The 144,179-nt window shown below is 31.8% G+C and overlaps 16 protein-coding genes across 23 annotated transcripts in view; 9 read left to right on the top strand and 7 right to left on the bottom strand.

Moving 5' to 3' along the window:
* The window catches only part of LOC130823886 (ras-related protein RIC2), a 3,711-nt gene extending 2,428 nt beyond the window's left edge, over positions 1–1,283 (bottom strand). Inside the window, exon 1 of one of the 2 annotated variants that reach the window (XR_009046651.1) lies at positions 814–1,272. Coding sequence is in view for 1 of the 2 variants with exons in the window: in XM_057688710.1 (XP_057544693.1) it covers positions 814–1,034 (221 nt within the window). In the remaining variant the exon portion in view is untranslated. Of the gene's footprint in view, positions 1–813 lie in introns of both variants that reach the window. The other variant, XM_057688710.1, reaches the window with a different exon arrangement.
* Positions 1,284–8,277: 6,994 nt separating this feature from the next.
* On the bottom strand, positions 8,278–10,730 carry LOC130823884 (uncharacterized). 3 transcript variants are annotated; one of them, XM_057688709.1, is made up of 3 exons: positions 10,532–10,730; positions 10,111–10,437; positions 8,278–8,922 (listed from the first exon to the last, which is right to left on the bottom strand). In XM_057688709.1, the coding sequence occupies exons 2-3, from the start codon at positions 10,411–10,413 to the stop codon at positions 8,404–8,406; spliced, it is 822 nt and encodes a 273-aa protein (XP_057544692.1). In that variant the 5' UTR covers positions 10,414–10,437; positions 10,532–10,730; the 3' UTR covers positions 8,278–8,403. The 3 variants fall into 3 exon arrangements, with proteins under 3 accessions (XP_057544692.1, XP_057544690.1, XP_057544691.1); XM_057688707.1 differs by having other exon boundaries at positions 10,111–10,433; positions 10,532–10,713; XM_057688708.1 differs by having other exon boundaries at positions 10,111–10,730.
* Positions 10,731–11,974: 1,244 nt separating this feature from the next.
* On the bottom strand, positions 11,975–21,908 carry LOC130823877 (protein HIGH CHLOROPHYLL FLUORESCENCE PHENOTYPE 173, chloroplastic). Its single transcript, XM_057688692.1, has 17 exons — positions 21,724–21,908; positions 19,729–19,983; positions 19,473–19,634; positions 19,279–19,329; positions 18,518–18,652; positions 18,333–18,356; positions 18,118–18,229; positions 16,626–16,751; positions 15,219–15,268; positions 14,087–14,251; positions 13,911–14,006; positions 13,690–13,805; positions 13,487–13,610; positions 13,189–13,302; positions 13,004–13,084; positions 12,519–12,712; positions 11,975–12,428 (listed from the first exon to the last, which is right to left on the bottom strand). Exons 1-16 carry the CDS (start codon positions 21,787–21,789, stop codon positions 12,563–12,565), a joined length of 1,827 nt encoding a protein of 608 aa, XP_057544675.1. The 5' UTR covers positions 21,790–21,908; the 3' UTR covers positions 11,975–12,428; positions 12,519–12,562.
* Positions 21,909–43,774: 21,866 nt separating this feature from the next.
* On the bottom strand, positions 43,775–46,023 carry LOC130824263 (protein GRAVITROPIC IN THE LIGHT 1-like). Its single transcript, XM_057689194.1, has one exon. The coding sequence runs from the start codon at positions 45,515–45,517 to the stop codon at positions 44,135–44,137; it is 1,383 nt and encodes a 460-aa protein (XP_057545177.1). The 5' UTR covers positions 45,518–46,023; the 3' UTR covers positions 43,775–44,134.
* Positions 46,024–49,295: 3,272 nt separating this feature from the next.
* On the bottom strand, positions 49,296–53,532 carry LOC130824091 (uncharacterized). Its single transcript, XM_057688978.1, has 7 exons — positions 53,387–53,532; positions 52,381–52,765; positions 51,661–51,888; positions 51,193–51,547; positions 50,978–51,102; positions 50,748–50,883; positions 49,296–49,812 (listed from the first exon to the last, which is right to left on the bottom strand). The coding sequence occupies exons 2-7, from the start codon at positions 52,722–52,724 to the stop codon at positions 49,573–49,575; spliced, it is 1,428 nt and encodes a 475-aa protein (XP_057544961.1). The 5' UTR covers positions 52,725–52,765; positions 53,387–53,532; the 3' UTR covers positions 49,296–49,572.
* Positions 53,533–56,698: 3,166 nt separating this feature from the next.
* On the top strand, positions 56,699–61,997 carry LOC130823866 (probable disease resistance protein At1g58602). Its single transcript, XM_057688680.1, has 3 exons — positions 56,699–57,492; positions 59,291–59,705; positions 60,140–61,997. The coding sequence occupies exons 1-3, from the start codon at positions 56,842–56,844 to the stop codon at positions 61,840–61,842; spliced, it is 2,769 nt and encodes a 922-aa protein (XP_057544663.1). The 5' UTR covers positions 56,699–56,841; the 3' UTR covers positions 61,843–61,997.
* Positions 61,998–64,999: 3,002 nt separating this feature from the next.
* On the top strand, positions 65,000–70,215 carry LOC130823867 (uncharacterized). The gene is made up of 4 exons (XM_057688681.1): positions 65,000–65,320; positions 66,422–66,544; positions 68,883–69,002; positions 69,199–70,215. Exons 1-4 carry the CDS (start codon positions 65,284–65,286, stop codon positions 69,270–69,272), a joined length of 354 nt encoding a protein of 117 aa, XP_057544664.1. The 5' UTR covers positions 65,000–65,283; the 3' UTR covers positions 69,273–70,215.
* Positions 70,216–75,758: 5,543 nt separating this feature from the next.
* Positions 75,759–83,059, top strand: LOC130824086 (protein STICHEL-like 3). 2 transcript variants are annotated; one of them, XM_057688969.1, is made up of 7 exons: positions 75,759–76,081; positions 76,291–78,758; positions 79,590–79,809; positions 80,271–80,804; positions 81,650–82,196; positions 82,471–82,534; positions 82,727–83,059. In XM_057688969.1, exons 2-7 carry the CDS (start codon positions 76,734–76,736, stop codon positions 82,820–82,822), a joined length of 3,486 nt encoding a protein of 1,161 aa, XP_057544952.1. In that variant the 5' UTR covers positions 75,759–76,081; positions 76,291–76,733; the 3' UTR covers positions 82,823–83,059. The 2 variants fall into 2 exon arrangements, with proteins under 2 accessions (XP_057544952.1, XP_057544953.1); XM_057688970.1 differs by having other exon boundaries at positions 75,759–76,180.
* Positions 83,060–83,998: 939 nt separating this feature from the next.
* Positions 83,999–89,871, top strand: LOC130824087 (U-box domain-containing protein 17-like). Of its 2 annotated transcripts, XM_057688972.1 has the most exons (3): positions 83,999–88,092; positions 88,199–88,423; positions 88,908–89,871. In XM_057688972.1, exon 1 carries the CDS (start codon positions 84,843–84,845, stop codon positions 86,994–86,996), a length of 2,154 nt encoding a protein of 717 aa, XP_057544955.1. In that variant the 5' UTR covers positions 83,999–84,842; the 3' UTR covers positions 86,997–88,092; positions 88,199–88,423; positions 88,908–89,871. The 2 variants fall into 2 exon arrangements, with proteins under 2 accessions (XP_057544955.1, XP_057544954.1); XM_057688971.1 differs by having other exon boundaries at positions 88,199–89,871.
* A 159-nt stretch (positions 89,872–90,030) lies between these two features.
* Positions 90,031–92,238, top strand: LOC130824089 (transcription repressor OFP5). The gene has a single exon (XM_057688974.1). The coding sequence runs from the start codon at positions 91,001–91,003 to the stop codon at positions 92,021–92,023; it is 1,023 nt and encodes a 340-aa protein (XP_057544957.1). The 5' UTR covers positions 90,031–91,000; the 3' UTR covers positions 92,024–92,238.
* Positions 92,239–97,546: 5,308 nt separating this feature from the next.
* On the bottom strand, positions 97,547–100,287 carry LOC130824088 (heat stress transcription factor A-4c-like). The gene is made up of 3 exons (XM_057688973.1): positions 99,934–100,287; positions 99,088–99,764; positions 97,547–98,943 (listed from the first exon to the last, which is right to left on the bottom strand). The coding sequence occupies exons 2-3, from the start codon at positions 99,304–99,306 to the stop codon at positions 97,930–97,932; spliced, it is 1,233 nt and encodes a 410-aa protein (XP_057544956.1). The 5' UTR covers positions 99,307–99,764; positions 99,934–100,287; the 3' UTR covers positions 97,547–97,929.
* Positions 100,288–108,339: 8,052 nt separating this feature from the next.
* Positions 108,340–114,478, top strand: LOC130823880 (BES1/BZR1 homolog protein 4). Its single transcript, XM_057688695.1, has 2 exons — positions 108,340–108,810; positions 113,294–114,478. The coding sequence occupies exons 1-2, from the start codon at positions 108,598–108,600 to the stop codon at positions 114,068–114,070; spliced, it is 990 nt and encodes a 329-aa protein (XP_057544678.1). The 5' UTR covers positions 108,340–108,597; the 3' UTR covers positions 114,071–114,478.
* Positions 114,479–117,848: 3,370 nt separating this feature from the next.
* Positions 117,849–119,280, top strand: LOC130823995 (non-specific lipid-transfer protein 1-like). The gene is made up of 2 exons (XM_057688858.1): positions 117,849–118,280; positions 119,014–119,280. Exons 1-2 carry the CDS (start codon positions 117,934–117,936, stop codon positions 119,021–119,023), a joined length of 357 nt encoding a protein of 118 aa, XP_057544841.1. The 5' UTR covers positions 117,849–117,933; the 3' UTR covers positions 119,024–119,280.
* Positions 119,281–120,434: 1,154 nt separating this feature from the next.
* Positions 120,435–123,066, top strand: LOC130824163 (protein ANTAGONIST OF LIKE HETEROCHROMATIN PROTEIN 1-like). Its single transcript, XM_057689055.1, has 3 exons — positions 120,435–122,049; positions 122,131–122,356; positions 122,434–123,066. The coding sequence occupies exons 1-3, from the start codon at positions 121,528–121,530 to the stop codon at positions 122,934–122,936; spliced, it is 1,251 nt and encodes a 416-aa protein (XP_057545038.1). The 5' UTR covers positions 120,435–121,527; the 3' UTR covers positions 122,937–123,066.
* Positions 123,067–124,083: 1,017 nt separating this feature from the next.
* LOC130823774 (uncharacterized) lies at positions 124,084–128,076 on the top strand. 3 transcript variants are annotated; one of them, XM_057688534.1, is made up of 3 exons: positions 124,084–124,470; positions 125,831–125,891; positions 127,344–128,076. In XM_057688534.1, exons 1-3 carry the CDS (start codon positions 124,183–124,185, stop codon positions 127,397–127,399), a joined length of 405 nt encoding a protein of 134 aa, XP_057544517.1. In that variant the 5' UTR covers positions 124,084–124,182; the 3' UTR covers positions 127,400–128,076. The 3 variants fall into 3 exon arrangements, with proteins under 3 accessions (XP_057544517.1, XP_057544518.1, XP_057544519.1); XM_057688535.1 differs by lacking the exon at positions 127,344–128,076 and adding an exon at positions 126,730–127,315; XM_057688536.1 differs by lacking the exon at positions 125,831–125,891 and having other exon boundaries at positions 127,344–128,072.
* A 276-nt stretch (positions 128,077–128,352) lies between these two features.
* LOC130823773 (nodulin-26) lies at positions 128,353–138,393 on the bottom strand. Its single transcript, XM_057688533.1, has 5 exons — positions 138,108–138,393; positions 137,233–137,457; positions 133,950–134,147; positions 132,573–132,634; positions 128,353–128,950 (listed from the first exon to the last, which is right to left on the bottom strand). Exons 1-5 carry the CDS (start codon positions 138,249–138,251, stop codon positions 128,713–128,715), a joined length of 867 nt encoding a protein of 288 aa, XP_057544516.1. The 5' UTR covers positions 138,252–138,393; the 3' UTR covers positions 128,353–128,712.
* Positions 138,394–144,179: the final 5,786 nt, after the last annotated feature.

Raw genomic sequence — 144,179 nt, 5'->3', positions numbered from 1 at the left:
AAAGCATTTAATCTTCCCTGGGTCACATCCCCTCCCAATTATTCTTGCCAATTTGAAGTGATTGGTCCTACATAAAAGAACAGCTGTGCTGTGATGAATTTGTTATTGAGCTTATACACAACAAGGTCCGGATAAGAGGAGAGTTAGCTGTACATAAACCCGATGAGGTTCCATCCAAAAACAATTTATATTATAAGGAGTAGCCCATGAAGTATATATGATGGTCAACTTCTCTCTAACTCTTCGATGTGAGATCACAAGTGGGTTATTTTCCAATAAGTTATAACTAGTTTATTAAGCACTAATGATTGTGAAAGAACATATCCTCTATCCAAATCAAATGTGTAATAATACTAAAAGATAGCCAACTTAACAATGCAAGAACAAACATTCAATATACCAATACAATATCAGTCCAAATTGTGATATTTTGTTGTATCTTCTATTGCAATAGAATGTGTTATACTAAAAGATAACCCACTTCACAAGAACAAACCTTCAAAGTGTTAGCATAATTCCAACTCAGTAATACAATCTCCAATCAAACTAAAATCATTATATGATAGCAAACAAAACCCAATCAAATCAGATCTAACAATTCCATAGTCATAAACCCAATACAGAAATCCCATTACTACAATTGAAAAAATCAGAAAATAGCAAAACAGCAAAACCATTACAGTACAGGAAAAATGCAATAAGCAAATGGAAAAAATAAATCATGTCCATTAAGAAGCACAAGGAAGCATCTATAAAAATGGCACAAACACAAAAAATACCCAATTTTAGTCAAGGAAAAAAAAGAAATCCCACCTTTCTTGACCAGCAGTATCCCAAATCTGAGCTTTAATAACCTTTCCATCAACATTTAAACTCCGAGTAGCAAACTCGACACCAATTGTAGATTTAGACTCGAGGCTAAACTCATTTCTAGTGAACCTAGAGAGCAAATTGGACTTTCCAACACCAGAATCTCCGATTAAAACTACTTTGAAGAGGTAATCATAATCATCTTCTGCTCTGTAACCAGACATTTTAATGGAAGTTTGAATTGAAATTGCCCTGTTTCAAATGAAAAGAGTAAAGTAGAAATTTCAAATTCTGGATTTTTGAAAGAAAGAGAACGTTACAGTACAACTTTAGTTTCTTAACGGAAAATCTTCCTGAATCGTCGCCGTCACTTGCTATTTTTAGATTTTGCTACATACTCTTGACTGTTGACTCTTGTCTCCACCTTTGGACTTGCTCGACCCTTTTTATTTTTCTTTTCTTGCCAACTAAAATTGTGGACATCAAAAATTGTCATGAATAAATTTACCTATAAAAATTTATAATACTCAATTAAAATATAGTATATTAATGAATTTACAAAAGTTAAACTATATGAGTAATTGTCATATAACAAGTAAAATTATTTATTCCTTTCTTAAGTATTTAAGTACAATTGCTTATAAATTTGCGACTTAACCTAACTTAAGTTGTCTATTTTGTGCAATTTTACTTATTTTTTGTTTATTAAAGAGTTTTTCGTTTGATAACACATTCAAACAAATGTCTTGAGCAAAATGGTCAAAAGGAGACTACACAATAAAAAAGTTGGCCATGAACCTAGGGAAAATGTTTCTTGTATGCATCGAGCATGATGCAAATGAACTTATAGAGGTTGTTCATATATTTAAGTCAGATTGATAAAAATATGTAATTTAACAACTTATTACAAAGCAAAACTCTATCTAAATTGGAGATTGTGACATGGAAAATGAAGCTGCAAACAACGTTTGGAGAAATTAAAGGTTGGGTATTCATACAGTTGTTGCGAAAGTGGATTAATGTTTTTTTATATATGTATTGTGTTCGTTGTTTTTTGTGTAGTTTATTTTTTAAAAGTTAGTTAGTAATTATGTATGTTTATATAATTGTATCATTGCACTTTTATATATGTCCTTTTTTAACTTAACAATCATTGAAGTATTGAGCTTCTGTATGTTAATTTTTTAGTTTAGTAATTAGTGGACAAATGGAAAAAGAGCTTCAACTGGACAAACAAACATTTCTTAATCTTTTATGTTCATCCACAATATCTCTCAAACTTAACTCTACATTTACCCATTCTTTAAGGCTGCCATGTTGTTTTCGTTAGAGTATTATAAAATTGAGTATATATTTTAGGTCTAAATTATAAATTTATGGTTTAGGCTTCATGATATTCTACATATTTTAATTGGATGAAGTTTAAATTTGTAATTTCTTGTTGCATTTTGACTTTTAATACCATATTAAAGAACCAATTTAATCAAAAACTTAAATTTATAGTTGAAGCTCTAGAATGTTTTGTACTCAAACCGATAAAAGTTAACAATTTCAACAATTCAACTTCAATCTGCTTCGTTGTTTTCGAGATCAACCGAGTCTACGTGAACATAATTGTGAGAATTTGTATTTTCTCGATCATAAATGAGAATTAATTGTTATTTAAACGTTATTTTGAGAGCTGAAGAATTTAATGGCCCGAATCTTTTTTAATAAGAGTATGATATGTTGTTTTTCATCTTTTTTAAATTTTGATCGTAGATCGTAGGAAAAGAATATACAAGGAATAATAATGATGATGATAGAACATTAATTTGAGAAAAAGTTCTACGAGTACTTCATTTGGTTTAAAAACGGACATTACATAATAAAAAAACTTCCATTCTTTTGTTTGTCTGTTTGAATACAGATTTACTTCTAAATTCCTGTACACACATTGACATTTTGGCTTCTAAATGCCTTTATGGCTAAAAATCAACCCAACAGTAATAAATACAGTATACAGACAAGGAAAGAGGAACATGATTCTCTCTGGTCTTTGTAAATGACGGTGATTTATAAAGTTGATAAGTTATTTTATATGGTAGGATTTAATAGGATACTAATTTTGTGATTTTAATTTGTATGGTAGGATTTATAAAGTTGATACATTACAAATTTACAACCTCTTGTTACACAAAAAAGTCAATTATTTGCAGGCATCATTCAATAATACTTCTACTCTTTTTATCATAAGAGTAATTTTCTCCTATTCACATTTTCAAAGTTTTACCCTTCTTTTTTTTCCCAAAAAATTCAACCTTCACATTTCACATTGCTATCATGATTTCAACTTTCAAACATTCAATTCCTTTCCAAAAAAATTAAATAAAAGAAGATACCATTATGATCTATACATATCCATAAACAAAAACATTAATAATATTATGTTATATATTTTAACACGGTCTCTCACATAAAAGTCCTTTGATTTAAAAGTATTGATGCAGTATAAATCTTTCTAAAATATATTGAGAAATATTCCATTAGAATTTAAGGGGTGGTTGAGATCTTGAGATTCAAACTCATAATCTTTTGTCGTAGTGACTCTGATATCATATCAAGGAATCAATTTAACCAAATACTTAAGTTGATAGTTGTGACCCTATAATATGTTATATACATTAACATTAAATTCCGCATGAATGAAAGTATAGGAATCAATTTAAACAAAAACTTTAAACTTTAAACATATTGTTTTAACCCACAAAAACAATATGTTCAAATGCGGATACATGCATACATCATAACAACCCCTATTGTATGAGACCGTCTCATTGTGAGACAAATTCATGTAAAAGGTTTATTATGCTAAAAGTTTTTATCATTAGGCTATTTAATTCAAGTATATGAAGCACATTTCACGATAAGCTCGTCTCATATAAAAATTTGTGCATATTCTATACCCTACTCATACCTGGAGTTAGGATTCCACTTAAAATGAAATTCAAATCAATAACCTTTTAATCACGTGACATTTCTGGTGACATTAAACAAATTAAAGTAAAAGTTAAAACCAAGTATATACATTAATAAAAAAACACTATTAACAATGAATTGTACATTTGTAGAGATTAATGTTTGAGCTGCCTTGTAATCCAATGTAAATAAATAAAGTAATTAATAAAAAACCTGATAGATCAAATATTCTTAAATTACTCTGCACAGATCATATAAAAAACATAGAAAAGAATATGATCATATGATTAATGATCTTATCAGTCATCAGAACTGACTCATTTAAGCAATTCTTAACTCTTAAGGAATCCATTCCATTTGAAAGAAAATCACATACCAAATGTGATTTCTCTTCTTCTCTTAACCCTTTTCTGAAAAGAAGTAAACAAAGAAGAAATACAACCCCAAACATCAAAACAAGCAGAATTTCTTCTCGAACAACTACCATTTCTCGCTTCCAAAACCTCTCTAAGTTTATCCACCATTTCTTGATCTGTAAATACTCTTCCATTTCCCGGTGATCCAACATAAGCTGTTCGAATCAAAGGAGGAGACCAAATCCCGCTTTGTTCGTAATCGAAATCGAATTCGAACGCATCAAAATACTTCTCAACAAGTCTTTCACTCTTCGATTTCGAAACAAGTTGAATTTTGATACTACATTTCGGTGTTGATGTTGATGATGTTGAGGGTTCTTCTTCATGGATTGACATTTAATTTTAGGGTATAATTTAATTTAGTACTCAAACAATAGAATTTGGGGAATGTTGAACTGAATTATTTTATGGATGAAGGGAAAAATAATTGAAATTTGTGGGTTTTTTTTTGGTGGGGAGGATTATTATTAGAAATATAATTGAGATTCTTGAGATTGAGAAGGAGACAGGAAATTGGAGGGGTGTGTATGGATATATATGTAATGGGTAATTGAGGGGAATTATTAAAAGGAGTATGAGGAAAAAGACGTGTATGGCTGGCTCATCTTAATGATTGTATAGGACGTGGGTACTCAACCTATGTTTGAGCATGTTAGGAGTAATATGGTGCGTTTTGATTCTTGCCTCGAGCTTGCTTTGTAAGATTAATTGTTTTTATCGGTTCAGCTATTTGTATAAGTCATTATGTTTAGAATATTTTAGATTAAAGAGGTTATTTGGATTTTTATTAAATTGTTAGGCAATTATAAATCTTTATTTAGGTTTGACATTACATTTTTGAAAAATTTTGGGTTAGTATGAAAAACAAAATATTGTATACTTATTAATGTGGTTTGCTGGTAAAGAGTTTGGTGTTTAGAATAGAAGTAGGTTTTGTATGGAGACTTAGGCAGTAAGGGTTAGAGAGTGTGAGTTAGTGGAGTGGAGAGTGAAGAGTGAAGAGTGTTGACTAGTAAATATATGATTAAAGAGTTTTGTCCTAAGTCTATAAGACTTTCTCTTAAACTAGAGGTTGGGGTTTCGAATCTTACTCATGTAGTTTTTTTGTTTGAATAATAAATTTAGTCCCCTAACTTACGATTTGAAATCCGTTAATGCTATAAGGCGTGCTACTTTTAAAGATGGATATATAGGTATAAATCAGTTTTTTTGTGTTTAGTGCAAATCTTGTGAATATGGAAATTGGGTTTCATTTTATATTTGATTCTTTTCCAGTTAACTTATAATATGATTCGAATTAAATTGAACTCATTTAAAAACTTTAACTTTAGTTTTAATCGTTTTGACATCAATTAAAAATATTATGTGATAGCTTTTTTAATACTAGGATACAATAGAAGTGACACTAAGAGTAAGCTAAGGTTAGTAGTTTGTGGATTGTATCATTATAAGCCACAAGCCATCAAAAAGGCCAAAAGAGTTATGTGCCCATACCTAATTCATGTCACTTTCTACAGTGTACATTCCACAGCTCATATGGATGATCTTTTAATGGTATTATTAGGTCTACCATGTCAAATTTATGGATCCCAATAAGGCAATTAGGCATCCAAAGTTCTAAAAGTGTTTATAAATTGATGTAATGGTTTCAACTAGAAGTATTTTACAAGATTCTCTTGTTCTACTTTTGCTGCAAAGGAAGTTAGCCTATCGTAATCTTCAATAAATTTATACTATTATTGGCATAGACTTAGGAGAACTCTAACTCCTACTTTAATGAGGGAATAGCTATAGTGAAACTAAAATTGGGCATCTTATTTGTTACGGCGTTACGGTCTAACATATTATCAGAAATTAGTTTAACAAGAGGTTACGGATTTAAATTTCAACTACCTATTATTTAAAGTGAATTATTTAGCACTAGGGATGAGGATGATTTGTGCTAGTTGGTTCCTTGACACAATTTGAGGTAATTGAAATTTTGGATCCTAAAGCATCAAAAACATCAACATTAGAAAGTTCTTACGTAAGTCACTTGTCCTTTTTTAAAGATACTTAAAAAGCTATTTTTTCTATTTTAGTTAAAAGATGAAAATTGTTGAATTTGGATCAAGTTTTAGCTAGACAGAAATTCATACCCTCTACTATTGAAGATAAGGATGGAAGGGTGAAAATTGAAAAAAATGAAGCGAGGGAGAAAGGAGACGAGAAAGAGACAATGATATGACTAAGGAAGAAAAGGGACAAATCGAGAGAAAGAATAGGGTTGATTAAGAAAATTTTGAGTATTTTAGTCATGTCTTAGGATTTAAGAAGTTCAATTGGTGATCTAAATAGACACCTCTAAAAAAAAGTAATCAGATGAAGAGGATACAACCTATTTCTTTTTGTTATATCTTTGTGGTTGATATTAATCATTTCTTCCATTATTATATGAGTTCTATCATAGTTTGAGAAAATCCAAAACAACTAAGTTAGATTTATTTTTTAACATAAAAGTGTTCATTAGTTTTTTAATTTTTTAAGGGTTTGATTTAAGACAAAACACTATTACTTGTTATTAATTAAGGCTCCAAGATAATGTTTGTCATGGTATCACTTATCTAATTTATTTATTTATTTAAATTATTAATGTCATTTTACCTTAATAACCTTTGACTTTTTGGATTGACCTTGACTTTTAGTCAATGGGCCTCTCCTGGATTCTCCTAACTCTTCAGTTGGCCCATAAGCAAGTGACCCACCACACAAAACCCTAATTCCCTCTAGGAAAGTAACCTTCAGATTGACCCAACTTCCCACTCTCCCCTCATTGCTTGGTTCTCCTTCTTCTAAGGCTGACAACTGCCCATTACCCCCATGATAATCCACCCCTTCCCTGATATAACTTCCTCCTTCACCACTATGAATAGAGGCTACCATCAGAAGGGAAGGGATCATCTAAAAAATAATCCTTCTAGTATCCTTACTCATACTCCACTTCATTAGCCTACCAAAATATAAGCAATATCAACCTTGATATCTTAACTCTTGCATTCAATTATAATCGTTTATTCAATCATCCCACATCACCGTTCTAACTTGAGCGTCGGAGGGGTTTTCCGGGAGATCACCCCCGGACAAGGCTAACGTGTTGTGCTGCAGGAATTCGAGTCACTTCCTTCCATGAATCGCCGCTCCTGATAACGCTTCCACTTACAGTATTTCAAGTGTTTTCCACTTCCTCGTTTCATAACCGAAACAATGTTATATACTCTAACACGTACCTTTATACGAGAACTCTTTGGGCTAGATGTGTGGATGTAGCGCATGCCCTCCTCATACATGGTGCTGAATATTCCACTTTAAATGAGGGGTGGTTCAGATTCGAACTTGTGACCTCTGTCATAGTGGCTTTTGATACCATGTCAAGTAACTATCTCAAACAAAAGCTTAATCTTATGGTTGAGGCCTCAAGATATGTTATATACTCTAACACGCCCCCTCACACGAGAGCCCATTGGGCTAGAAGTGTGGATGCGCATAAACGCTGAATATTCCACTTTAATGAGGGGTGGTTAAGATTCGAACCCGTGACCTCTTGTCACGTTGGCTTCTGATACCATGTCAAGAAACCAACTCAAACAAAAGCTTAAGCTAATGATTGAGACCCCAGGATATATTATATACTCTAACAATATAAGGTTAGTTTTTTTTTAAAAAAAAAAAGAAAAATAGGTTTACAAAATTCAGCAATATTATTTGAGGCGGCTTTTTAGTAGTAAAGAACTTCACAACCAACTTACATGCAATTACCACAAGACTAGCAAACAACAATTGCGTAACTTAGAATCATTCATACAAATGGGAATATGTAAAGAGGTAGGCAAGGATCATAAATAGGTTATGTGTTTAATATCCATCAATACACGACATATAAAATCTGAGATAAACAATAGATAAATTTAGAAAATAATCATATTTTTTAAATTATCTCCTAAAATATATTTCTGTACATATATCCCTAAAATATCTCTTATTTTTTTACCTTTTGGCTGTTCATATAGCCAAGAAATTATTTAGTTATTTGATTGTAAGTCAACTGAAAATTTACTTTTAGTTAAACTAAGTAGCTTTTTCATTAATGTTTAACTTTTTAATCCACGTTTATTCAATAAATAATCAATTACACGAAACAACTAAACAACTTTCCAAAAAGTTAATTATAACACTAATCCCTTTACCTATGTAACCAAATATTATTAAAATTGAAATCAAGATTAGTGTTTTCAAAGCACTCAACCTTAGCTAAACAAAAGTGGGTGGTAGATCCAAAACAACATTTAACTTGACAAGTCTTAAGAAGATAAGAAGATAGAAACTTAACCCCTTTGCCTTGTACAAGTACACCCCAAAATCTAGTTGTTGTAGGAGAAGAAGAACAAGAAGATATCTCTACTTGCTCTTTCTTATTATTGTTAGTTGTGTAAGAGTCCAAGAAGCAAGTTTTGTCTTGATACTCATGTTGGTTTGTGGTAACATCTTGTTGAAAGTCAAGTTCTTGCACCAAGATAAGACCATTTGGGATACTTTTCTCCCAACTTTGGTTCATCTTTTTCCAATTCTTTGTTGATGTCCCTTTCTCCATTACTATTTTCATCCTAGTTTTTGATGATTTTGAGAATAAGATTGAATCTTTGGGCCCATTTTCTGTGTAGATATGCACTAGTAAAGGTGCTTCATCAACATTCTTCACAATCTATCATGCAAATGATAAGATGAGACTGTTTAGAAATGTTCGATTTAGATCTACTTAATTTAAAAGGAGTGTTATTCGATTTAAAATTTAAAATAACATGTAAAATCATGTTGAAATAATATGTTGATCATGTATGCACTAAATTCGATAAATAACACCAAGTATCAAATATGAAAACACATAATATAATTTACAACAAGACGAGACTTATTAGAATTTTAAAATGTTTAATTTAAATATATTTGATTCGAGGGGCTTGAATTCAAAATAAAAATAACGTGTTAAAAATTAAAATAACTACATGTTAATATGAAAGCAAAAGAGCAAATCCAACAATAACCTAAACATGAACAAAGAAAACAAAACAAAACACTATGAATTAAGATCAACTTGTATTTGTTCTAAGCATCACATTGTATTCTCTTCCATTAAGAATGCAATATATTTCTAAAAAAATTATTACGAGAACTTAAATATTGTGTTTTTAATGGGACAGAGAGTATAAGTGAGTCTCTTCCATTAAGAATGCAATTATATTTTTCAAAATTTATCACACTGAGAACTTAAATACTATTGTATTCTCAATAGGACAGAATATATATATTTTTTATATTATTACTTTTAAATTTTGGACTGAAATTATTTTGATTTTCTATTATAAACTTTACCATTAATTGAATTTTTGGGTCATGAATATTCTCTTCATTTTACCATATTTTTGCTAGTTGTCAAATAATTTTTTATTTCCTATTGTAACCAAAATAATAATATCTTATGTTTTTCTTTTTCCAAATTTTATTTGGCCTTACGAAAAGACAAAGAAAATAAATAAAATATATAAAAAAAAGAAAATTCCAAAATACTTCCCCTATTAAATCATGTCATATAAGGATGATTTATCAAGTTAATAAATAACTGTGATTTATCTAGACAAACTCTAAGTGACATGTGACCTCTAAAACTATTTTTAAAGTTAAAATGATAATTCCACCCATGTGAGCCTTTAAACATATAGCATATATACAACCAATTTAATAACCAACACGAAATACTAAATAAAATAAACTGATCAGATAAGATGATTAAATCTGTCAAGGCATCAATGCTATTTGAATTTTATATCTAAGTTAAATGGTGCTTTTTCGAACGGAGAAAGGAAGTAATAAATATAGTAAATCATAAACTAACCTCTGTAAGAGAATTATACAACCAATAATCGAGTTCTTGAGTAGCCATTGTCTTGTGATCCTCACTCTTATCCATTCCATTAACTCCTACATCAATATCATTACTTTTACTCCCAACACAAAAACATTCCCTATTTCTTATACTCCCTTGTTTCTTCCCATTATTGCCAAATCTCAAACTTATACTCCCTTTATTAAACTCTCTTTTACAATTCATACCAATTACTCCATGAATAACCCCACCAATTCCAAAACATGTCTTCATACTCTTAGTGATCATTACCCTTTCCATTGATTGATACATGCAACAATCTTGGTCCGAGCCTGCCTAAACCAATGTTCGAATTATTTAATTAAAAACTATTAATATTGATCGATTGTGTAACATAAAGTCTTACCATATAATTGAATGTTCTACCCACCTTATACTAGTATTCTAAATTCTCTTTTAGACTTGCAATACACATAATTCACTGTATGGATTAATCTGCTCGCTATTCTCCTCTCTAAATCCTAAATTGTGTGGAATAATAATTAGATTAATGACTCAGAAAAAAATTTGATTTTCTAAACCTAGAAAATAATTTGATTTTATAGAATGTATTTTGAGAAGATTTCTAGATATTACGAATTTGTAGGGCTAAGAAAGTTGAGATTTTGGGAAATTTTAGTACAAATGTTACACGTTCCTACACACGAAACTCTCAAGCTTTTTGCATGGAATTGTAGGCTTAGCTTTGGCCACCTCAGCATTTGTTTTCCACGTAAGATTAAGTGATTGAGAAATAAATCATACGTGTCGTTACACGTTAAATTTTCTTTATTTTGTTATGAGATTTTGCGTTTACCTTGTGTAGTACACGAGATATGCTCGAGTCTCGACAATTTGGGTGCGTCATTTAGAAAAAAGGGATAATGACCAATTGGAGGTCCCTTAGTCGATCATATTTAAGGTTCTCTTTTGTCAAATTATAATTGGTCCGTCTTATTGGCTGGTTTGACTAGATAGTAATATTAGCTCATTTATTCATTATTTATTAAATGAGTTGTCTCAGCCATTTGTTATGTTACGAAGGTGTATGGTAAAAATTATTTAATTATTGGATTATGTCTTTTTTTAAAGATATACTGGTCAATGAGCCAAAAACCAATAAAAAATCTGCTTAATAACTTGTTGCTTTTGGTTGGTTTAAATAATCAACCAAAAAGTTACGAGCTAAAAGCTAATCAAACACTCATTCATCAAGCACATTATAAGTTAAAAAAATTGGCTTATCTATAATACTTCCTCCTAGTTATAGAGAATGAGACATTTAGGTTTTGCATCAAAACCAATGAGGGGTGGGGGACTACTTAAAAGTGGGTGGAAAACTCACTTTTTCCATAAAAGGCATTAATATTTATGTGTTATTGTGTTGTTGTAGTAAGGATAAAAGGATAAAAAAAATAACAAAAATAAAAAAATGGGACATTTTCAGTGAACTAGCCCAACATGAAAATGTCTCATTCTCTATAAATAGGAGGGAGTAGTATTATACTACTTTCGTGTACTAATATTTGAATTATTTTTTAGTTTTACTATATTCAATGCACTACTTTAATATTTTACTTTCTGATCAGTTGCATAGAACTAAAAATTATAAATAGTCAATATCACAATGAAAATATGCAATGAAACTAATTTAAAATCTCATTTGATTTTATTTTTTGAGTGATTAATAAATGCTCTTGAAATTACTTATTTTTACTGGTTGTAATCATTGATTGTAACTGATTTTTACTCATTAAAACTTATTCTTACAAATTACTTTTTTTAAGGTTAACTAAACAAGAAATTAATTAATTACTTATTACATGAATGCATATTGCATAACTAAGTTTTAAATTGTGCTTTAAATAGATATTAAATAATATAATAAGTAGACATTGACCTCATTGTTTTCCAGGGCATTCATCAAATTATCTCCTTTGGTTTAATTGGGAGTACCAACACTTAGTACACAAAAAAGTTTATCAACAAAATACAGATGGTATACATGTATTCGACGTTTCGAGTGTGTTCTTAGCCTTCAGAATATGTTTACATCAACTTACAACAACCTTCACATCTAGCTCTTTATTGTTCCATATTATCGGTACACGCAACGCAGGACAGTGATCACATAAGAAAGACCGAGAATTTCTATACATACTATAAGTCACAATTATCCCAAGAACCATTCACTTGGTCTAGTTTTAGTCCATGCTGCAACTCCCATCTCGTTCTCCTAAATCTACCACTTTGGGTTCTTAATGCATCAGTATATCTATTTAGGCTCCCTGTAAACATAGCATAAACTAATCATAAGATCAGAGAATAGCTATTTATTTGCACAAGGATCTACAGTTTCAGAATAGTCTTGTATATACCATTGTACAAGGTTTGAAATGGGTACGTATTTTTCTGTATACAATCACGCTGCTGGAACTGGACTTTGTTCCAGGAGTTCTTTCCCGGTAATTCCTTCCTTCAGAGTCTTAAAGTAGACGTCATAATCCTTTTCCGGTGGTGGGTTTTCAGGGTCGATTGTGAATGGCTCGCTGAAAGGAATAACACTTTTGACCTGTGAAAAAGGCACGTGAAGGCTAATCTGTAACAACCAGGTTGAACAAGCACAAACAAATGGGAATGGTTTTATCAACTAGAAGATACAAGCAGAAAGGATCTGGGGTCTCTAGGTGTTCTTAAAAATTTTCATCTTTTCATACATATTTGTATAGATAGTGCCTGATCTGTTATTCGTGCAATTTTAAAGCTGCAGGAAAAACCTATGAAGATCGCGGATAAATGGAAGACGCTTTTGAGATTTTCTTTCGGGAGATGATCTAGGAATAAGAAAGCATGGAATTGTTACCTCAAATGTCTTGTCACATACATATGAGCTCTCTAAAGCAGCAACACAAATTCGAGCTACCTCTTCCCTAGATATTTTTCCCTGTGAAAAAAAACAGAATCGTTAGAGAGTACAAACTAGAAAACCAAATAGGTGAACTAGCACAATGAAACATAGGTAAGACCAACCAAAAATACAAGAATTACCGTGATATTGTCGCCTTGATCAAATATAAGATCTGCTCCAGCCGGTTCTTCAGTCAATGCGCAAGGCCTAACAATTGTGTAAGGGATTCCACTTTCCCGCAGTAAGTCCTCTCCCTGAGTTTCACATATATATTATCAACTAAAATAGACATAAAGAAGTAATGGAATGCTTATTACCTTATTATTTCAGGTTATCCAGATTTAACAAACAGAGATCGACTAGTAATGATGTTAAGAAATTACATAGATGCAACTTTCTATTCACACTACCGAGGAAAAAAAGGGTTTAAAAACCAACCTTGAGTTTGTATGTGAGAATAAAGTCCAGCTCCTTGTTCAAACGAACAGCAGGGGGTTGCTTACTCAGATCTAGTCCAGGCCTGTCTGGACGGGTAACTCCTGCAGAGCTCACATGGACAAATCTACACATGTTGCAAATTTGAATCAATTCTTTAGAAAAATGAATTTCTGTTGCATATAAGTAAATTTGAAGTTATAGACCTTGGGGTGATTGGTTGTTTCATGTATGCCCGTATAGTAGACAGAGGAAGCTCGAAAGGGCCCTCGACAAAAGTAGGATTCAGTTTACCATCATATTCGAACTTACTGAACATAAGCTGGAGAAGGTTTAAACAAGTAAACTTCTAAAAACTGGCGAAAAACATGCACGATAATAATTTAAATTTTGCATCAAAGTGGCAGCAGGTGAACATGCTTTATACCTGCAGAGAAACAATGTTGTGTGCTGCAAAGGGAGGAGCATCAGAGACCGTCCGGGCTCGAAATATAGGTCTCAACGAGGAGAACGGCAATTTTATCTAGAAGCACCGGGATATAAGTGAGCATTAAATTTGCATATGCATTCAGTAAACTTTAGCCCAGAAGCTCAGTAACTTACTGATTGCCATTGCCATTGCCCCCCTACTGTATCAAAACTTGCTGTATAACCTACAGTATCCCAATCACTGCTAGTGCGGACAATAAGCTTATATCGGCGACCATCACCTTTCAATCTTAACTCCAAACCATCATAAGCAGAAAGATCCTCAGGCACAGGAAAATTCTAAATAAAAGTTGCATAAAAGCATTCACCAACAAAGCACAGTGAGGAACTAAGAATTATAGAGCTTTAAAATACAATAAACGTTTTCTAGACACAGAAAATGAAACCAAGAATCAAGATATATAATGCATCTTAATTTAGCAACAATTGAGCAAGAAGTCATCTTAATTTAATTTATTTCAGGATAATTTTGAAAACTGAGCAACTGAATCACAGACTCTTTCCCAGTCCAATATTTTATGTTGAACTCCCTTCTAAAATGCCGATGTAAACTTTCACTGAACTTAATTGCCACTTGCTTATGCACTGGCTTACTAATTTCATAACACCTAAACCTACACCTCACCGTCTTTACTTGCATTAGACAACTCATAGATTTCTCATGAAACCTTAAACATTGCCAAGCACAAATCAGAAAGCTTCACATTCTTCAGTCAATGAAAATATTGAAATTGATCAAAATACTTGTACATTAACCATTTAGATTGATCAACGTTACAAACAGACAGAAGTAGATAAACATGAGAAACAATCTACCATATGAGCTATCTTTTTGTTTTCTAAAGTATCTTCAAAATCATGCAAACTTTTTAAACAGTGAGTAATTCAGAAACTTAAGTCGCTTTCATATTCATGCTTGAACCAAGTTTTATCAAAATTACCTACATATGATATTAGCATAACAATGAAAACCGAAGTCATCCCTCAAAATGCTTTTAAATTTTTTTAAAAAATATAATTCCTAGATAGTATATTTCATATTTCATTTTCTTAAATAAAGGGTAAGACATGTACTTCTATCTTTTATCTTGAAAAGGGTACAGTAATCTACTGACACAAGTCTCATCTTGAAAAAAAGAGTTTAATACTCCACAACAGAGACATGATACTGATGAACCAGTTATAATCAGCTAATGATTTTTAACAAAATATATAACAAACAACGAAGTCCAAATAAGAAGCTTACTCTAGTTCTCACGCTAGTGAAACCACCATTATTGGCTGTAGATACATTTCCTGAACAGCAATGAGAGATCAATAAACCCTCAGGATACAAAAGATGTAGAATCATTTGGAACAAATGCTCAGTTATACTTCTGCATTGTTTCAGAATAGTGATTTCCAATATCAATTTTCCAAACTCATATTAGGCAAAAATATTTTCACGTTCATGAGCCATTAGTAGAGCATGGGACCATATTATAATAAATAAAAAAGGCTTCGTCTACCACAAAAAAGAAATAATACAACATTTTAAGCACATTTAATCATGAATAATTCTTGAAATATCAGGACATTTTAAGCACATTTGATGATGAATAATTCTTGAAAAAATCCATGGTACCCCATTTTAGATGCACAAGAGAGATGAGGCTCTAGGAGTAATACTAGTTGTATAAAGTTGAGTAACATAGCATAGAATCCTGCTAATCTTTAACTAGATGGGTTGGGACAATGTAAATCAAATATATCCAGGCAGAGCGATTAAATTGATTGCCTTATCATTACACGACCATTTTAGGCCGAGGAAGTAATCTTCTCCAACTTCGTAGATAGATTAGAACTTAATGTAAACATCAAATACTCACACTATCTAATATCCACAAAAGGAATTGTAGCCATCAAAGCAACAATCAACTATTTTTAAATAGAGAGCACAAAAGGATTCCATACAACAACAACAGCAACAATGTCTCAGTCTTAATTCCCAAAGACAGAGTCGGCATTTTTATGTTGCATTTCCTCTGTTTTGTATTGATATTTACTTTCAATTTAAGGCTCTATTTAGTTCAACTAATTTTACTGATTCAACTGATTCTTAATTATTGAAACTAATTTTTACCAATCAAAACTGATTTTTACTATTTGAATCTGATTTTTATTGATTGAAATTATAGCTCAGTTGTACTGAATGTAACTAATTTTTACTGATTGTAACTAATTAAAACTGATTTTTACTGATTATTTATTTTTTCATGTGAATTAAAGAAACCTAAGACAGGTTTCGATTAAAATACATAATTTACTGTATTTCTCTTTCAATAAAGTGTTTCTTCTACTCTTTTTCTGCCCTCTCTCCACTTTCTAAATGTTTCTTATTTTCTGTCTTCCTACATGTACCTTTCTGCAGTACATGTAAACATCCATTGAAAATGAAGGGTGTTATCAAAAAGGTATTGTTCCATGATCAATCTATGGGTGTCACATTTTTAGCTAACAATAGTACAATGTATCCCATGAAAGTAACTATGGTCAGCTGTAGATGTACCCTCCAAATAGATTTTTGAAAAGTAACCACAAGTCGATGTATTCCCTGTCATTTTTGCAAATAAGACGGCATAAAAAATGAAAATGCAGACTGCAGACAACTAACCTCTGAAAATCCCAACGGCTCCGCCATTCTCACCGCCTTTAGGGTCAATAATAAATGTGCTTTCGCTAACACCCCCCATTACAACATCATCTAGAGCACCCCAGCGAAGATCCTTAAATGAATTGCCTGTATGAAAAAGGAAAGTGTATTTTATGTAGATAAAAAGATAAAAAACATACAGGAAAAACAATTAGCAGACTTATTTTTTAAAATAATAGATCTAACTTGTGATGAAACGGCTTAGTAGAGGCAAACTTAATGAAGGTTATGCTATACTTAAAAGGGATAACAAATTTGCTATGACTATAGCCTATAATTACATGTATAGCCTCTTTCATACATGTTGCAAGAGATTGTGCATATACTTAGTTCCTAAACGAATCTCTATAGGAGAAGAGGTTCAATCCGGAATTAGGTGAGCCCCCAGCAAAAACTCTGATTAAACTTGCAGTGAAGATATTAGCAAGTGAATGGTATTCCTTACAGTGAATCAACTAAGCTTTATCATCTCTTTCTTATATAGTGATAATTAACCTAGATATGCTAGGTTTTCCCTTGGAGAACACGGCACTGCTTATTTCTTTTCACAATCTGTAGCTGTAATTTGCAGATCCTCCTTCGGCTCAACCAAGGTCAGGCACTCTATTCTTTCAACAACTAGCGGAATAACAGCTAAATCTTCTCAATGGGTTCAGTAGTCTTGCTTTAATGAGAACCATGAGTACATGATATACACATCTTAATCAAAAGTGGACTTCAAATCATCTATAGAACCAACAAAATCACTTTCTCTATGACCTACCAGCCTAACACCCTTACACCAACAAAGGATAAGAAGAAAATGTCGTATTCATAGGTTCCCTTCAAGTATCCATTGATGAACTTTACATTTTACATCCAGATCTAACGTGAGTTTGACATTATGCCAAAGCTTAAATGATAGATGTAGTTTCATGTCTCGTGACATCTTAATGTAATTGATCTAATATAGTCAAGCAACCTAAAGCGACCAGCAGAGCTTCATGCTTCAAAAATAGTGGCATGTGGACTAAATTTGATCCTACACACTGTTTAATTTCTGGAACTTAATTCCATAAGAATTCACCAGCAATAAATTTTAACTAGTCAAAAAATAGTAAATAGAATTTAGTGTCTTTCCAAATCGACTACAAGGGCTCTTAAACTCAAAGAAAGGCTCGAGACCTTCACCAAGCTGAATATAATGGCGTTTTCTTATCCTTTTTTTTTATCTTTATGCATTTATTAACAGCATATCTAGATGTGAATTCATCTAGGGTGCAAAAGCAAATCATATATTGCTGAACTAATTGTTGGCATCCCCTGTTATCATTCTTATAATTGCAGGTTTGAACTGCATCTAGCATCCTTAGACTAACTCTTTTTGCTAGAATTTACTTATTGGAAAAGTAACCAAGATTTTAAACACATCTATGATCACATAGGTCATATGGCAGTAGAGAAAGAGAAGTACCTTCCGATCCAAATAGCAACTTCCCTTCCTTAAGTCCAACACTTCCTTTTACAGCACTAATCAGATTTCTCATGCCTATATACTCCACCAATTCAGGTGAATCACCTTTTATCTGTTCTTGTCAATTCACCACAACCCAACGTTCAACAAGAATATATGCGTGTCAGAAAGGGAACGCCGTTATTCATAGGACAACATAAGACATTGGTTCTCACCTCTGGTTCAAAAAACTTGATGCCCTGAAAAATATAGAAATATTAGGCAGAGCATAAGACAAATTAAGTTTGAGAAACAATTTAGAGTTAGAGAGGTATTTGGTTAACGAGGAAGAAGATAAGAAAAGTGATACAATAACTTCCGAAATCCTGAAGAATTGAAGCACAAAAAGATTTCTCCTTACTTGGCTGTATTTTGCTCTGTCAGGTGTATCCCCCTCCTTTGGGCCCACAATAACAGAGGCAGCATTAATAACTTTCTTGACTCCTTTGAAATATTCAGGAAGTAGAGTGCCTTCCTTGGTGATATCCCCAATAACCTGAAGGGTGAGCCAAATAGCACATCACAAAAGAAATAATATGAGAAAATGACATAAAGAGATAATAGTTGCACTTCAGCATTCTGATAGCCACCACATGGTCCACATCCACAGATATGCGCTTGAAACGACGAGTTTAATAGCAATTCGTAAAAAAGACAACGATAAATCATAAAAAGAAAGCATATAAAGTCCAAGCGTCTAGTACAAACATATACTGTTGTCAAAACCCTCATGTGTTGCCAAATTACATCACTGCTATTAATTTGAGCCTCTAGAATGTAGAGTTCAATTAGTCAATAAAATTCACTTCATTTCAGCACGTTCAGTTAACAAAAACTTCTTTTAATCTATGTAGTAAGAAAAACAAGAAAAAGTGTAAGCTGTTAAGGATTCTAATTAGTACTTAAGTAGCCAAACCATAATGACATCTTCATTAACGAAATCTGAAACTAGGCCCCATTGTTTCTCCACCATTATGTCAAGGAACACAAAGAAATATTAGCAAATGTAAGAAAAAGTGTAAGCTGTTCAGGATTCTAATTAGTACTTAAGTAGCCAAACCAATGTAAATTAGATGTAGAAAATAGATACTGCAGAAGCATTAGTTAAGTCATGATTTTTACCAAGTCAATTTCAGGACCTAGCATCCGCCTTGCTTTCTCTTCATTTCTAGCCTGCGCAAAGGTGATTTAAAGGGATGGTTATACATGAAGATTACATGGCTCAAATATGTCAGCCAAAGTAGTCGAAAGTAAAGCATGCTGTTAAAACTTGTATATGGAAAGAACAGAAAAAGAAAATAATATCAGTTCCATACCAGTACTCGAACTGGAAATCCTTTATTTCGCAAAACATCTACTACTCTTCTACCAACACCTCCAGTTGCTCCGCATACAAGAACTATTCCAGACGATTCCATGTCCATTGATGGCTCGGGTGATGGTTGGCTAGACAGTTTGCCAATGAAAGATTCAATGAACTGACAGTAAAAAGACCACAAAAATTTAACTTAAGACTTATGAGTGTTTCAAATAGCTAAAAAATGGATAGGAATTATGATATACTATATGAACCTTCAAGGGGGAAGGAATTGCATCAAAGAAGTACAAAGTCTTCACAAATCTACCCAGGTCCCAAGAACGATCTCTAGTTGCAGCGTATGTAAGACCTTTAGGTAGTCTTCGAGAGTTATATAATGACTGTTTCTTATAAATAATGGGATCTAGTCCACTCCCAAATAGAAGAGATGGTTTACCAAGAGACAGAGATGGCACTACTGTACACAATGTCCGTCTAGACAAGTCTTTCTTCACAGAAGATGATTTACCCTGCAATTCCAGTAGATAGGCTCTCTTTACAAGAATACTTAAGGTTTATATTGAATTGTATGCATAGGAGGAAATTGGAGCAAATAAGTTGAAAAGCATGAAAGGTGAAAATACTACTGCAGTGTCCATTTCATTCCATTAAAGAGACACTTAAATAGAATCTTGAATGCAGACAACCTTGAAACAATTTAATGTCATTTAATGATTCAAGAACATGAATTATGAGTCTTTCACAGAAATCTTATAGTTCCTGAAAACCACCACCAGGATCATAGGGCAAAAGCAGTATAGAGACTGCTAAAATTTCTTCCATTGCAATCATATAGTTGCTGAAAAAGAACGCTGGTCTTTTTCTGAGAGGTCAAGGAAGTAAAGAAGCCAAGTTGCATGCTATAGACAGGTAGGATATCAATTGTTGATCGATGAAATGAAGTTGACGTGTTCAAAAGCTGATTTTCACAATAAGCAGCAACAGAGCTACTAAAAGGGTTTTAAGGAGCTAATTGAACTTAATTTGTCATGTATTTCACCATAAACGCCCATCTATACTCAAATTTCCTAGTTGTGTTTCGCTTCCACATTGGTCTTGCATCGAACTATTTTCAACTATTTAGAAACTTGAAGATGCCCTAAAAGCATCCTACATATTAGGGACATAGAGGGGGTGTTTGGTTTGGTGGAATCTATTTTCATTGGAAAATATATATTTTCATGAAACCTATTTTTCGTAGGGAAATGCAAATGATAATTATCTTTTTTGTTTGGTTTGATGAAAAAGTTTTAGAAAAAAGGAGGTGTTGGGAATGAAATACTAGAGGAAAATTGGTTTCAGTAATAAAAACTCTTTCCCATCCATATTTTCCATTTTTATTCCCTTTTCAAACAGACACTGGAAAATGGGGAAAACAACTTTTGCGGGACGTGTATTCCTCCAAACCAAACACCCCCATAGTCTTCCATAAATAAAAGATGACCCTCTTTGATTCATAGTGTGTACATCCTAGAGTAACATATTTAATTTATACTCCTAATAAATTACCTTCCTACTAACATGCTGCCTTAACTCTTCATTGATAAGTCAGCAAAAGTGTTCAAGCTAATTAGCAAAACCCAAGTTACCCAATATCATAAATCATGGTATTGCTAGACTGAGACCAAAATATAAATTGAGTTCACTCATTGAAGGAACTTAGTAATCATCAGTCATCACGAGTTATGCTTCAATCATCAGTCACCACGAGTTATGCTTCATACCCCTTCATTCCTATGATTTTGCACCTCTTTATTTCACAATATCCTACATTCTCTCTTTTAATCTCATCCACAAATTCATTGTGTCTTTTAATGTCATCCAATTATCAATTCCACATACTTGTCAAACTAATCAACCAACTTTTACAAATTGGTGCATTTTCACATGGAGTGAGGGATTAACAATTAACATAATGCTTAATATAATGTGCGGATAAGTTTAAATTTCCAACAAGAGATCACAGAACAAGGAGTAACAAATGGTCCTAAACTCCTAATTACTTACTATATCAAATGTTGTCAACATGACCATCATACAAATGCAATATCAAAATATCAGCACTTAACAAGTGAAAAAACCCTATTCATTTTAGCTAAGAACAAATTTCGAAATGAATTCAATTCAGTTATTCTCTAAATTATGTAAAAATGATAATTCGAAGTAAAGAACAAAGGAAAAATAATCATTAATCATTAAAGTAGTATTACCTGGAAGTTGTAAACAGGAATTGAAGAAGATGATAGAAGTTTCAGCGAAGAACATGAACATTCCATTTTTGTGGTTATTACTAATACAATGATAAAATTTATTGAGTGAGATAATAAAGTTCACCTTTCATAGTTCAAATGCGGGAGAATAAATATGAACCACAAGATCACAAGACGTTGAGATTGTTCGGCTAAAAATAAGTAAAAAAATGATATAGTATCAAACATTATATACAATCCTTAAACATTGTCAACCTTTTCATTTTATCGCCACCTCTTAATGAAATTATGAATTTGCCCTTGAATTTTCAAAAAATTATAATTTTACCATTGGACTTTAAATTTCCTATTTATACTTCAATCCCACTAAAAACTTCTCTTATCACACTCAAAAAAAATAAATTTACAACAAAAAAATTTTGGACCAAAACCAAGAAGTTCAATCCGCAAAAAATTAATCGAGGTAATTTTTTTTCGAATCGTATTATTTCAATTAAAAAAAAAGGATAGTGGCAGTCGCACAAAAATCCACGAGCCGGCCTTGGGTGAGTCGCACAAAAAACCGCGACTGAACCTTGGTCCAGCCGCGGTTTTTTCTGCAACTCACCCAAGGCCAGCTCGCGGTTTTTGGTGCGACCTGTTTTAATTTTTTTTTCAGTGTTTTTATGAATAATTAATATTTTTTTATTTATATTATTATTGTTATTATTATTATTATTATTACTGTTGTTATTATTATTATTATTATTATTATTATTATTATTATTATTATTATTATTATTATTATTATTATTATTATTGTGATTGTTATTACCATTATTATTAAATTTTTATTTTTGTTTTAATTATTAATTTATTATTTTAAATATGTTTATAATAATAATAATAATAATAATAATAATTATTATTATTATTATTATTATTATTATTATTATTATTATTATTATTATTATTATTATTATTATTAAGTTTTTTATATTCTTTTGAATATTATTTTTATTATTATTGTTGGTGATGTTGTTGTTGTTGTTAATGTTAGTAAATTTTCCTTTAATTTTATTATTAAATATTGTTTTTGTTATTAGTGTTATGATTATTATTATTGTTCGTGTTATTATTGTTATGATTATTATTAATGTTATTATTTTTGTTAATATTGTTATTATTATTATTATGATTATTGTCAATTTAGAAAATTAATTACAATAATATTAATAATAATAATAATAATAATAATAATAATAATAATAATAATAATGTTGTAACATTATACTTGTTTATAATCATTAGTTAAATATTGTTGTTGGTAATTAATTATTATTTTTTGTTCATGTGCTTAATTAACGTAACGTTTGATTATGTTCATTTAATATTTAATATTTAATTAAATTATCAAAAATTGTAATAAATAGCTGGTAATCAAGGAAAAAGGAAAGAGTTTTTTTAGACACTTGTTGAGCGGTAATAGCTCTAGGCCTACCCTGCTCAGAGGGGACCCTCATGAGAGGGGGGGTAACGGGTTCTGCTAGGAGGGCTAGGCAGGAAGAAGCTGCCAGACACAGTGTGGCCCAACGGTCGAGTGCGCTGAACGTAGTGCATACTCGTATTGATGACCAGGCTAGCAGCCTCCAGAGTAGTTGGGGGGTTTCTAGTGATGATGATGATGATGATGTTGAGTACGTAGGCGACGTTGTTCGTCCAACGGAGTGGACTGTTGTCCGGGGGTCGGAAGAGAGATTCGCACGTGGCGTCCCTAGTTTGTCAGGCGCATCTGAGCGCGCCGGACGTAGTCTCGTCGATAATGAGCCGCCACGGGAGAGCAGGGGCTCAGAGTCCGCTGGCACGGACTGGTTAGTCACATCGCCCCAGCCCGGGGGGCCCACAGATACGCGCCTGATACCTAGCTATGGCGGGCACATAGCTAAACTTATTTTTGACGGCTCCGAGTGTACGCCTTCGGTTTTGGAATGCCGTAGTAGTTAGAGGCCGTTGGAGGCCATCATCGGACTGAGGAATATGAGCGATGTGCTGTACGATGTTCTACCTGCTACTCCCCTCGACCGTCTGTCGTATATTATGCACCAGCACATCGACTGTGCTTTAATATCTGTCTTCGTAGAAAGGTGGCAGCCGGATACGAACACCTTCCACATGCCATGGGGGAGATGACGATTATGTTGCACGACTGTGCAACGCATATTGGGCATTTCTATAGAAGGTTCTCTACCGGCCGAGCCTTCTGAGGTGGAGTGGCAGGTCGGTATCACCAATCTGTTCGGGGAGCCCATGTCTGAGCTACGGCGGAAAGGTGTATTCACCAGCGGATGCGTCAACGTTGCTGAACTGATGCAGCTGTGTCATAGGTCCCTGGCCATGGATACCCAGTCGACAGCCTACTACATGACTATTGTCGGCTCCACCCTGCTGGCGGATAAGACCAGAACCGACATGCGACCTCACCCGATACTTGCCGTGAACGTTGATCAGGATGAGATCGCCTGGGCTGCGGTGACCTTAGCCTATATGTATCGGCAGCTGGGAATGGCATCTAGAGCTGGTTGCAAGACCATTGCGGGTTGCCTCACTTTATTTACACTATACACGCCCGGTGCTTTCCTCAACGGAAAAACCAAACAGTTGTACATCGGGTTACTGTCATTAGAATCATAATAAGCAATGCCAATGTTAAGAAACGTTGCTGCAGAGTACAATGCCATCGGTGCATCCATCCAGTGAGTAAAAGGAGCAGGTCCATTGCCGTGTGAACCTATTCTGAATATAGCATCGTCTAACAACTCCTGGGATAGATACAAAATTAGGTATTGATCTCTGTTCATTTGCATTTCCATACACATAGCACGTCTTAAAAGAGGCCATGCCTCCTCGCCTCCCAACTCTGTGGCGGCAATAGCTCTAAATCCATAGTTACCATCACCTAACACATCAATCCAGTCAAACAAGTAAGGAGGAAGAATGAATGGGATGTGATTAGGCCATAGAAACTGTGAAAAATCTCGACCACCTGGGTCATCTGCAATTATTGAAAATAAGATTAATAAGATTAAGCTGTAACAAACTAATTTAAATAACGGAAAGGAAAGTCATATACCAGATAAGTTGAAAGTAAACTTTATTCCAATTGAAGATTGCGTTTCTCGACTACTAGATCTCCCACTAGATCTCCCGCGGGATGAAGATCTAGACCCTCGACCACGAGAAGATGATCTGCTACATTCAAATGCACTTTTATTTCTTCTCATGGTTTTGCTTATGCTTGGTCTTCCCTTTCTAGGTGGACTTGCGTAAGGCTCTGGTACTTTGGCTCCGGTACTTCGGCTCCATCAGGGTGTAGTTCATACTCAAGTACCTGAGACATTTGGCGTACAACTGCGGGATCAGATTTTAGAACTTCATCGACCAGAGATTGAAAGTACTCTTTCTCATCGGCGTTCGCGTATCGTACTGCTCCGTTGGTTTCATCTCCTACCTCTGTGTACCTCAAAGTACTCCAGAATTGATGAATGTCATCCACATACAAAGCACCGTGTGAACCGATAGACATATATAAATAACAAGCACACGACAATCCATGGGTGTGTTGAAGTACACAACCGCATTTGTTAAATACAAAATCACCCAATTCTAACATAAGGTTATGCTCAAGCTGCAGCTGCTCCAAGGCGTATATAGATACGTGGCGATATAAAGGTCTAAAGAAATGTTGTCGCATCGACCTTGCTACAAAATTCATGGATTCCTGTAGCGCTTGTCGGATCCTGGCTTGCTGATTTATAATCTGTACGTGTGCCCTTTTAAACAGGGTATCAAATGAGCTATTACCGCTACCAAGGTAATACTTGAAAGACGAGTGTTGGCTTTCAACTCTACTGGTAGTTTGGTTACCCATGTGCAAACAATCATTTGTCCACGCACGCACAAATTTCTCTCAAGTGGAATCCATGTTCCAGCCAAATACCGAACGACCTTTTTGTTCCTAACCGACCACGTATTCACGATCGCTTGCCATCTCTCTTCAAATTCGCCGATCGTAGAACTTTCAACCAAGGGGTTCCATCTACCATTCCTGAATACTTGCCCTTGTTGATTTTTTTTCCCGCCACACAACTTGTGCACCATGTCCTCAACGTCGTTTGCGATATGCCAAATGCATAACAAATGCCGCACATCTACATTAAACATAACATTGAACGTAATTAAGACATATTCAATAGATAGACCGACAATAATTAATCAACAAAACCTTTTTACCTAGGAAGACGTCACGAATAGCTACAAATAAACCTTCGTCTCGATCGGTTACAATGACGCTAGGAGTCTAAGCTGTGCCGATAATATCTCTCAATCCTTGCAACACCCACGAATACGACACAGCCGCCTCATCTCACATCAAACAGAACGCAACCAAGAAGTTGTGATTGGTTGGCGTCATTCCGATCACTTCACAATGGCCACTTTTGTTTGTTTGTTTTGTACGTTGTATCTATCAACACAACATACAGCCACGTACGTATCATTTGGATAGAGGTAGGATTTGCAACTAATAATCTGCTCAATTTCCCTTCGCTATCCAAGTCTGTCCAGACCACGTAATTAAGTTCTGTGGCCATATAAAGACAGTGTCGAAGAGGAGTCCTACCCTCCATCTCTTCTCTCCTTGTTGATTGCCTAATATTATATATCTGATTCATACTAGTAAAAACACCAGGAAAATTTTTTCTAATAGAAGTCATAATAAAGGCCGGTTGCATTCCGGTTGTACTAAGCTGTCGTATATGCTCTTGAATATCTACATTGATCATATTTGCCCTTACATGACCATCTCTGTACACTAAGAACGGGTGGTTATGTCTTTCTTTTTCACCAGGACACACCCTTACCGTCCAAGGTCTTTCTCTTGGTTTACGACTACTTGCTACAATCAAAAATTTACACCCGCAATTTCTACTTTTAGAACCAGGTCAGGCAGCATTATCTAGATTATGTAAATCACCCCTAATATTACCATAGCGGTGACATCTTAAATACACACTAACTCTAGAACGTCCTTCTTCTTTTTTTATTAAGAAGCACGTGTAAATTGAAAACCAATTGTTATTACTATCGCATCGGCCCAACTATGTAATTCATCTAAGGAAACAAATTCCCTATCCGTAACAAAGCTACACGAGTAATCTACGTTGTCTCTCAAGTTTTCAAACTCCTGCAAATTTGAAATATAAAACAAACCATACATTAGGTTTTTAACAAATTATACATACAAACATTAATAATAAAAACATTCAATAATAAATAAAAAGTATAAATTACTTTAATAATTTACTTAAATAATTAATATTAAAAATCAAAATAATAATAATAATAAAAAAATTAATAATAATAAAAATAAAAATAAAAATAAAAATAAAAATAAAAATAATAATAATAATAATAATAATAATAATAATAATAATAATAATAATAATAATAATAATAATAACAACAACAACAGTAATAATAATAATAATAATAATAATAATAATAATAATAATAATAATAATAATAATAAGAAGAAGAAGAAGAATAATAAAAAAATACAAATAAGAATATTAATAATAATAATAACAAATACAAAAATAATAATGTAAATAAAAAAATAAACAAAAATAAATAAATAAATAAATAAAATAAAATTGCAAAAAAAATGGGCGACTGGAACATGGTTGAGTCGCACAAAAATGGGTGACTGGACCATGGTTCAGTCGCCCAGTTTTGTGCGACTGAACCATGGTCCAGTCGCCCATTTTTGTGCGACTTGACCATGTTCCAGTCGCCCATTTTTGTGCGACTTTTTTTTAAAAAAAAATACACCGATTCAAATCGAAAAAATTTATGTACCGGATCGATTTATAGTCGCTTTCATTAGCCATAGTAATCGATTGTACTAACAGCTTGTTTAAAACCGAAGAACGTTTTTAGAGAGTTTTTAGAGAGATAGTACCGTGTTTGAATACGTACATCATACAAGAACGGGTCTGAAAATTCAATATATGTTGGGTTGCAATAAAAATGTTCGGGATTAAAGTGATAATAAATTTATTAACTGTGATTTACATTTGTTAAGCGAGTTTTAAGTATCGGGGGCAAAATCGTAATTTTTTAAACTTTAGGGGCAAATTAGTAAATTCATTGGGGGGTGGCAATAAAATGAAAAGGGGTAGCGATGTTTAATAACTCCCACATTATAAACATTTCCTTTACCATTATAGTTTTTTTCAATCGGGATATCTGGTCAGTTTTAAACGGGTGTCATTCGATAGCTTTTTAGTTAAATCTTAAAGTTGGTACTAATGTTGTTTATTCGGGATATCTGGTCAGTTTTAAACGAGTGTCATTCGATTCGAATCGAGTTTGAATCTAGTTGAGTGAATGAAACTCGATTACATTATTATAGACTTACATAGTTTTGAAGTTATTTAAGAACAATAAAACTAATTAAATCAAACAATTTGCCTATATATTAATCAATCCTTGTAAATTTTAACCAATTAAGTAAAAATTTGAATGGAACAAGAATTTAAATTTCAAATTTCAATATTCATCCTTCCTTAATTTTGTCACTAAAAAGTAAAAATTTAGACCTAATCAGTAAGTAAACATCAACATTTCAAGAGGCTTCATCCCTTTCATATCGTTTTCTTGATTTCAAAATGGCATAAATCTACAGCCTTTTATATGGTAAGTTTTATTTGAAAGACTGTTTTGTTTAAATGTAATTTCAGGACTATCTTTCCTTTTTAAGTTGAATTTTTTTTATACTTTAAAGCATTAGTATAATACTGTTAAGAATAAAACTTGATAATAATATGAACTTCGTTGTTCGAGTTGGAGCAAAGTTGGAGTATGGATAATCCGACTCCAAGTGAAGATGGATTGAGAAAAATAATTCGAGTTTTATCCGGAGTAAAGTCGAAGGATGGATAATCCGAGCTAAATCTGACCCATTATCATCCCTAAACAGAACTGTTCAGCCACACATCATTATTGGGCCAATGTTAAAATAATGGGAAAATTTGAAAAAAAGACAATTGAACAATCTTTTTCCCAAAATAAACTCTGCAAAAACTTAATTCCCAAAATAAGCGTCCGTACATCCAAGCCTAGCCTCGGGATCATTCGCTGTTACTAACAGCGACTTAAAAAAAAAAAAAGTATAAAAGCATAAGTCGCTGTTAGACTCATTTTCTTTTCCCATTGCATACATACTGTCAATTGAATTTAAAGCGTGTTCACCTCCCATTGCAGCAATGTACTGATGAATTATGTATTTTGCCATTGAAGATTCTTGTCAAGTAATTCATCAAACACATAATGTCAATTTATAAGCCCATCAATCCAAGACAGAAAATTAGTGTCAATTTATAAACCCATCGATCCAAGACAAAAAACTAATGTCAATTTGAAAACCCATTGATCCAAGAACAAAAGGTAATGTAAATTTATAAAACCCATAAATCCAAAAAAGAAAATGATCAAAAACGTAAAGACAACATTATAGGCATCCAAAACCCAAAAAATACAAATAAAAAATAATTTATGGGTTTCAAAGAACTCACAATTGGGTTATCATTAATACATTTGCTAACTTTATGATCAGAAGGAATCTGAAGAGGGATCAAAGGAGCACCAATAACACCAAGAAGAAGTTGAATCTGAGAAATTCTATCATCAAAAGGTAAACTATTAAAAACTCTTGCAGGGTTTTTTCATACAAGAAATCATATTAGGCCATTTATTTTTAGAAGAAGGAAACATTTTATCAGGAATTGGGACTTCAAGAACAGTATCAAGTCCATCTTCTTTATCGAAATTAGGGCAAAGTGTCCTCATAACAGCACCAAACGCTTATTTTGGGAATAAAGTTTTTACGGAGCTTATTTTTAGAATAAAGTTGTTAAATAATTTTATTTTTTTTAAATTTTCAAATAATGGCCAATCCAAACACTTTAGATGCGGCCCCATCAGCAAGCTGTTCAATGACACGGTCCAAAACCTTTCTTAGACATAAATTCGTGTGAGAGACCATCTCTAATTGGGGCGGCCTATTATATATTTTTAAAAATATTGTAAACACTAAAAATGATCTAAGTAGATATTTAAAATATTGAAAGTATGCACTAAAGATACGGTAAATAAGCATTAAGGATAATGCAAGTAGGTATTAAAAATATAGTAAATAGTCATAAATTTTTAATGGGCTAGACTTGAGATACGTCTATCAAGAGATTAGTTGAAATTCTTGTATGCGGGCCGATACACCTGTGCGACTTGTGTGGAAGTCCCATTAAAATATTTTTATAATAATTTTTTTAAATCCACCAAATTCTAGGCTTAAAAATCTCAATTCTAATCATTTTTTCTAAATGATTAACTTCGTTTTTGAAGTACCTACCCCAATCCTTAAAACTCCAATTTCAATACTTAAAATGTCAATTTTAACTCTTAAAACTCATATTCAAGTCATAACATACATACTTCAACCGTTATATATTCATTCCCAGGCTTAAAGTTCTTACTTACAACCCTAATTTTCATTCATCAAAGGGAAAAATGACTACTCCAAGACTTGAAATGCCTACTCCAAAAGTTTGAAGTTGTCAATTTCAAGGAGCGAGTAAAGGAGTGATATAAATATAAATAAAATACATATAAATAAATAATGGTAAAAATAAGAAGATAGATAGATAAAACAAGAGTAAAGGAGCGATATGTAAAATGCAAGGAACAAGAACAACAACGAATAATAAGCGGAAAAGAATCAATAGTCTTAGACATAAATAAGACGCCTCTAACTACCCTATCCCAGGTCAAGTTCTTAAAGAAGTGTAACTCATGCAACTTATAAAAAATATTAATATAATATTGATATTGGTCTAAGATTCTTTGTATGTTGTCCCTTAAATTATTGATTAAACAATAATACATATATTAAGGCTATGTTGAATTGGAATTATTATTTTTATCAACTCTAAAAAATTCAAAGAAAAAATATGCCGATTTTCATAATGCATATATATAATTTTCTACGCAATTATATTTGTTTCAAAAGATTACAATACTTTTTATTATTGTTTATTCTTTTTAATTTAATTTGCTATATTTCTATCAACTTTCTTTAATTCTTATCAACACATTATCTCTTTCACTTACTTTTAATTTTATCTAAACAAATTTTTTCTATTATTCTCTTAATATAGAAATATCAAAATAACTCGTCTTGTATGCATGACACCATATCACCATGAAACGAGCCCATATAATACATGTGGTCAGCCTAATAAACATAGTCTCAACATAAAACTATCTACTTTAAAAATTATGATATCAAAATATTATTAGAATTTGGTAGAAATAATGGAAGTTTTTTCTACGTAAAATTGTTGGAAAGTGTGGGTTGTAGATAAGAGTCTCCATCACTGTCTTATATGGAGAGAAAGTGGTATGAGACAATAAGACCACCAAGAATTGTATATATGTGTAAATTGCTTGAGGCAAACACCTGAATCCTCTACATTTTAATTATTCAAGGACCCTTATGTTTTCATGTTGAGTATCAAGATTTCTTCAACCTCTCAAGTTAGATATTATTATTAAAAGAAAAGGAAATTTAAAAAAAAAAAATCGATAAAATGGAACTATCTCTATCTATGAGACTTTGAGTTTGCAACAACATATAATGACACAAATGTTAAAAAAATATTATGTAAAGACTATTTAATTGTATGGATAGGATGGACTAAATTACAAATACTTTGACATACTCATAAAAGATAGAGTAAATATTAAGTACTAAAGCAAGGTTTCATATGCTCAAGGCAATATCTTTTATTTCTCTTTTTCTTTAAATGATGTTAATTAATTGATTTAAAATTGTTTTACAATATATATAGTAAAGTTTTAATTTAAGGTTTGTGATTTGAATCTTTATAAAAAAACATTTGAATGAGCCTGATGTTGAAAAATACTCACTTGTAATTCTACATTGAAAAATTAGAGATTCGTTGACTAATATATATACATGATGGACTACTCCTCCTAACAGTCTAATACCAACTGGTTTTCGGAAATCGGATGTGTGTGCAGTTAACATTCCTCTTTTATAGGTCTTATTATGTACAAATCCGATAACAAATTTTATCGTCTCACAGTAAATGAGAAAAGTCATATGCGCATCATTATTGATATTGCATATGAAATCTTGCTTTGAATGTCAACATAACACGGGTTTAAGAATACAAATGTGAAGATATTTTTTGGTGCGACACAAAAAAGGTTTGATTACTAAAAGGCTAAATTGAATGATATGAACAAGATTATAATTTGAAAATTTGTCAAAAACGTATACTTGTATAGAGGTAGTACAAGAATATAACATGCATAATCAAAGTCCAAATGGAAGTAAAACAACAAAGTTGCCGGCAATGTCGATGAAAACATGTTTTTTTTTCATTGACGAAGATGTAGACATGCATGTTCCACAGTCCTCACTCACTAGCAAGTCAATATTTGTATATACCTAACCTTATTAATTGCGGGTGGATCATGGTCGTATGGCTATATCTTTGACCATGGTTATCTTTACAACCATGTGGCTTAGAGGTGTCTATTTAGATGTTCGGGTGAGTTTTGAATATAATATTTTAAATTGAAGTAATTTCAAATCTCGAGTATATGTAAATATCTTAACAATCAGATTTTGAATTTATACATGTGTTATCTTGACAACCAAAGCACATCATCTTGGTCTAGTGCTGAGACTGAGTATCAGATTATTGTAAATATTGTGGCGAAAACTGCATAGATTCGCAATCTACTTATAAAATATAAAATTGCAATTTTCATTATCTAAGGATATTATTGTCTAATATGATAATATTAGACTATTGGTAATTTAGTATTGTGTATATGCCTCATTATCCAGCCCAACATCGGCGGATCGAAGATGATGAGATGGATGTTCATTTTGTTGTTGAAAAGGTCTTTCTTGGTCATAACTCATAAGTATTTAGCTGGATTTTGAGTTTGGTATTTTGAATTCGATTCTTTTTTTGATTTGGGGTAGAATAAAGTATAGATTAGATAGAAAATTAATCGATATTATAGGTGATAAAAATCAAATCTGTCACAAGGGTGAAAAAAACTAATCACAACTATTAGACTGACTCATGATTTTCAATTTAACTCTTTTTACTTAAATATATTCCTTTTATTAAAAATTGAAAAAAAGTTCATTTAGTATAAATTTAAAACTACAAATTTATAACATCAATGAATTTTAAAAGTACATAATAGACTAAAAATTTTATCTAAAAATTATATTTTTTAATTGAGAAATTCTACATGGCAGTATTCAGTTTTCATAAAATGCCAGTGATAGCACTTTTTAAAAAAATTCTACATGGTAGTATCCAACATTTGCATTTAAATTTCCTGTAGCTTTAAACACACAAAAACATTACTTTCACTATTAGCTTTCAAACAGCAGCCCCTTATGCTTCGATTCTCAGTCCCTTATGTGATTTTCACTCCCATTCTCAGTAGCCATAACACTTGAAGCTTTCAAACCACAGCCCCTTCCCGCGATCGATTCTCAGACGATTCTCCTTCAAAGAAACTGCACAGGTACGGCGAAATTTAGGGTTTATGCTGATCGATTCTCTGTTTCTTTTGAACAATAGCGAAATATAGGGTTAATGCTGTTCGATTTTCTGTTTGTTTCGATTCTCAGTCCCCTTATGCGATTTTGGTGTGTTTCTTGCGGTTTATGCTGTCCGAATTCTGTCATGAATTTGAAAAATATGGCATTTTTGAAGTGTTCATTTGTTACATGATTGAATTCAATATTAAATTAGGGCTTTTGGTAATGGATTAGGGAATTTTTGAAATGTTGGTTTGTTGATTGTTTGAATTCAATAATAAATTAGGGCTTTTGGATTAGGGGTTTTTAAAATGTTGATTTGTTGATTGTTTGAATTCAATAATACTAGCAAAATTCCCTCAAAGTTGTTGATTTGTTGATTGGTTAATAATAAATTAGGGCTTTTGGTAATGGATTAGGGCATTTTTTGTTTTTCTTCCCTATTGTCTTACAATTCCCATTTTAAAATTACAGAATGCCTAAACATATGGTCTTATGTTTTAAATGGTTGTGTGTTGAAGTAGACTTAGATGTAGATGATAAGGATAAAGTAACTTTGCTGGATTTGGTAATGGATTGGGAAGATGAGTGCACTAAAACTAACAAGCTTATACCTAAAAATCCCTCATTTGCGTATGTTTGGAAGATGAATCATGTTAAATTGAATTGTGATCAAGGCCTAATGACCATGTTTGAGAGGTTCAATGACAATGAAATGATTTTTATTTGGGTTGGTGCACTTGAAGAGGAAAGTAGTCTCATGAAATCGATTAGGAGTCCATTAATTATTTATTCGTGCTTAGCTACTTACTTTTGAACTTTATAATGTCAACAATTTGAATGAAAACAAAATTATTACAACATTTATGGGCGTTAATGAATTAATCGGTGAATTAATCGTTAAATTGGTGAATTAAACGTTAAAATGGTGAATTAAACAAAAACAGGATGCTACCATGTCGAAAAAACTTTCAAAATGATGAATTTAACAGAATTTAACAAGAATTTAACGGAAAATGCTACAGCAATTAGTTTGTGCATAAACTGGATGCTACCATATGGAATTTTCTTTAAAAAGTACTACTACTGGCATTTCAGCTACCATGTAGAATTTCCTTTTTAATTTCTATAAATATATGCGAAAAAATTATTAAAATGATGCAGAACACAAATATTATACTATTACGTAGTGCCTAGCATAGTAGCCCACATTTATGATAATGACTCATAACCATGTAGAAATTGGCTTAGAATTTTATCACCAATTTTGAAAACCTTTTAGAAAACTAGTTAGAAATTCCTTGTTATAATTTGCATTCACATGGCATCATTTCACTATTCTCAAAATACACCTAAAACTTTTTATAAATGCACCCACAAGGCCACAATAACCCCACTCTCTATATAAACTTGCAAATATTCCCTTCATCTTTCTATTTATTAGTCAAAATCCCCCAAAACAAATCTCTCATCCTCACCAATCTTATATTCCCTTCCATTTAAGGTCCCATTTCCCAATAACTCCATTGATCAAACCCAAAAAGAATGTATCCCTTCAATTGTAGGACACTAGTTTTGTTATGCTTACTAATAATAGCAACTACCCAAGTGAATTGTCAAGCTACTAGAAAGCTCAAAATGATACTACCAAGTGATCATCAAGAAAATATGAGTAGTTTAGTCCTATCTGCCCTACCGAAGGGCACTACAAAACGACCTTCCACTCCTAGTAAGGGTCACTCGTCCTCCACCACCACCACTCTTGGTGATGAAAAGCTCTTCGCCCGCCACCTCGCGGCCCTTGATCGGATACTTTGGTCTGTCCCTAGTCCTGGTGTTGGCCATTGATCTAGCTCATTTTAAATTCAATTATATATACATACTACATACAAAAATTTTGTATAGATATATAGTATATAATAATAATATGTCGCGGGAATTGAAGTATAAATTCAAGCTTTTAATCGACTTAATTACTTGATATGTTTTTAATTGAAAATGTCAAAGGTTAGATATAGAATACGGTATTTTTCTAGCCTAAAATTTTAAAAGTCAGTTTAATCTTTTTGTTAAGTTTGTCTTTTTATAGTATCATTAGCTTATGTTTGAAATACAATTTTTTTATATGGATTGTTCCCTTTTAATTTCTTGTATTAAATGGACACATAATACTACACTTTTCGTATGTATTCCTTGTATTAATTACATGCAAAGTAATGACATGAGAATATAGAGTTCTTGATTCAATATGTCATTCTTTGTTTTTCTTTAATTTTCAGCATTATCGTTGATATTATATATGATTTTTCATGAATATATAAAACTAAAATATAAGTAAGATTTTTTAAACTCGTCCTGATAAGTAAATTTTAATATATGTGTTTCGTAATTTTTTATAAAGTGTATTTATAAAAAAAATCCAAATTATACTTGAAAATCTTAAAAAAAAAAAAAAGGCAAATCTAACCAAGAAAAGGATGTTAGTTAATTTATTATCATTACAAATTTGTTCATTCAGATAAAATTTTATTTTGTGCTCGCTTTTATGGTTGAAAAAATAGTGTATAACAATACTTTCTCCTTTTCACGAGGTTGAGTGTTGACTATGTATTTAGTTTTAGATGTTTTCTTTGGTTGCTCGCATTTTAAATCTTTTATTTGATGGAAAGTTTTTCTAAGTAGTTAAGAAAATAAATTAAGCAAATTTTATTGGTACATTAATTTAGTGAAGGATTGTAAGAATTAACGTTAATTTCTTAAATAGGGTTTATCCAAATAAAAAATTATAAATATATAACCAAATTTCAAAATTAATCTTTAATCTTTAATATCAATTATAAAACATGAAATAAAACATCTTATAATTATTTTTATTAATTATCGTGTCAGATTGCTATATTTAGAAATATTGTACATTACTTGTACCACAAGATGAACTAATTGAAAATAATTACATATTCCAAGTCATGAGACCTAGATTCCCACTAAATTTTAAGGGGGCAAAAGCCTAAAACTACTGTAATTCATTGACTATAAACATGGCCATGATCACATAAAAGATTAGCCTGTCAATCAAATATGGTTATTAGTACTTCATATGGTTATTTTCCATTGAAAAAAACTTATCTAATTAATACCCTATTTAATTTACCTTATTTTTTATTTTAATTATTTTAATGATTTTTTCTTATTTTTCTATTTCTGGATACAACTCTATTATTTTTATTCTCTATATATATTTTTCTTTTATTTCTAAATTCCCCACAACTTTAATTCAATATACCCAATTTCTGAATCTTGGAGACAAAAATGATAGGCTAAATGACTAAGATAAACGAGGGAACATTAGGTCTAATTTGAAGTCGAATATATCAATGTCGATTACTAGCTGGGAATAATCGGTTAACAACTTGTTGGCAGGAGTCGGATTTGATTCTGTTGAAGATCGAGTCATGTAAATCTTTGTTTATAATTTCATTTAACGATAACTATTGTTCAATTTCAGATTAGATCATATCCAGGTCATAATAAACTATTATTTACTGGTAGTATTTTCATATCTAAATACGAGTTTAATCCAATGATATTAAATTTTTTGATTTTGAGAATCAAAATGATAGAAGGAATAGAATAGTTGATTTGTTTCATGAACAATAATTTAATTTATGTTTGGCAAGGTGGGCCCTCAAAATGATCATAATAAATTTAGTTAAGTTTGCGAAGCTTAATTTGGTTCCCCATAGTGATGGATCCACAATCCACACTAAATGCACATGTTTTTCTTTTATTAATTAATGTACTTAAATCATGGAATTCATTGTTGATGTTAATCTTTTGTTTCAAATTGTATATTAGATTTTTTTTTAAAAAAAAAAAACCCACATAATTTTAGTTCAAGCGTAACAAATTAACTGAAATTATTTTTGCACAAAAATATAAATTAAGAATATATTTCAACAATGGAAAACATGTAACACATGATCTTGAGATTCAGTCTGTTTGCATTGTGAAAGGTAGGCAAATTCTAGCTCGCAGTCGATAATGACTTGGTGTGAAAATCAATCATTTAGTTTGACTATAAAGCAAATTTAGCTGAGACACCATTTTTTATAATGAACTGAAAACAAAGAATATATATATATATATTTTATTTTATTTATTATTTTATATTAATAAAATTTATTTAATCCATATATAAAATATGTACCAAAATAATTAATAAGAACATCTTATACAACAGCTTCTTCATTTTAATTTGCCTTCTTCCATAATAAGAAGCCAAACCGACATTCGATATTGATCATAAGGGACCAATATCTAACTATAAAATATAAATAAATGGGAATATGGAGTATTAAATTATAAGAGTTAAGAAAAAGTAATAAATTGAGTTTACATTTGGAAATTAATGAAGGCCATCCACTCAATGCAAGCAAAGTATGAGGATATATTTTACGGAAAAAACTTTATTTATCTGGTGTGTAACCTACCCGTATGATGACATGGCAATGAGGTGGAGGTTTTCTTATGACATGACATTAAGAAAGAGGGATGGTGTTTATGCAAATATTTTAGAAGCTTACAAACACTGTGTATAATAATTTGTAATTTGTTGATTGAATTAACGTCAATCAAGTATAATATATTATATAAGAATAGCTACATCTCAAAATATCTAGAGGTAGCAACCTATTTTTTAGGAAAATTTATGGTTTTCGGTCATAGTATGGTTTGCGGTCTAGATCGGTATGAAAAATAAAAAACTAGGACCAAACCATAAACCGTAATTTTTTGAAAAAAATCAGACCAGACAGTTTAGACCATAGACCAAAGCAAATATTAAAATTACAGTTTGGTTTATGATTTAGACCAAACTTTGTTGAACCCTAGTCCTCTTGACCCATTTGGATGTTTAGTTTAACAAAATATTTTGAGAGTTTTTTGATAAAATGGTACATTTAAATACGGATAGATTCATAGAAGAGTATTTATTTGTCAAAAATAACCTAAAACTCTATTTCATATTATTTTCCCAAACACTATCTATAGAGTTGTTCAAATGTGACCCGACCCGAAAATCCGAACTGGAATCGAAAGTTACCTAACCTAAAAATATGTTGTTTTTTTTAAATTTATCCCGACATTTACCCAAACCCAAGTTGCACCTGAACCAGTTGTTAATTAAAAATTAGGAAATTGAATCCAAACTGCAACTAGTTTTTATAATCGTCATGTAACTATTAATTGAGATTACCCAAACCTAATAGTGACTTAACCGAGTCATTTACGACTCAAATCATGCACTAAATCGAATTTTTAATCAAATTGTTGTAAACCTGAATGATTTTTAATTGAAAACAAGTCAAAATTTCAAATTTTTATGATTAATTTTAGTTCTTCAAATTATTATTAACTTATCAAATAATTTTAGCAAATTTGTAAGTAATTTAATTTCTCAAATAATAAATGTTAGAAAACTAATTTCTATTATTGAAATCTTAGGATTAGAATTATAGTAATAATGCCCTTATTATATTAAGATTGGAATTATAATTACAAGTATTCCTTGAATCATATTAGAATTAAAATTACAAATACAAATAATATGAAGTAATTGGATAATATAATAATGCTAGCTTAGAGTTATATAAACTAAACAACATGTTTATTAACACGTTTATTAATAATATCTAAATAATCTTAAGCATTTTTTTATAAAAACAATTAAGTATCGTGTTTAGTAACAAGGCACAATTAATACAATATCATTAATTTATAATTATTGTGTTTGGGTAAGTAGATGAGATTTTTATTATTCACCAAGTAATTTAGATTTATTTATTTTATGTTATTGTGATGCCAACTAAGCTGCCATGTCATGCGGGTATGTAACCCGGTGGGTAGATGTAGTCAAACTCATATTTTACCCGATCCTTAAACTTTGTAACCTTTTGATTCTCATCTAATATAGCTTTTTTTTTAAAAAAAATTATAGGTATTATATACTTATTCCGTTTTTAGTAGTTGTTATATTTTAGTTTTTCACACATTTAATATATAATTTTAATTTTTAATTAATATTTTTAATTTTATAAGATAAAAAATTCTAAAAAGTTAATATTATAAAAATTTAAATTAAGATAAATTAGATAAAATTTCACTTGACTATGCTTTACATTAAACATGTATAAATATATGTCAAATAAGAACAAATAATAAACAATATTTACTACAGTGATTGTAACAACAATTGAAGACCAGCTGTAGTATGATATATTATAATGTTATATTTTACTACTGATAAGTATCGGTTTCATTGGCCTATATTGAGCTTTGAAATTTTAGTTGGTCAAACAGTTAACTTATCAAGCTAATACTTATAATTAGTCAAACTAACTAATATATACTTTCTCTGTTTTATTATACTTGCTATTAATTTTGACATTTCTCCACTAAATATATCATCATTGGTAGCAAATATTTCAGAATGAAAAAATTCAACCAACAGCCAACAATCAATAGCTATTAGGCAAACAGATCCAAGAGCTTTTTCTCAATTGGAAAGTCCTTCAACATCGTTTATGAAATTGATTTCAATATAAAATGTCAAAAAAGCATATGATTGGAATTAGAGTTAGACAGAGGACGTGTTAGTTAGTGTCCATGTACTCGTATGCATAACAGCATAAACAGCACAAGTAGATGTAATCTTTATCAATGTTATTAACTAACATCATTTAACATCTTATATTTTTAAATTTGTTAAGAAGCATACAGATTAAGTTAGTTAATATATTAATATGTGATATTATTATCACATATTCTAATTTTATTTTCAACGTTTTCTAGAGGGAAATTAATTAATAATAAATAAATTTTTGTTTGATCTGCTCGAAATAAACTCATCTATTGTTTATTTTTAAATAAACCCACCTATTGGATTTGTTTTGTTTGCTAAACATAAACTCACCTATTTTTTTATAAACATCTTCAAAACTTCTTTATGATCAAGCAATTAGTTAGGAATAAACATTAGTTAACCTTATTTTCAGCAATTATACCGAATAGGCGGATTCATTTAAAAATATTAATAGATAGATTTATTTTCAGCGGATAAGCAAAGGTTAGTTTATTTTTAACAATTTTCCCTTTTTTAAAAATAACACTTAATACATTGATGTTATTTGATTTTATTTTGGATCTGTGGCCTCTAATGAGCAGGCAACAGTAGAACAGTAAAGGACCCCTCATGCCTGCTTGCTTGCTAGTAGAGTTGGGGGCCGAAGTGATGGGCGTTTCTTGCATGTGTGTGAGTTAGAGTCATGGTCGGTGTTCATCTTCTAGGCTCTTGCTTTGATTGAAGTATTAATTTTTCAGTAAGTCTTGTTTGAGACCGTCTTATCATGAGACAGACCTATATAAGCAGTCAATTAATAAAAAACAATAAAAAAACAATGAAATCTAAATTTACGCTTGTATAAAAAGCAGTTTTATTATAGTTTAAGCAGACTCAATTAAAATAGTCGTCTCTCGGTAAAACGATATCAATAAAAAATTAGCATTAATTTTATGTAACAATTTGTAGGCACATGGCACATCCTTATTTTAAATGCACCATACCCAATCTTAACCATCACTTTATCTCTATACGTCTATACCACAATGCCATCAACATCCTCACCCAATTTAGTAATTGGACGATATGACAAACACAAATATACACATTTTGTCCATAAATGATCATTTAGTTATAGTCTTAAAGTTATTAATTACTATTTTAAAGTGATTATTTATAATTGTAAAGTGATCAATTAAAGAAATCGACTAATAATATGAACTCGTTTCATGGTAAGATGGCATAATACGAGACTTGTTTGGTGACAAATAAGGTTCCTCTCTCTCTCTTTCTCTCTCTCTCTCTCTTTATATATATATATATATATATATATATATATATATATATATATATATATATATATATATATATATATATATATATATATATATATATATTATGTTCCTATGTTAGATATTGTTTTAAGTTGATAGAACTTATACATGATTTTTCATGAATATCTACAAGTTTAGATGAATCAATATGAAATTTTATTCGATTTGTTTCAACGTATAAAATAATCATATTATATAGTGTTTATAACTTTTTATGAAAAGTATTTATAGACATTGAGTCTCGTAAATATACCTTACAAACCCTGCAAAAAGCAAATACGGATATCAAATAAGTAGGAACTAAGAACGTACTTTATAGTTTTATACTTTTGTACTATTAGAATAAGAGTGCTATTCAGATTTAGCTATGATAATAGACAAACGCAAAAAAAAACCCCAAAAGACTACAATGTTGGAGAACTCTTGTTCGAGAGTTCAAATGCTTATTCAAGCAAACAAATCGAAACAAATTAATTTAAGAAAATTATACGATCAATAAAATAACTAAATTAGATTAGAAAAGAAATTTTTTAAATAAATTATTAAAAATTTCTTTTCTTCTTTAATTTGATCCAGCCCTGCGTTGTATGACAGACCTTCCCTCCATAGTTGGACTGCCTAAAATCGGAGCCCCAAAATGAATCTCATGGACCGGTCTGGTTAATTACTTGGGTCGGGGCTCCAATTTGTGGCCCACGATAAGTGGGCTGGCCAGTTGAAAATAAAATTAAGATGGTACCTAAGTACAATTTAATTCAAAATGGTTTTGGACATAGATTTGCATCGTGATTGGCCCAATTCAGCATCCAAAACCAAAAATCTTTTTGCATTTTAAATTTAAAATTAAGATTAAAATTGTTTATTAAATTATTTCTGACGATTCCAAATCCAGAAAAATTACTCCATGTGAACAAAAAATTTTATGTGAGTAAAATATTAATTGCAATCCTTAACTTACTTATTATTCATCATATTTTATTTAAATTACACTTAATTTCTATTTGAAATTTATTTCACTTACTTTACATTATTTTTTCGTACAAAAGCAAAAGGAGACTAAACAAGGATGCATGATAAGTGGTTGCTCGTCCAGGCTTCATGTTGCTCATCGAGCAACGTTTCAATGAAGTTTCTGATCGCGATTTTCAAATTGCTCGTTCGAGCAATATCTTGGCAATGCTTCACGTAATGTTGCGCATTTCGACCTTAATTCCCTCAATAGCAAATATTTTTTGAGAATACAAGGTAGACTGAAGAATAAAAAAGAATAATTAAGATTAACTTAGGACTTTATCTGAAAAAATAGAATTATTCTCCAGTTGAAATAGGACTTGATTTCACTTTAATGGAAAAGTTAAAAAAAATATACATGAGTAGAGACAATGAGAGTGTTTGGTAAAATAGTTTATTAACCAATTTTAGTTCATTTTGATACATTTAGAGAGTTTTGAGGTCAAACCAGTCAATGCTAATATTTGGTAAATTAGGTGGTTGAAACAACTTATTGTGATAAATAAGTTATTTTTGAACAAGTTACTTATAGCTGTAGATTTAAAATCAACTGATCAAATCAATTAATAAATTCAGCTGGTTAAATCATCCATTATAATTAACTATTAGCTACTAACTATTAATTATTTGTCAAACACCCTCGATGTAGATACAACATACATGTACATAGGACAAAGATTATAATGCAACTTTGCAAATAAGATGATGAGTCCACTCTCAGTCTCTCACCGGCCACAATCAGTTCATCAAAATCCAGATAACATCTCATCCCTTTCAAGTATCGTCGTGTGGGTCCACGTCCCTATTTTGTCATGGTTGGAGTATTTAATTTGTCACATTCAATGAGATCTGGCGCCTCTAACCACACCCCCCCACGCGCCACGACCGTCGTGCACCTTTCAAGTGGACCACCGTCATCAATTGTCCATTTCCAAAGTTAAATGTCCTAAAATCAACTCTTTTAATCACCCCGTTTTCCTGTATTATTGGTTACATTTGAAATATTATATAGATAAATTGATAGATTTCAAATATATTTTCTTAAATGATATAAAAAATTTAAAATTTTGATAGATTTATCTAGATATACAGAATTTTAATATATAATTGTTATTTATTTATAACTTTTGTATGAAGTGGATTTAATAAATATTAAGATTCGAATTAAGTACTTCATATTTTAATAAATTTGAAATTTTTTTTTCCCAAATGATTCTTTAATAAATATAAATTATATTATATTTTCTAAATCATCTTCTTATAAAATATCTAGAATATTATATACTATAATATAAATATCATTATATCAATATGAACAAAAGAAAAAAAATTTCTAACTATGGAAATATCTTAAGTTTCTAAAACTAGCTATCGAGATTATAATAAACATTTAAATTACAGTCTATTATAATAATTTATGTATATAAAATATACAAGTAAAAAATAATGTTCTATTAAACACATTGCACACTCTAGACACTATACTTAACACTAAAATTATATCGGAAATTTCGTCATGTTTCAAATTAAAACAAATACTACTTTCTATCGATAAGAATTTGATTTTTCTTAACTCTAGGGACTGTTTCCTAGGCCTAACCTATAATAAATAAAATTATACACACAAAATCTAATTAATACTAAATCTGACAATTTGAATTAAATTTATTTACTTAATTAAATTAAATAAATTTTCTTCAATTTAATTACAGATTCCTAAAATAAAACTTAGCCGGCGCGTGCTCTACACGTATCTCACCGATCTACAGAAGAAAGGTAAACTTGACTCTGAACAACCGTTTTACCAATTTTGATCCCAGGAATCACAGTAAACGACACCGTTGCAACACCATTAATGACGTCATCTTCTCCGGCAACATTCTCCATATATACCTCAGAAAAACGACACCGTTTTCTCACTTGAAAAGCAACTGCAGGTGGATTGAAACTGAAAGCTAAACAATGAAGCATCCAGATCCTTCTACACATTTCAGCAAAAAGAGTGAAAAATTCTGTTGCCGGAAATGCCCCTGAACTCACCACTTTTCTCTGATCCAAATTCCCGAAAAACGAACACTCCATTTTTGGGTGTATTATTTTTAAATATTTTTCTCTACAGAATTTCCCAAATGGGTTTCCAGGATTATGGATAAAAATTTGGGAAGCTGTTAGAGATTGAAGCTTTTTGAAGGTTTCAAAGAAAAATTGTTTAAGGGGCTGTTTGGTACCCTCGTTCGGGAGGAAAAAGGTATGATGATTAAACCCATCAAACATTAATTGAGAAACGTATGATTCTAATGCGAAAATTCTATGTTTTGGTTTGGAAAACATGGTTTTAGGTTCTATTGCTTTTGCTGCTGAATCTATATCCCAGTTTTTGGATTCCATTTCGCCCACCAAGTGTTTGACAAAATCTCTCAATGAACCTAAAGCATAATGAAGAACTCTAATGAAATGACACTGATTTAAATCATTAAGAGAAAGATTATTTGCAATTTGGTATAAAATCCCACTTGAATTTAACTTTCTTTCAAGGGTTTTGTTTGTTCTTGTGATTTCCTCAAGATTATTGTTTAACCTTAAAATTTCTGAATCTTTTTGCTCAATTTGCCACTCCATTTGCTTCATTGTAATCTCATAAGTTTTGATGTTATTTTGTTGTTCTTGAATCTCTGCTAACAAGTGGGTAACATGGGGTGGTGGAAGATCTAAGCTTTTGTTTAAATACATCTTCTTTAACTCAGATAATACACTTAATTCACTTACCAAAGACTCATCAGCTGATTGAATTGAGTCAAAATTGTAAGGAAATTGAGCACTCTGCAGCTCAGCATAAGCAGCTTTAATGGAGGAAACACTAGCAAATAGTTTAGCAATAACTGCTTCTTTAGCTGCCCTGATTTTAACAGCTTGTTCTTGGAGAAGAACATCACCTGAATTTGATTTTTGGGATTTCGTTCGGGTGAATTTTGGGTCGGATTTGAAGTCTTTTAAACTAATATTAAGCTCCTCAGAAAGTGTTTTAAGTTTTGGGTTTGGAGGATATCTTGAAGGGGTTTGAGGGTGAATACATTTGGAAAATGTTTTGGAAATTTTGCTTCTTGTTGATTCAGATGAAGGTTGTTTGATGCAATCCATGTTATGAAAAATAAAATACCAGTATTTTGGGGTGTTTTTTAGGTGTAAATCATGGGAAAATACAATAAACTTGAGTATCAATATGAAAAGATTTTTGTGTTAAAAGAATTCAAAGAATGTTTGATGACTTTATTTTTTGTGGGTGTTGATCAGATTACAGCCGCAGATGGAGCTGCAAAAAAGTTAGGTTTAAAGGGCGGGAAAAACAAAAGAATGGTGGGAAATTGTTGGTGTACAAGAGAATATATGTGACATTATGAGTCCTCTTTGATGACTTTTGGGACTTTTTGTAATTTCATCTTCATCATATTCATTATATTCCGCTTATAATGCAAAAGCAAGGCCTTATCATTTCGTATCATATCGACTGTTTCATAAAGATTTTCAAATTATCCGAGTCAATATTTGCATAGCGTAAAGGTGTAAAAAACCTGCATTTTAGGTCATTTCAAGCGATATTTTATGAGTTAGGCCGAAATTGGCGATAAGGTAACCGCATCACCAACATTATAGTAATAGGAGTATTATGTCCGTTACTGCAACAGCGACCGTTGTCGTATTTTTGCATTATGATCCTCCTATAAAAGTCATGAAATGGGTTTAGAGAGAGTTAGATGACGATAGACCACTTTTTGTAATTTGTTTATTTGGGTGGATTGAAAGTAGAGAATACTACAGATAACAGAGTAGAAGCAGAATTTTAGATTATTAGGTGGTGGAGCCCTTGGTCCGCTTCATGCTTCCATGTTCATGCAAGCTAATAGCTATAATCAAAAAGATAGCATGGGAAAAGAAAAGAAGAAAAATAGGTTTGTTGATTATCTAATTACTTTCCTTCTAAGCTTTTCTTTACCTAATGACATGTTAATGTTGATCATAGACTAGATTTCTTATATCTTAAACTATCCTACTACTTAACATGTACTCCTACTCCTTTGTTGTTGTAATAGTATCTTCCTTTGAATTTACTATTACCTCTATTCAATTATATTTGTTACTGATAATGACATTACTTATATAATCTATTATAATTGGGTACAAGTATTTCAAAACGGAGAAGGTATATATGTATTGTAAAAAACAATGGATCTAGATTTGATTTGACACAAAGATACAAATATATAAGAGAAGTAGTGTACCATGAGCACAAGAGTGAATACATTATTGGTCGATGTATTTATCCCATAAATGATAATCTCATAGTGTTAGGATCAAATGAAATAGGGAAAAAAAAAAGAAATTTAAAGGTCTTTTATTTGGATAATAAAATGGGAGGAAGGAATTTGAAAAAATTTGATGCATAGTTTTTGATAAGATTTACATGTCTTCTAAATTGAAAAGATTTGAAAGAGAAACTACTATTTCTCTTTTTTTTCATTCTCTTTCTTTCCAAATAAAAATTTCCTTCTATATTTCTTTTTCCCCTTCTTCTTTCCTTTCTTTAGTGATAATGTCTTCTTTTGGTATTCTAACACCATTATACCAAGGGAGGGATAAAAAATTGCAACTTATACCCATAAAAGAGAATCTAATCAAAGAGTCTTTCAACTCGAGAAAGAGCTGCTAAAAAAAACTAAGACAAAACAATTTAAAAAACAAAACAACATATGCAAGATAGATATTATGGCTAGTATAACATAACCAAAAAAATATAAAACAAACATAAAAGTAAGAACAATAAATAATATATACCCCTTAAGTTAACAACATTAAAAATACACCAATGATTACTTCCTCAATTCCTATAAGATTATCATTTGCCACACTTTTCTTTTTAGCTCGTCCATTTATTTGCTACAATTTTTTTGTTTGAAAATGTCTGTACTATTTCCTTTTATTTATATTTACACATTTTAGTTCTCTTTAATATTATCAACGCAATTTAAGTGGACATAGATATTAATATTTCTTGCATCAATTATATAGTTGTGAACATATTAATAATTTAGGGAACAATGAGAATAAATTTCTGAAGTGTCAACATGAGAAAAAGTGAGAGTAAGTACAAACAATAATATTTGATGATCAGCCTTTTATTAGCTCTTCATCATCATAATTTAATTCTTAACAATCATTTTCATGATTTGCATTGATATTATTTTAATTAAACATTCTCAAGGCTGCCTCAATATTTGTATTATGCATTGTATTTTTTCTATATGTTCGAAGGATACTATATTTCTGTTTTTTTTACTTTTAATCCTTTTCATAACATGCATGTCAATATATTGTTAAAATTTTAATATCTCTTGTTATATCAAAGTAAAATTTATTTAAAATTTAATTCATTGAAACTGAGTACACACTAATACAAATTTAACAAAATTATACAAGAGTATATTTTTTTCACCAAAATGGGTCAAAGCAATAACGGAAAAAATATATTCCTAAATAGTAGACAAGAGCTTACTAAATTAAAAAATACTATGATTAATATTATTGCTATTATTTTTTATTAGAAGGTAAATTAAAAGAAAATAAGAGCTAGATTAGAATTAAATATAAGACTTTATCTGAAAAAAGTGATATTTATTTCAACTAAGAGAATAATTAATTATCATATTATAATTAATATCTATAATGATGTGGCTAGCTTAACTTACTCTTGTGTAACACTCAACCATGTAAAAGATCATTCAAGTAGAATTATAATTACTTGCTTGCAATTGGCCAGCTTGTCTGATCATCATGAATACTAGGTTCAATGTGCGTGCACTCTATCTTAAGCTAGCTATATTATTCACTCTGTTATTAAGTTTCTATATATCTTTTAAAAAAATATAACCAAAAATAAAAAGTTTAGATTAAATACTTCAGATAGAAAGAGTATCTAGCAAAATTAAATGGAGAATTTCTCAATTAGAACAAGTATTGTCTTACTCAAGTAAGATCTTGCGATCGATTCACTCTAAAATAGTGGTATCTTTTATATTTGGTATAATCAAATATTCCAAATAAAGATAGATTGACTGTAAAATCATCCAAACGATTTGGAAAATTAATTTCTTACACTCAATTACGTCTTGAGTATGATGAAAGTCCGTAACAACTAATAATGATTTATATATGAAAAATTACAATCTATATTTATAAGTAAAAAAAAATTATTTGTGAAAATCAGGACTTACAATTGCTTTTGTTTTCACCCTTGTAACAAAATGAATAAATTCTGCATCCTTTAATTATAGAAAATTCTCAAACCTTATTTTAATAAAAGAATTTGCCATATACAATATACCATCATTTCTTTCGATAGAGTACACTTTTCCACCTACCACGCATAGGTTACAATGATAAGAAGTCTGTATGGAAGAATAATCATTAGTTTTGTCGATAATTATTGTCATTAATAAACAATTGTAAACACTAACCTTAAATTAGAGTACTTTTAGAAAGTTGTGTTTAGACGTTAATATCCTCAAACACATCTCATGTTCTATGTTTCCTGTTTTTTTTTTTTTCCTTTTTTTTAAATTTTTTATTACAAGGTAGGCGCGCTTGAAAGAATCAAAAGGCCATTTTAATAATTGAATTTATGGCTTTGTCTGAGAAAAAATAATACTTAATCCAACCGAGACAAAAAAAAGACTCAATTCTCATTTGTCACTAAGTTTTACAATTAACTTTGATTAGTAATTTATCTTTAATCAAAATTTGTTTGAAAAGATAAAAAGGAAAATCATGGGTTTTTCTCATGTCTTACTAGAACAACTGGGCTTACTAGAACATGAGCCTTGAATACATTTTTTAAGTGATAAAAGTAAAGATTAGTAGTATCTTGAAACTGCAAAAATAAGTAAATTAAGACAATTGCAACCATAAATGATCTAGCAAGTACTACTGTACTCCTGGTTGAAAATACATAATTTAAGGATAAACAGAAGTATAGTGTATTCTATTTAAGGTCAGTGTGTTAGACAAGAGGAAAAAACAAATGCTCTTAGCGTACATAATGTTGAGGAAAAGGAACCCCCTACTGCTGGATTCTAACAATTCATCACCTAATAGGCTTAATACCATTCCCTCTGATATCGACAAAACTGTGATAAAGGTGCTCAAAGCCCAAGGAAGCCAAGTTCACTTGCTCTCTCTTTCTCAAAGGTCTCGAAATATTGGTAAATGATGGTTACGGCAAGTAAAATACCAGTTCCCGATCCAATTGCACCCATGAAATCAGCCAAAACTGTAAGTGCACCAATGCACACTCCACCAAAGGCAGCAGCAGTCGGAATGTAACGGTTGAGTTCCTTCTGTAAGTTTGAATCACGGTGCCCAGGCATAACCATTCCTTGTTCCTGCAAAGTCGCAAAAAAACATATTAAGCACAGCTAATTGCAGCATAATCGCAATTTACAAGGTAAGATAATTCATACACTAATTACAATTGACCATAACTAACAGCAACCAGCATGAGAACCAAATTGTCTATTTTAATGTTCAAAAATGCATTTGAACATAGAAAGTAAACTAATTAGAACTCATAAAGCTTCAAAAACGCCTCCACGAAGGAACACAGAAAACCCCGAATCCAAAGACCAGAACACAAAGACGCTTCCATGATGCCATATAGGAGTAGTAATTATGCCATGCTCTCTCCATCTTACTTCAGGAAAAACATCCAGCTAATTACAACTCTAAAACCTTAGCAACTCATTCGTCCTCGTATTATAATTAAAAACTGACCTTGAGTTGAAGTATTGTGTAGTAGGTAAAAAATCGTATTTTCTTGTGATTATGCATATCTTTGGTGAAAAGTTATGATAGGTTTACCTACTCGGATATCAAAATTGGTTTCACGAATCACGATCTGTCCACCGCTATTGATCAGATACTTTATTGAAGAATGTATCTTATTGTAAGAAACCATACATTTCCCTCATTTATTAGCAAAAAAACGCGAGAAAAGCACAAAGATATTAGTGATCTTCAAAACATGCTAGCAGAAAAACTATACAACCCCATCATCAAGTTCCAAAGAATAATATTACATATTCATCATTCTATACCTCCCAAATACACAACCACAACCAAGGAAATTTCATCACATATTAAAGATACGAAGCACATAGCAATATACTATCTAGCATAATATAAATTACAAGAATGAAGCAGATATAGCCCCCCACCCCTCCCCCCTCAAACAAACAAAAAAGGTAAATCAGTCACTGCACTCCCATATTAACATCAGCTGAATTGTGTGAAGTAATAAATCCAGTAAATTATATATTACCTTGAGCTGCTTTGCAACATCCTTAGCAGATGATCCAGAAACCTCAATCCATGTCTTAGAAAATAAAGCACAAGCTGAAAGCATGAAAACTATATAGAACAAGGCATGGAAAGGATGTGCTGCCATGTCTGCCAAACTACAATTTCAAAAAAATGAGGGTGAGCAACTTAAATCAAACTGCTAGCAGGGACAATAAAATTCAATTCAATTATGAAGAGAGAATTACACACCTGGCTGGGGCAGTGACATAGTATGCAAGACCACCAACCGGAATTGATTGACTACTATATTCAGACTCCTTCCACTTTCCCAACAAATTCACAAAGATGTTACCACTGTATTTCCTGTACAACAACTGCAGAAAACCACATAGATTTAACATCCTAGAGCTTCACTATTCATAAGATAAAAGGTGGCAAAAAATACATTTAACTAAATTCAGTACCTGTGAGATAAAGTAAAGGTTGGACACAAGAGCAGATTGAAGAATGATGGGCATGTTGGAGGTGTAAAACAACTTAATTGGGTATGAACCCTGCTGGCCACGAGCGTTCTTAGACCTTACAGGCAAAACAACACGGAATCCTTGGAAATAGATTACAATCAGGAAAATCAAGACGGTTGCCAACAAGTTGGTCACATTTGGAAGGTTCTGCCTATAAAATGCCTCTCGAAGTGCTCGAACTTTGTCAGTCCTAGTAATTAGGAGGTGGAACAAGGCAATGACAGCACCTTCAAACTCAGCTCCACGGCCAGCATTGATAGTGGTTGGGCTAAATGCTTTCCATATGATGTTCTCACTGTAACCAATCAAAAAGAAACAAATCAATCAATCAATATCTATATTACACCAACAAGGGACAATGTCAAACTACACATTAAGTACAAGAACACATTTTAAAAATTAGCTCACCAGATGTTGGTAGCAATGAAGAGTGAAATCCCAGATCCTAAACCGTATCCTTTTTGAAGAAGTTCATCAAGGCAGATCACAATAATACCAGCAAAGCATAGTTGAAGAATAATAAGGATTGCGTTCCCAACACCAAGCTGGCCTACACTACCATACATTCCAGAAAGAACATATGCTACAGCCTCCCCAACAGCTATCAAAATTCCCAACAACTTCTGGGCACCATTCCTAAAATCAAAGGTAAATAAAAAAAATATTATTAACTACTCAAATACTCAACAATCAAGAAAAAGCAAGCCTGCGCAAATCAAAACGAATTGCATACGAAACAAACTTGATCATTCAATAATTTACCATCCTAACAAGTCCTTACATTACAAAAATACCATTGACCAACACTTTAACACCTAAAACCCTTTAGGTTATCGGTAACAATCAGAATGAATCTGAGTGATTATTGAGGAAATGTGATGTCACATCCATAGTAATGGGACTCTTATAACATGTGTTTTCTTCATAATTTTCTAATACCACTTAATGCCACCTGCCGAGCATGATCATAAATCTTGCAAATTATCTTGCTAATTACATTATATTTTTGTTATCATTATTCATTCCCAGTGTAATAACAATCAATGAGCGAAAAAGTAAAAGTCTTCCTGATATTTACAACAAAATCAAAGAACTCAGCAAATCATAAAAATTCAAGCATATACTTACAAAAGTGCACGGTCTTCGCGTACATTGTTGTCTACTTCAATGATCTTAGACCCAGCCAAGAGTTGCATAACCAACCCCGATGTTACAATGGGGGTAATACCAAGCTCCATAACAGTTCCACGATTGGAAGCAAGGATAACACGCATCCAATAAAACGGATCCGCCCCGGTGGTGGAATGAATTCCATAAAGCGGAAGCTGACTGCAAACCAAAAATACAAATAAAGAGATAACAGTGTAGATAACCTTTTCTCTGAAAGGTACCTTCCTGTCTGCACTTTGTACTTCTGGAAGGAATGACAAAAATGGTCTCACCAAATGTAAAACCCTAAATCCTCCTCCCATTATTCTCAATTATTCAATTCAATCACAAATTCTTGGAAAACCTGTCAATAACCATTACATGAAAATCAATCATTATCTCTATCAAGAGGCAGAGCAAAAATATACAATAATTTATTACGCCTGTAGGGCCTAAACACAAGTAATTAAGCTAAAGCCAAAAGTAATACTTCTATAAACAAATAATGTAAACTATTAGTATTTGAGCCCTAACGCCCAGAATCACCCCTAAGGCCCTAATGTCTAGTTCTCTACAGTTCTAAGAAGATAACAATAATCAATTATCCCATTATCAAAATTAAAAGTAACGGATCGCATAAGAAATTCAATTTCAGTAAGCATGATTTAAACTATGATTTAATTTTTGTAATATGGTCAAAACAATCATCAATTTTTATCGAATCTCCGACAACAGAAGCTAACCCTAGACATCAAACAAAGTCTAACATCAAAAAAAAAAATTTGATCTGAGATGATAAGTAAAATTAACAAGTCGGATGATTAAAAAGACATGCAAATCAAACAGAAAACCAGATCTGAAAGATGACCATCTAGGATAAATTACCGCGGAACTGATTTATTAGTAAAATGTTATGATCAATCAAGGGTGAACAAGAAAAGACGAAGAGAGTGGATTAAAGGATGAAGTTGAAGAAAAAACTCACAGATCTTAACACCCGACGAAGGAGAGAGAGAGAGAAGAGAGGCGAAAAATATCGAGGAAAGAAAAGAAATGACTTATGCCTGCTCCACTTCGGTCATGCGTCGAAGAATGAAAATTTGAAATCAATAAGCAAATTTAGATTAAAAAAAGTCAAAAAAAAAAAAAGTTTAGATCAATCTTATTCAAAAAATAAGCGTCTCTATTTTGATGCTAAAGTTTGGGTATATTTTTATTTAATAATAGCGGCTATTACTAAGAATGAGTTAAAAAAGTCCGTCAAGTAATCGACCGCTCTTACTAACAGCGGCCAATTGAGTTGACTTTTTGTATATTGTTAAGTTTGGATGTTAATGGTCCTCTGTTAATAACAGCGGACGATTTTTAAGCTGACTTCTTTTGATTCAACTTTAGTAATGGCCTGCTGTTAGTAACAGCGAACAAAAATCAACCATTAGCATTGGTCTGGAGGCGCTTATTTTTAAAGATAAATTTAACCGAAACTTATGTATGAATTTATTTTGCAAGAGATGCTTATTTATTTCTAATTTTCTCCGAGAATTGGATCCGCCTTGGACCCGCATATATTTTGAGGGCTTGAGTCAAAATTTTTGATAAAATTTGAATAAAATAAATTTTTTTGAAAACAATTTTTAAAATAGAAAAAATTTTTGATTTCCTAAATAAGCGTGTGTTCGAGTCTAAAGTTAGAGTTTGTTCATTGTTACTAACAGCAAACAGCGAACAAGTGAAAAAAAAATACACGACTGTTCGTTGATACTAACAGCGAACAAGTGAAAAAAAATGCACGACTGTTCGTTGATACTAACAGCGAACTAAAAGAAAAATAATGTCATAACATTTAAAGGGGCAAAATAGAACAAATATTATGTTGAGTATTATGAACAATGAACAAGCATTGTATTTTTTTTGTCCTTCTAAAACTCATGATTTTGTCATATTTTTGTTCGCTGTTAAAAACAATGAACAAAATTGGGGTAAATTTTTTTTCTCTTGTTTGTTATTAGTTATAGTGAACAAAGACCTTAGGTTCGGACACGAAGACGCTTAGTTTAGAAATTAAAATTTTCCAAAGTTTATTTTGAGAATTTTTTAAAATAAAGTTATATTCAATTTTACATTGTTTGAAACTCATCGAATATGAGTTTGATTTAGGACATGGACCTAATAAAAACGAGTCTGAATCCAAGTCTTATTAAATCCGATCCATGTTCATTCCTAATTTCATTCTTAGTGTCTTATTTAATTTGACACATACATTTATTGTAATAGTTCATCAAACAAAATCGTTATGTAAATAGTGATGTTATTTTATTTTTTATTTATATAAAATGTACTAAATTTGAGTAAGATAGTTAAGGTCAAAAGTAAATTATACTAATTGTCTTTAATAAGTACTCCAGCTGTTTACCTCTAAAGACAAATTGTTGTCTTATGTGGGATGAAAGTTTGGCTTGTAATTTTATTTTTTATTAATAAACCAGAATAAATTTAATTTGATATTCTTTATAATCTAAATTGGAACCACATTTAGTTGCATTCACTTCAAATCAAATCAAATTAATTTTTTTTTTCTTTTCAAATCAAAATTCAAACTAAAATTCAAATCTAAATTGCAAATTGAATTATATAACAAAAATATTAATAATCATAGTAACAAAAGTGATGTACATACTAAACATGAATAATTTAATACTCTCACCTACTCACCCATGTGTTCTATTTGATTTTTCACCATTTTTTTAGTGGTCAAATAGAACCACATGTAAAAGAGAAAAGTATAGTATTTTAAAATTTTAAAAGGGGTAAAGTAGGGTTAGTAGGTGTAAAGGTGTAAAAAGGTTAAGTTTAGTAATGATAAATTAATAAAATTAACATACTCAAATTAAAAATAATACACTTAAGATGACTTAATCAAATAAGAAAATGCGACACCTAAGATAAATAAAAGCGACAGAGCGAGTAAAGGTTTAGTATAGTTGTAATAGCACTTCAGTTTTGTGCCAGCACGCTTCCTATAGACTTCACATTTCCACGTTGGGTTGTAATGGTTTACTCAACTAGTATATGATCCAAGAAAATTTGAAATGAATAAGATAAATTATCAACAAAATGAATAAAATAAGATAAGTTTCAACTTATTTTCAAAAGTAAGCGTGTAATTTTCAAATCTACGGTTTGGAACTGTTCGCAGTTAGTAACTGCGAAACAGGTCAAAAACAAACAAACTAGTTGTTCCCAGTTAGTAACTGGGAATAGCTTTGACTTTGTTTTTTGACCTAATTGCGAACACCTACTTCACTTTTTTTTGACCTGTGCGCATTTGTAGAGCATGCAATTCGCAGTTGCGAACAGGTAAAAAAAAGTCAAAGTTGTTCACAGTTAGTAACTGGGAACAACTTGTTTGTTTTTTTTGACTTGTTCGCAGTTACTAACTGTGAACAGCCCAAACTACAGGTTTGAAAATTGCACGCTTAATTTTGAAAATAAGTTGAAACTTATCTTATTTCGTTCATTTTGTTAATTTGTCTTAATCATTTCAAATTTTCGCTAATTAAGGGGAAAGAATAGTATGGAGTGTGTAATATGTTTAAAAAAATAATTTAACTCTTTGTCTCTTTGCATCGAAAAACAAAAAGAAAAATTCTTTATGGTAACACTTTAGTTTCGAAATTTCTGGATGATAGACAAAGTTTTTTTTTTAATCCTTATGGTAAACTTCCAGTTTCGAATTGGTTTGAACAATAGCTTTATTTATAACACTCCGTTCTTTAAAGTTGCCCCTATAAAGAATATTTATGGGAATTAAGAAAAATGAAATCTTTTAGATGGTGTATATTATTTTATTAAATTTTAAATTAAATGGAGGAAAAATGAGGATCATAAGCATTAAAAATATTAAAAATAAAGTTATGGAAAATATGAGGACTACAGCTATTAAAAAATATTATAATAAAGTTAATGAAAAACATGTAAGGATCATAAGCATTATAAAAATGTCAAATTAAAGTTAATGGAAAATATGTGAAAACCATAAGCATTATTATAGTATTAAAATAATGATGAACAAGGTTAATTATATTCAAAAGATATAAATAAAAAGATTTTAATTGAAAACAATAAATAAAATAACCTAAAATATGAAATAAAAACAAATTTAAAATGAATGGAGGGAATATACCATAGAGAATTTCCCAAACAAATAAAGAGCTTCGATCAACAAACTAGTATTGACTATTGAGATATAATGTAAAGAACTACTATAAAGCCATGATTGAATATTATTTTATGGACAGTGGACTATGGAGTAGTATTTGTCTCTATTATAAAGCTATGTTCTAGTTCTAGTATTGAAATCCTCAAAAGTCAACATCAAAAACTCACAAAATGTATGAATCTAAGAACTAACTGTTCACAAAATCAATGAATTAGAGCACAATGACAAGTTCATCAATCGAATCAGCAGCTCAATGGCTGGGAAAGCTACTAGTTCAAGAGGTACAATACTTAGCAGCAGTTCGAGATAAAGTTGAAGATCTTCAAAGTGAGCTAGAATGGATGCAGTGTTTCCTATGGGATGCTGATGAAAAACAGAACAAAAACGCTTTACTTCGTAAATGGGTATTTGAAATTAAAGAATCAGCACTTGAAGCTGAAGATCTAATAGAGCTTTATATATTAGGCATAGCTCGGAAAAGAGAAAACAATGGGTTTTGGATTTGGGATGATGTTAAATGGTTAGCTTGTTGTTGGATGGAAGCTATGAAACTTCACTATATTGGCTCAGATATTGATGCCTTGACTGCTAAGATCTGTAAGATGTCTTCAAGATTGCAGACATATGGTGTGAAAAGCTCGTATGATAAGTACTCTTCTCGTGCTGTTTTGGACAAGAAAATGATAGCTGAGCAAAGGAGGACTTACTCTCATATTTGTGATAGAGATGTTGTTGGACTTGAAGAATCGATTGCGGATTTAGCTGATCGGTTAAAAGAAAATGGTAAACATGGGATTGTAGCTCTTCATGGAATGGGTGGGATCGGAAAAACTACTCTTGCACGGGAGGTTTTTCATTATACTCCTTTGAAGGTTAACTTACTCTTCTTAGTTGTAATCTGTGTTAAACCTCTACATATTTTAACTTTTTGGTTGGGTTGATTTTTTATATGGTTTTTATAAGCCATCGTGTCAAATTGTCAGATAGGCCTACAAATCAGATTGAGTTGGGTTCCGTTTTGGGTCACATATATAAACAAGTCAGAAACCTCTTTACCCAAACCTAACCCATTTAGTTATTCAACCCGTCTTGTATGAGACCGTCTTATCATGAGACGAGCCCATATAATTTTCCCATTTCTTTAATTGATTACTTTTAAATCGTAAGTGATCGTTTTAAGGTTATAAGTAATCACTCTAAGACTATAAAAAAGTGATTATTTTAAGATTGTAAGTGATCACTTTAACGTTATAAGTGATCATTTTAAGATATAAAGTGTATACTGGACCAACCCAATAAAGATGGTCTCACCATGAGACCGTCTCATTTAAGAATTAGTGATAGTTATTTCGGTCAAAAATCACAACCCTAACCTAATCTAGAGCAGGTCAACCTGATTTCGACCCACTAACCCGTTTAGAATTTTTTGTTTTCATTTTAGATTTTTAACATTGACTACTTCTTATTTTTAAAGTCTCTTATTAAACTTTTCATTTATGAGCTGTTGATTTTGTATTTACAATAAATTATAAGAAAATATTAAATGAATTAAGTTCATATATGTTTATCGATTCAACTTGAAATTAACTTGTTTAATTAAATGGGTTATACAATTTTGTTTCAGGTTTGAAATTTTGACCTTAACCTAGTCCATTAATAAAAAGATCAGGTCGGGTCGACTCATTTAATTAATTGGGTCAAAAGTCTCAACCTAAACCTATTTATTTCGAATTAGGTTCAAGTCGAGTTAACAGGTCGAGTCAACTTTTGACATGCCTAGTCACGAATTTGAATCTCATCCACCCCTCCTATTAAGTTTAATATTTAGCGCTAGATATGGGAGGACTACTACCTAAACCTATGTGGCATCCACGCATCTAGCTTAAAAGGTTCTAGTGAGCCTTCGTTCACCCTATAAGCTAAATGTCCAACACATGATAGATCAATCACAACTACTACCTTAATTGGGTTGAGTCGGTTCCTCGAAAAAAACTTATCGGGTAATGTGTGCGCTACTCTTACCAGTTGTTCGTGGTAGCTTTCAGTACTGCTGCGTTAAACCTCCGGAAGCAAATTGATCAATCACAACTACTACCTTAATTGGGACGTAATTTGTTTTCTGCGCAGTGGTCTCATGTTGTAGTGATATATTTAGCGGTATTGTGGCACACTTACGGCCCATTTGGTAACCGCCCATAAATAATTGTAATAAGAATGATTTCTAGCATAAGTTTTCATGAGATATACTATGTCATATCTATAGCGATGAAAGTTCCATCCACAATCAAGTGTTTTCCTTCATAATTTCTTATTACCATCTAATACCACCTTTTAAATGACAATAGATGGGAATAAATTTTTGAAGAAATAAAGATGAATGGTGAAAGACAAGTACGATCATGAACTTTGTCGAGTGTTTTCTAGCATATTTAGCCTAAATTCTCATTTATCATTACCAAATTTTGATACTAATAACTAAACGTGTTGTTAAAATATTACATGCTCTCCCTTATAATATAGGAGTAAGAGATGATATGAAGGCAGCAAAAGAAAGAAAGAAAACATGATGTTTGGTTTAGAAACTGGGTTATTGACTTATTGAATTAAGTTCTTTCTTTTGAGCCTCCATTGTATTCACATCCCACTCATGTCTTTTGTTAAAATATTTAGGATATTTTCGATGGTTTTGCTTGGGCATATATATCTCAACAGCTTCAACTAGGACCTGTTTGTAGGGAGATTTTGCTACAATTAATACCAGAAAAGAATAAAGAAGAGAGAAAATTGATTGAAGGATTACAAGATTCACAACTACCAGGCAAGCTTTGTGATATGTTAAAACAAAAGAAATATCTAGTTGTTCTTGATGATGTTTGGTTTAGCAGAGATTGGAAATGTTTAGAACCTGCTTTCCCAGTTGGTGACACTTCTAATGGTAGCAAATTGTTGGTTACAACGCGGAATCCTCAAATATTTTCTGGTCTATCAGATGATTTGGTTTCATATCATCAAGTTCATGTTCTTGATCGAGACAAGAGTTGGAAGCTGTTGCAGAACAAGTCCAATTTCGAGAAAGAAAAAGCAGGTTTGTCTCTAATCTAGAAGTAACGGACTATAATATAATCATTATACATTGGTCTCACCTATGAGTCTATGACTATGAACTTTTTACAAGGTGTGTTTTGCAAGATAAATGGGTGGTTTAAGAACAAGCAAAAGACTGAAAAAAAGTATATAGATCGCAAGTTTCTGTAGTTGTTTTTGTGTTTTGCACTCATGAAAGTAAGAAAAATTTTGAGAATGAATTGTCTAGAAAATTAATGGCCAATGCCTTTTATTTATAGAAAAAGATGGCATCAATTCATCACATTGTTAAAGTCAACCTCGCGACACTGTCTAAAGGTGTGTTTGGAGTGAATCAACACACCAATATAGAGAGGTGTCATATGCTAAGGTCCACTTAAGCTTATATAAACTAATACTATTCAACATAAACCTGACCTTTTTGTGTGTTTGTAGACCCTATAATGGTGGAGCTTGGTAACAAGATGCTTGATCATTGTAATGGTCATCCTTTGGCTATTGTTATCCTAGGAGGAGTTTTAGCAACAAAGAAATCAGTGGAAGAATGGCAATACATCTCTGATACTCTCCCTTCTCATCTACAAGGGGATGAATCATATAGTGGAGTGTACGAAGTATTAGCCATGAGCTACTATGAACTACCATATACTATAAAACCTTGTTTTCTTCATCTTGGTAACTTTCCTGAAGATTATGAAATTCCTGTCCAAAGATTATATCATCTATGGATAGCTGAAGGAATTGTGACGTCAACTCAAGATAAAGTTGCAGCAAACAGATCATTGGATGACATTTCTGATGTTTGCTTAAACGAGTTGGTACACAAAGGAATGATTCAAATGGGGAGCATCGATTCAGATGGAAAGATTTGTACATGTCGAATTCATGACCTTATGCGGGATAAATGTCTAGATATCAACAATGAAGAAAATTTCCTACAAATATTTGATTATCGTTCTTGTAATAGGGAAGATCAACAACATCAAGCTTTCATAAATGCACCACATGACAAGCTTCGTCGCATGACTTTGTACTTTGATGAGAGAATATCTTTACCCCTTCCAATTATGACTCCGAGAAAGGTGTCATCTCTTCGATCACTCGTGTTCTTTCCATCAGATGATAGCAATGAAGAAGATTGTCGATGGATAATAGCTATATGCAAAGGATCTCCACTTCTTCGCATCTTAGACTTTGAGGGTGTTCGATTGCAAGGGAGTCTTCCTAAAGAGGTTGGATACTTAATTTATTTAAGGTATCTGAGTTTAAAAGGTACTTGCATCACGAAATTACCAACTTCAATAGGTAACTTAAGGTCCTTAATGATCCTTGATTTACGAGTGAATGATGTAAACATCATGTTACCTAATCAATTATGGAAGATGAAATCTTTGAGGCATTTGTATTTCCCATCTAGGATATTGTCTCAAGAAAATGTTCATCAGCAAGGATATACAATCGAGGAGGATAATATGTTAAAGTTAGACCAATTGGGGTATCTAGAGAAGCTTGAAGATGTAGACTTGGATAGGGTGGATGTGAATGGATTAGTAGAACTAAGAAGCATGAGAAAACTTTCAGCTAGTTGTGTTTCTAAGAAAGAAAGCTTGGTTCCTTTTCTAAAATCCACTAGCATAAAGAGCTTATCACTAAAAGTCCATGCTGATATAATAAATCAAGATCATATGATCTTATCAACTTGTGCTTCCTTGAAGGTTTTACATATAGACGCCGAAAGATACCCACGAACTTATTTACCAATGACCTTGGACATTTTTCCGCAAAATTTGGTGGAGTTGGGGTTTTGGTATTGTAAATTCTCGGAAGATCCAATGCCAATTCTTGAAAAGCTTCCCAAGCTGAGAAACCTTCAATTGCATATATGCTATGATAAAAGTAAGTTAGCTTGCTCCAATAAAGGCTTTCCTGAGCTTACTTATTTGGCTCTTGATGGCTTATTCTCTACAAATGAGTGGACAGTTGAAAAGGGAGGGCTTCCAAAGTTAAAGAATGTTGAGATTTATAACTGTCCTCTTACAAAGCTTCCTGATGTTCTGCCATCACATATTTCCATTGTGTGCTGTCCTTGCATAAGTGGAATCAAAAGACATGGGTCTTGTCATTACTTCAAAGCTTGATGGCTAATAAAGCTATTTTATATTTATTTGTTGCTGTTTTCAAAATTGTATCTCTTTGTGTAAGTACCTTATTTCTTTTCTTAGTAGCTAATTGCATGGTGTGATCAATAATTTCAATTGATGATATTGATATAAAAGACTCTTCTTGGTTTTAAGTTGCTTTACTTCAAGTTTTATATGTGTACAGTTCCTTTGATCAAATAAAGAAATTGATGAGCAAAGCTTAAGAAATAAGAGCATTGGCTTGGCAGACAAAGGAACAGATCGTCGTCGGTCTTAGGCAACGACTCTTCATATTACAAACTTCATTTTCTATTACTTAATCTTGTATCTTTATTAAAATTAAGAAATGTAATCAAAGACTTTAAGGAACTTACCTTTGCATATACTTAAAAGAGAATCAATTCGGACACTAATCAGTTTTGATTCCACGCCCCACAGTATAAAATTTGCCTCGAAAAGAAATTAAACTGTATCCCAGCCCTGATTCTTACCCGATCGTACTACCTGGAATTCACGCATCGAGGCTATGATTCTTATACATACTTTTTATATATTAATATATGCATGAAATCCTATTTTAAGTGTAAAGAAATATGTTTCTTGAAATTTTGGTTAATGCATCTAAATTCCTATAATTATATGGGTGGTCAAAACGGAAATTGCGAACAATGCTTGCGCAAATACTCAATGGTGATGATGAATTGTGTTGGTTACGGCCCTATAGGTTCACAAAAGGATAAACACTCAACTAAGGAAGCCAAATTATTATATGAGACAATGTTAATGTTGACGTATTTATACATGGGTTAAATAGTTCATCTCATACATATTATGGAAATATATGCCTTTTGTTTGAGATTGTCTTATCGAAAGATAATCTCTCACAAAAATAGCTCAATAACGAATTTGTTAGTATTGAATATTTCAAACAAGGAGAAGTTTGAATTGAAAATTTGGGATATTTAACAAGATCGTAGAAAGATAATGAAAAATTTAGATGAGATACCTAATAAGGTAATTTGGTTCTTGTGATGCGGTCCTAATAAGGACCACCATGAGATTTGCATATTATACCTTTGACGATTTAGGTCGGAGATTGCCTTAAAATTAGCTCTCTCGTGTGTATTTCTCCAAACAGATAACTGAAGCGATCCGTATTGGTCGAACAATGATTCAGTCGAGTGATGGTTGGGAATAAGGATGAGTTATAATACTTAGGTTGAAATATAAAAGAGTGGGAACTAAACCTAGAGCATATGGATGTTAGATTGGTTTTGTTATTATACTCTTGGTTAGTTGTGCATTTAACTACTGTCTCTGATGTGTATCTTGTTGCATGGAGTGGGAAGCACTGCATGGCACAATGGATATTTTATTCACGTTTAGAACCATTACAATTATTTCTCTAAGTTCCTTTAGGTTTAGATTTTAAACATAGTTTGTTGAGGCCTTAATGGTTCTCAAGTGTTGTGAATGGTGTGACTTGAGTGCACATTTGATGTGTGCATTCATGTAGTGACTCTTGGGATGGAATCCCATAAGTTTGTCATGAATGGGTGTATTAAGTTGAGTCTTGATGATTGTGATTTATGATGGTGATTAAAAGTATGGATTGATGAGGTAATGAAGTATGAGTTATTCATGGGAGTTTTGGGACTTAATGAAGAAGTGCAAAGGTTTAACTCTTGATGCTCCTAGGATGCTGTTTTTTGACTCTTCATATACTTGGGGATGTTTCATTATCCTTTATTCATAGTTTTAATGTACTTAATGTTACTTAGTGAGATCTCTCCTATAAATAGAGAGCTCTCATTCACATTGTAATCAATCCACAAATACACTCAAGCCAAACACTAGCCTATATCTCTTCTCTATTGTAATTCTCCATATTTGAGAGTTCTTTGAACTCCTTTTGATAATATAAGAGATACTACACACCGGAGGACGTAGCCTTAGTTGGGTGAACCTCGTTAAATCTTTGTGTCGTTTTATTGCTTTATTTTCTCCTATAAACATCGATATCATTGATAGCGTAATTTGTTTGTCACTAAAACTTCATACACTCGATCTTGGCAATATTGGAGTTTGAAACACATCGTTCGAACTCTAATACATCGTCGTTTTTTCATCAAGAATTAATAACAACTTAATTGGCCTTGAACTTCCATTTTTCGCTTCTAGTTTAGTAATTGGTAGTTAGTTATATCTCTATCAACTAACGTGACTCGAATGAAACGATTCGATATATAATACTAATAGTTTAACTTTCCACATAACGGTCTGTGATGACACTTGGATCTTATATTAAGAACGTAGTTGACCTTCAACTTTCAGTTTTAGCTACTAGTTTAGCGATTGTTCGTTAGTTATGTCTATATCAACGCAGCGTGACCCTAAAATGGTGGAACAATTTGATATATAGCATGAATAGTTTAAGTTTTCACATAACGGTCTGTGATGACACTTGGATCTTATATTTGTATGTAAGTATCTTGGTCGGTTTTAACCGGACTATTACATGTATACGTTATTTTCGTAGTGGTGTTTTTATGGTTTGTAATTTTTAGATTATTTTGGTCTTTTTTAAACTCAAGCGTTTACTTTAGAATCACAATCCATGCTTATATGTCGACAAGAAAGCTATGCGAAGAATTTTTTCGCCGTGGCTTTTGTGAGACGGATAGTGTTATAATTATATACATCGTTTTATCATGATTTAACACCTCGGTTTTCAAGTCAGTGAAATTATAACTCACATTTTAAAAGTCATAGATTATTCATAAGGTCTATTAGATTTGTTGTAGTATCTTTTTATTTATTTTATTATATACAGTAACACTGGAATTTCCTCCCATCCTTTTCGATTTTGTTTCATATGGAGCGGGGTGGGTGGATATAGGGCAAATAAGATTTCATACCCACTACATACCTGCTACCTATCCACTAATCATGACAGATATATTCATAATGGATATAAACTTTTATATCCATATCCACTCACTACCTATTAAATTCATACTGATATCCGCTCTAAATAAAACAAATACGATACCAAATCCGTATAAATCCGCTCTAAATAAAACAAATACGATACCAAATCCGTATAAACTTACATGTATGTGTCCCTATACTCAAACTCATCCAAGATTCTAAATTGTTGACTAAAAGTGGAAAGAAGAGTCTCTTCCCGTTTACCGGGTGTCCTACACGGCTACACTGCTACACAGCCCTCCTAACAAATATAATGGAAATTCAATACCCACAGCCACATTCTCACAGAAAAGCAATTCAGCGATGAACGATCCATCTCTATTTTCTTCAGAAAATAAAATACAGTTCTTAAAATTGATATTTTTTGGATTTATTCTTTGATTGGATTGCGATTGCGATTGCGAATATCTGTAGAGTTATATTTGGGTTCTTTGCAATTCTTCCGCCATGGGCTGTTTTTCCTCTCGCCCCCTAGCTGCTTCTGGTGAGCTTTGACTTTTTTTCTTACGAATCAATTAACTGTCTTTTTTTTTTTTTTTTTTTTTTTTTTTTTTTTTCTAAGAATTCGATTTTAATCCTGCATTTTTTAGTATGATAAGTTGAAAGTGTGTTTGTAATTTTGTTGATTATTGAGATTCTTGTGAACCCTATATTGTTGGAATTAAGGCTTTGGAACTGTTACTGTGATTGAGATACTTGTGAAGTAATTTTGTTAGTATTGAACTGACTTCGATGTTGAAAATTGAATTCATTATGTGTGACTGTTCATCTTTCTGATTAAACAGATTTAGTAACATTTTTCTTTCTGAATTATTGCATCTGCGGTGACCTGATCGAAGTAATTTTGATTCTTAAGTTGGTTTTAAGAATTTTTCATGGTTAGTATGCCTCATATAGTTTTGCTTTGCTTTTTTCATCGAATGTTAGGTAAGTCATTGGTTTTTGTTTGGTTATTACTATAATTGTTTGGATGTATATTGTTTGAGTAGATAGTTACAATTGTTTGTTGAGTAATTAAGTGCTTGAGAATTTGCATTGTTGTGTTATGTTTAATTTTTCTATATCGTTAAGTAGATAGTTGCAATTGTTGGTGAAATAGTTAGAGTTCCTCAGATTAGATTGTTTGTGTCAAACGATTTTGGCTTTGGTACTTGAGGTGTGATGTGAGCTGAAGACAGTAACATAGGATGTAAGTGTTAAAACTTAAACAAGCTCAATCTGCCAGAGAAGGATCTGGCAATGATTTAAGCATTTATGCACTGTATCAAGTGATTTAGGTGAATCCAATCATAATGAGTTAATATTTTAGGAAAAAATAAATGTGTTTGTTTACATGACTATAATTTTCGGATGGCGGATTAACATTTGGAGTATCTTGAAGAGGGATCATCAATTTTTAATTGCTAGAGTACTTCTCCTCACCTCCTTTGCCAGACAGTCAGCTGCATTGTTTGCACTTCTAGTCAAGTATGATATTTGTATACCTCTCTGCAAGCGAAGGAGATCCCTACAAGATTGAATGTATTGTGGTACTTGGCTTCTAATGCCATTTAGCATTGTTGTGTTTCTGTTTATATCTGAGCAGATGGCTCTAAAAGGATTCGAAAACCAAAGCAATGGAAGCATACTGAAGCAATCACCAGGGCACAACTGAACAAGATGCGTGAGGAATTCTGGGACACTGCACCTCATTATGGTGGCAGGCAAGGTAGTTGTTTGTCATACTTGCAATGCTCTGGATTGATACTTTATATCGATTGTGTTTATAGGTCTAATTTCTTTCAGGAAGTCCCTGCTGCTTATATCTGAAATTGTAGCAAGGTTGTTTGATGTCTGATGTCTCCTTTCATTTTTACACAATTTGGCATCACTGCTGCCTAGTTTTGGCCTTCTAGTATAATATTTTATTTTGCATTGACAAGTGGACATTGGGTCTCTAGAACATACAAATATGTGAGATACCCCCTTCTTTGAGTTTCTGTTTGCTAGATTCACTGAGCTTGAGATTACATATTATGAGAGCTTGTTATTTTTTTTTTCTGTTGATGATGTATGTTCTTTATTAGTTTCTTCAAGGTCATGTTTTAGTTAGAGACTAACTAACAAAGGTTGAGTAAGTGAGATAGAGATGAGGGAAACTTTATAAAATATAATTACACAACAATGAACAACACTATAGTCTTTGCAGAAATACAGGGTAAGGTTTGCCCTTATTGCACCCCTGTGTGTTGAGATCCTTTCCCGGATCCTTGCTTTGCTTGGATGCTTTGTACACCAAGCTTCCCTATAACAACGTGCAACACTAGAGGGCATTAAAAAATAAGCTGCTTATCTCAGGGTAATTGAATGCAATGTAAAATTTTCCCTTCTTTGAAAAACCTCCAATGGACTAATAAACATTACCTTTTAGGAGAGAGACTACCGTGAGAGGAAGAAAAATTATTTCGAAGAGGCCTTGAAGGAGATGAGTAGGTTCAGCTAGAAGAAGCTCTTGATGGGTTTATGGTTCTTGCAGATTGATCTTAAATGAGAATTTGACAAAAAGCCAATAGTTAGATGCTTGGGATGGTTTATACTGGGAATCAACATGTTAAAGATTTCTTTCTATCTAAAAAAGTATTGAGGAGCTTCGCAGGTACCAGAAGGTGCGATTAAGTCCATGAACGGTATTAGATTGCTTTGTGTGTTTGAAGACCACAAAACTTCACTAGTGTGTTTCTTGTTCATTTTCTAATGAACTAAAGCTGAAGGAAAAGAGGAAATCAATACACCTGTTGAGGTGGATAGTAGAATATGCTAGATAATGTCAGAAGTGAGCTCTATTCTTCCTATTCTTTCTCTTTTCAGGTGCTGAAGTTGTCAAATCCAAAAAGATAAAGCAAATTTTTAGTAAATGTGTGGTAGGGGAAAACATGAGAGAAATTTTCTTCATGTTTCATTTAAAAATGGCATGCCAGTAGGTAAAACTTCATTGTAAAGCTTACTGATGAGATAGTTGATATTTTAGTTCACCAACTTATTTAACTTTAAATGATCTTCTTTGAATTCTGTGCCTCTAAGCGTTTGATCTTTTCGTTGATCTGCATATTTGGTAAATCTACTCTCAATGTCAACTGTAGATCATTAACTAGATTTATATAACCGATATATTTGGTGTATAATGCTAATTTATTCCTGGATACGAGGGCAATGATACCAGCTCACTTAGGGCACTATAGTACAAGAGTTTGCTGATAGTCAGCAATCAGGGTTTGGGGAAAATAAGGCCAGCAAAACCCAAAAATAGGTGTTAGATTGAAGCTACCTACTGCATTTTATATTTTTGAACTTTTATATTTCTGGGAAATGCTGCCTACTGCATTTAATGTATGTGCTGTACTTTTGGTCAATATAGAGACATTTGCTTTAGTTCTCTATAGAAATCTGATTTAGCTGTTAATAAAATGGGATGTTCTGTAAGTTTGGCAATGGAGACATTTGCTTACATATTCGGAGATTTATATATTTTTGATGCAATAATCTTGGTAGGAAGAAGTGTGAAGGATGGACTTGACACATTCTACTGGCTGGCTATGAGAATATTCTCTATAGACTTTCATTTTCATGTTTTTGTAAAACAATTACTCTATATGTTATGTGGTAGTATTCTTTCCCTTTCTAATTTTAGCTTCATGCTCAGTTTGAGTTATGCTTTATGCTGATTTCTTGTAAACTTCTAGCTGCAATGGTTGCCTGTTTAATGTTTATGGTCTGTCGCTAGGCCATGTCGTTCATGACATGTAGATCTCTTTCCATGCAGCATCCTATTTCCCCATTTTTTTCTCCATTGAATCTGTGTAGGCAAGATTAATGGTCTATTTGTGTGTAGGGGAGGGGTTCAATTAATCAAATAACAAGTGTTTACCAGTATGATTTTTGAATAACTAACTGTTGGAGATGAAATCCTCAGCAGTCTGTTATCATGGCTTGTAATTGGTGGATATACAAACTTTCTGATGCCGGAGCATCCCAAATTAAGATAACTGACATAAAACTTCTATTATCAGAAATCTGGGATGCACTTCGTGCTGCAGCTGAAGGTGAACTGAACATGGCACAAACTATCATCGAGAGTGCTGGAATAATTGTGCAGAACCCTGACTTGACTGTTTGCTACGATGAGAGAGGTGATGACTGTTCAACTATACCTTACACCGTCCCTTTGAATTTGCTACTTTTATGTGAAAGTTTGACCACAATGTAGCAAATTTCAAGGGGCACAGGAGTATTTACGTTGTCAATCAGCAATTCATTAATCTTATGTTATACGGTAATAAAAATCTTTCACAACTTACAGTCAAAGATTTGAATTGCTTTTTGCAGGTGCAAAATATGAACTCCCTAACTATGTTCTAAGCGAGCCAACCAACTTGGTCCGAGACAACAATGATTCTTGAGAAACTGCAAGTTAAAGTCGACAAAGCTGTAAATCCATGTAAAGCAAATTCTATATTGGTTTTTATCCGCAGAGATTCCTCTACCATTTTTTCTGCCGTATATCCTTTTGGAAATCGGCTCATTGCGCTCAACCCAATTGCCGAGAGGTGGTTTTTTAGTTACTTCTGGAGAAGCATGTGGCGCTATGCTATACTTCTGTTGTTTGGTGTTACTTGTGCTAGAGTTTACGAAACCGATTGCCGGATTCAAGCAGCTTAACATACTAATTGCTCTTAGTATGTTCGCAATTCCCACAAGATGTAGTTGCTCCCAAGTATTTATTTACAGCAGCTGGTATTTTAGATATAAGTTGTGTAGAGGTAAAAGTCACAGTACATTTTGATCATCCGCTTGGCTTGTTTTATCAGTTTCTTTGCGTATTACTTCATTTTCTTTCTGTCTGTTATGGACAAAGAGCACGTTTAGTTGGTTAGCATAGAAAGTAGGCTTTGTTCAAGTCCTCAAGACGTGCGACAGTTCAAGTTGTTGCCCGAATATTTGGCCTTTGAACTTTGAATGAATTAGATGCTACCTTCATTGAGTGTAGTTTTTGTTGGAAAATGAAGTGTACCAAAAACCATTGAGACATATGAAGTAGTCCTCTTTCGAATTCGTACGATATAGTACCAATTCCGGAGTCTTTAAATTTAGCTCGTTATAGACTAAAAGGATCTAAATGTGTGGTTCATGCTAAAATGTACAAACTCATGTTTTTATTGTTATAAGATTAAAACTCGTAGAATGATCCTTATAAATGTTTTTTTGGATTACAATGATACACCGAGAAAAGGAAAGAGCTAAGTGAGAATCGATCATAAAATCTTGCCTAAGGAAAATAGTATGTATTTCAATAGAAATAAAATTTGATTCTCAATCATTATAAATACTTAAAAATACGAAAATAGAACTATTAGGAAAATGATTGGATGAGACTTTCTTTCATTTCGATGGCAATTACAAAAATTAAACAAAGTAAAATGATTTAAAAGAAAAACATGTTGAATTTGAAGTCTCAAAATTAAGATTTTTGTCTTTGGATCAATTGTTTGGAACATATGTTTTATCTCTAATTAATAGTTCGACATATATAGGAATTCATCTCATAATCTTGTGCTAGTTTTACCATTCCTAATTGCAATTGGATTTTTATTTTATTTTACGCAAATGTACTGTTTGATATTCCGTCATAAATGGTTGTAATATAGCTAATTTTAGTGAAATGAGCTATGTAATTAGGTCGTAATTCGTAAATGAATCTTTTATTTTTAAATATGTGTTTTTTTATCAATTATTTATTATCGTCTAATATCACTATCTTAAGTAGTAACACAAACTATTCTTTAAAAAAGGTCTCATTGTGACACAATGTTAACTTCTTATAATATTCTATCATTTAATATCATTTCAATTTGTTTGTTACACTTTGACCAAAACTTTTAAAGTTTTGGTCAAAGTGTAACAAACAAATTGAAACAGAAGTAATATAAAGTAGTAATTAGGCATTTACTAATTGCCTTTGCGTCAAATAAACTTTAGGTCTATGTTTTTTTTGTATTTATGGGGTAGGTTGAGGGAGGAAGTCAATGAAAATCAAACTCAACTGAAAAATATAGTATTTTCCGTCACTTCTAAAGTAAGATTGAGCTCTCAACTTTAGATCTGATTTAAAGTCACTTTGGATTTTAAAAAAAGGCAAAAAATCTTGCATGAGACGGTCTCTTTATGAGACACTCTTCATATATAGGCTAAATAGTTTAATTAATACAATTATTAGTAGATTTATGTTTTGAGGCGTCTCCTCAAAAAAAAAAAAAAAAAAGCACGAAAGACATTAAACATGTGGAACATATCCATGCATGTAGCCACTTAATGCCGCTCTACGAAACCTCGATGCCTCATTATTACCTAAATTCGTAGTAGCTTAGAGGACAGGCCGCAAAGTAAAAGTAGTTCAAAATCTCAAATCTAATTAAGCACCAAATCAAAGAGCCCCAAAAGAAATAAGCATAATTTATTGAGTTTAACAACACATAACCAAGATATTGTCTCTTCGGAACTAGACAAAAAAGAGCCTTTCCCTATGAATAAGAATCATTTCAAACACTTCTTTTAACCTAGTTTTGCCAAGACACTAATAAAAGTAGGGAATCATTTGGACTATTCATTAGCCACATCTCTCTTGTTTTGCACATTTTTCCTTTCAATAGCTTGGAAAAGCCTAACTTGATAAATATCCTCAAAAAAATAAATTTAATAATTCGATATTTATTAAACTTTGTAACTGAATTTGATTTGATTCGACTTCAAAACGAATTTAAAATTATATATAAATCAATTTGGACACAAGATCTCATTTTAAACGATCAGAAACACCTAACCTGAAATCGACCCGATGATCCAAATAAACACATATAAAATTAGACATGCAACTCATAAACTCTAACTCTATTTTGTGCGAGATTACTCCTTGGGGGATGACACATAAATTAAGAATATCGAGAAAGTCAATATCTTAGAGGGATATAGGTTTTAATATAAATAGAGAAATAAATTTTAAATTTTAATAGAGTATTATATGTTCGATCATATTAAAAAATTAGTAATGAAATCGGATTAAAATAATATATGATGCAAAATTTAGAAAATGGAGTATTTATGCATACATAGTATAAAATTCAATTGTTACTCCATGTGCAACTTACCTAAGCTTAGGTTAGCTCAACAAAACCAAGGTTCACCTTTTACTTTTAAGGTGGAAAATATTAGTGATAATTAACATAAGTGCCCATGCTTCACATAGCCTACTTGTTTGACTTATGATCAAAGTTCTTAACTTTAAGTTACCTCTTATCATCATTTCACTCATAATCCTTTTTTTTTTTTTTTTTTTTTGTCAAATAGCAATATGAAATGGGATAATACATTGACATGGTTATGTATTCTAATTCACATATTTCGATGCCAAACTAATTGAATTGGTATAATTGTCTGATATAATATAAAGTAATTATTTTAATCAAAATGTTAAAGTGATAAATTATAATTATAGATTTAATATAAATATTTAAGTTTATCATTTAGCTAGAGGAATATTTTCTATGTTTTTTGCACCTAGTGTAAAATTTTGTGAAATGAGAGATTGAATTGGAAAATGATCACATATAAATAAATGATTAAGACGATAAAGAAGGAGTTTAAGTTTATGGATGAGATTAAAAGAAGGAGAGTGAAACCATTGCTAAAAAATATAAAATCAGCAGAAGAAAATTAGAAATAAAAAGTAATACCAAATTAGAGGGACAATAGCAGTATGCAATATCACAAATTCAATTAGAATTTGAGACAATACTCTTTTTGCTTGAAACAAAACAATTTTGATTTCATTGGAAAATTTGAATAATAAATCAATTTTTTCTTTATGAACTGAAAATAAATTCATTTTTTGTTTTAAATAAATTCACCTATTAATTATAATTGTTGAAAATAAACCCACTTACTTTTTAAATTTCCTTTTTCAAACTTTATTTGTCTGTTAAATAATAAGTGAATTTACTTTCAACAATTATACGTAATAGGTGACTTCAGCTTACTTAACAAAAATTAATTTATTATTGACCATTTTGACGACCCTTGTCTTGTGAATTGCACTTGAGCATTTAGACATCCCTCATGTAGCATTATGAATTATGATCATACCAAGATCATTGCTGTTATGCATTATGCATATATACGAGAGAAGGAAAGACTATATGCATTATGGATGAATCATTGAATCTTGCTGTGATGTTACTCCAGGAATCGATTTCCTGCCTTCCCATATCTACTTGTCTAACTACTGCATTCCAATTATTCACAAATTTAAGTGACGTAGAATTAAATTATACTATCACAGTATAACTCAAACCTTTTTTAAACAGAATAAAATCGGTAAATTATCTGAGAATGATAAGGAATATTAATTTAACCTATAAATGGTGCAAATTAAAGTTTTATTACATGATAAGTGAAAGGAAAAACTTTTCACCAAGACCAACATAAAATCTTCAATTTATTCACCAGTGAATTCCTCTTTTGCCCCTTTGAGAAAACACCTAAATTTAAAGTTTCAAAATTATTTTTTAGTTGAAAAATAAGATAAAATACAAGTAAATTATAAAAAGAAGTGAGTAATATTTTTTGAATAAAAAGGAGGGATTAAAATGAAAATAAAAAATAAGTTTGTAAATGAGATTTAAAGAAATAAAGTGAGACCAGACCATTGCTAAAAAAGCAAAAGCAGACGAATTAAGTAAGACATTAAAATAGAAAGCGAAATATATTCACAAGGACATAAGAGTATTTTTTAATCATTCTAAGACTATAAAATGTAAGTACTTTGAAACTGCAAGTGATTACTTTAAAGACTTATAAGTAATTACTTTAAGACAATAAGTATACGCTGAGCCAGCCCAATAGAGATTGTCTCAATATAAGTGAATATAGTTGAAAATTCAAAAGTTACTATGAAGAATTAATCGATGCTTAGAATTAGAAATCAGTCCAATTTGTTACTCAAAGTCTTATTTCATTGCAAAAATTTTGATCCTTCAGTCCCATTAATTTTGTTATATTTTACTCGAAAACTCTTACATAAAGTTATGTAATGTAGCAATTTTAGTGGTAATGAGAATGATTTATTGTGTAAAATTTCATCAAAAGTTTTATGTCATTCCTATAGTGATGAAACTTTGATCACAATTTTTTTTTACAAATTTTCATTACCACCTAATACCACCTCCCCAATGGTAATGCTTTGGGATATATTTTATGAAGAAAATGAGATGATTAAAGTTGGACAAACGTGATCATCAAGATAGGCAAGCGAATTTTCAACAAAAATTACACTTATTTTCATTTTCAATACTACAATTTATTACCACCTATCAAACAGATGGTTAGAGTAATTGAGATGTATGGAGTATAAAATTATATTATTCCCACAAAGTAAGAGATGATAAAAAGAATGAGAAGCCTAAGGCTGTGGCCAGGTGGTGGTCACTATTTTTGCACAATAATCAGTATGAAATTGAAGGCTACAACACCTCTGTATAGTTTTTGTTTTGCCACTAAAACAAGTACGGACTACCCCCTCTTATTCATCAAATTTAGTTAGGGAAACTTGTCAAGTTTTTCAACCCAATGCTCTCTTTTGGTCCCCTCTTTCTTTCAACCACAAATTAATAAGTTCCAACTTGGAATTATTTCACCCTATAACTTATTTTCAAATATTGATTTTTTTTTTAAAAATAAATTCTTATACACAACAATGGTGAAAAAAAAAACGTAAAAGGATGATGAAAAAAAAAACAATATACACAAGCAATGGTAAAATGATCAAAATTTTAAACGAATAAAGCACACACCTCCCCTCAAAGTGACTATATTTTTTGTGATTTTATAATACACTAATGAAATCTCTCACGATTGTATCTTATTCACTAGAGTATACGACCTTTACCAATGAAGTCTCGTACGAATCCAAAAATAAGTTCATCTTGGGTTCAAATCACCTTATTACTCCATATTAAATCCTAAAATATTTCTAATTAATCACTGTAATTTGTAAATCATCACGAAAGACAAAATACATACCAATAAAGTAAACAAAATGAAAAAAGATAAATTAAAATCCTAAAAGCTCCAACCTATTAAATTCATGCACATAAGAGTGATTTGCCAATATTACAAATCACCATTATTTACTTAGACTTTCTCTATTAAACTCTAATCTTACTATTAGACTCTTATATAGTCCATAAAGTCAGTATGATAATATTCCTTAAAGAACATGACGTGTCTAACAATATCACAACACTTAAAAAAACGCTTTAGTAACTCATTGGCATAGTATTTTAATTCAAGACTTTTTTTTTTTTTTTTTTCTGATGATGAATCTGCCATGAGTATTATAACTCATACTTCATCCGCATCAAATTACTTGCACCTTTACAAGATAATACACTATTTATTTATCGTCCTTAATTTGTGATTAATTTTTTAATCTATAAGTTAAAACATAGTTGAGTAAAATTTTATTTGATTTATCTCAATACAAAAATTATTAATAAATTTTTATAATTTTTTATTATACATAACTAGATATATTAAAAATTGAATTAATCTATTAAAGTGAGGGGTAAAAGTACTTTATAACGCTGTGTTATTTACTGCTTTCAAGGCATTGTAAGCTTGATTCGTAATGGTAACTTTTGAGAATTTATTAGGGTAATCTAAGTAAATAATGCTCTACCTCATTTACCCGTACAAATCCTCCAAGATCCAAACACTTCCAAGTATTGTGGACCCCACATGTTTATCAAACGGCTAGAATACAGATTCCACGTGGATTCTGACTGCAGATTATTGGTGGGTCCCACACCCACCCCTCTGAATCTCACTCTGACCTCCTTAGTCCTCACCCTTTCCCTTTCATTTCGTCTCTAGCCTCTACTCTCATCTACTTCCCAACTCCATTCTGCTTTGTTTATTTCCCCCAAATCTCATTATCACTCACAACCCACCGTCATTTTCCTGAAAAAGAACCCATTTTCAAGCACTTCATGTGAGTTACTACTTGAAAAAGATTGCAACTTTGCAAACCAAGTTGTAGTCTTTAAGATTATCACAATCCATTAAAGAGATCTACTTTCACTTATTACTACCCTTTTTTTGGGTTTTTTTTTTGGTGGAAATAACCAATATTAAAGACCCCACTTTGGTTCTGATTCAGGTGAATATAATGTCTCTTTGCCTTCCTTTCCCTTTTCTCATTTTCATTGCTATCTTTGATTCACTATTTTCATTGATTTTGCACCAATGTTGTCTTCATGTATGTGTATTTCTTCTAATTTGATTGATTTCAATTGATTTTTGCTTTATTTTGATGTACCCATCACTTGTATTTGTTGCTAAATTTGGTGTTTTTTGTATTAATTGCAGGAGGGAGGGCCATGCTGAAGAATATTTGCTGGGTTTTTCTTGCTGAGCTGTTATCTGATAAGTTTTGGACCATTTATGCTTAATTTAATTACTTTTGTTTGAATGGTTTTTCCTTATTTGTTCATAGATTTGATGGTTGATTGATAATGGGACCTTTTGTTTTGGGTTATAATTTGATTATATTGGGTTTTCGAAGTTGATTTAGATTGTGGTTTTTGGGAATAATTGGATTGGATGATTGAAATTGGAAGAAGGGTTAAAGAATAAAGTTTGGGTTTGTTTGGGATTTGCAGGATAATGAGAGGGTTTTGGGTTTGTTTGGGATTTGAAGGACAATGAGAGGGTTTTGGGTTTGTTTTGGATTTGAAGAATATGTGGTGCTTTCTGAATTTCATTCTTAATTTAGAAATTTTTCGGCATCTAGGGTTTTCGATGTTCTGATCATGACTAGAGCGGTTCGTAATAGGATTCTTAAGGATGCCAATGGAGATATTAGTGATCATTTGCGCAACCACATACACTTGACAAATTGTATTCATTTGAAAAACCACATGCATAAGCATAGTCCTATATTAAATGATAGGTCCCTTATGAGGGACCTTATTGTGCTTCAAAGGTCTCGTTCTTTGCGGGATCCTTCTGCTAGTCCCCCACCGTGGCAGTTTCCTGTCATTGCTGATCTGCTTTCCAAAGATGGAGAAAGGCTTGAGAATGGCAGACGATCGGTAGGTGAGCATTCAAGGGATGGTGGACGGTTATCTCGTTGTTCACCACCTCTTGAAGTTGTTGAGGTTAGGGGTACTAAAAACCAAGCTGCAGTAGGTAGTGAGTACAGTAGCAAGAGCGTAGCACAGGATGTCAGGAGGGATAGGGAGAGAGAATCTTGCCGAAAGAGTGACATGTCTGGTGGTGTCCAAGGGGGTTTGCCGTACGAGAGCGGAAAAGAAGTGTCCCAAGGGGTTTCGGGTAATTCTGACAGAAGAAGCCGAAAGAGTACTGCAACGGGGAAATTCAGTCAAGAGGGTAACCCTTTAACTTTGTCTGAACAGTTGCGGGAAGTTACAATGGATAGTGATGATGTTGTGTCTTCTAATAAACATGTGAACGCGAGGCTCTCAAAATCTGAAAAGGTCATGGATGAGGCAGAACCTAGTGTTCGTGGTCCTTGTAGTGGTTTAAATAGGGTGAAAAGGCGCAAATTTCGGCGGTTGAAAAGAGCTCCTGGTGCTATTGCTCCTAGAGATACGAAGCCTCAAAATGATGTTTCTGTGGCTTCAAATTCATCAGTTAAGGGTGTGGTACAACAAAGGTATCCGATGGAAGAGGGAGAAGACGAAATTGGTCAGCATGATGTTTCGAAGGCTCCAAGAAATGGATGTGGGATACCTTTTAATTGGTCGAGGATTCATGATAGAGGTAAATCGTTTCTTGATATGGCTGGTCGAAGTTTGTCGTGTGGTTTGACCGACCCAAGGTTGAAAAGAAGCGGTCAAATGCCGCAAGGAAGAGACGCTTCTAATTTTCATGTGGCATCAGATCAGTCAAGCTCGTATGCCAAGTCTGAAGCGGAGGCGTTGCCGTTACTGGTTGATGGATCTGGATCACAGAGCTCAGATAATGCTGCTTGGGCCCATGATTACTCTGGGGAGCTAGGCATATTTGCGGACAGTCTTTTGAAGAATGATATTGAATCGGTTCTTGCTTCCGAAGCTAGGTCGGATGACCAACGGAAGTTAAGAGGTGGACGTCGTGCTAGACACCAGAACTTAACGCAGAAATACATGCCAAAGACATTCAGAGATTTGGTTGGCCAAAACTTGGTCGCGCAAGCTCTTTCGAATGCCATTGTCCGAAGGAAGGTGGGTTTGTTATATGTCTTTTACGGGCCTCATGGAACAGGGAAAACATCCTCCGCACGCATATTTGCTAGAGCTTTGAATTGTCAGTCACCGGAACACCCAAAACCCTGCGGCTATTGTGGTTCTTGCATTGCACATGATATGGGTAAAAATCGGACTATTAAAGAAGTTGGTCCGGTGAGTAACTTTGACTTCGAGAGCATTATGGATATACTCGAGAGTATGATGTTGTCTCAGCAGGCATCTCAGTATAGAGTATTTATCTTTGATGATTGTGATACGCTTTCCCACGAATGTTGGAGTGCAATATCCAAAGTCATTGATCGAGCACCTAGGCGTGTCGTTTTTATCCTCATATGTTCAAGTCTGGATGTTTTACCTCATATAATAATATCCCGGTGCCAGAAATTCTTCTTTCCCAAATTGAAAGATGCAGATATCATATATGCTCTTCAATGGATTGCAACTAAAGAAGGTCTAGACATTGATAGGGACGCGCTGAAGCTTATTGCATCAAGGTCAGATGGTTCTTTGAGAGACGGCGAGATGACGCTTGAGCAATTAAGTTTATTGGGGCAGCGAATCTCGGTCACACTGGTCCAGGAACTGGTAAGCTTGCCTTAACAAGTATATAGATATACTTTATCGAGTTTATTTTTGGGTTTTGCTTCATATATTTTTTTATAAAAAATATGCCTCATCTTGCGATTAGTCTATTTATCAAGGTCATTTCCTCATCTTACTATCTAATCGTATTTATATGTAATCGTGAGCACGCTTAGAGTTATTAATTTATTATGACTGCGGAAAATCTATAAAAGGGACACTAATCTTTGTGATCCGTCATTCTACCGAATAAATGGGGTGCTTGTTAGCGAAGATTTATAGAATAGTCATTACAAAATCTAACCTTGTGCATGAAATGAGTTTCTTGCTTTGTTCAAGATGCCAATTGTTCATCAATGTCACATGTAAAATTTCGAGATTAGTTATTTTATGTATATACATCCACCATATAAAGATACCTATTTAGGCCCTTCAGAAAAAAGAAAAAAATATATTCTTTAAAAATCTGAGTTTTTTTTTTTTTTTTTTGGCTAATCTTACCAATTGCCAAGTTTCAATCCCCCTTTACTAAATAATTATTATGGATCAAAAGTTCAAAACTTTCAACCTGAATTTACTTAAATGGGTTGTTTAAGGTCCCGGAGGGTAGTTGTTTCTGTTGACAAGCTGTAGCTTATCGTTAATTTACGAATTTTTTTTTAAGGAAAAGTTAATGAAATGTTAAATCGTTATAATGTAAGATTTTCGTTTTTAAACGTACCCGAGTGATGAAAGAAAATGATGAGATTATCTTTGCTTACGATCTTGGCATCGTTAATGACTTTGCTTGCTTCTCCTGAACTTCTATTGAAATCTTGTTTCTACACTTCTCAGGTTGGTTTGATATCGGATGAGAAGCTTGTAGATCTACTTGACTTTGCTTTGTCGGCAGACACCGTTAATACAGTCAAAAGTCTGAGGGAAATCATGGAAAGCGGTGTTGAGCCATTGGCTTTGATGTCTCAACTTGCTACTGTTATAACTGATGTACTAGCTGGTACATACAACTTCACTAAAGAAAGGCATAGAAGGAAATTCTTTCGACGACGACCATGTGAGGCTTTGCTCTTATTTCATGTGAAAGCTCCCTATTTAAGATTTATTTATCCTAGTTTCGAATTGCTAAATATCAATCGTGATCCAACCTCATAAATCCTTATGCATTATGAAAATCGGCCATAATTAATTTCTAACTATATCACTACATATGTTTGATCAAACATCATCATCGTCCATTCTTTTTGCAGCAAACTCATCATGAGTTTCTCAATATTGAGATATGATTTGGATAATTACTCTTGATTCAGTGAGTGTCGCATGATTCGTTAATCTCTTAGTGAATCGTGAATCAAAAAAAGCAAATTATGGTCGTTTTTCGGCTAATTTCATGTCGTTTTGAGTGAATTAGGAATTCAAAAAGCTAATTAGTTGGCGAATTATGTTGCACTTTAGTCTTTGGTCATCACAAGATTTACACTGGGGTTTTTATAACAAATATCTTTTTTAATCATTCAGTATCGAAAGAGGATATGGAGAAACTTCGCCAAGCATTAAAAACTCTGTCCGAAGCCGAGAAGCAGCTAAGAATGTCTAATGATAAACTGACTTGGCTGACGGCTGCTTTGCTTCAACTTGCTCCTGATCAGCAGTATATGTTGCCGAGTTCCTCTGCTGAAGATACTAGCTTTCATCACAGTCCATTGCCTCTGAATGATTCGAGGGCCGTGATTAAGAAAGGTGGAATGGGTTGTGTCATGATATCTAACAATGGGAGTCGTTTGTCTACAGACGGGGTGGAAAAGCACTATAAAGATAGTCCTAGCAGTATTCGAGATGGTAGCAAGTTATCGGGCAGCAGAAGTCAAGGTGCGAGAATTGCTTCTCGGGATCCTTCTGCATATGATGATGTTATGGTCAATGATAAGCGAGGTAAAGGTCGTACGGAAATTGAGGACATCTGGTTGGAGGTGCTTGGTAATATTAAAAACAGTGGCATAAAAGAGTTCATGTATCGGGAAGGGAAGTTGATCTCGGTCAGTTATGGTGCAGGTACCGATACTTACCTTACTACCAGTCTTTGCTTCCAATTATATAATAAATGTCCACCGACCTTTTTTCTATTCGACGCAAGCCACGATTAGAAACGCCTGTGGGTTGTGACAACATTTTAGCTTAATGATAAATATGTCCTGTTCATGCAGCTTGTTACCGAGATTCTTGTCCTCGAACGCACTTGCTTCTTTCTCAACACTTTTTACTCTAAATTTTGGCACCTTGTCATAGAAAACTTAATCCGACTCTTGGACACATTGCAGAGCTTATGAGTCTCTTTCTTTTTGCGTATGGCATCGCCACTCACTTTTGCAGCATCCACCAATTCGAAACTTAATTTGAAAGCCATATTTCAACCCGGGCATTTTCGGGATGCCCCTAATAACCAACGAATGGCAAGTACTTTTCCTTGTTTGGTTAGGGAACTTGATGAGTCGATCCGCCTACGCGTCTTGCTTTTATTTCTATATCGGGAGTTACTCCACGTATTGCTTGATGTAAAACAGATAGTGGATTTGTTTCCGTCTTTTGTTGAATCTTTTTCACGGTTCGAGGACTTGAGTTGGGTATAATAAGAACATAGTGCACCCGCATTTCTTTAAAGCTTGTGTTATTGTTTTCTCTTAGCTGGGAATGTCCATTGGTTTTGGGGATTGGAGCAGCATGGGAAAGAGTTTTATTTCCATGTCGGTTCCCCATGGGCCTATACGCCTGTTTTCCTGGGAAACAACTTATTCTAGTGTCTCTTTCGGTATTTGAGAAACAATAGAGATGCCTAGAAATGATGTTTGCGACTCTTGTATGCCCGTAATTTGATTGACCAACAAGTTTCTTTCTTGCAGCTCCGACAGTGCAATTGATGTTCAGTTCATCTCATACAAAATTTAAGGCAGAGAAATGGAGAGCTTATATTCTGCAAGCATTTGAATCAGTACTCGGATCTCCTGTCACCATTGAAATCAGATCCGAGTCGAGAAAAGAGAGATTCAGAGGTCAAACACCTCTCGTCTTGCCCTTATCTGAAGAAGGATATGGAGGTTCTAGAAATATAATTTCACAACAGAGGGATAATTCTGGAACCAGTGAAATTATAGAGCTAGAAAATTTTTCAAGGGAACAAAAGTTTAGTGACCATGTGGATATTCAATCGGATAAGAGAAATTTACGAGGTACTCGGTTTAGCGAAACGGGAACTTCATCCAAACGGCTAGAGTCGTCTTCCGTACCTGAAAAAGGAAGACTTGGGGAGCAAAATCAGTGTAGAAGCCTGGTGAGAGGCAAGGTTTCTCTTGCCCATGTGATCCAGCAGACGGAAGGATCTGCCCAACGCAGTGCATGGACAAAACGGAAGGCGGTATCTATTGCTGAAAAACTCGAGCAAGAAAATTTGTATGTATTCCTCCACTACCATTTTAAACCATCATATTTATCTGTGTTTCCGCATTCTCCTTTATGGGTATAAGTTGCCGTCTTTCTTCCCTCCCCAGACCCTAATCAGAGTTTTCCTATTAGCGGGATATACTGGGTATGATGATGATGATGTTTATCTGTTTTTATTTTTATGTTTCTTATTGTAAGTGTCGGGAATGAGTTTCTTGCTCACGGAGAGCACTACATACATGTAGTATTTTTCTCATATCGTCTTATTTTTTCTATGTTTCAGAAGGTTAGAACCAAGATCGAGAAGCTTGTTATGCTGGAAAGCATCCCGAACAACACGAAGGAAGGTAATATCTCGGTAACATTATTCATGTGTCTAAATTTCATTAGTTCAACATCATTTCTTCGGTTGCCAAAATAGGAATAACATAACCCACCGGGAAACACTAGATTAGGCAAATTTTTGCGTACCTGGGGAGAGCGATGATGCTATCCCTGAACTCGATACGAATTAATTTTTGATGTCTATATGTATGCAGCTATCACGTTTGAAAATCCGCGCACGAAGACCTCATTCATTACTCAAGTTTGTATCATGCGGAAAGTGTGTTTCATCAAGGTCGCCAAGGTCGTAAACGTTTAAATGGATATCGAGGCGTCTCTGTGCTTTCGTAATTTAATTTTAGCATAATTTTTCTCCTTGCAGGGTGTAGTTTATAAGTTGAAAATTTAGCACTTAGATAGGGCTTTAAATAAATGGTTTTTAAGAACATTAGGAAATGTGTAGGGATTAGCCATTAGGAGTAGAAAAACAATAGTTAAGGTACATTATCATTTATTGATTTGATTATGCAGCATTCTAAATTTAGAAAGTGTCTTATGCCCTGGTCAATTTTTCCCATCTGGCTGAATAAGAAGCTATATGTGATTTGCTAAGGGGTGCTTATCCTTACTCTAAGATGCAAAACTCCAAATTAAGCATACCCAAAATAGTATCTAAAGCATACACCAAATTAATATTTCCAAATAAAACACAAATTAATACTTTTTTTTTTCTAATTAGTTTCTTTACCCATCTTTTTTTTCTACTCATTTAATTATTTCTTGCAATACCCAACTAATGTTATATGTGAAACGATAATTTTGAGAATATAGAATTGTCTCTTTGGCCGCGCTCTTCTTTCTGGGTATGAGTTGTCTTCAACTCGCCATTTTTTCCTCTCTAAATCTGCTTATGATTGTTTTTATGAATGAGATACACTGGGTATGATGATGATGAGAATTAACTCAAAGCAAGTGAACAAAACAAGTACTAGTATACAACCATGACAAAGATATGACCATAAGTCCATGACGGTCAAATGCTTAATACTCAACAACTACAACACAACTCACAAAGTAACTAATTAGAGAAGGACACATCACACAACCCGTATTCTAACTTAGTGATAAACAATTATATTGTAAATAGTTTTATTCAAAAATTGCTGTCAATGTGTGTGATTCTGAAGTGGCTTATAATTGATAATTCACCAAGTAGAATCAATGTACTATCATTTGGTATCTATAATACTAGGAGTAAGATCATTCCACTTAACTGAATTATCGTGTTAATTTTAAATTACGTGTATTGAGTCAGTTTAAAATTAATTTTGTGTTCACGTTGATTTTTACATAACTATAAATATATTTAAAAAGTAAAGTTAAAGTCATATCCAATTATAAAGTCGTCGAGTATATTTTGAACACTCAACCTGTCCGCCGTCTTGAACGTGCATAAAAACAGATTTGCATTGAAAAAAAGACCATAATGAATGGACATCATTTCTCCTTTTTATTTTGTCAACTCCTCCCTAAAAATAACCAAGAAAAAGTCAGTTTAGAAAGCCTGCACACAGAAAAGATAACAAAAGAAGTTGGAAAAAAAAAATGAAGCGTTGAAAAAAAACTCTCGCTTCTCTCCTTCTTCCACTATCACCCATCAATTACAATACGAAAAACATTGGAAATATCATGGAACTACATCTTTTTTCGGCCTTCTATTTTCTTTGCTTCAACGCGTGATATTTGTACTTTGAATTTTTCTATTTCCCACTTGAATAATTTCTTATTGTATTTAAAGGAATCTGCTTCATTTAGTATTCTAATTGTTGAAGTTTCAAACATCATAACAACAACCCATAAACTACCGCAACAATAAGAGGGTAAGAGGTCTGTATTTCTATTATTTACCAACAGAGATTTTTTTAGATAGTGAGTGATTTTATTTTTTTTTTCGAACTTTGGGTTTTATTTTTTACTTTTTTAGGTATTATCCTTGCAAGTTTATAAATTGTTGACTATATTTTTAGTTTTTTTGTAATTGGGTATTTAGTAATTTGGGGGATTAGGTTTTTGATATTTTTTAGGGATTTTTGTAATTGGGAATTGTTTTTTGTTTTTTTTTTGTGATTGGGTATTGAGTAATTTGGGGGGATTAGGTAATTGGTTTTTTTTAGGGATTTTTGTAATTGGGAGTTTAATCAGAGTTTTTAGGTATTGTCCGTTTAAGTTTAAAAAATGCTGCTTTTTTAATTTTTTTTTTTGGGAATCTTTGTATTTGGGTATTTAGTGTATTGAATTTGGGGATTGAAAACCTTACAATTTAGGCGTTAAATGGCAACGGCTGCTGCATTTTCATCATTACGGCGGCGAAGATCGCCGTCTTTAGAGGCTTTTTTGGCTCCGGTGGACCTTACCAATGGAGGGATTATAAGAACTTTGTTATCTGTAGCGAATGAATTAGTTGAATTATATGCTGGGAAGAAATTACCTTTTCAGAAGAAGAATTTTTTGTCTTTGATCCGTAGAATTGAAGTATTTGCTGTTTTGTTAGATTTCCTGAAAGAATCCCGGTTGAGTTCGAAGTTTTCATATACAACAATTACATGCTTTAAAGAGCTCTATTTAATATTCTATAGATGCAAAATAGTGTTAGATTATTGTGCACGTTGTAGTAAATTGTGGATGCTTTTGCAAAACCAGTCGATTTCGGGTCATTTTCACGATCTTGATCAAGAAATGTCAACCCTTTTGGATATTCTTCCTGTTGAAGAGTTAGGTTTGAGTGAAGATGTTAGGGAGCAGGTTGAATTGTTACAAAGGCAGTTGAGGAGAGCAAAGTGTTATGTAGATAAGCGAGATGAGATGTTAAGGCTTCGCCTATATTCGTTCATGAATAATTTGGAGGATGGAGAGGTCCCTAGTTCAGCTGATCTTTGGTTTTTCTTTGTTGATCAGTTGAGAATTTGTGATGCAAAGAGTTGCAGAACGGAAATTGAATTCATAGAGGAACAGATTGTTAATTACGAGGGAGATGTTGAACCCACAGCTTCGGTTCTCAATGGGTTTGTGGCCCTCACACGTTATTGTCGGTTCTTGCTATTTCGGTTTGAGGAAGATATGGATTTCGGAGCTGAAAGACCTAAGAAAATGAAGAAAGGAATGATGACGCAGGAGATCGCTGATACTTTTCTCACAATCCCAATGGATTTCTGCTGTCCTATTTCATTGGACTTGATGCAAGATCCTGTGATAGTATCAACTGGACAGACATATGATCGATCCTCGATATCAAGGTGGTTGGATGAAGGTCGTTGCACTTGTCCGAAGACGGGTCAAATGCTTACGCATACACGATTAGTTCCCAATCAGGCACTTAGGAATTTGATAACTCAATGGTCTGTAGCTCATGAAGTTCCGTATGAGCCACCGGAGGGAGCAGAATCTTGTTCAGAGCTAGTTGCAGCTTCATCTTCAAAGGCTGCAGTTACAGCAAACCAGGCCACAGCGCATCTTCTTATCCGACAACTTGCTTGTGGGCCAGAGGACGCTCAAGCCATTGCTGCTAGGGAGATTCGTTTGTTGGCAAAAACAGGGAAAGAGAACCGTGCTTTTATTGCTGAAGCTGGTGCTGTGCCCCATCTCAAACGGCTATTGCTATCCAAAAATGCAATTGCTCAAGAAAATTCTGTCACTGCAATGCTTAACCTATCCATTTATGACAAAAACAAAAGCAAAATTATTGAAGAAGAAGGGTGCTTGAAGTCCATTGTCGATGTTTTGAGGTTTGGGCTCACCAATGAGGCACGAGAGAACGCTGCTGCAACCTTGTTTAGTCTATCAGCCGTTCATGATTATAAGAAACAAATTGCAGACGAAAATGGGGCTGTTGAAGCCCTTGTGAGTCTTTTGAGGGATGGGACTCTCAGAGGCAAGAAAGATGCAGTTATGGCTTTGTTTAATTTGTCAACGCACACAGGGAATTGTGTGCGGATGATAGAAGCTGGGGCAATAACAGCAGTCGTTGGAGCTTTAGGGGTTGATGGGGTATCCGAAGAGGCGGCAGGGGTGTTGGCTTTGATTGTGAGGCAGCCTGCTGGGGCTGAGGCTGTTGGGAAAGAAGAAATGGCTGTGGATGTTTTGCTTGAGATGATGCGTAGTGGGACTCCCCGAGCAAAGGAGAACGCAGTTGCTGCGTTACTGGAATTTGGTCGGAATGGTGGGGCTGCTGCCACCGACAGGTTACTCAAGGCACCGGCATTGGCTGGTTTGCTTCAAACCTTGTTGTTCACTGGTACGAAACGGGCTAGACGAAAGGCTGCCTCCCTTGCTCGGGTTTTTCAGAGAAGGGAGAACCCAACTCCACAGTATAGCGGAATGGGGATTGGGTATCACTTGGCTAGGAACTCGGCTATAAATAGAGATACGAGCTATAACGGTGATGTGTCTGTACCCATGTCCATATCTCTTCCAGTAATGCAAGGGTAAAACAGTTCAGTGCACTCTTTTTCTTTATGTTGTGTACATGTATACTAGTATATCTATATTCTCAAGTTTTGTTCGGAATCCTGACATTCTTTCATTCAAACATGAGGCATGAGTAACAAATCTCTCTGCAAAAGGGGAAACTTATAAACAGTTTATTTTTTAGTTTTGATTTTGCAGTAATTGTGTTTATATAGTAGTGTAAGAGGATAGTTTGTGTTATTAGATGATCTAAGGTCATAAGGAGTGGAGCAATTTTTATTGTTCCTCCATTTCTATTTGTACTTCTAAATGATATTCAATTGATACTTTTTTGCCTTAATACTTGATTTATCATCTTCTGAGACTCAGTTGTAAACTTTTAATGTTAATAGCATGTACAATTTTGATCTTCCCTTTACATTTTGGTCACCGGGAAAGTAATTAAAAATACTTGCCTTATGTTTACTATCTCGACTCTTTGAATTTGCTACATTGTGGTTCTATGTGCGAGAGTTTTTTTAACTAGAATATGACAAATTCAAACTGATGAATGAGTATTTTACTTTATAGTTGGAATACCGTGGCGTTGTTATGTTTGGGGTATTGACTACTTTTCCTTACTCTTGCATATTTCTCATTGATATTTTGACCATAATCTAGCAAATTGAAAGGGATTGAGAACTACAGATAGAAGAAGGAATGGAATGTTAAAGGAATTGAAGTATGTTATAATAGTTATGTTACCCAGACTCTTCATTTTGCTTCACGTACCCGTGTCCGAACCTTGATCCTCGGACATTGGTAAGGTACTTACACTTCTTTTTACTCGTAAAATTGAATATTTACACGTATTCGACGCTTGGACACGTATCAGTATCCAACATCAGTACCCGAGTTCAAGTAACATAGATAGTGACAGATCATGCAGAATTCTTGTACTTTCTAAATTTTGTTTGAATGTCGAATACGTATCGCTCAATCGAAATTGGCGTAATTGGATAACTTTAGGATTGATGCAACCAAATGATGGATTTCAAGAGGTTGAAGGAGGGTATACCTTGGAGCAATTTGTCTTCGATGTTGCTGCAAGTAACAGAGCTAAAATGCTAGAAGATGGGTATGATTCTTTTTAGTTATACAAATATATACTGAATTTATAGAATGACCCGAACCCAACTTTGATTTTGCTCAGCCTGATATGATTTGAATGTTTCACTTTCTAGGAGATGCCAATGAAAAGAGAAGGAGGAATCAAATGTAGCAATTAATATGGAACGGGGAACCAACTTCTTGTTGCTAGATATGCGTCACAAGATGAATCTGAAAAGTTGGTGAGCCCCAGAGCACATTGGTTATTGTCTTTTTGTTACTTCTATTTACAAGTAGCTGCAAGCTTATTTATGATCTGGGAAAATCTCGCCGAGGACAGAAAACTTCCGAATCAAAAGGTAGGCTGATAAATGGGTGATTAGTGGTTTTTTCAACCCACTTTCTTTCCTTGTTTTGCCCTTGTTTTAGCAAGTTTTATGTGCTTTTGACGCTTTTTAAGCTGGTTTTTGGTTACTAAATAGGGCGGTAAATGGTAATGGTTCCGTTTTGTTCGTTTTGGGCGTGAATGATGTTTCTCCTCTTCCTTTTTGTTACTATGATTTTACTTTGGCTCTTTTTGCCCTTGTTTTAGCGAGGTTTTATGTTCTTTAACAAGGGTAAAGTTGCATTTACATCCTAGGTGGGATACACTTAATAGTATTGAGGTAATGGAATGTTGTTGTCAGCTAAGCTTTGTGTTCTTTTGCCGTCCTTTGAGCCAGTGTTCGGTTACTTGTGTAGAATAGGGCGATAATGGTTCTGTTTTTGTTTGTTTTACCGCATCCCCTTCCTTTTTTTTTTTTATGATTTTACTTCTCGGTGTGCATGGCTTTTGCTCGATAGGTCTTGGATACCTTCAATTCGGTTATGAGGGCCAAGAAGCAATCTTTATTGAACGGGAGCGAGGTAGGAGCAAGATGGGGGCAAAAAGGAGGATAGAAAGTTGAAAATTCACCGAGTATGAAAGATGCAAGTTTAGGAGCAATATCACATTACACGTCGAAATATGAAACTGCAAAGCTTCAGTGCGGAATGTGGATTGCAGCCATCTGATACCCGGTGCTCATGTAACTTGCAGTCTTTGTTACATGGACACCGCCTGAACCCTATCGTTAAATAAGGGTAAGATTATATATATCTGACCTCCTATTTCAAGTGGAGCCACTTATTAACATTAAGGTAATAAAATATTGATTTATTGTTGGATGCTCGGGATCCACTTATACTGAAGAGTGGATACTTTTCTTGGTCGGACTTTTCAATATACCTCAAGTATGTGTGTTGCATTCTCAACATTTAAACATGGTGGAACACTTTGACACTTCAATTTGATACCCCCAACCCCAACCCAGCTATGGCTAAAACTCAAAAGGTAGATTTTTAAAAGTTGATGAGGCAAGTGATATATTAAAATTAATTTAATAAAATCTCACATAAATATATTTTACAACAAAATTGAATATTTAAAGGATATTAAAATTTAATTTTGCTTCAAAATAGAGATGCGAAGAATATAGTGATTCCTACCAACAAGTAAAGTTTGATTTCTTAGTGGGCACTTTCCATAAATAAGGCCAAAGCTGAAAAATGTAGGTAGAGTAAGTACAAGCCTGGATTCTCCAAGGGTATACAACAAAAGAATAACGACATTCTAAGATAAAGAAACAAAACAAAAGACAAATATTATACCTTCTCTTATTACAAAACACAAAAACTTAGTTTTATCAATGAAAATTGCATATATGATTACATTTGCACCAATGCCCTGCTTATTTCCATTGTCTTTCTTTGTTTTTCATTATTATTACAGGATATAATTGAATCTTAGTTTAATTGGTCCATATATTTATTTTTTCGAGTAAGGTTAAGAGTACGATTCTCTTTTACCTTTACTTCTAACCATCTCGTTTTCTTAGTCCACCATGTACTCAAAAAACGTCGATGACAGACATATATTACATTGAATTTGGGTACATGTATAGAATTGATTGAATACTCATTTATGCATATTTATTAAACTCGCTTGACTGTCATTCCTGTGTCTCTCACACAATATAATGTTAATAGGATTTTTAATTAAATAATTCGGGCTATAGTCTAACCTAGCCCAGACTTAGATTTCCCGAAGTTGATTGTGTTAAAATGCTAAAGTTCTTCTAGTTAAAGGGTTTAAAACGTGACTCATATCAAGTCCGCTTTGGACCAGCTACTCTTGTGAGAGACCGTCTCTCAAAGAAATGACCTCAAAACAAAAATCCCACACTCTTATTCTCTCTTTAATTTGTATTAATTGGGCCATTTAGCCCATATATCTAATGCGTCTTTTGAAAAGACTGTCTCTCAAAACAATTTTTGGCTTTGGACAAGGGTAGGATCTGAGCAGCAATGCAACATTAATATAAAAATAAATAGAAAATCTATATAGCTCGTCTTGTATAAAATCGTCTCGCCATGAAAAAGGTCTATACAAAAGATTTATTATTAAAAAAAATTAAAAAAACAATAAAAACTGAGTTTCCACTTATACAGTAAGTATTTTTTAAATAATTTAGACTGTCTAATAAAAAACATTTTACAATAAAATTGGCCTCAATAGTGAAGTAGAGAAACTCGTATAAGGATTAAGGAATGACACTCAAAATTGGGTGTGTGCCAAAAGGGCATGAGTCATGAGACCAAACTCTAATTTCATCCACTTTACATGGAGAAGTAGTGGGCCCATGTGTTATACAAAAGTGGAAAAGTGGGGAAAGTGCTCACAAGAATAAGGCGGGTGTTTCTTTTAAACCAAAATAGAACACTAAACGAAAAGCACCATCCATCACCAAACACCCTCTTAACCGTTCTCAACTGCTCTTTCCCACTTTCCATTACTCCTTATTTTCCTTCTTTTTACCATTCACATACCAACAAAAACTCATTCTTCATACAAAATCATGAATTGGGGAAGGAAGAAAAAACCTTCATCATCAACTAATCATCCCCATTTGATTTCTCATGTCTTTCCCCTCTCATGGATTTCCAAATTCAAACGAAAACCCGATAAATCGAGCTCAACTACACCCAAAACAAATCAAAATGAGAAACAAGTTTTGCATAGGGTGAATTCATCAAAATCACCAAAAAATCCTATTATTCCTTCTTACTATTGGGATAGTAAGTTATACACACAAGATGATGATGGGTTTTGGAGACTTTCATCAAATAAGGAAAATATAAGTGTCAAAGAAGCTATAACAAAGAAAAAGACACAAAATTCTAGAGTTAAGAAGCCTGATATTGCACCAAAAAAAAGCAGAACAAGTGAAGAAGTAACCAACGAAAGCCTAAAAAGGACTTATAGGAGAATCATGGAAGCAACACAAGAACTACATAGGGAGTTGGATGAGGTAAATGGGTATAAAAAGTCTGAATTTGATCTTGTACATGTAATGCAAATGATGGGTCGAAATCAAATCGACTTGGGTAAAAACCCGAGTTCAATTTCGAGGGATTTTGAGAGATCGGAATGGAAAAAATTGAAGGATGCTAAGATAAAAGAGATACTTTTTAAGAATGAGAAGCAGAGGAAATCTTTTCATATTGGTAATGGGACTAGTAAGACTAGTAAGGTAAGAGTAAATTCTCCTAGGACACCTTCAAAGATGGAACCTTGCAAGATAAAAGCATTGGAAAACATGAAGAAAGCAAAGATGAAGAAGAAGATGAAGGAATTAGAATTGGAGGGTAAATCAGAAAGTATAGGGAGTTTTGCTGTTGTGAAATCGTCGAGCGATCCGAAGCAGGATTTTAGAGAATCAATGGTGGAGATGATTATGGAGAAAAGGATTAGAAGGCCGGAAGAGCTTGAGGAATTGTTGGCTTGTTATCTTACTTTGAATGCTGATGAGTATCATGATGTTATCATAAGAGTGTTTCGACAAGTTTGGTGCGAGTTGGAAGATGCTGAGTTAGTGTAACATAATTCGCCACCTAATTCGCTTGAAATGAACATACATAGCCTAAAACCAACCATGAGAAGAGTAGTGTTTGGTTTGAAGATATTGCAAGTTCTAAGTCCTAACATCATGTAAATAGGAGTGTTTTGATGTGTTTATGCTTTAACCTTTGATTATGTTCAAGAATCAAGATGTTTCCTTTGATTAACTAGAAGATACAAATCATACTCTTGAAACCAGTTTCCTTTCTATGCTTTGTGTTTTGTTTATCTCAATTTTTTGTTTATTTAATGTGATTACCAGTTTCACATGATTCGTTAATTGTCTCGCGAATCGGGAATAGAAAAAAGCGAATTATGGTGGATTTAGGCTATTTTTGAAGCATTTTGAGCGAGTTGTGCATCCAAAAACGAGCTAACTAGCAAATTATCTTTGACCGGTAATTACATATTTAAATGTCCAATTTTGGCATAAGAAAGTTTGAAAGTTTGAATTGTAGAAGCATCATAGCAGGTTAACTGCTTAATGTGACACCTAAGATTTAAGACCTAGTTTATTTTAAATACATTTACCTAAAAACTTAACTCCTAAGACCTAATTACCATATGAGTCCATTTTATTACCCTAACGCCATTAAATGACTTACAAAGGCAGGTTTCAGGTCGATATTGTTTCCTAATACTCTTTAGTCCTTGATTCCTTGGACCTTGGGGCCGTTTCGGAGGGTAATTTTGAGATGGAACCGGTTAGGGCCCTAAATTGAGTCAATCCTTATAATAAAACTTAGTATTTGCATAAATGCTTTTTGCATAGATCAAACTTACAGCATTAGGTTTCTCAGTTAAATGCATGTTACTAAACTACATAGTTAGAGAAAAAATAACCGAAACTTTACTTATATAAGGGCCCTTTTAAAATTTTTTCTCCAAGGCCCAAAAATTGTCGGGAACAACACTACATTGATCTTCACTTCCGGTGTAAGCACATTTGATAGTTGAAGATAACCGGCGTTGTCATTAGGATCCGTCTCCTAGAGCTTCTCGGCTACATCTTGAGTAGCTCTAGATGACCATAATTTCTTCAGGAAGACAAGAGATTGCCATAATGCTTGGGAATCTTGAGCTAGCTTCATCAAGTAATCGTGCTCGACTAAGTAGGAAGACAATAGTAGGGGTGCTTGATCACATACTTGTGCATCGTAATGTTGAAAATTTGAAGACCATCGGCTAGTAAACCCGCATGACTACAAGCATTTAAAACTTCAATAGAAGTATTACTGATAATAATCCCCTAGTATCTTAGGCCCTTATGCATGAAGTTCCATGTAAATGAGTTGGGATTGTTAATCGAGCAAAAAATAGATTGAGCATAGGCGATGGTCTAGAGGTTTGGTTGGTGCAGGCGAACTAACTGCATTCTGCATAGGTGTCATGGATGAGACCAGTTTTTAGGAGATGGGCATGAGCATGTTGCAGTTCAACAATTTAAGTTGTTTTCTCTGTAAGAGTGTAGAGGATATATGCTTCATCCGGGTTTTAATAGTTGTTACGCTTATTATTTTCATGCTATGAAATGTATTATTTTGATCTTAATATCCTTAGTTTATATGTATAATTAAAAGTTATAGAAGGTTGATATAATAAATATATGTATTGAGACAAGTCAAAAAAATGTAATGTGACTTTATTTTTCTTATACATGAAGAAGACGCAAAATAATACTACTTGATATATACTATATATTATAGCTACTAATCACATGTAGCAACTAGAGCTGGTTAGTGGGTCGGAGCGTTCTATTGGGATGCGGACTTAACTATATTTAGCAGGTCATTAGCGGCACAAATTGTTAATAGGATGGGTTGTTAATGGATTTTGTTATAGCGGGTCAAATAATTGGTTTATAGCATCTCAATGATACAATTTTAAATGGGTCAAACATCAAGTGACTTAGTCTACATAGTCTCATACTAGCTGTGCTGGGAAAAATGTATTCCCTCTCTTTTTTTATAGGAATTCTCTAGCTCAACAACAACATTTCATTAACCCAACAGCAACTTTTGTGGAAAATTTAAACAAAATAAGCATTTCTTCTAAAAATATTCTCAAACCAAGCATGGGAAAAACATATTTCCCAAAATAAGCAACTCCAGCCCATTCCTAAGGTATGGAGTTTGTTCGTTGTTAGTAACAGAGGCCAATTACTAAAACTGAGTCAAAAAAGTTAGCCAAGCAATCGCCCGCTCTTATTAACAGGGGCGATACATTGACTTTTTTTGACTTTTTTTTTTTTTTACTATTATTGACTTTTTGAATGTGTAATGGTCCGCTATTACTAAAAAAAATTTTTGTTCTTATATGGCTCGGCGAACAATTACTTAAAGTGATTTAAAAAGTCATCTCAAAAATCGCCTGTTATTAGTAACAACGAACAGCCTCCTAACCTAGGTTCGGAGATTTACGTGCTTATTTCGTAAATTAAGTTTCTCCCATACCTATTTTGAGATTTTTTAATGCACTTTTGCTTATTTTGTTCAACTTTTCAACTCTTGTGAGAGACTTTCTTACAGTGAGAATGTGAGATGAGACCACTCGTACACGAGTAGCCAAATCGGCCCAATTTCAAGTTTTTAAAATACGCAATTACTAAATTAATACCTTAAAGGTTAAAATTGATATCTTTAAAAGTTATAACTGATCATTTTTAACTTATAACAAGAAGATCAAAATTAACTACTTTAAGATAATAATTGATTCTTTTAAGGTTATAATGGACTCGTGTAAGATATAGTTTATAATTGATCACTATGCAGTTGATGACTTATAATTTATCTCTATAAACTTCAAATTGATAATTGATAATTTTTAACTTTGTTAATTATCAAGCTAAAGTTGTCCGCTCTAATGTTATAATTGATCACTTTTTAAATAGTTGATCACTTTAATGTCTAGATCAATGACCTTAAAGTCAAAATTGATCACTTTAAAAAGATCATAATTCAGCTATTTAAGATTATATACTCTAAGTTGAAATTAATCATTTTAATGTTAAAATTGATCACTTTGAAGTCAAAATTGAAAATAGATCAGCTCATATGTGTTTGTTCTTAATACGAGACAGTCTCATAGTTTTTATATTAACCCAATGCCATTATGTAGCTTCCACCTACGGTGAGGTTTAAGAGTCATATTATGCTACCTTACCGTAATTAGTAATAAAAGTTTAAGACTAATAAAGTAGTTGTTTCTAATTAACCCTTGATAGATAATATCATATCCGCATAAAAATATTAAGCATATATGATTTAACGAGTTATTTTATTATAGTGTATTTATTGTAATCTAAAGATAATAAAACAAGAAACATGCAATCACCGGATTAAAATGTGAAAAGTCAACCACAATAAGAGATTGTCGAAATTTCAAAAAGATAAGACATGAAAGAGTCAAAGTTAACAACTTAGTTCAATAATCAATAGTAATCCACTTTGTACGAGTTGCAAATGGAAATGGGATATGATTATTTATTATTACTACTCCCAGTCCCCACTAAGTTTTAGTAATTTTTAACCATAATAAAATTAAAAAATCTTAATTAATAACCGTGATCTGTGAATCATCATAAAAAAATAAAACTAATAATAATAAATAAACAAAATCAAAAAAAATAAATTATAATAACAAAACTCTCATTCTATCAAATCCTCCCACATAAAGGTAATTTATTAACCTCACAAATAACCGTTATTTATTAAGAGTTCTCTAATAAAATAGTGTGAAGTGTGTACTGCCATAGCCTAAAATTACAGCTGGTTGCAAGTCGGAGAATGGCCAATGGGGATAAAAAAAAAGCAACAACAACCTTAAAGCTAAACTAACATTTTTCTTGGAAAAACACCACTACCACCAATTTTACCAAATATTAGTTGACTTAATCATTAAAAAATACTTATAAAATGCACATGATTTGTTCTCTCTTATGTGAATTGAGTTTCCAATATTAACTGTTTGGCAGATCTAATGATTGTGTGCTGCACACTAGGATGTGATCACACTAATAATTACTCCTCCTATTAGTTATCCAAAATTAAATTAAATGGATTAACCGGAACCGAATATGACTTGCACGGCATGATTTTAAATAATCACATTAAATCAGATTGTCAAGATATTCCAAAATTACCGATATAATAGTATTATACTTGAAATCAGCATGAACATCCGAATGTACATAACCCTCACCAGAATCAACATTACCAAACCCATGATTTATCTAAATTTAGAATTTGGTCCATAAATATAAAAAGGTGTGATATTAGGATAAATGATTTTATGAATGAAATAAAAAGAGAAAATAAATATGCGGATAAAATTTATAGAACTCTCAAAGAAAAAGGGGCAGTTGGGTTTGGTTGCTAGTTAGCAATTCAAAAAGGATCTTTAAAACACCAGACAAATGACTTACGACTTGATGAATTCAAAAGTCTACATTTAACCAAAGAAAATTTAAAGTCAAACACTCCAACCATCGTTTTATGAACCACAAAATCAGAAAAGAGAAATGAGAGTATTTCTGGTTAATAAGGTGCCACATCATCACACAATAAGATCACAATCTAGTAAAGAGCAATGTATTAAGAGTGTTTGGCAATTAATTGTTGGATGTTGACCGTTGGCTTTTTTAGTCGACTTATTTGACCAGTTGGAGATGATTATTTTTGTAAGTTTTTAAGCTAGCTGAAAAAATCAGATGTTTATGGAGATGTTTGATAAATTTAAATATTAATTGTTGGTTGTTTATTAGAAAAAAAGTAGGTCAATAAGCCAAAAGCCAACAAAAAAAAGTTAACTGGAATAGCTTTTTTATTTTAACTTAAAAATCAGCGTTTCAGCTAGCCTAAAAGCCATGAACCAAACACTTTTAACGGCTGTTTGACCAACCAACAAGCCAAAAGCCAAAAGTCAACCAAAAAGCTAAGCAAAAAGCCATAAACCAAACGCCCTTAGTGCTAGAGAGATAGGTAAACATAATGATAGAAACCAACTTAGATAACCACAATTCACAAGACTTGCCCTAACAGTTAAGTACTCCTACTACCCTTTATTTCTGTTGTGCCCTCTTTTAAGAGAAGATGACATTCATTGATAAAGGACATCACTAAGCCTTAAAATTGTCACTATATTAGTGACAAAATCTATCTTTAGAAAGCAGCATTATACAGTGATATGAACTAATCCTCTACAACTCAACCACATTACCCATTAGACATTGAACTAACACCTTCCAACTTCAACGAATTCGTTACAGGATGACAAATCGACAATAGGCACCTTCCAGTAAGGCAGAGACTGTATCAGACAAATGCCACAAGGATGCATCAATCAGAAGGGTACTTTTTCATGTTCTGTTCTAGGAGTAGTTTTCTACCCACAAAAGATTTACATGACAAAAGCACTACAAAGTGTATACTACAAGTCAAATAAAGAATTCAATCCGAGATTATGAGATTCTAAGTATCTACAATGTCCAAACATAAGCATAAAGTATGAACATAACGTTGAATTGAACGATTGTGCATCACAGAATGTAGAGTAACACCAATACGATTCTACAATGAATAAAACAGTAACCAAAGAGACCGTCTAAACACATTTTACTTCCCAAAAACAGCATGCTAACATGTAACAAGTGATGATCTATTAAACCGAACGGTTAATGGAACTACAAATAACAATGCCATACACTCATTCAAAAGAAACTTACGCCGAAGAAGCCAAGATCTCAACAAGGTGTTAGCGAAGTGCATAGACATCAGAAATTATAGTTTTGCAAAAACACATTAACTTCTATTAATACATAAGAGAACCAATCATACCTATATTTACACCCAACTCTAAAGCATCAACATCAAAAATGTTCTGATAATATTAGTTGCTGCCTGCTGGAGTAAGCTGCCCAATGTGTTCTGAAATGTTATTTGAAGTTTTGAAACCTAACCAATATCTCCCATGATCTATCAGTCTACTGTCTTTCTCTCTAATTCCAGTATCTTTCCTTTCTGACTGAACTTCCTGTACTTCAGATGAACCAGGATTTTCAGTCAAAAATTGTTCCCAGAATACATCATTTGCTCCCTGTGCCACAGCTTTAGCTGTTCCGGATTCTTTCTCCTCTGGAGGAATAGGGGCCGGAACAACTACAGAAGCTGTGGCAGGAGGTTCGGAATTCATATCAATCCTCGATGACTTCGATGGATCATCAGCATTGATCTGTGTATAAGATATTGCAGGGCTTTGTACACAAGTAGTGGATTCAGCAAACTCAAAAGATGAATTTCTCTGCACACTTAGGCTTTCAAGATCCTCAACCACTTTTTCCCAAAAATGTAAAGATGATTCCATCATTTCTAAGAGCTCATAATCAATGTCTAAAACGAAACCAACATCAGGACTACCCCTTCTTGTTGTTCTAATAGTACACATGCTACTATCCTCATTGCTTGTCTCATCATGAAACAATTCAGGCCTAGAAGAAACCCTTCTTTTTCTATCATTGTTTTCTAATTGAGGGATCAAAGCAAGCTCGGGTTTCTGTAATGCCCGAGCAAAGAACGAAGCAAAGCTATATTGCCTCCGTTCCATACGTTGCAATCGATCCCTCAAACGCTGAGCATGGGACTCAAGTCCCTGCTCGTCCTGCCTTTGCTTTCGAAACTCAATGAGAAGAATATCTCTTTCATGTGTTAGATGCTCAATATCATCTTTATATTTCTGCCTTTCAGAATCAATCAAAGGAGTAGAATTCACCTGCCCATGAAGAGTATTCAAGGAGTGACTATGAACTGGTTTTCGTCTGTGTATGTTTTTCAGAAGGTGTGGTTTCCCTTTTATAAAATCATCATTGGCAAACTCCCATTGTTCAGGATCCACTTTCTTGAAACCCTGTTTGATCAAGACAATAAACTCTATCATAAGAAACATGGACGAAGCAAACATACACCTTACACACGATCAGAACCACCCAGATAAGAAATGTTTCAAAAACTACACAAAAATATGAATTGAACACAAAAAGAGTAAACTTACATAAGTATTTAACTGTCTAACAAAGCTTGAGAAATTGTTGTGTTTGAAGAATCTCGGCAACAAATCCCTTGAAAAGTCAGGGGGATTCCACACTATAAAACTCTTACTATTTGAACTCCAAGAAACAATGGAGTTAGTAGTGGGATCATCTACCATTTCATAGGTCTTTGCAAGAAATGGAGGCAAAGCATTTGAGCCACCTTGAATTTCATCCATCATAGAATCAAACAATGATCAAAGCTTTCCAAATGCCTAAAATAACCAATTAAACGTTGATCATACGAAACCAAAATTCATCCACAATAACCTAAATTGACCAAAATCATTGAAAATCTCATCAAGCTCATTCACACTAATCCCCTTCAAAAAATTCAACAAGGTTTCTTACCCCCTAAAAGTTGCAAATTTCAAATACCCAGTATCCAAAATCTGCTCTAAAAATGAAAGTATCAAGTGGATGTTCAAGAGTTTAGGTGGGCAACCATAGTTTCAACTTAACAATCAAAATATACCCAATTACAGGAAATCGAATTAGAACAAGTTCTTTCGCAATATTCCAAGCCGAAAGAAGCTTCAACTTTCAACTTTACTATGAATAATTTGTGATTGAATACTAAATTAAATCACACCAAATCAATTATCTCTCTGTTCACCACATAGAATCCACTTCCTGCAAACTACAAATACAAAAAAACAAAAAATATTAATTAATCACCCAATTTTGAAAGCAAAAATCGGAGAAAAAGATATAAAAAGTTGTTAAAAAGCAAAATTTGTTTGAAGTTGAAGCCAATTAAAAAAAACCATTAGAAAAGTGGTGACTTAAAAAGGTAAAAGAAAGCTCACCGATTAGGTGTTCGACGTTTTGCTTCAAAGAAAAATCACAAAAACAAAAAAAATCAGAGCTCCACCCAGGTGATTTCTGAGCAGATCAAGAATTTGAATCCAAAAACCCGAGATTATTAAATCAAATCAAGAAGAGGTGATGGACTCTTCTAGAGTTTTATAATACAAAGGGTTGATAAAAGGAATCGTCTACCCAAAGAAAAAGGGGGATTTGAGAGAAGGTGAGAAGTATAAAAATGCAATCAGATTATTATTTGATCTGATTTTGATCAATAAATAATCTGTTGTTATTATTAAGATGAAAATAATATGCGTTGACTGTCTTCCCATCCACACTATATGGTTGGATACTTGGAGACTTCTTGGGCAAATAAATTTCCTTTTTAGCTCATAATAAAAATATTTAAATAAATAAATAAAGAACTAAACAATAACCATTATATGTAAATAATATAAAAATATAATATTAAACTAAATAAAATAAGAAAAAAAATTAAATAAAATTTAAAAAGCTCTCTTTTAAAATTTCCGTTTAATTTACCATTTTGACGTTTCTACCTTTATTAAGTATCGGATGTTACCTTTATAATTTTCCCTAAACCATTCTTATGCTCTTAAATGTTATAACAACCAACACTTAATAAGGGTGAAAACGTGAAAATGGTGAATTAAAAGGAAACTGACATGAATTTAACGAAAAATGATACGACAGTTAGATAAGGCATAAATTGAATGCTACCATGTGAAATTTCCTTTTTTTTTATAATTTTTTCAACTTAAAATATATTGCAATTTGAGAGCAATCTTACATCTCCATCTCTATTCGATGATACTTGAGTTTTGAGCTAAGAGGATATGTATACTTATATAGAAATAATTTGGTGCTAGAAGAAGGATGGGGGTTTAATATTCATTGCTTGCAATTGACCCACGTTGCCGCTTTCAGAAACTTGGCGATAATTCATCGTCCAAATATCGGCGATGGATCGCTTTATGTTCTACCTTGATGTATTTTGATTTCAGTAGCTTGGGATGACTCGTCGCCTCTTTGCTATTTCTTAAAGTCTTTCACTCTCTTATATTTTATAACCTATAAGTTGCTATAAATTCTCCAAAATCACCTCAAAAGCATAAGTATTACAACTATAATCATTAGGTAAAGTTACATAATAACATTAACACATAGGCCTAATACTTCACTAAAAAAAATATAAAACACCGTCAAAAAGTGTAAATAAGTGCACTTATCAAACTTATATATAGTTGATTATTACTATGTTATATTTTTTTGTTAATATATATCTAAAATATCAAACTTGTAGTTGATTATCTAAAAAAATCACATGGAGTTTAAAATAATACAGTTAAAGTATATCTACGTATTAAGTAAAAGAGTTCAAAATATTTAAGTGAAAATTTTTCGTATTTGCATGTTGATGTAATTAATGAAGTAGATAGAAGTATATCCAACTAATACTATTGTTAAAGTATATAACGTTGCATGAATCTTTAACCATTAACTTAAATTTTTTGTTGAGTACTATTAAAAGAAGTCATCGTTATATTCTAATAACTATGCATGAAATGGATAAAAGAAGTCATCGTTATCTTATAGAAAGAACAAGTGAACAACAAATCTTGTGTGAAAACCTCTCATAGTCTATATAATTAACTTTTTTTAATTGATTATTTAATATTTTAAGTGATTATATTATATAGTTACAAGTGATTATTTTATGTCTATAAAAAGTAATTACTTTAAAATTGTAACTTTTAAGTGATTATTTTAAGATTATAAGTTATAACTTAAGATAATAAGTGTATATTAGGTCAGTCTAATAGAGTTGGTCTCACCGTGAGGCAATCTCATATCAGAATATGTATAGAAACAAAAATTAGCCTCAAGTATAAATAAAAAAAGGACAAATAGTGAGTAAAAATAGTGAAAAGTATATATTTTATAGAAAAAGTGAGAGAATTATGAAAATAAGATGATAAAAGTAAATTAAATGCATAAAAAATAACTTCAAGTATAAAATTTCTTAAAATAATTTGGGAATTTTACTTGGTAATTTTGAATTATTTATTTTTCACGTGGTATTCAAACATTTTTTTTAATTCACGTGATGACCATAAGCTTTTAACTTTTCCATATAATCAACAAAAAGAACATGTTTTGTTAGCTTTATGTTTTTTTCCTAACATAATATTATTTAATAAACGTCGCGATTACTCTAATTTGCCACATATTTCGTAATCCAGTCGAAAAAAATACTTAATTTAACAAAAAAATTTACATTTTGTCTACATACTACATGGAAATGTTGAAAGTTCAGGATCACCACGTAAATTTATTATCTACTATATGGAAAAGTCAAAAACTCAGTATCACAACATAAATTTTTTTCAATATTTTATAGAAACAATTTTAGAAAATACTAATGAACATAGGAAGTTTACTCCCTTTCAACAACAAAGAAAGAGAAGAGTACTCTCAAACTATTTTGCATCACTAAGGTAATTAGTAAAATTAATGATAGCTGCTTGATTAGAAATTCAGCACTCTATTCAAATGCAGTTGGCTTGGTTTTTGTAGAGTTCTCAAAAGTCTTGCAAATTTTCAACTAACAAGACAAAAATAAGTCTTGTAGATATTGTTTGATCACTTTCCATTTTATTGTCCAATCACCAATTATTTTATACTTCTAATTGCCTTAGGTTATGTAATTTTGAATGATTTGTCTTAGTGGTATTGAAAAATAAATAAAATAAATTAATTTGGGGATCATCAAAATTTATTTCTCAAACTAGTGTTTATTAAAAAAAAATTAATTAAATCTATTTGATTGTGGTTTGGGAAGTTCCAAACCTCTTAAATCTCTCCCAAGCAAAACTAAACCAAAATTAAATTAATTCCAATACCAACAGTAAGTCTATTTATTTTCTCAAATCCCTAAACCAAACATTTGTAAGACTGACAACGAGGGACTTGAAGAGACTGACGACAGCCACCATTCACACCAACCGTCGGCTTTCTACCACAACCGCCAACTATATCAATCACTGCAGTCTAAATCCACTGTTCTAATTGAGATTTTTTTTCATTGTGCATTGGAGGTAATTTTCAGATTTTCATCTCTATTTTTGATTGTTTTTTATTTAAATATAATGGTTGTCATTGTAAAATTAGGGATTTGCATATTCAATGTATTATTCTTTTTACATTAAAAACTCACTTGATTTTCCATGATAGATCACAAGGATGATGCTAACAACAGATCATAAGGATACACTATCTTTGACAATCATCTTTATTGATTTTGATTTTTGGACTTGATTGAGATTTTTTTTTGTATGTAGAAGTTTTTTTTTTTTTTTGATATTCTACTCTTTCTCTAAGACTTGTGGGATTTTTCTAATTTGTTTAACGCAAATATTTGCTTGACAAAACAGCTTTATCCTCTTACAAATTTGGAATTACCAAACAAAAAAAAAATGTAGCTTAGTAAAACTATTTTATTATATGAACACCATTTTGAGAATTAGGTTTTAAAGAACACCAAAGTTAAAATTTTTTTATTTTTCAACCCCAATTAGTCAAATTATTCGGTAATTTTATACTTCTAAATAAATTATCAATAATTACCTTAGATTATGTTGGAAACACGTAAATTATTTAACGTTATAAGTTTCAATTGTAAAGTCATAAATAAATTATTTGAGAATAAAAGAATTTGAAAAGTCATTTTCAAATTTTCATCTTTAAGTCTTTAACTACTTTAAAAAAACGATGGAATATTCATTGACTCAAATCCACTCTGAATTTTAATTTATTGAATTTGTCAAATATTAAATTTAAGTCAATTTTAGATAATTAAAATTTATTGTTCACTAACATAGAATTATAAAATCTCAAGTTTTGTGATCATATTCCCTTTATAATAAGGATTTAGAACTTATGTACTTCAACTTAAAAAAAAAAAATGATTGGACTAAAGATAATTTAAAATTTAAACTATCATACTCAAGAAGTAATAATACCAAGAAAAGAAAAGAATTTGAGTCAAGAAATTATTGATTGCAAAATAGACAACATAATATTAATAATAATGGGACTTTGAGAATGGTCAATATGTTATATGTGGCTTTCCATTCAAACAAGCTTTAGCATTCCATCTTTGATTTTTCAAAGCTACGTTGACGTGGTCGTCCATTTGGTCAATATTTCTCCATGCCATGGATATCACTTTTCATTCAACTAAAATACAACTAAGTGAATACTCTTCTATCTCGATAAATTTATAAATTTATCAAATTGGAAAATATTTTTTTATTTTTTTCAAATTATAGAAAATCACGCATTTAAAAACTTAAATCAATTAGAAAATCTATAGAAATATAAATAACTTTAAGATCGATTTTTGTATAACAAAATAGTACTTGTGGGCTTATTTTGCAATAAATTTAAGGAAAAATTACATGATAATCCAATATTTTCATATTTTTCAATATTTCCATCAATAACCACGTGAAATTAGAGAAATATTTTGAAAACTTACGCAAAAATTCTAAATAATAAAAAATTTTAATTATTCAAAATAATTTTTCTTAATTTAAGTATGCTTAAAAGCTCTTATTTGTATATAATCACATTTCAAACATTTGGATCGGTTAATAATAATCAGACTTTGTAGTATTAGGCGTATAGGTAAGTGTTTTTGGAAGGTTAGTCTAACTCATTTTCCATCCAAATCCTCATAAATGGTTCAAGAAAATGGAGCTACTCTTGTGGGCTTGACTTCTTAGAGGCCATAATAGGGTCATTCACTTCCTTGTTCAAAGCGCAGCCCTAGCCTTAAGAGAAACAAATACTCTTTTGTGAGACGGCCTAAGCTATGCAACTGACTCGGGCCTAATAATTTTTTTTTAAAAAAAATTTGACATACTAATTCCAAAACTTAAAACGACAATTCTAAGTCTTAAAAAGCCGATTAAAAGTTCAATTTCAAAGTAAATATCAAATTCAATGCTTGAGTCATTAGGCTTTAAAGTTAAAATGAGAACTTTAAATCTTATAATTGGTCTTTTTAAGTTTTGAATTTGGTCTTTTAAGTTTTGAAATTGTCAAAGTTCATAACTTAAAATGTCAATTTCAAATCCCATAAATTGATCTTTTAATTCTTCAAATTGGTTTTTTAACTCTTAAAATTGACATTTTAATTTGTAAAATTGATATATATATATATATATATATATATATATATATATATATATATATATATATATATGGGCCGAACAAATAAAATATGTCTCACAAGTGAGGCGGTCTCACCCAAGATTTCACGTAAAAGGAAGGGGAGGACTGTTTGAATATAAGAACCATAGGCCCATTCAAAATAAAATTGAATTGCTAGCTTAGATCATTTAAAATCAACAAAATGGGCCAAGAGCTCATGACCAATATCAATTGTGTTGGTATTAAGTTTATTAACTCTTGAAAGTCTACACTATGAATGCTACTCTTGTGAGAAACCGTCTCTCTTAGTGAGACGATTTCAATACAAAAAGTTTATACGTTAATATGTATTGCTAAGCTACCTAATTTATATATAAGACCGTCTTAAACAACAATTTGATTATAATTTGTGAAACCCCAAACCAAATTGTAATTTAGCTGTTTAGTTGAGTTTATAATTTTAAATTTAAAATTAACAATTTATGATTTGATTTATTTCTAAAAACGTTTGAAGTGAACCATAAACCATGTTTCAATGGTTATATTCTAATCCATAATTGTAAATTTATATATTTAAAACAAAGTTTTTATTGATTATAAATTTAAAAGTAAAATGCAATTGTGGATGTAATATAATCATTTAAATTAGTTATGAATTAATGTAATTTTAAAACTTATTTTGAAAAGCTAAAAGAACGTACTTTAGTTTAGACCAAAACATCTAAAATGGTTTGATCTAATTTAAAAACTAAAACAATTTTGTTTGATTTGTTAAATTTTTATATCACAATATTATATTTTAAATGTCAAATAGTACCATGTGCATAACTCACAAGTCACAAGTCTTGGGAGCAAACGCCATGTTGCCTAGGTGTTCTTCCTTGGGCAACTTTTGTGTGGTTTAGGAGCTGTTTTTCTTACTTCTACTTCCTTTGTGTAATATAATTTGAATTAAAGATAATATTATTATTTTTTTAATAAAAAGGTGGATAATGATAATAAGTAAAAGGAGAGAATAAATTGTGCGAATAAAAATAAAATAGAATTAAAATATATGAATGAGATTAAAAGATATAGTGGGTTATAGTTCAAAAATAAAAATAATACAAATTAAGTGAAATCGATCAAAATAAAAAATACTGCAAATTAAATGAGACGGAAGAAATACAAGTTTTGGATAAGTAATATACCTAAGCCTACAAACCCAATCAACATAGTATAGTGGATAACTAGATATAAAACACAACGACGTCGTAGCAATGGAAACAACATAACAATTCACATAACGGTGAAAGGGGTCAAGGGACCCACGGTCCTCTCCTTCCTAGCAAATAGTCAATCTGTCGCACTTTCTTACTATCTTCTATTTTAAATTCATTGCAATATTTTAATTTTTATATTATTCATTTGAGATACAATATTTATTGTTTAATTTTATTTTATATATAACGGGTAATATATAAGATAAAATATAGTTAAATGAGATAATATTTCAATTGTTTAATCGTATACTTATATAATATTAGCTTTTTATAATTTCTATGTGTACATAGTTTAATATATACTTCTAAATGATTAAAAATAATACATTAGATTCCTTAAAAATTCAAACATAATAAGTATAATAGTACAGATAAAGTATTAGTTAAAATATTGCCAGGTGAGATCTTGCTTGAATTATCTCAATGTAAAGATTATTAATATTAAACTTTTATATTTTTTTCGCATCTAGAATTAGAGATATTGAGAATTGAATTAGTGAATTTAACTGACATTTCAAGTTTTTAAAAATGTACTCCCTCAATCCACTCAATTTGCATTATTTATCATTTTGGTTCGTCCCACTTAATTTGCATTATTTTAGTTTTTGGACAACGACTCATCATTTTATTTTAATTTCATTTATAAATTTTAACTCTTTTCTAATTTCATCCACACCCTTTTTTCTCTCATTTTATTTACATTATCTATTTTTTTCTTAAAAAACTCATTTTTTCTTTGATTTAACTACAAAAGGAGTAGAAGTAAGAAAGCAAGCCAAAATGAGTACTATGATCATTTTTTAACTTTTTTTTTCTACATATTTAAATTAATATTTTATCACATATTTTTCCTATTCTTTCAATTTTATTTTGTTTTTCTGTACAAATATATGTAGCAACTTTTTCGAAATAGAGAAGTCGTAAGCAAAATAAAAATTCTTGTATAAGAGGGTATCACAGTGAAACGTGTTCTATATTTAGGTTAAATAACTCAATGATAAAACTTTTAACATGATAATCCTTTTTTATATTTTTTATAAGCTAGTCTCACAATAAGACGGTATCATACAAGAGGGTTGTAAGACCATGAACAATGAAGATGATATCCCTTTCTTTTAGCACTCTCTTTTCTTCTTAAGGGTATCCTCTTAAATGTGGAGGGATTATCTCAATTCTCTTGGGCAAGAGGATTGCTTTTGATCCTCTTTGTGAAGAGGATGAAGATGATGGGAAGAGAATTAAATAAAACAAAAAAAAATTGCTTTCACACGTTGGAAGGGAGAAAAAGAGGGAAAAAAAAGAAAAAAGGATTTGGCATGCAATAATTGGTACACTTGGCACAGTTTGATTAGTTGCATTTAAGTTTGATTTTTTTACAACGATATTATTTAAAACGGTCATAAAAAAAGATAAAGTAAAACTTCGAAATAATTTCACCAACGGCTCTATTTTTTTTTCTCTATAAATTGAATCTAAATTTGTCTATATTTCACACACTTTAATTTTTTGGTCTTTTCTCTCTCTTCTATAATACCCATCTAAATTTATTTTCTTGCTGATAATTTTATTCACATTATCATATCCTTAATTATGAATCTAAATATTTATATTTAATAATTACACAAATTCTAATTATTAAATTTGGATAGGAAAAAAAAATATGTGGCGGGATATATGTGAGTAGGAGAGAGAAAGTGAAAAGAGGATAAAATAGTATACCTTGAATGTTGGACAAATTAAAGAAATAAAATGAGAAAAAGGATGTAAATAATAAAAAATAATATGAAAAAAGAGAAAATAACATGTCAAATAGAGAAAAAAATAAAATTATGATGAAATATATTTATCCTCGATGGTCTAAGCAAAAAGACCAAACATCACAGCACGTGCAAGAACCCCCGCCCCCCGTAATTTCGGGATAATACTCTCCACTCCCACTTCCTCTTTAATAATGGCATTCTCCTGTAATTACCTGCAATTTTCACGCCCATTTCCATACACCCCCTCATTTTTTAACCTCCTTTTCCTTCTCTAAATCTCCAACACAAAAACATTCACATACCCACAAAAACTGAAACCACTCTTTCTTTCCCAATCTTCTCATATTTCAATCCTCTTCCTGGTTTTCCGATCAAACAATCAGTAGTTTTCCGGTGATCGGCAAAAATGACGGGCACAAGGATGCCAACTTGGAGGGAAAGAGAAAACAACAAGAGAAGAGAAAGACGACGTCGTGCTGTTGCTGCTAAGATCTATTCTGGTCTTCGTATGTACGGTAATTATAAACTCCCTAAACACTGTGATAATAATGAAGTTCTCAAAGCTCTTGCTCGTGAAGCTGGTTGGATCGTCGAAGAAGATGGTACCACTTATCGCAAGGTAACAATTCTCACTCTACTTTCTTTTTTTGAATTTTTTTGTAATCTCTCTTCCGATTTTAGAGAATTGATTTGATTTAGGTTAACGGACGATTTTTGATCGGAAATTGGTGTTGATTTTTTAGATATTTTATAATAATTTAGTGTGAAATCGGAGAAAATTGTGTCGTCGGGTAGCGTACTGTGTACGGCAGATACCGGTAACTGAGCAAATGTCATGCTTCTCGAAGACGCTGCAGAAATGTAGTCATATTACCAAGCAATGGATCTGACTTTCAGAGAGAATATGTATGTTTAGACTTATTTACCCTTGACATTTTATCGGAATTCATTTAGTCTTCACTAGAATTATCTATCATTGTCAAGGGTACACATGTCATATTCACTTTTATTTTCCGCCATTGCTGACGAAGAAAAAGAAAAGGCAGAAACCGAATCCCAATTCTCAGAATACTAATTAATTATTTATAATTGGGATAAAATAATAATTTATATTTTTTATTTTAAAATGATAAATTAAAAAAAATAAATTAATTATATAAATACATTTTATGTTAAGCTAATAATTATTTTAGTATTAGTTGTGAGTCATAACAGTCTCTTATGGATTGTGTAAACATTGTCTTTGTGTCTTCAATGACTTTCTTGGGATTCCGATTTTTGTTACCCTAAAATGCCCTTTAAAAAACCTTGATTTTACATATATTTCTCTGTTATGGTTGCTTTTGACGTCAAAAGTTTGATTATTGCGTAATGTAATAATTTTAATGGTAAAAAATACTCTTTGTTTGTGTGAAATAGAACCAATATATATATATATATATATATATATATATATATATATATATATATATATATATATATATATATATATATAAAAGAGAGACAAAAAATGGGTAAATGAGATAAAAAAATAATTTACAAAGTTAAACAAGAAATAAAAAAGAACATCAGTTGTACTTTAAAATAAAAATTGAGGTAAATTATGAGTCAAATTATTTAGACAAGGAGTAGGATACGGGTATATGGGATATTAGTAGTTCGTTATGTCAATTATTTTTGTATATACTAGTATAGATATTTTTGCTTTATTAGCACTTGGTTGTTACTAAATATGAGACAACGACAACAATAAGTGGGGAAGAAAGCTTATGGATGAGATGAAGAAAAAATGTGGTAAAAAGAGTTTTAAAGAAGATTAGGAAGATGCGAGTATGTGAGTGTGGTAAATGGTCGTTGGTTATTTTTTTAGTTGATTTGTTTGCTCAGTTGAGAGTGCTAATCATTTTTATTCTAATCTTTTATTAGCTTTTAAACTAGTCGGATAATCAATTAAATAAATTAGTTTGATAGATTAGTTATTTGATTGTTGATTATTGATTTTTCTAAAGAAAAAGAGCACTTAAAGCAACTTTCTCCTTTAATTAAATTATTAATGAACATTTTCTTTTCTATTTGACCTAACTAATAAACCAAAAATTAAGCAAAACATCTACACAAGTCATTATCCATTCCAAACGCCCTTAAAAATATATCAGATCTAAAAATAAAATGATGCAAATTGAGTATAAAGCTAGTAAGCGGGTGTTTGACAAATTAGCTTATTGAGCAATTGTTGTTTATTATATAAATAGAGGGTTGGGTGGTCAAACCAGCAAATGTTAATGTTTAGTGAATTAGTAGGTTGAAACAGTTTAGTCATACGAATAAACTGTTTATCAACAAGTTGTTTATAATAATGAGTTCAAAATCAGCTAGTTAAACTGGTTAATAAAATCAGCTGGTCAAATTAGCTACTATAATCAGCTATCAATTATTAGCCATTTGACGAGCATCCTCTAAGTTAACATAAACATCAAAACATATATATGCTAATGGAGTTATTATACCCAAAACTCAACCGAACAATCAAATGGATACTTTGACCCCTATGTACTCTCGGGGATAATATAGGCGTTTAGCATCCGATGTAAGCAGGTAATTTTTTCAGGTAAATTAAAACCAAGATTCCCGGAAAAATTACTTTAGCAAACACGAGCAACAGCATGCGGGAGGAGAGAGAAAGAAAGGGAAAGAGGAGTTTTGTGTTTGTGGGGCTGATACAACTGAATAGGGAACGTGACTCGTGATGACACTCCAGTGGGGTATGGGACCTACCCAACTGTTATTGGTGTTCAATTGAAGTAATATTTTTAGTTGGGTCAAGCAAGAGAGGGGGCCAAATTTGACCTTATTTTTAGGATTACTTTATCATAATTGGTGGGTTATTTGGGTTATGTTTGTTTGAATAGAGTATTTTTAGTGTGTAATCTATAAAACCGTGTGCCAATTAGTATAAGCTGGACCTATTTGCCGTGTTTTTTACGTTTCAGAATTTTGTTTAATTTTGACTTTTTGGTGCCTCAATTTAATGATTCAACGACCAATGTGATTTGTTACATTCATAACTCATAAGCTTTATCCCTTGTGGTTCTGGCCCCAATTCTTAAGGCTTCTAAAAATAGGAGACTTTAAAATATCTGTTTTTTTTTTTAATTTTTTTACAAAAGATCTGTTTTTTGATTGTTTTTTAGGCCCTCACTTCTAAAAAAATGTGAAAAGGACATTAAACATTAGTAGTACAGTGTATTTTTACTCTATACTGAATTCCATAAATTATTGACCATCTCTGTTTTTTTGCCTTCTTTTGTATCATATAATATAAGTGTTTGACTTTATTAGAAAAAATGTAAAAATTAGTTGAAGATATACTATGTTGTGCTCATTTTTTTGTTTCTAGAATTAAGGGGAAGAAAACTAGGGTTAAAAAATGTGATTGTGTAGATCCACTAAAATTTTATAATACTTCTATGTTTGAAGCCTACAACATCAACATTCTATTGCCTTAAGCTCATCAAGTGGCTTCCGCTGAGATTTAAGAGGGTCGAATGTGCATAAACTTAGATTATATTTTTATTATCCTTGATACCAAATATCATCAAACTCGATTATGTATAAAGCTAGAAAGTAAAAAATGTCTTCTCAAAACAGGGACTTGTACAGTTGTGTGGTTGAGATATCAATCAATATTTTGCTTAGGTGGGAGATCTGGTCGTGTTCCGAATTTTGGGTTGAGTTAGAATGATTTGAAATATACAATAGATCAGTATAAATATACTTGGTAGAATAACAATGTCCATATGCTGTGTGTGGCTAAGCTGTAGGAACACGAGGGGAAAATGAGGGTGGTGGGGTTATAGACCCATTTTGGAGCTTTGGATCATGGAGAGACAACTTGAGTGTTAAGACCCACATGGGTCCTATACATGGGATTATGATGTTTTTAGGTTAAGAGACAAAAGCTCATGGTCAATATTTGGTCATAATTTCATTGCCCTGGCACTTTCTGGTTTCTTTAATTAAGAGTTTTCATTGGAATAAAAAAGTCTAATCACAAAATATGATTTACTTATGCCTTTTCCATTTGAGTAATTTTGCCTCCTAAGCATTATGAGTGTGCTAAACACGTACAGTAAGACCTAAGCCAATTGTTTAGGTCAAAAGTTTGATAACCTTAATGACTCAACATTACCAGTTGGGATCTCTTTAATTATTTATGTTGCAAATCTACTTATGACTCGTTTGGTTGTTGGTATTGAATGATGAGAAGAATAATGAAAATTCTATCACTTGACATGGTTTATAATCAAGTATGTTCTACTTTAGTTAATTTTTTTCTTCACAACATATATCCCCCTTATTATAACTTGAGAGATTGGTATTAAATGGTAATCAAATGAACTGTAAAAATGTGAAGAAAAACACATATTTGAGCATGAGAGCTTCATCATGGCAATGACATAATACATTTCATAAAAAAATTAACATTAAAACTCATTTTCATTACTACCATTTATGATCCTTGTGTATTAAAAACTCCAATTTGTTCTCATGTTATGTATCTCACCCTTTCAAAAATTATATAGTATTATACCAACATTTTTACTACTTTTTTTTTATGGTAATGGAATCTTTTCTTTTGATTTGTCCCTCTATCTATTGGTGTGTTACTTGCTAGCTGTGGTTATGAATCCTTGACCTTTTCTTCCGATTATAAACTCCTTTACAAGCTAGATAAAGAAGTTCTGAAAAATGCAGTTATGAATTCTTGATGTGCTTACTTGCTTTCCATTATTTGCTTCCAAAAAAATGTGGACTTCTCAATGGTAGGTTGACTAAATAAGACAGTAAATCTGCATTTAACAAACAAACTAGTAGTAGAGTAAGTCGCTTTTATTATTTCCGTCATCTGCAGTTTGTTTTTCTAATTGGAATCGCAAAAACAAATTGTATTACGAACAAGTTCTTTGAGGTACATAGTATATTCAACTTCCATTGTGGCCTTGACTCATACAGACTAGTTGGATGCAATGAGAGTAATGTGAGAAGTTCCCTTTCAGTTCTCTTGATTATGCTGCTCAAAGTGGAAACTATTTTCTTTGCAGGGATGCAAACCTGTGGAGCCCATGGATATTATTGGTGGATCAGCCTCGGTCAGTCCTTGCTCATCGTATCCAGTTAGTCCTCGAGCTGGTGCCTCCTACAATCCAAGTCCTGCTTCCTCCTCATTCCCAAGTCCAGCTCGTTCATATTATGTTCCTAATGCCAATGGCACCACTGATCCTAATTCCCTTATCCCATGGCTTAAAAACCTGTCTTCGTCTGGCTCCTCGTCTACATCATCTAAGCTTCCTTATATATACATCCCTGGAGGATCAATTAGTGCTCCCGTAACACCTCCATTGAGTTCACCAACCTGCAGAACTCCGCGAACCAAAAATGATTGGGATGATAGTAATGTTGTTCCACCATGGGCTAACCCCGCAAACTACTCTTTGCCTTCGTCCACACCTCAGAGCCCTGGTCGCCAACCCCTTCCTGAACCAGGATGGCTTGCAAATATCCAAATCCCACAGGGTGCACCTACTTCTCCAACATTTAGTCTTGTTTCCTCAAATCCATTCGCCTCAAAAGACGAGGTGATGGCTGGTAGCGGTTCAAGGATGTGGACACCAGGGCAGAGTGGGACATGTTCTCCGATTGTTGCTTCAGGGTCTGATCGCACAGCAGATGTTCCAATGTCAGACGGGATTGCAGCTGAATTTGCATTTGGAAACGGAATGACGGGGGGGCTTGTTAAGGCATGGGAAGGAGAGATAATTCATGAAGACTGTGTACCTGATGACCTTGAACTCACTCTAGGAAGCTCAAGAACAAGGTGATCAGTTCCTATTCGTCCAAACAGACTTGTTCGATGAAATATTTACAGGTCAGAACGCCCCTTACTTCAGCATTTGCTGAACAAGGTTGCCTGAGAGTTGGAAACTTATCCTCTGTATTGGCCTGAATGCGATGGTTTGGATTACCGGCAAAAGAAAATCTCTTGCTCATACCTTTAGGAGGCGATAGCAAGGAATCGTTGGTTCATTTGTTTGTTTTTCCTTTTTGGACCTGGTTATTTTTCGAAGTTGGGCTAAAAGGAGGAAAAAAACCACAATACCTATACAGTATTATTTATTGTGACCTGTTTTAAGATTGGATTGCGATTAAAAGCTATGTATACCAAGTAGATGATTGGTTTTGTAGTCCTGAACTCGAGATTTGTTTGTAGTTTCGTTTTTCCTTCGTTACTTCAAGTCCAGGCCGTCATGGCTACATTTTACAGCTTTGTGTTGCTCAAAACTTGATCATGTGAATCATATATTTCACCAAATGGACTCATCAATACGGTCTCCAATCCAATTTTCACGGATCGAGTAAGTTGCACTTAAAACCTATTTATATACGCCAATGTTACATAATTAGCCGGCTAGATTTGATATAAAATAGCCTAAAATCGATCATATTTTGCGAGTTAACTAGCAAATCATATACAGTGAAATAAAAAAATAAATATCAAATGAAAAAAATCAACAGAATGAGTAATAGAAAAAAAATAGAGGAACAAAATAGTGAGTGTTAATTTTTGTTCCTTTATTTCTCTTAATTAATTCGTGCTTTCATTATGAATATCATAATATATGATGCTCATAAGCCAACCTTATGAGATCTGAGATTGTTGTACATCTTGTATTTTATTGAATGTAATATTATTCATCCGCTATTTGCTTAAATTGACCCATCATAATTTGATCTTGCAATTTACTAAGAGATTAACAGTGTAAATCATATAACACTAATCTTGTTTAAAATTCACAATCCTTCTAGCAATTAAATCGAATAGAAAGAAAAATCAAAGCAATAATGAGAATAATAAACAGAACATAACACAACAAAAATTTGTTGCTTTCACCACAACATGAATCCCAATGGTTGCACTCATCAACGTCGTTGTTGAATGTTGATATTGTTCTCCATGTCACGGCCTTGGTTTCCATCACATTTTTTATTAACCGTTCTTGACATGTGTTAATAAAACGTGAAAATATCCAAGTTTTTTTGTTTGGGGGTTGATTGATAATTCTTCGGAAAATGTTTATTGTCTCCTAAATCACAAAATATAAAATAAATATGTCACTCACTGGTTTTTAAGCTAATATAAATAAAAATAGTAAAAATATAGTATTTTTTAATTTGTGTCAAAAGACTAATCGATCACCTTGGTAAAGTTAGACTATTTGTGTTCCTCTATATATTTGATGATCCCTATTTAATAGAGAATACTAATTAATTTTCTAATTATAATCAAAGATATATATCTTTAACTAACTAAAAGATATATTTTTTTACTAAGATATCATAAATTTTATTATATAAAATTTGGAAAATAACTATTATTTGTTTACACAAAAAGAGTAGCACAACACACAATTATTATAGGAATCTCTTGTAAATATAATGATTGGATTAGCTTAATGAAATATCGAATTATCTAATCTATGCATCAGGTGCATAGATTTAGACATATAATAATAATTATATCTGAAATTTTAAATAGTAAATTCTCTAAAATATTTGACCGTTATATCAACTCCAAAAATAAGTTTGATTAAAGAAAGAAACCGTAATGAGCTCAAATTTTTATGTGTAAAAAATAGAATTTTTTTTAAAGAAGAAAAATATTTCAAAAGGGCAAAAAAACCAGATCGAATATCCGGTATCTGATCCGAAAAAACAAATATCCAAAATTCGGTTCAATCTAGATCAAATCAGATCATAATTTCACTATCCAAATTAAAATTGGTTTTCTAGATCCGGATCGGTCCGGTATCCGATTTTAAACACCTCTATCTCTTGATGCCTAGTTGAGTGTATGGAATGAGTTTACTGTTAATCAATCTTGTAGATTTTCAACATTTTTTATAATTTTTTCAAAGAAAATCAATATATAATTGGAAAAATTACCTAGGATAATCCAACTTTTTCATGATTTTCCTACAATAATTCCACCTATTGATTAACCATGAATAATCCCAACTTTAGGGATATTTGTTTAGAGTAAACCTAGGTAACTCGATAACCTGCTATAGTAGGTAATTCATCAAAAAAGTAAATTTAAAATTAATTTAAAATTAGAGAAAATTTTAAAAAATTTACATAAAAAATTCTAAATAATAAAAAAAAAATCATACTCTAAACTTTTTTTAAAATTTTTTTAACATTTGACATTTTATAACAATTTATCTTTTTCTTTTTAAAAAAAAACTTACTATAGCAAGTCATCCGGTTATTGGGTTTACTCTAGGAAAATACCTTTCAAAATTGAAATTATTCATGATTAATCAATAAATGAGATTATTATAGAAAAATCATAAATAGATTGGATTATTTTAAATAATTTTTCCTATATAATTTATAATTTACGATAGGATATAGTAATTCTAGGCCCTTAATAAATTCGCCAATGCCACACACCCATATGCACGTAGAATATATTATATCATTTTTGTGTATATGCTGTAGAATATATTATTTTATATTTGTGTGAGCTTGAACCCATGATTTACTTGTATATTTTACCAATTTGAAGGGAATTATGGGCTAAGTTTGAGTTAGTTTATAAATTTGGTATCAAAAATCACTGGGTGACATAAGGATTATGTATTTAATCTCATACACTTATTATTTTTTATGGAATAATTAGGCATTATATATGACTATATGAGGAAAGCAAGTGTTGGCATTTATACTTTTAGTCATAAAAGTCTCTCGTCTGAAATGTCAGAGCAATTAACATACTTAAGAGCTTCAACAATCAATTTTAGCTTCAGTTTTTGGTAGAAATAGTTCTTTGAAAACAGTGTTGCATAAAACTTTTTGATCTTAATAGATTACATGAAATAGAAGAAATACGCAATTATGTAAATGGGAATTCCAGAAAGCCCTGCTGAATAGCAATGTGATCATGAAATTACGGCAAACATAAGTATATAGGCACATCTCAAAGGGTGTTCCTATATACAAGTGTCCCAAAATAGTACCATGCTTTTAATAGGCTCAAAAGACCTTTTAACTAACAAGCTGACTCACCTGAAAACAATCACTAGACTAGGCATTTTCAGCATTCAATACTCTTAACAACTAACAAATAACATAACTCATTTAACTATTCACAATATTATCAGATTATATAATTTATGCTCAACATTGATTGAGTTGGTTTCTTTAGATTGAGATTCAAACCCATGATTTTTTGTCATGTTGGTTTTGATATCGTTTAAAGAAATCAACTGAACCAAAAGTTTGAGCTGATAGTAGAGGCCTCAATAATACCATTCCTGATAATTTTTGGGCCCAAGGCGAAAAATAAAAAAAGCCCCTTAGTCGTACGCTTAACTGAGATATCTAATGCTTCAAGTTCGATCCATGCTAGATGATACTTATGCAAATACTAATTTAATTCTAAAGATTAGCTCAATTCAGGCCCCTTCATGAGTTAGGCCCTAAGCAGTTGCACCTCAAAACTACCCTCAAGAACGGCCTTGAGCTTTAGAACATGTTATATAATCTAACAAGTCTGACACCACCTGAAATCTTCTAATAAATACAACGACCCACAAACAAAACCCTAAACCATCAAGTGCCAAAAATAGAATCTATAATCAAGAACAATAATCCTTGCTCCTCTAGCTAAAACTTACTAAAAATGGCAAGCTCAGTTGTTTTCAAGTTAGCTGGTATAATGTTATTGTGCATACTGGTTGCTGCACCACTTACAGAAGCCAGTGTAACATGTGGTCAAGTTACGAGCAGCCTCGCGCCCTGCATGCCCGCGCTTACGGGTGGTGGTAGCCCATCACCAGCTTGCTGCAGTGGGATTAAGTCACTGAACAGCATGGCTTCAACACCAGCTGATAGGAAAGCTGCTTGTAGCTGCCTAAAATCAGCCGCTGGTTCAGTTAAGGGTATTAACTTGTCTGCAGCAAGTGGACTCCCTGGTAAATGTGGTGTCCACATTCCTTACCCAATTAGTACTTCTGTTGATTGCTCCAAGTATGTTTCTTTCCTGTAAACCTATTTCATTTTATGCATATTTTGTTTCTAATACTATGTCAAGGAACCAACTTAATCAAAAACTTAAGCTGATAGCTGAAGCCACAATATATGTTACATACTCTGACAACGTAGATATATAATTGTTGTTAATGTCTAAACTTTGAAGGTTAGATGATTGTGACTATATATACATTCCTTGAGTATGGGCCAAAAGGATACTTGTAACCTTTTTTGGACTAACAATATATGGAAAAATTTTCTTTAAAAATAACCCGAGTTTGAAACGTAAACACAACATTGTTGGAAATTAGAGATACATAAGATCTCATCATTCAAAAACCAACTTTTCGATCACACTTATTTATATTGAATCCGGGTACAATAATTTAAACATCAGCCTATCATATTTTTTGTTTTTTTTTGATCTAATTACAACTACGACAGTTAAGGGCAGAGCAAAAATATAGACAAATTTTTTAAGCTCTATTATAAAATTACGTTATTTTATTAGTTTGGGCTGAAAAACAAATAGTTAGACTAAATCAGAGGTATTTAAACTAATATCCACCAATATTTTGAGGCACTTTAAATTGAAAGCCCTTATGTAATTGTCGATTGGGCACTTTATATATGCTCAGAACCACCTCTTACGATGGTTGGTAGACAATATCTTTTGGAAGAAGTGATTTCCTTTGTAATTTAATACATTTTTTTCCTTTAACTTTTGCAGGGTGAACTAGATGACAACATTCTAACCTTTAAATTGAAGCCCTAAGAACTCCCTAAATTACTAGTTCATATATGTATTGTGTACGTGTATAATAATAATATAATAAAACAGAGTCCAGATGAGACTTGTCAATAATCCTTTGTACTTCATGTATCATGCAACTTTCTGCATGAGTATATTTTGATCAACATATATGAGCCTGTACTTTGCTATATATGTGTTTGATGGGTTTCTAATACTCAATATTAGTTCCTATGTTTTAAGTTACTTGCAATATTTACATAATCATACTATTCATCAATAATTTTATTTACGTAATATACTTATACATAAGAAATAATATAATCATATAAAATCTTTTTTAATTATACAATTTATCATTTATCAACATATTTATAATTCACATCCAAAGAAATATATTTATTTAATTTTATCAAGAAGAGACATAATCTGATTGGTCTACTAATAAAATCAAAAGATTACACTTTGACTATGCACTATAATGTAGTTTTAGATTGAAAAGAACATACTTTTAAAAAGTATTTTTTAATAAATTTTTTTTTTAAAATTTAGACAAAAAAAAACTTTGGATATGATTAAAAAAATAAGTTTTTCCGATCTCAGGCAAAACAAAAGCCTCTATTTAAAACAACAATATAGCCTTTAGGCTTTAAGTGAACTCATTGTTTGAAACAATAGCTTTTATTTATATATTGTTAAAACATAGAGAGATAAGGAGGAAGTAGAATGAGTAAAAGTTAGAAGATAGAGATGTTTTTACTTATTGGTGTAGTTTTTACAATGGTGAATTTTCATATTTATAGGCAAGTTCATCCACAATTACATTGAATGCATTCACATTAGGGTAAATACATTAATTACCTTTCACACTATATTCATTAATTACCTTTCACACTATATCTCAACATATATGAACTTGTTTCAGATTTTTGACCCATATGAGCCTATTGGAAATAGGTTCTTGGCTATAAGTTGAAAGCAGTTATTTGAAACAATCACTTATATATTAACACGCTTTCTTGTATGAGAAGCCTTTAGGCAAGAAGTACTATATTAATTGGAATAACTAATTATGAATGTCAGTATATAATCACGGAATCACAAGGTGTACACACATCATAAGTCAAGGAGATATCATTCCAAAATCGTATGATCATGAAAGGAAGTTCTGTCATGACTTATAAAGTGTGCCATCGATGTGGGATAATTGGGTAGGAACACCATTCTTCTAATTGAACTTTCGGCTCTGATACCATATCAAAAATCAAGTTCTGTATATAAGAAAGAATCTTATATGTAATTTAATATTTTTTTTTGTTTTGAAAATATAAAAATTTAATTATCCTATATTAGTTTAGCCTTTATTCTTTCTTGGGAAGTTAAAATAATTATATAAAATATTAAGGGGGCGTTTGGTTGGGGGTATTAAGGAAAGGGAAAGGGAATGAAAATACCCCATTCCCTTTGATGTTGTTTGGTTCGCATTTTGAATCATTCCGTTTACCCAATTTTAGGTTTTGGTTAACCTAAATCACGTAATCCCCATTCCCCACCTCCCCCTCCACTTTCCCATTCCATTCCCTTCCCCATTCAGCTCCTGCTTCCTTCCTCGCCTCCCTACTGCTGCTGCTGCCTCCTTCCTCGCGCCTCCCTCCTCGCGCCTCCTTGCTGCTGCTGCTGCGCCTCCATTAACGGAATCTCTATTAACAGGTGAGTCTTCCTTTTTCTTCTTTCTCCTTTTTTAGATTTCTGCTGCTGTTTTCGTTTGCTTTTTTGTTGCTTTTTCTTCTTTCTCCATTAACGGAATCTCCAATTTTAGGTTTTAGATTTCGTTTTCTGCTCCTTCGTTCGTTTTCCCATTTGAGTTCCATTGATGTTGTTGATGCTGTTGAAATCGTTCGTTTTAGATTTAGCTATTGATGCTGTTGCTTGAATCTTGTTGCTTGATTCTTCGTTTTCATTAACAGTGTTGTTCCATTAACAGTTGAATCTTCGTTTTCAGTTGCTTGAATCTTGTTGCTTGAATCTTCGTTTTCATTAACAGTATTGTTCCATTAAAAGTTGAATCTTCGTTTTCAGTTGCTTGAATCTTGTTGCTGTTGAAACCAAATTTGAGTTCACTGTGTTGATGCTTGTTGATGCTTGTTGATTTCCCATTTAAATTGATGTTTGAATCTTGTATGGTGTTGATTGTTGAAGCAGTATTGGTGTATGATTAAATTGATGAATCTTGTTGCTGTATCATTAACTATATCGTGTTGCTGTTGATTGTTGAATCTTGTTGATTGTTGATATCCAAATTGATGTTGTTTTAGAAACTTGGGATTTTAGAAATTGGGATTATTGATGTTGTTTTAGTATGATTAAAAATTGGGATTTTAGAAACTTGATTATGTATCATTGTTTGTTTGTTTGTTTGGTTTTCAAGAATACATGGAAACAAGGTGCTTGGTAATTCTTTGATGTTCTTATTGATGTTCATTTGTACAGAAAATGGCTAGCATTGGTACTTCTTTGAAAAGGAAGAGAAATTGGGATTGTATTCGGTTCATAATTACTATGATTAATTGTGTTGTGTTGCTACATTTGATGTTGTACTCGATGAGAAAAACTATATACGATTCCCATTATGTTAAGCTTGATAAAAAAACTAGGAGAAAAATGAGATTGCACAACTTGAATAGAATGATTAGAGAAAGTGACACTTTGTGTAGGAACTATCTTCGTATAAATCGATACACATTTGGTGTTCTTTTAGAGATGGTTAGAGATATTGGTGGATTAAATGAAACAAGAAACACATGTTTGGAAGAGATGGTTGCGGGTTTCTTATACACATTAGCTCACCATAAGAAAAATAGAATGATGGGTGCACATTTTTATAGAAGTGGTGAAACTATTAGTAGACAATTTCATGCTTGTTTGTTAGCAATCTTAAAGTTACATGATATTCTTCTTAAGAAACCAACACCAATACAAGAGGATTGCAACGATGAAAGATGGAAATATTTCAAGGTAAATAAAAACCAACACTTTAATTTGAGATAAAATGGAGATACTATTACATATTGTAAAGTGATATTGTTTGTTTTGTAGAATTCATTAGGTGCCCTTGATGGTACAATGATTCTAGTGAATGTTCCTTGTGATGAGCGATCCAAATATCGGACTAGAAAAGGTACCCTTGCTATGAATGTATTAGGAGTATGTTCACCCGAGATGGAATTTATATATGTCTTACCTGGTTGGGAGGGGTCGGCACACGATGGTCGGATTCTTCGAGATGCTATTTCTAGGCCTAATGGGTTGAAAGTTCCAAAAGGTAATTTGATTGACGTACTAGATTTTATTTGAGATTAACTTAGTAAGAGAGTAATATTTTTTTTTTAATTTGTCAAGGTTGTTATTATCTATGTGATGGAGGATATACTAATGGAGAAGGATTCCTTGCACCCTATAGAGGGCATCTTTATCATCTTAGAGAATGGAATAATGGCCCCCGACAACCCCAAACCGCCGAAGAATATTTCAACTTAAGGCATGCAAAAGCTAGAAATGTGATTGAGAGATGCTTTGGATTACTCAAGGGAAGATGGGGGATTCTTAGAAGTCCTTCTTGGTTTAGTTTACAAACACATGGTCGAATTGTACTTGCTTGTGCTTTATTACATAATTTGGTAAAGAGATACATGCTTGCAGAATTTGATGATGAGGACTTGTTTGAGGAAAATGATAGTGATGATAATGATGGTGATGATAATGATGGTGATGTTAATGAGGAAGATGATGTGGAGTACATAACCTCCATTGCTGTAACCGATCCATGGACGAATTTCCGAAATACAATGGCCCAACATATGTTCAATGATTGGAGGGCTAGACAACGCAGACTTACTTTGTGATGTTATTCATTTTTATTTAAAACCTCCATTTCTTGTATTTGATTTTCAGACTTGTATGTTTATTTCTTGTATTGAATATTTGTTGGTTCATTCCATTTTTATATACATGCAATTTTGTTTACTATGATCAGTATAGTTCAATTTTGTTTATTTGTATTGAATGTTATAGAGGATGGATGAAAGTAGTGCTAGTGGAGGTGGAAGGGGAAAAAACAAACGATTTTGGACTGCCCAAGAAGATAAGGCTCTTGTGGAAGCCTTGTCAGAGTTAGCTGTTGATCCTCACTGGAGGTGTGAAAATGGATTTAGAAGCGGCTACATGGTTCGCTTAGAGGAGCTCATAGGTAAGGCTCTTCCTGGTTGTGGTTTGAAGGCTCTGCCACACATTGATTCTCGACTTAAGACACTTGTAGCCAAGTTTAGGGCTATTTCTCAAATGTTAAATACAAGTGGTTTAGGGCTAGTTGAACAGACTGAGAAAGTGTTAGAGGAACTACTATCTTTTAATTTAGAAGGTGTAACTCCTAACCAAGTTTTTGAAGTGGCTAACATTCTAACCTCACAACCAAACAAGCTCCTCATATTTTCAAAGTGTCCCGACGCTTTGAAAAGTGATTATGTTAAGAGTCTTCTTGGAGGAAATAGTAATGCTTAGATCTAATGTTGTGGTTCCATGAATGATTTTGAAAAGGACTAGAACACTTTTCGTATGTATTTTGATCTACAAACAAGTCATTATATGTAATTAATCGAGCTACGTTGTTATTATTTAGAGTTATGTTTTTTCAAAAAATAATTTTTTCAAGTTTATCATATAACAACTACTTATTTTTGGAGAAAATATAAAAGAATTTAAAAAATCAAATTTTGATTCTTTAGCTTGAACCAAACAGTCACAAAGGGAATCATTCAGCAGTTCATTCCGTTTCCTGAACACAACCAAACAACTAGGCTAAATTAGGGGAATCCATTTCTTTCTCCTTCATTCCCTTTCCTGATTCCATTCCGATTCCCTTGTGCGAACCAAACGGCCCCTAATTGTTTTCAAATTTCTAAATTCTCTAAAAAAGTTAAAATTATTGATAAAAAATAAAATTATTTATGTGACGTTATAATTGCTAAAATTAATTACAAAGGCTCTATCATGTGAAAGTGGAGAAAAAACGACTTTTATTATCCCAAACTTGAATCCAAAAAGTTCCGGACAAACCAAACAAAATCCCTAAAAGCTAATCTCACTTCTTCCATGGCAGCTAGTGCAAACCTTCCATCTTCAATCACCTTACTCTTCATTTTGCTCCTCTTACTGAACTACAGCTCTTCATCTTCCTCAATTCTTGGATCAGCCAAGACTTTAACTGAATCAGCAAATCAGAAACAAACAAAAAACAACCAGAAAAATCAGATCCCGAATTGCGAAGAAGTGGTCGATAAATCTCACTGTGTTTCCGATCCTAAATGTCGATGGTGTCGCAGCGAAGTCCTTGATTCTATGTGTACTTCTAAGCTTGAAGCTTGGCGTCTTCCTTCTCAGGTCTTCATTTGCGACTAAATTTGTTAACCGATTTTTGAAAATTTTGATGTGTGTTGATGATTTTGATTTGGTTTTTTGAATATGAGCTTGTTTTATTTGTATTGGTTATGCAATTGTTGGTCGTTTGGGATTTATCTGCTGTATATGTGATTTGCTGTAGCAGAAAATTTATTTCAAGAACATTTTAGCAATTGGATGTAAAGAATTAGAGTGAATTTGCATATTGAGATATCAAAGTTTTTTTTTTAAAATTTTTTTTTGCCTTATTTGATCAAATTTGTCGAATGGAGACGTTTAGTTTTGATACATTGTGTTTTTAAGCTATGATTTTAAAGATTGATGCAAAAAGATTTAATTTATTTTTCTCAAGAATTTTGAATTTTGTTGGAGATGGAGATTTGGTAGCTGTAGGACTTGGAACATTGTCGCCAAGTAGATGTATTACTACATTTAGTATGCATGTAGGCATGACCTTTGCACTTGGCTATTTGAGACTTTCTGTAAATGAAATAGTAGTTAAGGGCTTGTTCTCCTCCAACTAATAATAAGTTGGCTTAAGCTATTTTCAGTTTGCCGCATGATTTAATACTTCTCACGATTCACAATTCAATCAACAAACAATCAATTCGGTTTTGTATGTTCAATTTGTTAGTAGGCCAGGAGAACAGACCCTAAGATTTTGTTCATCCTGAGTAATATCTACTTTAATGAATGTTGAGTATTGGTATTTTTGGTCGAGCAATCCATAGATGTCTTAAAAGGAAGATGTTCGTTCAGCGTTTGAGTACATCATTGTGTCTCGTGGCGGATAGACTTAACTCAGTGATAGCACATGATTATAAAATTCATTTTAAAGTTTATAAAAATCATAGGTATATTTCTGCCGTTTCAAATTAGTTGTAACATTGACAAAAATGACACTATTTATTTATCACTCTTAATTTTTGATTAGTTTTTAATCTATATATTAAAATATTGTCAAGTGGGATCTTGTTTGATTCGTCTCATTGCAAAGATTATTAATAACAAATTTTTGTAATTTTTTATTATTCATAATTAGAGATATTAAGGATTGAATTAGTGTATTGAACTGCATGAAAAAGCAAATATTGCAAGTAAATTGGAATGGAGGAAGTATATGTTAAAAATTAATGTTTTGAATTCAATCCTATAAATAATATTCTATAGTCCATTTCGACAAGTTTTCATATCGAGATATTAATTTTCCAAATTACAAATTAGTAAGAATAGTAAGAGACAAAAATCACATAGAAAGTGTGTAGTTCAACTAGCCACGAGTGTCCCATAAATGCTTCAATACAAAAGGTCATCTCACAACAAAATTTCTACAAAATTTCAGTGCCCTCACGTGCGGGATCCAGCTGGATTTGCCCTTAATTGTGTCAAGACCTTAAGAGATGGTAAAGCTTTTCTCTAAGCATGGTTATTTGATGAATTATCTAAGAGTGAATAAGAGCACTCTTCAAAATACTCCTTGAAATTGTTTCTTTTTTGTTCGTTACTTCGTTAGTTTCTGTTTTTGGTCGAGGGAAGAGTTTATTCACCTAAGCTTACTGTGAACAATCAACTTTTGTCAATGGTGGATTCCGTTTCCTGTCATCTTAAGGTTTTTTTTATGGGATAGGTCTACTGATCAGATTAACGAGCATAATCTGATATAAAATTATATTTCTTTGGACTGTTTAACCAAAAACTACCAGTGGAAAGAAGTTTTAAAGCTTGTGAAAACTGCCCTTGTGACTTCAACAGTTTTAAGCTTTTATGAGGCACACAGTCACCAGTAAATGGGCTTTGTCCTACATTCCCCCTAGTCCCAATTGGAGTTTCAAAAACTTTACATGAGCTAAAGTGCACCTTCGTGTAAATTAGTTTTCTCCCTAAGATCACCTATAGCTGTTATCTCTTAAGGGCTGTTATCTATCTCACCTTCATGGCTGCCCCTCGTCTATCCTCTGCACAGCACCCGAACACCCTCCTAAGCAGCTCAGCTCATCCCTCTAATCTCAACACCATCAAAGCCTACAATTCCCATGAAACCATACACAACCATGTATTATTGTCAACAAAAATTATCATGTGTTGAAGTATGAACGTCTATAAGCATGGAAATTGCATGAAAATGCAGAATCAATCAGTCTTTGTTTATAAGGCTACACTCTTCTTCCCAACTTGTGTATTCATCATCGTCAAGCCTGTTGATGATTGGTGACTTGAATCGAGTCTTGATCGTGGTTGTAGATGAGTTGAAGTCGAACGAGTGAAGATATGGGTCAGGAGCTAGGCGACAAGTTGTCGATTCTGGAGTAGAGAAAGCGACGAGTCGTAGCTTCCTCTCTGAAGTCGCTTTTTTGGGTCAGAATGTTTGTCATGAGTCGTGGCTTTTTGGGGACGACTCGTCGCTTTTTGCCACGAATCGTTGCTCACTGGAGACGACTAGTTGCTTTTGACAGTTATGCATTTAGTCTATTTGCTCGTAGGTTTTTTGACGGTTATTTGAGTTTCTTGAAGCCCAAGTATCTTTTAGCTAGGTTTTAGTATATATATCTCCTTCTATTAGTGCTAGGGTTTCATTAATCACAAATTGAGAGAGATCACAAAAGAGCCATTATTATTTGTGTGTTATTGTGATTCATCTTGTAAATTCTTTGTGATCTTAGTGAAATTATTTGATCTCGGTGCCGGTGGACGTAGCTATCACATTGATAGTTAACCACGTTAAATCTCTTGTGTCATTTTCTTATTGTTTGCATTGAATTTCTTTATTATTTCATTATTGTTTCTTCGATCTTGCTTCCGCTGTCGCACAACAAAGTTTGTCTTTAACATTAAACTTAACAAGAATGTTCCCGCAGCTCGCAATGGTACCATCAGTTGTAAAATAGTAAAGGACAATAGCATTGTTCTTTGAGCAGCTCCTTGCCAGCAGTCATATGCTATGTTTTCTATATCTGAATCAATGCAACTACTCATTTGCAACCTCTTTTTATTATGATCATCTGAGTTTCTTAGTCTATAAATAACCATGTAATGAAACTATTTAAGCATAGACAAGAATGAAATCAAATGATAGTTATGTACTCATCTTAATGTATTCTCTATTTTATAAATCTGTTCTCTAACTTGGGTTTTCTCTTCTTTTGATCTATAGCTTCTGTTGGTGTTATAATTAGAGCTATTAATTGGGCCAACGGGGCAAAGCCCTTTTAGACTTAACCTGCCCAACTCATTTTAAAAAAGTTCTTCCAATGATATTTTAGTCTTACTTTGTAGTCATTTGGGTTGACCCGCCTATATATAGTAATGTCATAGGACCCTTTCCAGCCCGACCTTGACTCTTTGCATCAAAGCCCGACAATGATTTGATTCATTATTAACTCGACCGATTAATGATTCACTCCTGACCAGTTAGGTTGACCAGTCCCATTGAATATCTCGAGTTATCATTTTGACTAATACATTAGGCTAACTATGTAGAGGTTTACATTGTATAAGAGCAAGTTCATGACATCTATCCTATCTCTACATATCAAGTTCTTGCTCTTCCAAAGCTACTCTAAAACAGAAGTCTTTTAAAGAGTTTAAGAATATGTTTTTAAAAACTTGAGACGAATTTCAAGACATTTCAAAAAAAATCTCAAATTCTTCATTCACTCCTTCTAGCGAGTTTTAGGAGTCCTATTGAACTTTCGTAAGGGAATAAGATCGACAATCAAAATAATTTTATACGTAAATGTCATGTCATTGAAGGTTGTTTTGCATGGAAATAATTAGATGGGCCTCGAATATCCACAATTTCAATTTCTTGATTGTAATGTAAGATTTATAGTAATTAATTTTATAAATTCATTTCATCCATTCCCATTCTAAAAAGATAAATACTTTAAATACTTGATGAGTTTGACAACTTCTAATCAAACTACTGCCTTTGTCCCTTTGAGTTTCTAGCTGAAAGTAATGTTTTCTCACAATACATCACGTTCAGTAGCAAACTCATCAAAAGGATAGGAGTACATCATAAGACAATATATGTTGGGCCTTCTCCTCACAAGTTGATGCACAATACAATAACAATTATGCCGAATATGTCAAGAATAGCCACATACATACAAACATAATACATGAACTAGCAGCTGATTGCATAAATCTTAAGTTAAAAGGCTCTATAATATGCCCAATTTAAGCTAATTCTAATCTAATTTAAACCAACAGTCTGATTGAATCTTAGTAGGACGAACCGTTGCGAGCCGATCTAGATGAACCCTTAGCCTTAAGGAAGGAACCAGTCTTAGTTATCTCGCGCAATGGTTTGTCAGTGAACCTTATAAGATTATACACCATTGCACCAGCTATAGCACCTGCAGTAGGCGCCACAAGGTATATCCATATGCCCTTATAATGGTGTGATACTATTGCTGGTCCTAAACTTCTTGCTGGATTCATTGATGCTCCTGATATTGGCCTGAAATCATGTCATTCCAATTAAATTTATCTTGCTCAATTAAACATAGATCGGGAAACAATACTGATTAATTTATTTTCGGTCTGTTCTACTCATTTTACTTGTTAATGAGATAAAAAACACAACAACGACAACATTCCATTACCCTAAGGTCAATAAGTGGCTCTCACCCTGTATTTCAATGTTCTTCCAAAAAACACTAAAGAAGCGCTCCGGGATCCAAATTGAAAAGGGGCAATGGAGGAAGAAATTTCTGCTCTTAAGAAGAATGAAACATGGGAAAAGTGTGAGTTGCCAAGAGGAAAGAAGACAGTTGGATGCAGATGGGTATACGCAATCAAATATTTGGCTGATGATACTATTGAACAGTACAAAGCAAGTTTGGTAGCACAAGGGTATACTCAGACGTATGGGGTAGATTATTCTGAAACGTTCTCACCAGTGGCTAAAATCGACACAATTCGAGTCCTATTCTCAATAGCTACAAACAAAGATTGGCCACTAAATCAGTTCGATGTGAATATTGTTTTTTACATGGAAAGATAGAGGATGAGGTGTATATGAAAGCTCCCCTAGGTTTTTCTAGTGACTTTGCTCCAAGAGAAGGGTGTAAATTGAAAAAAGCTTTGTATGGTCTTAAACAATCTCTAAGGGCATGGTTTGAGAGATTCACTGCAGCTATGACAAAGTTTGGTTATAAACAAAGCAACTATGACCATACTTTGTTCCTTAAGAGAAAGAATGATCGTATCACGTGCCTAATTATCTATGTGGATGATATGATTATTACCGAGGATGATGAAAAGGAAATATGTGTCCTCAAGGAGCAGCTGTTTCGAGAATTTGAAATGAAAAACTTAGAACAACTGAAGTATTTCCTTGGTATTTTAGTATTGAGGTCAAGAAGAGGTATCTTCATTAGCCAACGGAAGTATATTCTTAACTTGCTAGCTGAAACAGGTATGCTAGATTGTAAACCTGTAGAGACACCTATTATGGCCAATCATGGCCTTAAGATGATCAAAGGAGGATAATTGGATGACAGAGGGCAGTATCAGAGAATGGTAGGGAAACTCATCTATCTATCTCACAGACGACCAGACATTGCATATGCAGTTGGAGTAGTGAGCAAGTTTATGCACCAACCAAAGATACACTATATGACAGTAATCATGAGGATCCTAAGGTACCTAAAGGGTACAAGTAGCAGAGGCATTTTATTCGGGAAAAGCGATCAATTAGATCTTTTGGCCTATACTGATGTAGATTGGGCAAGTGATCGAGATGATAGGAAATCCGTTTCTTGGTACTTTACATTGGTTGGGGGAAATCTGGTTACATGGAGAAGTAAGAAACAACAGGTTGTTGCTTTGTCAAGTGCAGAAGCAGAGTTTCATGCTATTGCAAAAGGGATAACTGAAGTCATATGGCTAAAGAAGCTCCTAAGTGAACTAGGTTTCCCGCAGAAGAAGGCTTGCAAATTGTTTTGTGATAATAAAGCAGCAATCAGTATATCTGGGAACCCAGTTCAACATGATCACACCAAGCATGTGGAGATCAACCGACATTTCATAAAGGAGAAACTTGAGAAGAAGATTATAAGCCTTACTTTTGTAAGATCGAAAGATCAACTAACTGATATTCTTACAAAGGCAGTTACATCAGAAGTATTTGAGCGAACATTGTGCAAGTTAGGTATTGGTGACCCGAAGACCTAACTTGGGGGAGTGTAGGAAAGTAAATATTTCTAGAATATTTTAATCATTTCCTTTATTATAATAATTCTTATTTCCTTAGATAGCTCTCATAATTTTGTATATGTAGAGGCTTATGTAATTACTTAAAGCTTAATACAAATTAGTATTCACTGGCCAAACACTTTATTTTTCTGCATTATTATTTACTTCAATATACATAACCTTAATCGCTCGCTTTATACTCTTATTAATCATAAAAGAAGAAATGCAAGGGTGAGATGAGGAATAAGATAAAAGTGAATTTTGTGGATGGAATTGGAAAAAAAATACTCAAATATTGACAATAAAATTTAGCAAAAAAGAAAAAGAATATACATAATAATTATTACTTTCGATGAGAGTTGAGTCTTGTCTTATTAACGACAAATACCATATTTTATAGGTGAAACTTGAGTTCAATTGACACCTACCCTCCCCTAGCGTACACAGTAATCCCAAAAATAAAACTATTAATTCCTACTCAAGTGACGTATTTAGAAAAATGTTCTTACTTGACTACTTGTGCTTAAATCTTGACTTTGAAATTAAGGATCAGAGCTCATTTCCCTTTATTTTGGGCAATAATAGCGCTAGGAAGAAAAGACTTAGTAAAATTTTGTAACTCAATCCTTTAAGTAATAAAAAAATATGACCTCTATTTTTAAAAAAATATTCATAATAAACTTCTAAAGTATATTAGATTTTTTTTTAGTAGTAGGTCTTAAAATTCAACAATTAGAATTTATGTAAAACATTTGTCCGTAACTATATTAATATAGAAGTTACTAGTATTTCCTCGGTACTATTTCACTTGTTGAATAAAGATTTTGCATAAGAAGTAAGAAATGTGTATTTTTGTGTTAAAAAATTTTTAGAGTGTGTTTGGATGGAAGAAAATGAAGGGAAAGAAAATGGAGGAATTTAGAGGGGGAGAATGAACGATCTCTTATTTGGACATAAAACGGGAGCAAAAGAATTTAAAGGAAAAATTGTTTTATGCCTTCTTTTCCCTTCAATTCTCTCCTTAACAAACAAAAGTTTTTTTTTTTTTTCAATTCTCATTCCTCTATTTTCCTTCATTTTCTTTCTTTTCTCTTCAAAATTGCAATCCAAATTAGTGTTATAGTTTTTAAAAATATATATGTAAAAATTAATGATGTAAGAGCAGAAAAGTTTAACAAGTATAATAAAACAGAAGAAGTACATTTGTACATGTCAAAGCAAAAAATGTGAACGCGACAATTAAATAAATAAATACGTAAAATATAAAATGTTTTATTGGTCATATAAATTGACCTTGACATCAAGGAAGCTTCATCGAGTAAATGATTATAATACATTAATGTTGAATTAGCGGAGTCTAACATGATTGACCAAACAAATAACCCCAATAATGTGGAGGTGGATCACCGGTTCACTTGGAATACGCAATTAAAGCACCATTGATTATCTAGCAATTATTTTCTCAGTATCGATCTAAAAATAGCAATTTTCCACCGTAAATAAAAATGCTTATTATTTTAATATCTTTTAAAAATGGTGTACTCATGTAAAAATAATATGTGAATCAAAGCCGTACAACATTTATGTTGTTATGTCTGGTATCTTACACGATATATAATCTATGAAATAATTTTAATGCTTTATTTTATTTTTTATAGTGGAATTGAAAATTAGAGATTGACTTAACGAAATTTATTAATTTCTAATATTGTTTTTTAGGGCAAGATAAATTAAGGGACTTTAAACTTTCTTGCAATCCTTATTTTTTCAATCAAATAAAAGCTTTATGTAAAAATAAAAAATTTAAAGATAAAAATAAACAATTAAGACAAAATATGTAACCAATATCGTGAAACACGGACAATAATATAATAATCACTTACCCAGCAAACATGACATTAAGCAAGACGGTTGATCCAACGGCAAGACCAGCAAGTTCTCCAATCTGTACAAGTAATACAACTAATTAAATCCACGTAAATAAATAAAATCAGAAATTGATACATCAAATCTCTTGCATGATACATAGTCCGCGGTCAAAGGGTCAACAATTATTAAAAATACAAGTTATTTTATCCTTCATAAATATATATGTGTGCCCATGATCACACATTTATGTATTAACATAACATAAATAAATTTTATACTTAAATTACATATGTTTACTTAATGTTTAACTTTTTTTTATTTATACTCCATGCATAGTACTCCATTAGTTTTTCTTATTTTTCTATTTACTTTTTTTTTTTTTGCTGTCAATACATATTTAGAATTCAAATAACTTCAATTTTGTATTTTTAAAATTATAAAAATTTAATTTATGAAAAATATACATTGATATGAATATGAATAATTATCATCTTTCTAATACAAGGTCTAATATAGCTATCTCTATGGACGATAAGTAGTTGGGTGGTCAAACTATTAATGCTGGTGTTTGGTAAATTTACAACAAATTAAACTGTTAACGTGTTCAAATAATTGGTCAAATCAACTACTCTAATCAATTGTATCTATTAGACTATAACCATTTTTCAAACACCTAACTTTATTAGTATTATAATATCAAGGGTTGCATCGTTTTTTTAGTAACTCGAGTAGCACCAAATCTAAAACCTAATCATTTTTCACGGTCTAATTTTTTGTATTCAAAAGGGATGGGTACCTACCAACTTCTCGTAAAATTTCATTCTATAATGTGCAATGCATTTTTAATAATAATAAACAAAATTCCACATGGTAGCATCGAACTTTCATGAAATGCCAGTGGTAGCACTTTTGTAAGATTTTTCCACATTGTAGCATCTAGTTTATGCCTTATCTAACTGCCGTAGCATTTTCTGTTAAATTCTTGTTCATTTTCGTTTAATTCATCATTTTGACGTTTCCCATATTAAGCGTTGATTGTTATCTTTATAATTCACCCTAAACCATTTTTATACTCTCAAATGTTTAATCCACACGTTTATTTTACGGTTTAATTCATCAACGCTCTTAAACGTTTAGGGCAAATTATAAAGACAAGAACCATCACTTAATAAGGGTAAAAACGTCAAAATGATGAATTAAACGGAAATTAACAAGAATTTAACGGAAAATGCTACGGCGGTTAGATAAGGCATAAACAGGATGCTACCATGTGGAAAAATTTTACAAAAGTGCTACTACTGGCGTTTCATGAAAATTCGATGTTACCATTTGGAATTTAAATAATAATAACAATAATTATTATTATAATAATGCATGGTAGGAATAATTACCGCACGATTATCGGTGGCAACACCAGAAATGACAAACATGAGATAAAAGGTGATAATAAATTCAATAACGAAAGATTGAAGATCAGATCCTGCCGGAGTAGTCCCCGCAAATTGAGTTTGGTGTCCGTTAAATATCAACCTCAGTGTTCCGCTTGCTAGTGTTGATCCAACTACTTGACATATTACAAATGTCGGTACCTGTTCATTTTTCACACACTTTTCTCATTAAATTCATAATTTTTTACCATTATTCACTTCTTACATTTAATTTGTATTTTGTTCTTAATCTATAAATAAAAATATAATCATATGGAATCTTGTTTAATTCATTTTAATACAAGAATCATTCATATTAATTTTTTATAATTTTTAATTAAGAACAATTAGAGGTATTAAGGATTAAAATATAGTCTTAGCTAGTGTGAAATACCAAATGAGACTAATGAGTTGTATAGGACGTAGAATATGTTAAAAATGTTAAATAAACAATCGGATTTAGGTTTAGTCTCTCTTGAAGAACAAATTAAATATGTTTTTTCAAGAAATGATAATTGAAGTAGTCTTAATATAGATTTTGTATGATATTTTACTCGTATAATTAGTATTCTGATTCATCTTACACTAGAATTCTTGCACGTTCTTTAGTTTATCAACCAATTACGGTGTTTATTCAATTTATATTCTTCTATCTTTTTTATTTTGCTAAATTATCTAAAAGTACTAAATTAAATTTACATTATGTAACAAATTTAAAAGACGGAAAAATATATTATAAAATACAAATGTTTATGCTTGTTAGAAACTTTACTCATATTATATAAATTTATATTCATTTATCATTTAATAGTAAAATTAACATATTGAGAAAGAAAACAGTTGTGCATAATCCGTAAAAATGAGTTGATATACATATAAATAGCTGGATGGAATTAATTTTTCATAACGAATTAGTCATTCTAAAATTAAATAAAATTATTCAATCTAAATCACTAAATTGACCTACCCTTATTTTGTTCTTTTTGTTTATGAGATATTGTTTAAAATTTTTTATATATTCTAAAACTTTTATTAATTAATGACTAAACTGTGAAATGGATCCCTGGTCATTTAATTTCAATCGAGAATCATGTAAGATAATATTCTTTATTGTCTATTGAAGCATACTATTCCTAATTTCATAATTTCTTAATTTCCTAGTTTCTAGTTCCTACCATTTAGAAATGTCAAAACTCAAAACAACATTAAAAACACGTACAATTGCTTACAATGCAAGTCAATGACAATAAATGTGAATCCAATTTCACTTTCTCGTGCACTATTCATATAATTAAATATTATAGATGATAAAGCCAGGTCAGCCTAATTAAGATTTATTAACGGTGACTAATAATATTTTCTATGACTAGGCTGAGGAAAAGAGAAAACTAGAATATGCTAGGAAGGAGATGGTTAAGATAATTGAAGGAATAAAAGAGTTATTCAGGTCATCGGGTCAATTTAAGTCAGGTTAAATTTCGGTCGCTTTAAAATTAGGTCTTGTATTCACATTGGTTATTACATATTCTTGAATTCATTTTGAAGTCGGGTAAAAATCATATCGTCGGGCTTATTTTTAACCCCTTAAAAGGCTTATGTGAAGATTAAAACCATAATTTCTCATGAAATATAATACTTTTTGCTGTTCAATTGAGATAAAACCCGATTCTCATATTTGGCAATTTAAATCCATGTACACATGATACTTGAATACGTTTTCCCTTTTCAAATGTGCAATTTCACTTTTTTTGGACTATGACTTATCATTTTTTGATATCTGTTTCATGTCCTTATCCATATTTTTCATCTTCATGAAGTTGCATTTTATTATTTTGGATTATTGCGTCATGCATTTATCTTACTTGGATGTAAATAGAATAACTAATTTTGAATATATTCTACCCCAATGAAAACATATTTTTACGTCCAACTTTATTCGCCACCCAAGTGTTCTTTCTTCTTTAGCTTTTTCTTTAGAAAAATAAGATAAGTCCATTAAAAAAGTAACAGAAGTAAATGACACAACTAATGGAAGGTTAATTAAAGGTGGATATTTTATTGAAAGATAACTAAAGATGGGCCAGGTTGAAAAATATTCAAAATTTTAAATCCGTCGCTGATAATATAAATAATAATTAAATTTTATGTTCTATTAAATTTGCCCTATACTATAAGTATTTAGTGGTTAAAAACTGTAATTTATAAAAAAAAGTTATAAAAATATATGAATGAGATGAAAGTGTAAAGTAACTATATGATTAAAAATAAAATTAAAGTAAATTTGATGAAATGACAAAACACTAAAAGAAGGCCCCGGATACTGGCTACCCTTACCGACTAACGCCAAAACGGTCGGCAATTTCCAACTAATATTGTGACTAAATAGCGGTAGTTAGAAATACCGACTACATTCCTACTTGTTTAAGGTTGGTAGGAATTTGCGACTAAATTTCAAAAATTAGTCAGAGTATTTCCGACTAGACAATATTTAAAAGTGGGGAGTATTTCGTAGTACAGCTCTATATTCATGTTTCAAAATGGAGTAAGGAGCATTAAAACACCCAAAATTTTTATTAAATAAGAAATAGGGAAGTGAGAGTAGATGGAAGATACAACTGTAATAACATGCACAAATTAAGTACTTGTAATGGGGAAGATTTAATATCAAATGTCAGACCAACTAACAACAATAAATGATAATAAGAAAAAAAACTAACACCCAATAAAAAATTTAATAATTTCATATGACATGATGAGATATAATTTAGAAACATATGTAATTAAAGTAGGTATTTATAGTTGAGAAATTCACTATTAAATCGTATGATCTTAATATATTGTCATATATTTTATATTAATCCCTCTTTTTATTTAAATTAATAACATTTCGATCTTACTCTTAGCCGCACCACATTTTCGATCATAATCTTAGCCGCACAATTTAAAAGTGTTTACTAATTTCTTAATATTTTAATTAATTATTAGTGGTATAGATAGGGAAGGTTTTAATTCAATATGCAGACCGCATATGACCCAAAAAAATTAAGTCTTAATATTAAATTATAGAGTAAATACATCAAATTGTTAGAAAAATATTAAAATTTTTAAAACTGTAGGAAATCTTTAAAAGATTTGACAATTTATACTCCGTATTATCCGGATATAAACTCAAGTGGAGTAGCTAAGAATGAAAGGTCGAGTAAATAAAAAGTAAAAAAGAAAATTAAAAAAAAAAAAAAAGTATAACCTGTTTCCATGGAAATCTACGGCAAGTAGCGAAAGCAATAGTAACAGCAGGGTTGAAATGGGCACCCGAAATATGGCCCACAGAGTAAACCATGACCATTACTACTAATCCCCACACTATTGCAATTCCTGGCAACGTCACTACTTTTTCGGCGTTTAAATTTACTGTCACCGCCGCACACCCCGCAAATATCAAAAAGTACGTCCCCATCATCTCAGCTATCATCTATTACGATGAAATTGCAAATAATATTTATTATTCAAAAATAAAAAAAAAATATCTTTCTATCTATTGTAAAGGAAATAATTAGATTATTAAACAGTGGTTTAATCGAAATAAATTTTCCATTTAATATTTGAATTTATAATCCTTTTGTCACAACACTTTTGATATATTATTTAATGAAAACCATTCAATTAAAAATTTAAATTAATTTTAAAGTCCAAATTAACATGATCATCTTTGCACATGATCACCTTCTAATGATAAATATGAATGAAAACATGATGAGGATATAAGACAAAAATGATCATCAATGAATTACATTATATTTTCGTTATTATTTTCATCATTTAACATAATAACCAAAATGAGGTTGTTTATATAGAAGGTGATGATGACTATTAAGGTGGAGAACGAAATTCAAAGAAAAGAAAACGAAAATTTTCTTTTTTAATGATTTTGAAATTAAAAATAATTGAAAAATCAAAGCAAAAATATAGCATAATTAGTGTTAGAGTATACTTTTATAATATATTCTAAAGCATTAATTATAGTTTAATCTTTTAATTGAATTATTTTATTAACATATAATTTAGACTTTACAATATGTTACATATGGAAAGAATAATAACATGAAGTTAGATAAATTTTACCTTTTGGAGGAAAGGAAGAGAGAAGCAAGAATCAGAGTTAGTGTTAGAATTAGAGTGAGATTGATTATTATTAGGATTATAATCATCATCTTTTACATTAATGGCGACTTCATGGTTACCGTTAGTTCTTGCGACCTCGCCCATAATAGTATTATTATTTATTTTTGTAGTTAATTAAATAGGATTGGAGGAAATAAGGGGATTAATACAAAAGAATGGATAATTGAGTTGGGGTACTTCCCAAATCCTAGGCCTCAATCCTACTTATAAAGAACGGGGAAATTACTAAAGTCGGGTGGGTGGAGGACACAGAATCAGAATTGGTGACTAATTCATCAATAAACTACTCGATATGGACTCGTGTTTGTTGGATAAGTTGACTATCATTTCTTCTAAAAACTACTTTTTTTTTTCCTACTTGAGGTAAATTATGGGGTTTTGAGTAAATCAATATTAGGTTAATTTTTTTATTGATTTTTATTTTTGGTTAGTTAATAGTCAAAAAAATTATTTTAAAGATAAAATTTTATGAAAGTTAAAATTTTAAGCTAAAATGAGAAGACTAATTATTAATTAGTTTTTTTTATCAGTTTTGGCTTGTTGATGCTCTTTTTTCTAATAAATAGCTAACAACTAATACATAATTTTAATAAATATCTTCTAAAATAATTAATTTATCCAGCTAGCTTTTGTAAAACACCCTTTGCAGAAAATTTGATTTCAAAGAGAACTTTAATTATGACTTATGAGACAAGATGAAAAGTATAAAGTAAAAGTATAGTCCTATATGACTTTGGAAGTTTCATTTCAAAGAGTTTTAATAGCATTATTTATCAGTCTCTTTTTACTTGTATTTTATTTCTAGTTTATATCTTAAAATTCAAGTAAGACGATATTGTTTGTTTGTTTTAATGTAAATTTTATTAATATTAATATTTTTATAATTTTAACCAATCACAGTTAGAAATATTTAAAATTAAAATAATATATTGATAAGTGTGAAAAATACATGAGTCATTCTTTGTGAAAATAGAAGGGTGTATTATTTAAATGTTGAAAACGGCCGATCATAATGAATTAAATAGTGTAGATTTTATAAGAAAATCTTACACAAGTTCATCATCACTATGACCATTTTATGAAAATTTACTACAATTAATTACGATTATCTTTATTTTGTACTAAATGAACTGTAAAAAATTCCAAAGATTATTAGTTGGTGATAGTTTTTTGGTTTTAGCATTTTAAAACGTTCATATATACATGTCATTATTTTTTTATTTAATTGGAAAATATAAGATTTAAAAAGTTTTATAAAAAGATAAAACATAAAAAATACTTTATTTGAAAGCATAGGAAAGATCAATAAATTTACTCTTAAATCATAATCCTCACAAATAACCAAAATCAATGCAATGATTTGCTACAAAGGTTAACATATGATAATATTAGTGGTTTTTAAGTTGATAATTCCAAAAATGAAACAAATTAAAATTCTTATTTCTATCATAAAAAATTTGGACAGCAGTAAATAATTAATGTTGAGTATTAAAATTAGATAATATAATAGAAAGTGTCAAAACTTGCATTACTTTTAATTATATTTTACTAGTATAAACTCGTGCGTAATTTAATTATCAACATATATAAATTTAGATTTATAAGTAAAGGTTAAATTATATATTATCATTATCAAATTTCAAATTTTAATACTTAACAATTTGATAGTAAAAATTTAGATGTATACAATAATGCAAGTAAACATATATATGTAAACAAAACAAATTATTAATAAAGCTTAAATATCTATATTTAAAAAAAAAATCCAACTAACAAGTAGAGGTTTTGAAACACCTCTTTGTACACAACATTTTCAGTGCGATGACATATTTCACCTTCTTTATCACATATTAGAATTTTCAAACCTTTCCTGCTAGTGACTCTAGAAATTGCGTCATATAATTGACCATGACTAAAGACAGACTTAGATAGAAACAAATCAACTTGTGATAGTGACTGTCCTTAACTCTTATTAATCGTCATCACAAAACACAATGATACTGGAAATTGTTTTCTCTGGAGAGCTACCGAAATTTTAGAACTATCAGAAAAGGTAAATGAATATTTAAAACTCCATTTTGATAGTTTTAAATATTTATCTGATATTAAAACTGAATTTGATTTAACCCGACTTTAAAATAAATTTTAAAAATACTACAAAAATCAATATGGATCTAAGTGTTTATTTTAAACCGACTCGAATCATCTAATCTGAAATCGACCCCATGACCCGAATGAACTCCTCTACAATATTCTTACAATTGTCAATTACACTTCATCATGTCGAAATCTTACACATAATATCATTGTTGTTCTTAATCAAGAACAATATTGTAATTGTTAATGAGGTACGAATTATGAATAAAGTAGGGGTAAATTAAAAAATTTAAAAATTATTTAGGACATATACAATAATTTAACAATTTTTTTATCACGGATGAAAATATAAAATATAATTTAATTAACAATTCATCATAACTTCAAAAAAAATTATTCGTCATAACGGATAGTTTACCTAGTGAGTTGATGAAACTAACCTAATAATACCCGTATATTGTAATTTTTTATCCAATTTGAAAATAATTTTTTACCCGTATATTGTAATCTATATCATTTAGGTAGTTTATACTTATTTTTTGAATATTCAATCCAACAAAAAAAACTCAAATCCACAGAATTCTTACTAAGAGTTCAATAATTTGTAATGGTATATGAATTGGCAATTGTTATTGAGAAAGTAGGAGCTTTATATATAATTTGCTCTTATTAAAAATTAGGCAATGACAAATATTTTGTAATATTCTTCTGATTTCATCTTTGTTAATTTCAAAATATTTTATACTGTATTATTAGTGTCATGTTCACAAACAATTTCTTTCTTATTGAAATATTCTTTGACTTCTTTTTTATGTCAATTATTTTGAAGACTGTCAAAAATTACAACAAATATTATCAAATTTGCATTTATAATTTCTTTAAATAGGTGCTGAATTTAGGATAGTATCAAAATTTGAAGTTTGAAATATTCTTTTATGTTGAATAGGCCTTAAAATGTGAATATCTCTAAATAGATTGTTAACCCAACAGTTGTGAAATGTGATGGATTATAATATTTACGATGAATCTTTCATATTGCAATAGCTTTTAGAATAATTTGCTAATTACAGTCTTAAAATTTAACACTGTTACGAATTACAGTATTAATGTTTATTTTTTGGGAATTACAACTACTAAAGTATCAAAGTTTAAATGTTCAGGCCAAAACAAAGAATTCCGACCATTTTAATGGTCGAAATTTTAGGTTAAGTGGTCGGAGTTATGTGTTTTTGGCCTGAACTTGTAAACTTTAATACTTTAGTCACTGTAATTTGTAAAAAATAAATATCAAGGCTATAATTCGCAAAAGTGCTAAACTTTAAGGTCCTTCGTCCCATTTAATTTATAGTATTTTCCATTTTAGTTCGTCCCACTTAATTTGCATCATTTCTATTTTTAGATCATGGCCCAACACTTCCTTTTAATATCATCCATACATTTTAAGTATCTTTTAATTTCAACCGCACAATTCATTCTCTCTTTTTATTTATTACCATTATCTACCTTTTTCTTAAAAACCAATAATTTTCTCTTTGCTTTAAATTATATGGGACACAGTAGTATTATTTAACACATCATACGTTTCCATATAAGACCTTTTTGATTTATTAGTCTAGCAATATAAGGAGTAGTTCTTTATCTCATTTATTTCATCACACATCTCATAAGCAAGTATTAGCAATTAAGAATTTGTAACCCCAATCTATTGGATCTAATTCAAGTATAAGGCCGGATTTGGAGTAGGGTGGGAAGGGCGGTATATGTCATGGCTCTCCAAAACAAAAACCATAAATATTAAGAATTTTATTTTACATTATAATATGTAAAGCTCATTTAACGAAATGGAAATAATAGAAAATTATATGTTTATTATGTTTTATATAGTATTAAGTTAGCTTTTAGACCCGAAAATCTCAGAAACGGGCCTACTCAAGTCAACAAATGGAGAAATATTGAAGATTTCGCCAACCACTCTGGTTATTGCTGTATTGTTCACAAATCCTACATGGGGATCTCAGATAAAAGGACGGCAATATTTAAGAGAAATTGTCTATTAACTACCCACCGCAATATTTATAAATCAAAATGAATGCTTGTTGTCCAGTTAGAAAATTAGATGAATTAATTGCCAAAAAATAACGAAAGAAATTGGATAAACGAGGTCTAGGCTTGGCTAAAAAGCATTAAAATTAAATGAAATATAGCAAAAAATGAAATAATGTTATTTGTGGTTTGTGATTTTCGCAATCTACTACACTAAATTTAACTTTTTACGATAGTGAATTTAGTGACATTAAAAAAATCATACTGATTTATATTTTTGCTCTAATAATTGTTTGTTTTTATTTTAAGTTCTACTATAAAGTAATTTAGTGATATTATATTTGACATTTAGTGGCATATGTAGTTGTTATTATTCTTTACAGTGGCATTTATGAGAAATATCACTAGATCCTCTGTCGCGAAAAACTTTAGTATGATTTTTTTATTATGTTGCTAAAAGGTCTAATAAATGTCACTAAATCTACTATATATATATATATACTATTAAAAATTTGAATTAGTGACATTTAAATTAAATATCACTAAATATATCCTCTAAAAACAAATTATATCCTAGTTTTCTATTTTCCCACTATGCACTCCATTTCCTACTAATTCTTTTATTACATGGTCAGTGAAAAAACTGAAGAGTAAGGCAAAAATCAAAATCAATTTTTTTTTGTTTTTTTCATTTACTTTTGGCACAGTTTTCAAAGTAACCTTCAAGCTTCAATATCTCTAAATAGGCATTATAAAGAATTATAAAAAATATATAATAAAAAAGTATACGTTAAAACGAATCTAACGAGATCTCACATGGATATATTTTATCATCTATATGTCTTAAAAATCATAATCGAATTTCTCCCTCCAAAATAAAATATTCTAAACAAGAAGAACATTAGAAACGGAAAAATATTCTAGAACATTAAAAACGAAGGGAGTATTTACTTTCTAATTGAAATCAGACTCAATTCCGGCCATTTCCAATCAATTAATTTAAACATTATCAATAACATCCAAAGTATCACCGGTAACTATACTTTTACATTTCCCCCCTTATTTTAATTAATATTCTTATTCCTTCTATATATTAATATATATATATATGAACAATTTTTCTAATCAATGCACTGAATGTATTATATATTTAGACAATAAATTTGATCATTATTTTGAATTGAATAGCGTCTTAAATAGGTAAATAATATAATAATATTTTAGAGAATATTTTAAATGAAATTTTAAATAGTTATTAATTTTACTGTCTAAACCTATATATCTGGTGTATAGATTAGAAAACTCGATGTATATTATATAGGTAATTAAATAGAGGATAATATTATCTTTCCTTATAAAATTAACTTCAATGCATATTATTGCCATCCCTTAAAGAAAAGTGATTATCTTTTCCAAAAAAAAAAAAAAAGAAAAGTGATTATTATTTATTGTTGTCATTATAATCTCATGCCTACGAATATATACCCATGTTTTTACAAGGGCTAAGGCTAAACTTCAATATATCAGCATAGATGGGTCCCAATGTAATTTGATTGATGTAATATTAGTATGTAAATTGTAATTGATAGTTAATCTAGGAACTTTTCATTAACCTAAAACTAAATTATACTTATTTAGAGTGTTTGATAAAATAATTTATTAGATAATTTTAATTTATTTAGCTGCACTTTCTTTTATCTATATAGGTTGTCACTTTCTTTTCCTCCACACTCTGATTATAGTTTCTTATAGGCGGGATACACTGGAATAATGATGATGATGAGACAATTTTAGTTTATTTTATTATAAATAGATAATTTGTAGATTTGACCATCTAATACTAGTACTTAGAAGTAGTAAATTAGATGGTTG

Source organism: Amaranthus tricolor, chromosome 9 (assembly GCF_026212465.1).
Source record: "Amaranthus tricolor cultivar Red isolate AtriRed21 chromosome 9, ASM2621246v1, whole genome shotgun sequence".
In the NCBI taxonomy this organism is placed as follows: Eukaryota; Viridiplantae; Streptophyta; class Magnoliopsida; order Caryophyllales; family Amaranthaceae; genus Amaranthus; species Amaranthus tricolor.
The sequence above is the reverse complement of the archived record's forward strand: the minus strand, read 5'-3'. Positions and strand labels throughout refer to the sequence as shown.

Coding starts and splice junctions, on each gene's coding strand:
- LOC130823884 (XM_057688708.1), bottom strand. CDS start 10,413: ATGTATCAATCAATGGAAAGGGTAATGATCACTAAGAGTATGAAGACA. Junction 8,923..10,110: donor TGTATAATTCTCTTACAGAG/GTTAGTTTATGA, acceptor TTTGCATGATAG/ATTGTGAAGAATGTTGATGA.
- LOC130823877 (XM_057688692.1), bottom strand. CDS start 21,789: ATGGAATGTTCATGTTCTTCGCTGAAACTTCTATCATCTTCTTCAATT. Junction 13,806..13,910: donor ACAACATTGTTTCTCTGCAG/GTATAAAGCATG, acceptor AACCTTCTCCAG/CTTATGTTCAGTAAGTTCGA. Junction 13,085..13,188: donor ATCAAGGCGACAATATCACG/GTAATTCTTGTA, acceptor TTTTTTTCACAG/GGAAAAATATCTAGGGAAGA.
- LOC130824263 (XM_057689194.1), bottom strand. CDS start 45,517: ATGGATTGCATCAAACAACCTTCATCTGAATCAACAAGAAGCAAAATT.
- LOC130824091 (XM_057688978.1), bottom strand. CDS start 52,724: ATGGGAGGAGGATTTAGGGTTTTACATTTGGTGAGACCATTTTTGTCA. Junction 51,889..52,380: donor CGCGAAGACCGTGCACTTTT/GTAAGTATATGC, acceptor CTTTGATTTTAG/GAATGGTGCCCAGAAGTTGT. Junction 51,103..51,192: donor ACCTTTACTTTATCTCACAG/GTACTGAATTTA, acceptor GGTTTTCTGCAG/TTGTTGTACAGGAAATACAG.
- LOC130823866 (XM_057688680.1), top strand. CDS start 56,842: ATGACAAGTTCATCAATCGAATCAGCAGCTCAATGGCTGGGAAAGCTA. Junction 57,493..59,290: donor TTCATTATACTCCTTTGAAG/GTTAACTTACTC, acceptor TAAAATATTTAG/GATATTTTCGATGGTTTTGC. Junction 59,706..60,139: donor TTTCGAGAAAGAAAAAGCAG/GTTTGTCTCTAA, acceptor GTGTGTTTGTAG/ACCCTATAATGGTGGAGCTT.
- LOC130823867 (XM_057688681.1), top strand. CDS start 65,284: ATGGGCTGTTTTTCCTCTCGCCCCCTAGCTGCTTCTG. Junction 65,321..66,421: donor TCGCCCCCTAGCTGCTTCTG/GTGAGCTTTGAC, acceptor ATATCTGAGCAG/ATGGCTCTAAAAGGATTCGA. Junction 66,545..68,882: donor TCATTATGGTGGCAGGCAAG/GTAGTTGTTTGT, acceptor TTCTATTATCAG/AAATCTGGGATGCACTTCGT.
- LOC130824086 (XM_057688969.1), top strand. CDS start 76,734: ATGACTAGAGCGGTTCGTAATAGGATTCTTAAGGATGCCAATGGAGAT. Junction 79,810..80,270: donor ATTCTTTCGACGACGACCAT/GTGAGGCTTTGC, acceptor TTAATCATTCAG/TATCGAAAGAGGATATGGAG. Junction 80,805..81,649: donor CTCGGTCAGTTATGGTGCAG/GTACCGATACTT, acceptor TCTTTCTTGCAG/CTCCGACAGTGCAATTGATG.
- LOC130824087 (XM_057688972.1), top strand. CDS start 84,843: ATGGCAACGGCTGCTGCATTTTCATCATTACGGCGGCGAAGATCGCCG.
- LOC130824089 (XM_057688974.1), top strand. CDS start 91,001: ATGAATTGGGGAAGGAAGAAAAAACCTTCATCATCAACTAATCATCCC.
- LOC130824088 (XM_057688973.1), bottom strand. CDS start 99,306: ATGATGGATGAAATTCAAGGTGGCTCAAATGCTTTGCCTCCATTTCTT. Junction 98,944..99,087: donor TTAGACAGTTAAATACTTAT/GTAAGTTTACTC, acceptor TTGATCAAACAG/GGTTTCAAGAAAGTGGATCC.
- LOC130823880 (XM_057688695.1), top strand. CDS start 108,598: ATGACGGGCACAAGGATGCCAACTTGGAGGGAAAGAGAAAACAACAAG. Junction 108,811..113,293: donor ATGGTACCACTTATCGCAAG/GTAACAATTCTC, acceptor TTTTCTTTGCAG/GGATGCAAACCTGTGGAGCC.
- LOC130823995 (XM_057688858.1), top strand. CDS start 117,934: ATGGCAAGCTCAGTTGTTTTCAAGTTAGCTGGTATAATGTTATTGTGC.
- LOC130824163 (XM_057689055.1), top strand. CDS start 121,528: ATGGCTAGCATTGGTACTTCTTTGAAAAGGAAGAGAAATTGGGATTGT. Junction 122,050..122,130: donor AAAGATGGAAATATTTCAAG/GTAAATAAAAAC, acceptor TTTGTTTTGTAG/AATTCATTAGGTGCCCTTGA. Junction 122,357..122,433: donor TGGGTTGAAAGTTCCAAAAG/GTAATTTGATTG, acceptor TAATTTGTCAAG/GTTGTTATTATCTATGTGAT.
- LOC130823774 (XM_057688534.1), top strand. CDS start 124,183: ATGGCAGCTAGTGCAAACCTTCCATCTTCAATCACCTTACTCTTCATT. Junction 124,471..125,830: donor CTTGGCGTCTTCCTTCTCAG/GTCTTCATTTGC, acceptor ACAAAATTTCAG/TGCCCTCACGTGCGGGATCC. Junction 125,892..127,343: donor TGTCAAGACCTTAAGAGATG/GTAAAGCTTTTC, acceptor ATGTTCCCGCAG/CTCGCAATGGTACCATCAGT.
- LOC130823773 (XM_057688533.1), bottom strand. CDS start 138,251: ATGGGCGAGGTCGCAAGAACTAACGGTAACCATGAAGTCGCCATTAAT. Junction 137,458..138,107: donor CTCTTCCTTTCCTCCAAAAG/GTAAAATTTATC, acceptor TCATCGTAATAG/ATGATAGCTGAGATGATGGG. Junction 128,951..132,572: donor CTTAATGTCATGTTTGCTGG/GTAAGTGATTAT, acceptor ACATGATTTCAG/GCCAATATCAGGAGCATCAA.